General features: G+C 46.4%; 1 protein-coding gene across 2 annotated transcripts; it reads left to right on the top strand.

Moving 5' to 3' along the window:
• Nucleotides 1-24,765: 24,765 nt before the first annotated feature.
• On the top strand, nucleotides 24,766-90,427 carry LOC140205442 (neurotrophin-4-like). 2 transcript variants are annotated; one of them, XM_072273046.1, is made up of 3 exons: nucleotides 24,766-25,140; nucleotides 25,900-26,097; nucleotides 89,505-90,427. In XM_072273046.1, exon 3 carries the CDS (start codon nucleotides 89,525-89,527, stop codon nucleotides 90,251-90,253), a length of 729 nt encoding a protein of 242 aa, XP_072129147.1. In that variant the 5' UTR covers nucleotides 24,766-25,140; nucleotides 25,900-26,097; nucleotides 89,505-89,524; the 3' UTR covers nucleotides 90,254-90,427. The 2 variants fall into 2 exon arrangements, with proteins under 2 accessions (XP_072129147.1, XP_072129148.1); XM_072273047.1 differs by lacking the exon at nucleotides 25,900-26,097.
• Nucleotides 90,428-102,256: the final 11,829 nt, after the last annotated feature.

The raw sequence follows: 102,256 nt of genomic DNA on the forward strand, positions 1-102,256 counted from the left end.
ACTTGGTCTATCTCAGACACTTCTCTCCCCTTTCTCGATCTCTCCGTCTCCATCTCTGGAGACAGACTGTCCACTGACATCTTCTACAAGCCCACTGACTCTCATAACTACCTCAACTATACCTCTTCCCACCCCGCCACATGCAAAAATGCCATTCCCTATTCCCAGTTCCTCCGTCTCCGCCGCATCTGCTCCGAGGATGAGGTTTTCCATTCCAGGACATCTCAAATGTCCTCTTTCTTTAACGATTGTGGTTTCCCTTCTGCTGTCATCAATGAATGGTATGCTGGCATTTATAGCGAGAGGATTTGAGTAAAGGAGCGGGGAGGTACTACTGCAGTTGTACAAGGCCTTGCTGAGACCGCACCTGGAGTATTGTGTGCAGTTTTGGTCCCCTAATCTGAGGAAAGACATCCTTGCCATAGAGGGAGTACAGAGAAGGTTCACCAGATTGATTCCTGGGATGGCAGGACTTTCATATGAAGAAAGACTGGATGAACTGGGCTTGTACTCGTTGGAATTTAGAAGATTGAGGGGGGATCTGATTGAAACGTATAAGATCCTAAAGGGAATGCACAGGCTAGATGCAGGAAGATTGTTCCTGATGTTGGGGAAGTCCAGAACGAGGGGTCACAGTTTGAGGATAGAGGGGAAGCCTTTTAGGACGGAGATTAGGAAAAACTTCTTCACACAGAGAGTGGTGAATCTGTGGAATTCTCTGCCACAGGAAACAGTTGAGGCCAGTTCATTGGCTATATTTAAGAGGGAGTTAGATATGGCCCTTGTGGCTATGGGGGTCAGGGGGTATGGAGGGAAGGCTGGGGCGGTGTTCTGAGTTGGATGATCAGCCATGATCATAATAAATGGCGGTGCAGGCTCGAAGGGCTGAATGGCCTACTCCTGCACCTATTTTCTATGTTTCTATGATGCCCTCACCTGCATCTCCTCCATTTCCCACACTTCGGCTCTCATCCCATCCTCCCGCCACCACAACAGTGACAGAGTTTCCCCTTGTCATCACCTACCACCCCACCAGCCTCCGGATCTAACACATTATCCTCGCAACTTCCGCCACCTTCAACAGGACCCCACCACTAAGCCCATCTTTCCCTCTCCACCTTCCGCAGGGATCGGTCCCTCGCCATGGATCTCCCACCTGGCACTTATCCCTGTAAGCGCAAGTGCTGCTCCTGTCCCTACACCTCCTCTCTTCCACCATTCAGGGCCCCAAACAGTACTTCCAAGTGAGGCAACACTTCACTTGTGAGTCTGTTGGGGTCATCTATTGCATCCGGTGCGACCTCCTCTACATTGGTGAAACCCGACGCAGATTGGGGGACCACTTCATCGAGCACCTCCGCTCCGTCTGCCAGAACAGACAGGATCTCCCAGCAGCCACCCACTTCAACTCTGCTTCCCACTCCCATTCAGATATGTCCATACATGGCCTCCTCTACTGCCATGATGAGGCTAAACTCAGGTTGGAGGAGCAACACCTCATATACCATCTAGGTAGTCTCCAGCCCCTTGGTATGAACATAGAATTCTCCAACTTCCCGTAGTTCCCTCCCCCTCCCCTATCCCTATGTCACTCTGCCCCCTCCCCAGCTGCCTACCACCTCCCTCTTTGTTCCACCTCCTTCTACTACCCATTGTGTTTTCCCCTATTCTTTCTTCACCTTTCCTGGCTATCACCTCCCTGCCTCCCCTCCCTCACCCCTTTATCTTTCCCCTTACTGGTTTTTTACCTGGAACCTACCAGCCTTCTCCTTCCCACCCTCCCCCCACCTTCTTTATAGGGCCTCTGCCCCTTCCCCCTACAGTCCTGACGAAGGGTTCTGGCCCGAAACGTCGACCGATCTTTTCCACAAATGCTGCCCGACCTGCTGAGTTCCTCCCGTGTGTTGTGAATGTTGCTTTGACCCCAGCATCTGCAGAGTATTTTGTGTTTCCTCCAGCATTTTGTGTGTGTTACTGTCAGGACACTGGAGCAGGGATCCAATCGCAGACCCAGTACTGTGCATACAGTGATATTAATTGAGTAACACATCCCAAGCTGCAGACAAAGTCAGCATCAAAGCTCAGGCAGAGAGCAAAACATCCAGAGAAATCCAAAAACCAGAATCAGGAAAAAGGCAGAGTCAATATTCAGACAGACAGAGTACAGATACAAATGCTGGAAAGGCTCAGGAAAATTCACTGGTACAATCTGGCAACAAAGAGGTGAAAACACAGGACTGAAATACACTGAGCAATAAACAGAGAGGCAGGCAATAGGTGGAGCACAATGAGACACAGGTGGCAGCAATACAGGTAATAATGAGAAATAGATGAGAGATGGTGTATTCAGTAATACAGGGGCCAGAGTAGAGCAGGAGCAGGGACAGGAGCACATGGCAATACAAAACCACAGACTGACAGCTAGGGGGAAAACACACAAAAAGACAGAGTTCAACTGAAGATACTGACAGTATCTGCAGAAACCCTTGAGTTAATGAGGCAAGAAACATGAGGGGAAGAAAGAACAGATTCAGAAAGGAATAGAGGAAAGTTTATGATTTTGCTGACAAACTGAAGGGATGGGGCCCTGTACATTTAATTGTTCATTTTGGAGGTAAAACCTGATTGATCAATGATCGACAGTGATCGTTCCATTAAATGAATATATACTCTGTCCATTGCAGGACAACGTTTAGTGACGGGCTTCGGGCACAGGCGTTGTGCAAGTTAACATCGGACTAAAATAAATTTGGCAACAGTTTGTGGTTATAGAGTCAGAGGAACAGGCCCTTCGGCCCATCTCATTCATGCCGTAATGCCTATGTACTCTAATTCTGTTTGCCTGCATCTCCTCCTCCATATCTATGTGTCTGTTAAATGTTCCAATTGTACCTGCCCCTACCACTTCCTCAGGCAGCTCGTTCCACACACTCACCACCCGCTGGGTGAAATACTTACCCTTTAGACCACACATCCAGCACTTACCCCTCACTGTTTTTACATTTCTTCCTCTTCCCTTACCCCTGCGCCCTCTCATGCCCGTCTCCACTGCAGTGGGGAAAGGATGGTACTGTCTGCCCAATGGACACACCTCAAATTTTATAAACTTCTTTCAGGCCTCTCCTCAGTTTCCTACATTCCAGTGAGAATAAACACAGCATCTCCCATCTCTCCTTTGTCATTTGCCCGACTTCCTTTGTGAAGATTCAGCATAACATCTAAAAGTTTGGCAAAATTCTATAGATGTGTGGTGAAGAATGTAATGACTGGCTGCATCACAGCCTGGTATGGAAACACCAATGCCCTTGAATGGAAGATCCTACAGAAAGTAGTGGGTATGGCCCAGTCCATCACGGGCAAAGCCCTCCCCTCCAGTGAGCACATCAATATGGAGCTCCATCACAGGAAAGCAGCATCCATCATCAGGGACCCCGACCACCCAGGCCATGCTCTCTTCTCACTGCTGCAATCAGGATGATGGTACAGGAGCCTCAGGACTCACACCACCAGCTTCAAGAACAGTTACTACCCCTCAACCATCAGGCTCTTGAACTGGAGGGGTAAATTCACTCAACTTCACTTGCCCCATCACTGCAATGTTCCCACAACCTATGGACTCACTCACGAGCACTCCTCATCTCATTTTCTTGATATTTATTGCTTATTTATTATTATTATTTCTTTTCTCCTTTTTGTACTTGCACAGTCCATTGTCTTTTGTCTGTCCTGTTGGTACAGACTTTCATTGATTCTATTATGGTTTTTGGATTTATTGAGTATGCCCGCACGTAAATGAATCTCAGGGTTGTATATTGTGACATATATGGACTTTTAGGTGGTGGGGTGGAGATATGTCTCTACCAAAGGAAGTGTAGGGTGCCCCTTCCCTCCGCTGGCCTGCAGGTCACCCTTGAGCAAGGTGTATCACCTGCTTAGCTCCCGACCGGGATCATGTGAAGCAGGTGGCCGTATGAGCAGCTGGGGTATATCACAAGTCCCGGTTATGCGACCACAGCCGCTGGCCAGACAATGTCTGAAGAGTATTGACAACGGCTGGGGTCACCCGTCTTATAAAGGTACTGTCCAGAAGAAAGCAATGGGAAAAATTTGCCAAGAGCAATCATGGTGATGGAAAGACAATGATCAACCTTGCCATATGACATGGCACATAATGATGATGATATGTACTTTGACAATAAATTTACTTTGAACTTTTGAACCAGCCTTGCCTTGAGTTGTTGGTTAATCCTCACCTTACTTCTGACTCACATTATTTAACAAGCAATGTGTACTGTAAGTGTAAAGATGGATAAATCAAATACTGGAGGTTTAAGTGTCACAGAGTCCTAGAGCAGGGAAACAATGTTGTCCTTTGTTCGATGTGTAATAAACAGTTGGACACATTCATTATGTCATAGAGCCATGGAGTGCTACAACCCTGAGGCAGGTCCTTTGGCCCATCTAATCTGTGCTGAAATGTTATTCTGCCTAGTCCCATTGATCACACCCAGACCATAGCTCTCCACACCCCTATTGTCAACACCCTGGGGGTTACCATTGACAGGAAACTGAACTGGTCTAGCCATATAAACACCGTGTCTACCAGAGCAGGTCAAAGGCTAGGAATCCTGTAGCATGTAACTCCCCTCCTGACTCCCCAAACCTGTCTACCATCTACAAGGCTCAGGTCAGAAGTGTAATGGAATACTTGCCACTCGCCTGGATGAGTGCAGCTCGATCAACACTCAAGACACTTGACGCCATCCAGTACAAGGCAGCCCACTTGATTGGTATCACTTCCACAAACATCCAATCCCTCCACCATCGACGAACAGTTGCAGCAGTGTGTACTGTCTACGAGATGCACTGCACCAACACACCAAAGTTTCTGAGGCAGCACCTTCCAGACCACTACCATCTAGAAGGACGAGAACAGCAGATACCTGGGAACACCACCACTTGAAAATCCCCCTCCAAGTCACTCACCACCCTGACTTGGAAACATATCACCGTTCCTTCATTGTCACTGGGTGAAAATCATGGAATTCCCTCCCTAACAGCACTGTGGGTGTACCTACTCCTCAGGGACTGCAGCGGTTCAAGAAGGCAGCTCATCACCACCTTCTCAAGAGCAACTAGGGATGGGCAATAAATGCTGGCTTAGCTGGTGATGCCCACATCCCATAAATGAATAAATAAATTAAAAAAAATTCAAGGTCTGAACATCTTCAAAACCCAAAATTCAGCAGATGCTGTAAATCAACTAAAACAAATCTGCCGGAATCTCTCATCAGGCCGAGCAGAGCCTGTGGAGGGAGGAACCAGAGTGGATTTTCCAGCTCCGAGGCCCTTCTACAGAACATCATGTCTGAGCGGGGGAACGGGGCAAGAGCACCAACTCTGAGCTACATATGGAGAGAACACAGCAAGCGACTGAACCGTCGGATAAAAGATTCCATCTGAAGGAGCATTTTTAAAGTGGGGAGTTTGAAGGTCTGGAGCGGAAGATCTCAGGCGCTAGCAGTGGTGAGGACATTCACAATAGCGACAGAATTTGAGGAGGGCAGCGATCACAGCAGGCTGCGGAGAGGGGAGAGAAAAGCCTGAGGGGGAGGTTTGAAAGGCAAAGGCAAACACCTTAAAAGTTGAGACTACGTTTGTTTAGATCAGCAAATGGCAAGTCCACACTTCCCACACCATATGACACTGGTGCTCAGTGTGGGAGCAGTCTGGGATGGGAATGACAGAGGGCAAAGTTACTTCAAAGTGACGCAAAGGTAAAAATGCAATAGTAACTGGATCCCGACGGGTTGAAGTCTCCACCGTTGTCTCGGGCTCTTAGACTGATTAAAGGTCCTTCCAATTGAAAAAGGTGCACCATTCATTCCTGCTCCCTTGAATAAGAAACCTGACCTCAGCTTATTGTAGTCACTAAACAAGAAAAGTTATCTTAATCCCCTTGATGCTGGAATTTCGTAATGTCCAGGGGGGGTTGGAAGGGAAGAGGTTTGATGTCACTGACCTGTGTATCCCCCTGGTGTCAACAAGTGCTGTGACCGGTCTCTCTGAAGTTGCCTGTTGTTCAGCAATAAAACTGTTTGAAGACTGAAATTAATCACCGAAATGACCAAGCTCTCCCTGTGCACAGGTCAGAACTGCATTTACCCTGACTCCTGCACAGAGTGTGCATTCACCAGTGGAAGTGGCAGATGTGAGTCCGATTGCAACGTTTAAGAGAAGTTTGAATAAGTACATGGATGGGAGCGGGGTGGAGGGCCATGGGTCTGGGTGCAGGTCAATGGGACTGGGCAGGGTAATGGCCTGGCATGAACTAGATGGGCCAAAGGGCCTGTTTCTGCGTTGCAGTGCTCTCTGATTCTTATCCACCTGGGTTTCCTTCCACATCTCCAAGGTGTTCAAGTTTCTATGTGTAGTGTTGCAGTTACATTACAGAAAAAGTGCAGCGCAGGTAGACAGTATGGTACAAGGCCATAACAAGGTAGACTGGGAGACGAAGAGTTCATCTTTAAAGTCCAAGATGTCCATTCAAGAGTCTTACAACAGTGGGATAGGAGCTATCCTTGAACTTGGTGGTGAGCATTGTCAAACTTTTGGACCTTCTGCCCAATGGAAGGAGGGACAGGAACGAATGCCCAAGGTGGAAGGGGGTCCTTGATTATGTTGGCTACCTTTCTAAGACAGCAAGAAGTGTAGGCAGAGTTCACAGAGTGGTGACTGATTTCGGTGATGTCCTAATAACTCTCATGTCTTGATGCTGACCCAAGCTGAGGCATTCAGACTGTTTTATTCGAACGTAACCAACTGACGGTTCCAGCACCCTCTAATTTTATCTCCAGTTCCCAGCATCTATAATACTCCAATGTTTGGTGTGCAGTGCAGCGTCAGAGTTCAGCCCTGACCTCTGCTGCTGGTGTGTGTGTGTGTGTGTGTGTGTGTGTGTGTGTGTGTGTGTGTGTGTGGAATTTGCACGTAACACCAGGGTTCCCCTCAGATATTCCCATTTCCTTCCAGATCCCAAAGGCCTGTGGGATGGTGGGTTAATTGGCCACTGTGAATTACCCCCAGTGTGTAAGAGAGAAGTAGGATTGGGAGGGGGGTGTGAGTTGATGGGTATGAGGAATGAAAAACAAGAGTGGATGTGTCTATTTAAAAAAAAATTAAGATAATTTCTATTCTATTTTCTATTTTAAAAAGAGGCATTTGTCCAATTAAACTGGGCACACATTCTATGAAAAATAGAGGAAGTCTACTTTCATTTTGCAGATTTAGAGTCATTAGTCAAAACAGCAAGTTGCACAACAACAGGACAAAATAAAAATCTGCGTGTTCACCTTTAAGTGCAGCATTGCCAACAAGCGGCCAGACCACAAACAGCAATGGGAAGTCAGTCTGTTTAGAGCAATGTTGGTTCAAACGTTCAAAGGTTCATTTATTGTCAAAGTATGCAACTCTGAAATTCTTCTTCTCCAGACAGCCACGAAAACAAGAAAGAAAAGGATGGCAGCATGATCGTCAGCCCCCAAATCCCTCCTCTCTGCACAAAAAAATGAACAGAAGTGGAACAAGCACATCGACCCCCAAATTTCCATCCCCGCGCACAAAAAAGTGAGAAAGATCGAGTGAGAAATATAGAATACAAATAAACCACAAGACTGAAAAAAAGTCCACAGTCCTAGTCCACTTCCAAAACACAGAAAACCTGGGCAACATTCTCCTTCTCGGTAGCAGAGCAATCTCACCAGCAATAAAAAGGCAGTCTACTCTCTCTGTAGCAAAGCGATCTCACCAGCGATAAAAAGCTAGTCTCCCTTCTCCATAGTAGAGTCATCTCACCTGGCGATAAAAAGGCAGTCTCCCCTCTCTGGCAGCAGAGAGATCCCCCAGCAACAAAATGGCAGGCTGCCCGTATTTTGATCTCCCTTGTTGTTTTAATCAGTGAACTATGGAAGCTTTAATCCAAGAAATGGAGAACATCAGCTCACAGCCTTCTCACCACAAGAATTGCACGTAGATCAAGACACCAAGATTTGTTGTACATGCTTGGAATTGTGTGGTACAGGTTAGAGGGGAGAACAGCCAGAGGATTGTTTTATAAACAATAGACAATAGGTGCAGGAGTAGGCCATTCAGCCCTTTGAGCCAGCACCAACATTCTCTGTGATCATGGCTGATCATCCACAATCAGTACCTTTTTCCTGCCTTCTCCCCATATCCCTTCACTCCTCTATCTTTAAGAGCTCTATCTAACTCTTTCTTGAAAGTATCCAGAGAATTGGCCTCCACTGCCTTCTGAGGCAGAGCATTCCACAGATCCACAACCCTCTGTGTGAAAAAGTTTTTCCTCAACTCCATTCTAAATGGTCTACCCCTTATTCTTAAACTGTGGCCTCTTGGTTCTGGACTCCCCCAACATTGGGAACATGTTTCCCGCCTCCAGCGTGTCCAACCTCTTAATAATCTTATATGTTTCATTGTTTTCTCTGGAGGATCTGAGGCTGAGAGGAGAGCTGATACAGTTTTATTAAATTATGAGAGGTATAACTCCAGTAGAAACCCAGGTTCACTTTTTCCCAGGTTCAGTGTGTCTAGTACTACAGGGTATGAATTTAAGTTGAGAGGGGGTAAATTCAGAGGATATGTGCAAGGTAAGTTTTTTACACACGGAGAATGGTGAGTGCCTGGAATCTGCTGCCCGGGGCAGTGGTGAAGGCTGTCAGATTGACACATGAATGTGCAGAAAATGGAAGCATATGGACATCGTGTCACAGGAGCGATTAGTTCAGTTAAGCATTTAGTTACCAGTATAATTAGTTCAACAAGACATCAAGGTTCATGGGACCTGTTTCTGTGCAGCACTGTTCTGTATTCTGTGTCCTATGTTCTATGTTTGACTTTGATATGTTTTCTAACTCCAAAAACTAATCAAAAGAGAAACACAGGAGCTGGTGGATGCATGTCTATATAGTTTCTTTCCTTTAGCAAGGTGCTCGCATATGACATGGTGATGGATTGACGTATGCCATTTACATACCTCTTACATTAGATTAGATTAGATTATGAGGACACTCAGTCCTCGTTTATTGTCATTTAGAGATGCATGCATTAAAAAATGATACAATGTTCCTCCAGAAAGATGTCACAGAAACACAGGACAAACCAAGACTAAAACTGACAAAACCACATAATTATAACATATAGTTACAACAGTGCAAAGCAACACTGTCATTTGATAAAGAGCAGACCATGGGCATGGTGAAAAAAAGTCTCAAGTCCCGATAGCCCCATCATCGCACGCAGACGGTAGAAGGGAGAAACTCTCCTTGCCACGAATTCCAAGCGCCACAAACTTGCCGACGCATTGGAAGCACCCGACCGCAGCTGACTCTGAGTCTGTCCGAAAACTTTTAGCTTCTGAGCAGCCCTCTGACACTGAGTACCATCTCTGCCGAGTGCTTCGACCCCTCCCTGGCCGCTGAGCAACAAGCAAAGCCGAGGGCTCGGGGCCTTCCCTTCCGGAGATTCCGGACCACACAGTAGCAGCAGCAGCGAAGCAGGCATTTCAGAAGTTTCACAGATGTTCCTCCGTGCTCTCACGTCTGTCTCCATCAAATCAGGATTGTGCACGGCACCCTACTTGACAGATAACAAACATCACCACCGGAGTGGCTGCTGCGAGTTGCGTTGTGCCGCCATCTTATCCTCCCATTTAACCCATAATGTATTACGTAAACCAACAAAGAATGCTTACTCAAACAATATATTTACAATATTACTCAAAGATTACTGAAATATTAAATACACAATACTCCTCTTTGCTTAGATCTAAACAACTCAATATAGAATGCATCTCAACTGAAATATGTAATGTATTGCTCTCTAGTCATCTATATACATACAGTATACTATATAATACAGATACTCTATAGACATCCACAGCATAGTAAATTTTAAATTGCCTCATTCAAGCCTATAGATGTAATCGCTGTGGAGGATTTCTTACTCTTGTGGGATGACAAGGGGGTCACTCTGCTTGACAGGTGAGACTTGTGGCTGTGAAATGATCTCAGTTTCTGGGGTCTCCTCTGTGGTGATTGTAAGAATTGACTCTGGGACTGCAGGAAGTGGTTCTGATAGCTTTGGACACCTTCCTTTTCTCAGAATTGACTCTGCTCTCCTCAGCTTATCAATGTGTCATCTCCAGATTATATTGGACACAATCTGCACTGTGCAGGAGAATGGTCCAGTTCTGTCCTTAATCTTTCCAAGTACCTCTGTAGCCCCTCGCCAGCACTTCTTGCCCAGGAGTGGAACATTGAACCACCTTGTTTGAGGAGCCCTCAATTAGTCTCAGTTTTTGTCTGAGACTGGGTTTGAGGAGATTCAAGCCTGCGTGCAAGGACAACCCAGCAACAGCATGGCTGGTGAGCTGTTGGTTGTGGATTGTGCTGCGCTTGGCATCAACCTGCTGACCTATCCCGGGCCACCAGACAGAACTTTGAGCCAACGCTTTCATTTTGACCACGGTTGCATGACCAGAATATATTGTAGCTCCTCCAACACTCTAGCTCTCAGCTTGGATGATACAACAGCTCTCAATCTCTCCACCCCTCAATAAGGCAACCCCCATCAAGGGCGTTCATCCTGACACTGGTAAAATTGGAAGAATTGGAATTTCTGCCGCATATTCTGGCCATTTTGGGTTTCCATGTAGACCTAAGAGAGTCTGGGGTCTTTTCTGGTTTTCCTTTAGATAATCTCTGCTGTAATAAGGAGACCTTTGGATTACATGAGAGAGAATATGTCAAGAGAAGTGGTCTTTGTTTGCAACTTTTTCAGGTACTTCCTCTTCCAAGGGTAACCATGACAGGCCATCAGAATTTCCACGATTAGTTGTCCACTTGAATTTAATCTTGTTACTGTGTCCTCTGAGAAACAGAGCCCACCCCTGCATTTGTGGCACTGCTGTTAGTGGAACACCCTTCTGCGGATTGAAAATGGACACCAGTGACTGATGATTAGTAATGAGAGTAAATTCTCTCCTGTACAAGTACTGGTTGAAATGTTTTACACCCCAAACAGACTCAAGGCTTTTCTGTCAATCTGTGCATAATTTTTCTCTGCAGCAGTTGGGAACGTGATGCAAAGGCTAGAGGGCGTTCACTTCCATCGCTCATAGCATGTGACGTGACCGCACCTATACCATAACATGAGGTGTCACTGACTATGTTCCCTCTAAGCTGTGCGTGTGTGCGCACACACACACATTTTTCAACCAGCGCACAAAGGAAATTAATGTGCGCACAGAAGGTTAGTTACCTAAAATAATGTAGTAATTAATAACTATACTCTTTGAAAATAATCTTTTAGCTAAATGTTTCTGTTAACTAGTCAGTCGGTCTTTCAAATACCATAATGCACGTCACTAATTTACGTCACCTCAACTTTCCTGTTCCGGTTTGTACAGCTGCATCACGGCAGCAGCCATCTTTGGCAGACAGTGTTCATATTGTAAAGTTTACAAAGATCTGTTTCAAATCCCGTAGATAGCTTACCAAGTTTTTATTGAAAAAAATATTTATTCACTATGTCGAATTCAAAAGAAGCGAAGGGCGTGAAGTGCAAAAGGAATTTACAGGTTTTAGGTGATGTCTTTGATGAGCTGGCTGCACTGTACAAGATTCTACAAAACAGTGGCCTGACACTGATTGATTCACTTCATTTTGCACGAGGCAAAATTAACAAGATAAGAAAGCAGTATCTGGGAGAAACTGTTTCGTGGAGTGACAAAGTTAAAGTTTTGCTAAGCCAACAGTGTGAAGAAAACACAGTAGATACAAGTTCGCTGTTGTCTTTGTGTTCATTTAGAAGAAAGGTTTCCAGGAGATGAGGTACAAGAATGGTCAGCTTTTGATTTCCCCACAATTGCAGATTGTGACTTCACATTTGGCGCTGAACAAGTTAATGCCTTATGTCTAAAATATCATGATTTTCTAGCTGAAAATACTGTAATAGTTTAATGATTTCAAATTTTCTGTGCAAGAAAAAATTAAATCCAAACTGATTTCAAATTCTGCTCAAATGGTGGCATTTGTACTTCAAAATGAACAGTTTTGCCACCTTGCACAGTTGATGGACATTGGGGGAACCTCTCTTGCATCTAGTGCGGACTGTGAGTGAGGTTTTAGCCTAATGAATCAACTCAAAAACAAGCTGAGAAACCATTTAGGTGTGCAAACATGAGGAAATCTGCAGATGCTGGAAATTCAAGCAACACACACAGGCCAGGCAGCATCTATAGGAAGAAGTGCAGTCGGCCTAGGGAGAAAGAAAGAGGGAGGGGAGCATCAGAGGAAGATATAGTGAGAGGGACAGCTCCCCTCCCCCTTTCTTTCTCCCTAGGCCTCCCATCCCATGATCCTCTCCCTTCTCCAGCCTTGTATCTTCTTGCCAATCAACTTTCCAGCTCTTAGTTCCATCCCTCCCCCTCCTGTCCTATCCTGTCATTTCGGATCTCCCCTTTCCCCTCCTACTTTCAAATCTCTTACTACCTCTTCTTTCAGTTAGTCCTGATGAAGGGTCTTGGCCCGAAACGTTGACTGTACCTCTTCCTATAGATGCTGCCTGGCCTGCTGCGTTCCACCAGCATTTTGTGTGTGTTGCAACCATTTAGGTGAATGTCATTTGGATATGTTAATGAGAATCAAAAGCTATCAATTGGATGGAAGTTCTATTAGTCTAGATAGAGCTTACAAAGAATGGGTAAATGCCAAAGACAGGAGAGAGAAAAAATAACTAAGTGACTTAAATATGTATTTTACTTTGTTGTTATTCTGTGCAGTTTTTTGTCAAGTGTTTTGTAAACCTACATAAACTGTGCCATGTGGGCATTCAGTGTGCACATACTTTTATCACAGGAAAAAAATTTGCACAACATAAGATTTCTGTGTACACTGACTACTAAAAATTAGAGGGAACTGATGATGTGGATTATTGCATGTGAGTACAGTGTCTGACATGGTCATTTCCTTTGCTTTTTGGAAAGCCATCCCACAGTGCTTTGTCCATTGCCATTTCTTCCTGATCTGTAGTAATGAGTTCAAGGGATGGAGCACAGTAGCCAGGTTTGGCAGGAACCTGTAATACTAACTGACAAATCCTAAAAAGGGCCACAACTATGACGTGTCCTTTGGCCTTAGGGCATCCATCATTGTGTGAACTTTCTCAGCTCACTCGTGTAATGCTTGTGTGTCAATGGTGTGACCACGGTAAGTGATGCTTTGTTTAACGAATTTACATTTGTTGAGTCATGCTCTGAGCACATAATCTTCTAATATTTTTAACACTGTCTTGAGATTTTGGAGATGTTCGTTGTTACCCAGATAACACTGAATGCCTGGCCCATACCTTTCTGCCAGAGTGCAGGTGCAGATGCTACTCCAAAAATAAGCCTATTATAGTGATAAAGCCTTTCATGAGTTTTTATGGGGAGAAACACTTTGGAATCTACCATCTCCATCTGTAGGAAGGTCTCAGCTAATCCCACTTCACTGAAGTGTTTCCCTCCAGAAAGATTTGCAAAGATACCATCTATCCTGGGCAGAGGGTATTGATCTACTTTCAGTACTGGGTTGATTGTGACATTAAAATCACCACAGATCCTGGCAGACCAATCTTTCTTGCCTACTGCGATCACTGACATTGCCCATGCGCTACACTCAACCTTGGAAAGAATTCCTTCAGCCGTCATATGATCTAACTCACTGGCTACTTTATCCCAGATGTGATAGGAACCAGAGGGGCTTTGCAAAACTTGGGTGTGGGATGTTCATTTAACACTATTTTACCCTTGATGTGTTTGAGTTTTCCAATGCCATCCTTGAACACTACTGTGGCATCATCCAGTACCTTTCTTAATTTGCTTTCAGTTGACTCTATTTCAGGAAGTGTGGATAGATCTCCAATCAAGCTGTCGTTGTCTCAGTTAATCGTAGCCTCACAATGCTGACCCTCCTGTTTTTACCACATGCAAGCCCAATGTGGCTTGTTGGTTGCTGTATTTCACTGTTACAAATGTCATTCCCACAGAAGTTATCTTTACTACGTTGCAAGTTCTTTGTTGTATATCTGCAGGCTTCTGTTCATTGTCTTTGAAATGCTGTTCAGACTCATTTTCTAGAATGATTGAAACAGCTGAGCCAGTGGCAAATTCCATTTTAGATTAGATTAGATTATGAGGCGACGCAGTCCTCTTTTATTGTCATTTCGTAATGCATACATTAAGAAATGATACAATGTTCCTCCAGTGTGATATCACAGAAACACAAGACAGACCAAGACTGAAAAACTGACAAAAACCACATAATTATAACATATAGTTACAACAGTGCAAGTGATACCGTAATTTCACAGAAGAACTGACCATGGGCACGATAAAAAAAGTCTCAAAGTCTCTCAAAAGTCCCAACATCCTACGCAGACAGCAGAAGGAAGAAAACTCTTCCTGCCATGAGCTTCCAGCGCCGCAAACTTGCCGATGCAGCATCCTGGAAGCACCCGACCACTGTCCGGCTCTGAGTCCGTCTGAAAACTTCGAGCCTCTGACCAGCCCTCTGACACCGAGCACGGAGCACCATCTCTGCCGAGTGCTTCGACCCCAGCCCTGGCCGCCAGCAACAGGCAAAGCCGAGGATTTGGGGCCTTCCCTCTGGAGATTCTCAATCGCACAGTAGCAGCGGCAGCGAAGCGGGCATTTCAGAAGTTTCTCCAGATGTTCCTCCATGCTTCTCACGTCCGTCTCCATCAAATCAGGATTGTGCACGGCCCCTATTTAACAAATACGTATCATTTCACCAGAAAGGCCGTCTTCTCCTCCTCCCTCCCTACAGTAATTTTAATTAATTTCTAGTGTAAGCCATATTGCTTGTCTCCTGTTAGTTTTCACTTTGTAATCTCAAGGCTACTCAGCCCTTTGTTACTTTAATCATGATCAGATTTTTCATCAACAGTATGCAGATTAGTGCTGTTTCTGAAACTATATCTTGACTTTTTACATTTATCCTTCCCTGTGCACTCCATTTACTTTTGTCTGCCTGACATACTCTTTGTCTGTGTCCTACTTTGTTGTATTTTCTGCAAATATCACCTTTAAACCTGCATTGGTCTGGTGTATGTGTGCCCTTGCCATATTGGTAACATAATTTGCTCAGCCAAGCAGGTTTCTGTTTAGACGTTGCAATTTTGTTCATGCTTTCTTTCATTCCTTACTGCAACCCAATTTCATCTTTGCTGTTTCCATTGATACAGTAATTTCAACTGCTCTGGTAAATATGAGTTGTGCTTCCATTAGGAATTGTTTTTGAATGCTTTCTTGCAAGATTCCACAAAGTAAGCAATCTTTCAGTACACCGTTAAACCCATTACCAAACTGACAATGCTTGGACAATTTCTTCAGTTCAGCTTATGAGCTGAAATGGACTCCCCTTCCTTTTGATTTTGGTTATGAAACCTAATGTGTTCGGTAATCAACAATGGTTTCAGTTCTAAATGTTCCGGTATTACTTTTTGTCTAGCTTGGTTGGAGCAGTTAAACTTCTAAGCAAACTGTTTGCTTTTCCACCTATTGCATTCAGTAGCCCTGGCACTCACTTTTGATAGGCTATTTAATTTGCTTCAAAATACTCCTCAATTTGTTCAGTGTACATTATCCAGTTATCTGTTGTGCAATCAAATGCATCAATCTTTCTATATTTCTGCTTTTTTTGAATTTATGATTATTAGAACACTATTTATGAACTCATGAATTTTGTTCATTTTCTGCCCTTTTTTATTAATTTGATCCCTCTAAAAATGTGCTGTGCTCCAACAGGTAAGTAATCATTTGTTTTAAAGCTTACTCATTGCCACTGTTACATACTGTAATTCCAAAAACTTATCAAAAGAAAATCACAGGTGCCTGAAGATGGCTGTCCACTTAGTTTCTTTTCTTCAGTGAGGTGCTTACTGTACATGTGACATGGTGGCATAATGACGCACGCCATTCTTGTATCTCTTAAATATAATCCATAATGAATTTTGTAAACAAAGAATGCTTAATGAAACAATACATTTACAATATTTCTCAAATGTTACTGAAATATTAAATACACAATAGACTCCTCCCTTTGAAGGCAGGCAAGTTGAATAAATGCAGCTTTTTCTGCTCTGTCTGCCCATGTTGCTAATCTCAGGGAGTTACGGACTTGAATCCCGAGTCCCTCTGTACATCACTGTTTCTAACATCCTTAATGTTTACTGCATATGGGTAATTCTTCAATTAGGGGCACTTTTAACTACTTGAAGTTCTGAAAAATGAAATTTTTTGAAACTCTGTTGTTTATGTTAAAACCTTTATTTTAGTTTCTGGAATGAAGTCCAGATCTTGGCTTTGATCAACCTTGAAGAGAACATTTATATTTGAACACGGTTTTGCAGTGTTTTCACGGATGAGTGTCATTACCATCGCACCATCAAAATACTGAATTTAATTTAAAATGGAAAGACCAAAATAGTGAAATTCTGGCATTTTCAAGTTTTTAACTCACTTAAAAATTGGGAAGATATTATTTATGAATCATACTGCAAAAAGTTTAGAGTTACTTTTACCTAACATTTAAAACTACACTACTTGTTTTTGTAAAAGCTTTTTTTTCTTGAAAATCTACCCCAGGGACAGAAAAGTTATCCCAATTAAAGAATCACCCTTATGCCAACGTTTCTTATCCTTAGATTCCCTGATCTAAGGAAGCTGTTAAGAATCAACCACTTCAGTGTGCAGGGAAGTCAAGACTGGAAAAGGATGTAAAGTTTCCTTCCTTGAAGAATAGCAGTGAGCAAGAAAGGCATTAGGAATAGGTTTATTATTGTCATGTGTACTGAGGTACAATGAAATTTATCATACATAAGGTTATAAGGACTCCCACTATCCAGGCCATATGCTCTTCTTGCTGCTGCCATCAGGAAGGAGGTACAGGAGCCTTAGGACCTGCACCACCAGGTTCAAGAACAGTTATTACCCCTCAGTTCAACTTCATTCATCCCAACACTGAACTGTTCTCACAACCTATGGACTCATTTTCATGACATCTTCGTCTCAAGTTCTCAAAATTTATTGCTTAGTTATTATTATTATTTTTCTTTGTATTTAGATAGATAGGTAGGTACTTCATTGATCCCAAAGAAAACGACAGTGTCACAGTATGATTACAAGTGCACAGATATACAAGCATTAGAAGAGAATGCCTGCAAGAAATCGATCTCAGGACTGTATATAGTGACATATGTGTACTTTGATAATAAATTTACTTTAAACTTTTGAACTTTGTTCATACAGATCAAATCATTACACAGTGCATTGAGGTAGAAGAAGGTAAAACCGTAACAATACAGAATAAAGTGTAACAGCTACAGAGAAAGTGCAGTGCAGGTAAACAATAAGGTGCAAGATCATAACGAGATAGACTGTGAGGTCAAGAGTCCATCTTAGCACACTAGGGAACTACTTAATACTATCCTTCACTACTTTAATATGATGCTTCACTACCAGATGGACTCAAAGTCTTCTATGCACGCTTTGAAAGGGAGAACACAACCACAGCTGTGAAGATCTCTGCTGCACCTGAGGACCCTGTGATCTCCATCTCAGAGGCCGATGTTAGACTGTCGTTAAAGAGAGTGAACCCTCGCAAGGCGGAAGGTCCTGATGGAGTCCTTGGTAAGGCTCTGAAATCCTGTGCCAACCAAGTAGCGAGAGTATTCAAGGACATTTTCAACCTCTCACTGCTACAGGCAGAAGTTCCCACTTGATTCAAAAAGGCAACGATTATACCAGTGCCTAAGAAGAATAATGTGGGCTGCCTTAATGACTATCGCCCGGTAGCACTCACATTAACAGTGATGAAATGCTTTGACTAGACTGAACTCCTGCCTCAGCAAGGACCTGGATCCATTGCAATTTGCCTATCGCCACAATAGGTCAACGGCAGATGCAATCTCAATGGCTCTCCACACGGCTTTAGACCACCTAGACAACACAAACACTTATGTCAGGATGCTGTTCATTGACTACAGCTCAGCATTTGATGCCATCATTCCCACAATCCTGATTGAGAAGTTGCAGAACCTGGGCCTCTGTACCTCCCTCTGCAATTGGATCCTTGACTTCCTAACTGGAAGACTACAATCTGTGTGAATTGGTGATAACATATCCTCCTCGCTAACGATCAACACTGGTGCACCTCAGGGGTGTGTGCTTAGTTCACTGCTCTACTCTCTATATACATATGACTGTGTGGCTAGACGTAGCTCAAATACCATCTATAAATTTTCTGATGATACAACCATTGTTGGTAGAATCTCAGGTGGTGACAAGAGGGCGTACAGGAGTGAGATATGCCAACTAGTGGAGTGGTGTCGCAGCAACGATCTGGCACTCAACGTCAGTAAGACGAAAGAGCTGATTGTGGACTTCAGGAAGGGTAAGACAAAGGAACACGTGCCAATCCTCATAGAGAGATCAGAAGTGGAGAGAGTGAGCAGTTTCAAGTTCCTGGGTGTCAAGGTCTCTGAGGATCTAACCTGGTCCCAACACATCAATGTAGTTATAAAGAAGGCAAGACAGTGGCTATACTTCATTAGGAGTTTGAAGTGGTTTGGCATGTCAACAAATACACTCAAAAACTTCTATAGTTGTACCATGGAGAGCATTATGACAGGCTGCATCACTGTCTGGTATGGAGGGGCCACTGCACAGGACCGAAAGAAGCTGCAGAAGGTTGTAAATCTAGTCAGCTCCATCTTGGGCACTAGCCTACAAAGCACCCAGGATATCTTTAAGGAGCGGTGTCTCAGAAAGGCAGCGTCCATTATTAAGGACCTCCAGCACCCAGGACATGCTCTTTTCTCACTGTTACCATCAGGTAGGAGGTACAGAAGCCTGAAGGCACACACTCAGCGATTCAGGAACAGCTTCTTCCCCTCTGCCATCCGATTGTAAATGGACATTGAATCTTTGGACACTACCTCACTTTTTTTAATATACAGTATTCCTGTTTTTGCATGTCTTTTTAAAAAATCTATTGAATATACATATACTGTAATTGATTTACTTATTTATTATTATTATTTTTATTTTATTTATTTATTATTATTTTTTCTCTGCTAGATTTTGTATTTCATTGAACTGCTGCTGGTAAGTTAACAAATTTCACGTCACATGCCAGTGATAGTAAATCTGATTCTAATTCTGATTCTAACAGAGGGCTAGAAGCTGTCCTTGAGTCTGGTGTGATGAGCTTTCAGGCTTTTGTATCTCCTGCTCGATGGGAGAGAGGAGAAGAGAGAATGTCCAGAGTAGGTGGGGTTTTTAATTATGCTGCATTAAATATAATTTTTACAATAATCTGCAGTTCCACAATTATTGTTTCTGATACCATATTTGTTTGAATTTCTTGAATTTAAACTCAGCAGTTGCCATAGCGATATTTGAACACATCTGTTGATCGATAATCTGCAGATCTTAACCACTGCACTAGTAAGTGTCTAAACATAATCACCTCATAGATCGCATAATTCAGGTGATTAGATAAACTGATGTCAATTCATTTGCCACATTAAAGGCAACATTTCCCTTGAACAAAGATATTGCATAGAAGTGGTTATCAAACAAAATGCAGTTTGATAAATGTAATTATCAAACAAAGATGGTCAGCCGAGAGCTTGGTTTAGATTTATGCACGTTAATGGAGTAGAGGCACAGAGACAGGATTCATGAGATCAGGATCTCAAGGATAAGTTTATATTTCAATCAGATTTTAAGGAGACTTAGTATGTCACCAAAGACTCCAGTGAATTTCTACAGAGAGCATTCTAACTGACTGCAACATGGTCTGGTACAGAGGTGCCAGAGCTCAGGATAAGAAAAGGCTGCAGGGAATTGTTAACTCAGCCAGTTCCATCATGGACACCTGCCTTCCCAGCATCAAGGACATCTTCAAAACGCGATGCCTCAAAAAGAGGGCATACATTATTAAGGACCCCCACCACCCAGGGCACACTCTCTTCTCATTACTGTCAAAAGCCTAAAGATACACTCAACATTTTAGGACTCTACCATCAGATTTCTGAACACACATTGAATCCACGAACACTTCCTCACTATATTTGCTTGATTTTTGCATTACTTATTTATCTTAATATATATTTTATTGCATTTTATAGTATATATTATGTATTGCACTGTCCTGCTGCCACAAATAATAAACTTCATGACCTACAATACTGTGCAAAAGGCTTAGGCACATATATATAAAACTGGGGTGCCTAAGGCTTTTGCACAGTACTGCAGTAATTTTATGTATTTCACAGTACTGTGCCACAAAAAAAAAAACAAATTTCATGACATATGTGAGTGATGATAAACCCCATTCTGATATGGGTCTCTATTGTGGAGTGTGAGTGGGAAGTGAGCCGGGAGAAGGGAAATCATGGTTGGAAAAAGGGGAAGGGAGCAGGAAGCACCAGAGAGACATTCTGTAATGATCAAAAAACCAACTGTTTCAAATCAAATGACCTTGTCTAGGGCACCCATGCCACCCCCTACCCCTGGCACTCCACCCTCACCATTCCCAACATCCTTTGCTCCCACTGGATTTACAAACTTGCTCTCCGCTCCACATTGACAAATACAGGGCTGTGCAGGAGTCTTCAGCACCCTAGCTATATATAAGTCTAAGACGTTTGCACAGGTGCATAGTTCCCTGAAGGTGGAATCTCATGTGGATAGGGTGGTGAAGAAAGCTTTTGGTATGCTGGCCTTTATAAATCAGAGCATTGAGTATAGGAGTTGGGATGTAATGTTGAAATTGTACAAGGCATTGGTGAGGCCAAATTTGGAGTATTGTGTACAGTTTTGGTCACCAAATTATAGGAAAGATGTCAACAAAATAGAGAGAGTACAGAGAAGATTTACTAGAATGTTACCTTGGTCTCATCACAGAGTTACAGAGAAAGGCTGAACAAGTTGGGTCTTTATTCTTTGGAGCGTAGGAGGTTGAGGGAGGACTTGATAGAAGTATTTAAAATTATGAGGAGGGGATAGATAGAGTTGACATGGATAGGCTTTTTCCATTGAGAGTGGGGGAGATACAAACAAGAGGACATGAGTTGAGAGTTAAAGGAAAAAAGTTTAGGGGTAACATGAGGGGGAACTTCTTTACTCAGAGAGTGGTAGCTGTGTGGAACGAGCTCCCAGCAGAAGTGGTTGAGGCAGGTTTGATGTTGTTGCTTAAAGTTAAACTGGACAGCTATATGGACAGGAAAGGAATGGAGGGTTATGGGCTGAGTGCAGGTCAGTGGGACTAGGTGAGAGTAAGAGTTCGGCACGGACTAGAAGGGCCGAGATGGCCTGTTTCCATGCTGTAATTGTTATATGGTTATATACGGTTATATACTCTGTGTCAGTGATAGTAAACTTGATTCTGATTCTGATTCATACTTGGAAGTTAAAGGGGGAGAGGCTCAGAGCCAGGATTCATGGAATCGGGATCTTGAGGGAGGAGGAGTGATTAAATATCAGGATATCAAAAGGTTGTAGAAGGAGAACACTGAAGGTTTGGAAGATGAGTGCTGAATAGGAAGATGAAGAGACCGGAAAGTGTGTGATTATGGTGTAGCTGAAAATAATGGAGAATTTTAAATATCCACTTGCTTAGCTAGAAGTCAGCAAACATAGAAGTGATCGATAAGTTGAGCGAACTGCACATTGGCAAGGGGTGGTAGATGTCCCGAGTTTATGGAGGGGATTAGGAGGAAGGTTGTCCACGAGTGTTTTGTGAAGTCTGAACCGTGGGCGAGTTTGTTTGCAGCAAATGAGATGACACAGGTAAGGCAAGGCAAGGCAAGTTTATTTGTATAGCTCTTTTCAAACACAGGGCAGTTCAAAGTATTTTACATAAAACAAGATATAAAAATTAAACATCAAATTTCTGACAATACAAAGAGAATGAAATCACACATAAGTTGCAGTGTGCGAGATTCTAATTAAAAACTACAGCGGAAAAGAACGTTTAAGGATCAATTTAAATGAGCTTAAAGTTGGGGCAGACTTCAGATCCTCTGGAAGGTTATTCCAGATATGTGGAGCAGAGTAACTAAGAACTGCTTCACCATGTTTAGTTTTGACCCTGGGGACGGTAAGCAGACCTGCCCCAGGTGACCTGAGAGCTCGGGAAGGTTCATAATGCAGCAAGAGATATTTTGGCCCAACACCATTCAGTGATTCATCAGTCAGTAGTAATATTTTATAATCATTTTAAAGTCAATCCTCTGATGGACAGGAAGCCAGTGTAATGATCTGAGAACGGGAGTGATGTGTTCTACTTTCTTGAAGTTACTTTTCATCTCAGCTTCATCCGTGAAGTGATGTTTGCTCAGGAGCAACAAAAAATAATTTGTAAAGGTGGGTTTATCCGATAGGTGGCTGATAGATAAATGGGAGCCACGGATACCTTTACCAGGCACTGCATATTAGAGGATAAGAGAGAAGTCTCAGATGTTTTTTTTTAAACTTATTCACACTTGCGTTTATGGGCTGTCCCTAACGGGACCTGAACTGAGGCAATTAACAATCACTTTGGTGGGTCCTGGGTGACAGAGAGACCAGAGGATACTGAACAAGGCTGGTAGAGTTCATCCCATGAAGAAGATCAATGAACCTGATGGGTTTAATAACAAGCTGCTTACTGTTATTAAACTATGCAAAAAAACTTGATTTTATACTCCATGGCTACTGTGGTGGGTGTGGTGGGAAGTCAGTCTGGTTACTATTTAGTAACTTAACCATTACATTGTTGGGGTGCTCCGACTATTAAGCTCTCAGTACAGACAGGGTTATGATACAGGTACTGAGGAAACAGATTTGACATGATGGAGAAAGAGGGTCCGTTACAGGAAGGAGATCCATCTTGGTGGACGTTACAGTGCAGACACTCAGTGTAACTGTGTGGGGCTTTATTGGTAGTTGCTGCAGTCGTAGAGGGGGCCAGTGGAGGCAGGAAGTCACACATATGTGGTGTGACTCAACAGGTAATCCTGGCTCAAAACATAGAAAATAGAAAACATTACAAGTGAACAGAGATCAGTAGAACCAGGTTGCCGAGGTTGGTGAGGTGGGTACTGACAGTCTGAGCCGAAGAGTGTCACAGGTATGGGTACAGGTGATCTGTGTGGGGGCTGTTACACATATGGAGAGGTGAGTGTAGGTGATCTGTATGGTCACCTATATGGGGGATGTTACAGGTATGGAGAGGTGAGTATAGGTGATCTGTATGTGGGATGTTACAGGTATGGAGAGGCGGGTACAGGTAATTTTATGGGGGTGTTGTAGGTATGATGTGTTGGGTACAGGTATCCTATATGAGGGATATTACTGGTATGGAGTGGTGGGTACAGGTGCTCTGCACAGGGGAGGAGGACATTACAGGGAATGTGTGTTTGGTACAGGTGATCTATATGGGGATATTACAGGTATGGTGAGTTGGGTACAGGCGCTCTGTATAGAGGTGTTACAAGTAAGGTGAGTTGGGTACGGGTGCTCTGTATGGGTGTATTAGAGGTATGGTGAGTTGGGTACAGGTGATCTGTATGGGGATATTACAGGTATGGTGAGTTGGGTACAGAGGTTCTGTATAGGGCGTGTTATAGGTATGGTGAGTTGGGTACAGATGTTCTATATGGGGGTATTACAGGTATGGTGAGTTGGGTACAGAGGTTCTGTATAGGGCGTGTTATAGGTATGGTGAGTTGGGTACAGGTGCTCTGTATGGGGGAGTTATAGGTATGGTGAGTTGGGTACAGATGTTCTATATGGGGTTGTTACAGGTATGGTGAGTTGGGTACAGGTGCTCTGTATGGGGGAGTTATAGGTATGGTGAGTTGGGTACAGATGTTCTATATGGGGTTGTTACAGGTATGGTGAGTTGGGTACAGGTGCTCTGTATGGGGGAGTTATAGGTATGGTGAGTTGGGTACAGATGTTCTGTATAGGGGGTGTTACAGGTATGGTGAGTTGGGTACAGGTGCTCTGTATGGGGTTGTTACAGGTATGGTGAGTTGGGTACCGGTGCTCTGTATGGGGGTGTTACAGGTATGGTAAGTTGAGTACAGGTGCTCTGTGCAGGGATGGCGTATTGGGTACATGGAGTGGTGTTACCTGCCAGGTGTGACAGGGGCAGGGGCATTCTTTCATCGCTCCTTCCCCGCTTCGCTGTCTCCCCGATCGGTTTTCGTGCGATTGCCACAAACGCGTTCATTCGCCTCATTTCCACTGAGCGGACAGGACTCAGTTCAGTCGTCTGAAAGAAGGCCGGAGGGAGAAGTAATCGCAAGGGGGATCTCTGAGCCGTCCAATCTGAAGTATCCGTATTGTCCAACCTGTTGGAGCCTTCCCGGCCCATCACACCGGCGTGGTCACTTTAATCTCCCGGGACAGGACTCCCTTCGGGTTTTCCCCTGATCCTGGGAATAACCAAACCAATGGAATGTAGTCATCCTTTCCCCGGTATCAGAAGGGGCGGATTTGTGACACGTCATCGGCAGCTAACAACTTGCTCTTCGGTTCCCACAAGTTCTCTTCTGGAAGGAAACGCTCCGCTTGTGTGTGTGTATGTGTGTGTGTGTGTGTGTGTGTGTGTGTGTCTGTGTGTCTGTGTGTGTGTGTGTGTGTGCGCGTGTGTGTGTGGTTGTTTTTTTTTCGTTCCCAATTTATTGTTTTTTTAGGTTTGTAATTCTTAATTCTGGAACGAGGTCTGTGTGGAACTCGATGGTTTATTGGAGTGCTAAACATGCATTGGAGTTCAGGCTTGGAGGCTTTGGTTCAGGACAAGACGACTCCGAGCACCGCAAGGGATGGCAGTGAGGCGACCGCTCACCTGGAGTATTTCATCCCACGGGGCTGACGGGGAAACCGGGGCGATTCTCACCGGAGATTCGGGGCTCCGGGACTTCCGACACTCCGCTGTGTGTGTGAAGCTTCCCCCAGGGCCTGCCTGAAAAGAAAGCAGCACCCCCTCCGCCCTGCCCCTGACGGTAAGAATCAATTAATAGTTTTATTTAACATTAATAAATGGGGCTGAGTTGGCTTATGCTACCCTGTGTGATGTTAGACTGCAATCTGATAGGCCACGTTAATAAGTGATGAGTGCATTAATTTAATTGCATTCCTTTATATTAAAAAAACAGACCCAGGATGGTTACAAAAGACATCAATACCTTCACCAACTGAGACTTGTTAAATATATGAGGGATATTATCGCCATTAATAATATATTTCCCTGTCGAATGTCACAAAGAAAAAGAAACACTTCTCAGATGGGCATTTTGTAAACTCGCTCCGCTCTGCCTCCCCACCAACATTTCGTTCAAATAAAATGAATTATCTCATTTTTGTCAACATTCTGTCTAGAGGAGACAAGAAGTTTTTAAAAAGAACTTTAGTGAGTTTCTAGCCCCCACGATTTAATTGTGGTTGGATCCAAACCCTTTGCAGACTCGATTCTAACAAAAACTTTTGATGAAATCGGTGGATTTTTCAATAAGTACTTTAAGAACTGTTTAGTGGGAGATTTCTCTTCTGCGTTGAGTTTTTAAACATTTCTTCATGTCCCTGTGTGCTTTAAGAGCTCCTGCGTGACTCTGATCCCTCTAAGAGCCCACTAAGTGTAAAGATTATATAGGAAATTTGAGCCGTCCTGTCATTTTTTTTCCCCCTTTTTGGGTCCCTGCCCCAGTTCAAACTTCCACCTATGTGGGAACACCTCACAACATGATCCCGTCCCTTTTCGCCAGAATCTGGTCGCAGTAACCATGTCGTGAAGTCGGCGGGCTCACCATCCCGAGGAGAATCGCTTCCTATCCACAGCTACCGGGGATGTGGAGGGGAACGTAACTTCTGAGAGGAGGCGGACTAACCTCGGCTCGGTCAACGCGACATCAAACACCCGGGGTCTTGCAGGGCACGTTGATGCAGTTTGTCAAAGCTAAGAGGTTAGAAGGCTTTACCCACTTTGAGCTGATTAATTTAAACTGTAAATTCGCGTGTCTGGGAGTCGCCAGCTTGAAGAATTCCCCGCAGGGTCCGTTTGTAATGATCTGTGTTTAATAGATTGATCTTTGATCCAAATCCTCGAAGTTAAAGTGTTTTTTTGTTGTCCACAGATTACTGTTTACAAGTTGTTCCGGGGAATGTGTTTTAGGAAATCAATTTACTCGGCAATTATTTTAGGGCAATTATTTCACGCGTGGGCAAACTTTTTGTCCTTTATTGTGAGTTGTGTCTCTGGCATTCAGCACCCCTTCACTGAGTGTCCGTGGTAAAACGTGTCCCCCTGAAGCTTAAACTGGAATATGCGGATCAGAAAACACTTTCCTGCGAAGGTTCGGGTTGTGAGGGAACTTAGAGCGGCCTGCGCGGATTCGGCCGCGCTCACATCGGGCTCTCCGCTGAGACCACGGCAGGTAGATGGGCGCGCACCCCCTCCATCTGACCTGCGGGGAGAATCGCTCTGGGGAAGGGGAGGCATTTACACCGAGGTTACCCTCATTCTTCAGTTCATCGCCAATCTAAACTCTAGACTGCACTCTTTTGTAAACGTACAAAGGAATAGTTTGTGTTTATATAGTGGCCTTCGGCGTCTTGCGTTCAATTGAGTACTACTTTTCAACCCTAGTCTTACATAAAAATGTGGCAGAAACAGCGGCGGCGTAACGACCAAAGGCAGGTGTGAGATTGAGGGGTACGGAACTCCGCCACTCCTCGCTATTTGTGGGGATCTTTGGGACCCTCTCAGATTGTGAGATCAGCAGCACTTCTGACGGACCACGATCCGTCGTACGGCCATTCAAATATTGGCCGGGAAAATCGGGATCTCCAACGCTGTGGTCCGTGGTTGAGACCTTCTGCGCTGTTTCTTGCTGGCGATGTTTGGTTTAAGCCCGTGTTTACGGTTCAGTATTGGTGACCCGACAGTGCCAACTGTTTCTCTGATCTGTCACGCTTCAGGGGGCTGGAATTTCGGTCTGAGTTCCAACCCGCTTCCTGTCGCTCCCATAAGGGAGATGGGCCCACTGTAATCCAAATTATGAATCTCCACCAATACCTTCTGTCCACTTTCCCGAGCAGCTGTCCCAGCTACAACCTCTTCCCCGGACCCCCCACTATCGTCCCACGTCCCTTCCAGAGAAGCCACCATTTGCTGGAGCTGTTTTCCGGGGAGCATTTGTGGAGCACCCCTTGTAGAGTCTTAACTATCCCCCACCCGGCCCTACCTGTGTGTACTCTATCTCCGACTCTATCCCAAGGCAGCCACGGTAAACTCCAGACACATCCCCTCTACTAAGGACGGGACGGTTGCGCTTTCGAAGGCATTCCTTCCACTGGGACCTTCAGACCGTTTAACTCTCCTCTCGACTTAAATTATCCCCTTTGTCCCTTCATCATCACCCCCCCCCGCATCACACACCTCCTCATAGAGACGGTCCTCTTCCGGAGCCCGCTGCCCCCCCCCCATTCAAGTTGCCTCTGTATCCAACCTAATCCCATTTAGCAACATGTCTGCGTGTTGTGAGAGCCCTTGCCTCTACCATCCCTTCTGGCAGTGTCCTCAGGTTCCAGACACCCTCTGGGAGAAAATATCTCCTCAGAAACTTTGCTTCTAACTTTAGATCTCTGCTATGGGGAGAGGTTTCCTGCCACCTTGTTCCATCTTTTTTTCTCACCTTCTTCTGCACCTTAAAGCCCATCCCACTTGTGATTGTTCCTAGTCCTGAAGAAGGATCTTTAACCTGAAGCATCAATTGTGCTTCTCTCCCCCCAGATGCTGTCTAACCATCTGAGTACTTCCATGCTTTTGGTCCAGTTGGCCGTTTGCATGTTGTGTGTTGGAGATGGTAGGAAAGGTGTAGCTGATTTACTTCTTCACAGGATGTGAGAGGAAAGAGTCTGAGCTTCTGTGCCTGTTGGAAGGTCATAGAGTCTATAAGCAGAATGATTTTTTGGCGATGTGCTCACTTGTTCTGTGGAACAATGCACCGGCCATTCTGACACAGCGGAATCCCACAGACACAGATGACGGCTCAGTTCACCTTGTCTGTGTGAAGACTATGAACCACAAACTCCTCTTGTGCTTTTATTATTAAGCGTGTGGGTTAAGAAACTGGACTGGAGGGATGGGTGGTCAGTGAAGGAGAAAAGGGAGGCTATTCGGCCCTTGTCCTGCCCCACCATACAGTAAGATCCAGGCTGAGTTTTGACCTCAGCGCCGCTCCCCTGGACCAGCCCCCTTATGTTCCTCAATTCCCTAAATATCTAAAAGCATGTTGCTCACTCTCTGGAATATTCTCAGTGACATATTTTTTTTCCATTTATGTTCCATGTGCCACCTTCTCGCCCATTTATTAAGCCCGGCATCTTTAAGCCAATCTGAATCCTTTATGCATCTCAGGTGTCATTAATCGATCCCAGACACAATCCATCCAGACCATTGCTGTCGATTGTGAACAGTGAACGCCCCCCCCCCCCTTCCCAGCCCTTTATACTCACAGACATTCCACCTCTCCTGGAAGTTCCGGGAGTCTCCGGCATATGAATAGTGGCTCCCTAATGCCCGCAAATTATATACAATATCACAGAAATCAATTTTTGAGAGCGAGCAAGCGAGAGAGCACGAGAGAGAGCAAGCGAGAGCGCACCATGGCAGAGTGTTCCAAAAAAAATATAAAACGTACGTCACCCCAGACTACATTAAAGAGTACCCCTGCCTAATAGGGGTCAAAAATAATGACAGTGTTGCTCGCTGCACTGTTTGCAACAGTGACTTTTCTATTGCCCATGGTGGGTTAAAATGTAAAAGACGTTGAGGTGAGTTTAACAGGTGTCATTCGCTCATTAGCATAGCTAATGTTATTTAAACTAGCTGGCTGGCTGCTAAGGAGACATCCCACCTCTCCCGGAAGTCTCCCACAAATTGATGATACTACCTCCCTGAAATCAGTTTTTGCAGGGAGGGATGTCTGTACTCACATTAACTCATCCTCTATTTCTGGCAGTGCCTTGCCCAAATCCCACATTCAATAACATCTTCTGTGGCATTTCCATGTTTAGTAACTTTCTCCTTTGTCGGTACACTTTAAGGTAGGCTTCTGCATATCCAGATAGCCCCCAATTACTGCTCACTAACAGATCATTAACCTTACCGATTCGTCAAGCACACTTTCCCTTCTGTATTGCCCCTGCCCAGTCCTATGGTTTATTTCCTGAATGCCACATCACCATTTCCTCTTTATTTTTGCATTTTGCTTACTGCTGATATCAGGTAGTATTACTGTGTTCCGAAATTCACTCTCACCCATTTTCCAAGATGCTGCATTCATACTTGCCACCTTCCCAGCGGTGACAATCGTTATGGAGATTTGAAAGGTGACCTCTGTCTCCATCATTGTTTCCATCACTACTTCAAACTCCTGGAACACAGGTCATCAGGCTGCGCCAGTCTGTAGGCCATCAGAACAGTGCTAACTTCTTTCAGCTCCTCATTTATTCCAAATTGTCTGTCTTCTTACATAAAGACAGACACAAAATATTTGTTTGATTTCTTTGCCATTTTCTTATTCTAGAATGCAATACATTGATTAGAAAGGATTGCTGTTATAGGAGTCAAACTGGACACCCGGAGGGTGTGGTAGAACAAAGAACCCTATGCAAAATCCTGGCAATTCTGGATAATGTTTCTCACCCTCTGCATGCCACCTTGGCTGACAAGAGGAGCACTTTCAGTAATAGTCTAAGACAACTGCACTGCTCCAAAGAGCGCTATATGAAGTCATTCTTACCCTCGACCATTAGGCTCTATAATGAGTCAACCTATAGCCGGAGAAGTGATGACCCCCTCCTGTTAGACTGCTTGAGGTAACAGTTTTTATTCTTTCTTACTTCCCTTCTAATATTTATATCTGTGACATTGTAATTTCCTTTGGGATCAATGAAGTATCTATTTATCTAATTTCTTCCATTTTAGTCTGTAATCTTTTCTTATTTTATAAATCCATAAGAGGGAGCTTTCATGGTCTGATCTTTGTTCCTCAGTACATTGCCCTCGTGTTCTGTCCACACCTTCCTGATCGGGATTTGGTGTTCAATGTCCTGTTTCTTTTTGAAGCTGGCTTATTATTGTCATGTGTACCGAGAAGCAATGAGAATCTTTCTGTTTATGCACCATCCAGGAAAATAATTCCATACATGAGTACAAAGAAAACAGATTGCAGAATGTTATGTAGTAACTACAGAATAAGTTCAGAGCAGGGAGACAAATCAAGTTGCGTGATTTAAATGGGAAACACAAACTCAAGAGATTCTGCAGACGCTGGAAATCCAGAGTAACACACACAGAGCACAAAATGCCGGAGGAACTCAGCAGCCCAGGCAGAGCTGAGCTGAACTCTACCTGGCCTGCTGACTTCCACCGGCATTTTGTGTGTGTTGCTTAGATTTCCAGCGTCTGCAGATTTTCTCTTGTTTGTAACACACACACACACACACACAAAGTGCTGGAGGAACTCAGCAGGTATAGAGAAGAATAAACAGTCGACGCTCTGAGGAAGGGTCTCGTCCCAAAATGTCAACTGATTCTTCCTCTCCATAGCTGCTGCCAGACCTGCAGCGTTCCTCCAGCATTTTGTGCAGGTTAGTGTAAACGAGCATTAACGGTCAGTTTGGATTGTGCCTCAGGGGTTTGTTTTCTGACTGTGTATCTGATTCACTTCTCTGCTACTCTCCCAAAGTGTGGGATCTCATTGGGATAAAAATATCTCCTCATATATATACCCTGCCAAAGGCAATACTCCTGCCACTTCTATTAACAGCACACCAAGCTGCTGTTCTGCCAGAGGGGATGTTGCAGTCAACCCCAATTCAAGCCCATCTCCTTTGTATGTACACTGTACAACAGGTGTCATTGGATAGGGATTAACAATATCATCTGACTGATTAACAGAGGTAAAGTGAGTTTAGTCGGGAGCAGAATTTAACAATTTCACTGCCTCATTACTATATGGCCCTGGAGTGCGAGCCCCAGATTTGTGGCTAGATTTGAAGAGTGAATCTGTTCATCAATGTAACACCACTAAGTTGGAAGGTGGCGTGAGGCTTGTGGTGAAAACCTGACATTGGCAGTGCCATCTATCTTTTGACCAAGCTCTCGTCTGCCCTTCAGGTGGACACCGCGGGGCCGTGTCCCAATTTTAAAGCCAGTTAAGGACGCCCTGCCGGCCTCCACTCTCCCTGCCCATAAATACTTGTTTGTAAAGAGCCACACAGCACAGGAACAGGCTCTCCGGCCCAGTGTCCACACCACCCACTGACCACCCAGAGTGACATGCCCCAGAAACAGGCCTTCTGGCCCAGTGTCCACCTGCCACTAACTTCCCATCTACACAGACACGGGCGGAGGTCAAGATCGAACCTGGGCCGACGGTGCTTCGAGACAGCAGTTGCGCCAGCTTTGCCGCCGACTGCCTGTCGTTAAAATCGCCTGTGCTTTAGTGGGATCTTGCCATGCATTCGACTGGCCGAGGGGAGGTGCTGGACGTCCGGCGGCTGGGAAGCACCGAGTCCTCCTTTTGCTCAGAACCACTTCTCCCAAGTGCTAGTCGGCACCGTGGCCGAGGGAGAAGGGATTTATTGAGCAGGAGCTTTGGAATGTTACAGCAGTGCGCCTGAGCTCTCCGGGAACACCTGCCAGAGTCTGGTGGGAACCCAGCAGACAGCCACATCAAACACTGAGTCTCTCTTGCACAGTGTTTGTAGAACATTGCACTTTTTTTTCAAACTTTGTGGTTTCATTAATGAGGTAACCACAATAATGAGTTCCATTAGTTTGCTCTACACAAGAGGGCAATTAATCACAAAGGAACAGTACTGCAGACTTGTGCTTCTCTTCTGCAGAGCTTTGGTTATGTTATAGTACATTAGAAAGGATTTATACAGATTTATTGCAGTGGCAGAGTTTAGCTATGAAAACACTTGTATTATCTGGACACACATAATCCCTTGAAGTATTGAAGATGGGATTGTGATCTTGAGCTGGTCTTTTTAAGGATTTACAGGCTGGATATGGAGAAATCTTTTCCTCCCAAATCCCCTCAGCAAGCTCTTCAGGTTAGACAAAGTTGTGGAATCAGGAAGTGTTTCGCACTGTGACGGAAATCAAGAACTTGCTCCACAGAAAGTCTGCAGAGGTTTACTCCAGCGTCAGATTAAAAGGTAACATCACCAGGGCCAAATTTAAGACCATTAAGATGTATTGTTTGATTTGCAGCCTAATGCAAAGGCAGTGTGTGTGGCCGGGATTTTGTGTGGAACCAAGGTGTAGAGAGAGAACAGACATTCTTTACCTGAACGTCTGGCCAGGCTGCATTAGCCTGGATGTTCTTTGTCTGAATGTCTGCATTCAAGTTTTGGTTAACAAGTGCCTGGACAGTAACCGGGGATCGCATTGGTGCATTGGGGAGGGTCACTGTTTTATAAATCCATCAACCCAGGCTTGATCTTTGGGTGCTGTCTGCGTGGAGTTTGCACACTCTCCAAGTGACTGCATGGGTTTCCCTCGGGTGCTCCGGTTTTCTTCCGAGGTCCTAAAGACGTGTGGCATTGGTGGGTTAATTGGCTGCTGTGAATTGAACTGTGTGTGTGTGTGTGTGTGTGTGTGTGTGTTAGAATTCAGTGGGGGAGTATTAATGGGAACGTGAAGAAAATAAAAGGGGATCAGTGTAAGCAGATGGTCAACAGCATGGATTCTGTGGGCTGAAGGGCCTGTTTCATGCTAACTCTGTGGCAGTAAATTAGTCCCTTCCTTTCCTGGCTTACTGCCCGGCTGCCGTATCTCCCTGTGACCCTGACTCTGCTACTGAGAGATGATTCCACCCCACCACACTCTTGTCCCTTCGGGGTTGGTCTCGGGAAAAGATGAACTCAAGCTCTGTACCGCTGTCTGGTCCACAACAACAGCAGCTTGCATTAACTGTATGTGGTACTGTTATGGCTCAGAGTGCCCTTTGGCCCAATTAATCAAAAGCTCTTTGCCAAATGTGAAATCGCATCTTTCTTATCCTCATCCCGATAAAGGGTCTTGGCCCAAAATGTCACCTATTTATCCCCCTCCATAGATGCTACCTGACTGGCTCAGTTCCTCCAGCATTTTGAGTGTGTTGCTCTGGATTTTCAGCATCTGCAGAATCTCTTGTGTTTAGCATTTTTCCTAAATAGCCACAGGAGCATTAAGGGTTTTGACAGTCGTACAGATGTCAGCTCAGATGGTATAGGAGCTTTGTTCCAAGAAGTATGGTAAAGGTTGAAAGGGAAAGGCTAAGGCAGGGAATCCCAGGCCTGGGGTGTTTAGTATCTGAAGGTATCAACGAGAAATGGGAGATTGCAAGGACCAACACTGGAAGATCTCACACAGATCTTAGCTGATTCTGGAACAGGCTACAACATGAGCCAGTTGCAGTGGTAAGGAGAGGGCATGCAAAATTATAAAATTATAAATGATTTAAAACTGAGAGTGAGAAGTTGGAATCAGTCGGGAACAGTGAGGATCCCCATGGTGTCCCGACTGATGTTCAAGGAATGGCCTATTGTTTCCCAGTTACAAGACGCAGTTGAGAATTATTCTTCCTTATATTTGCCATTGACTGCCCTGGTCATTTCAGTAGGCAATTAGAATTCCAAACCAGTGAGTCTGGAGTCACATATCTACTCACTTCTATGAAGAACATAGTGGGCCAGCTGCATTTTATGACAATCGGTCTTTAATGGTTACCATCAGTGATTTTTATTCCAGATGTTGGTCATTATTTGAATCGGAATTCCCTAGCTGCCGTGGTGGGATTTGAACTCTTGGCCCCTGGATCAGCACAGCTCTGGCATCTGGTTAGGCCCAGCAATTGAACTAGTTTACTATTGTACCCAGGATGAAGTACTGAGGAAATGCCTGCGCCACTCATTGGGGATGGGGATCGTCATGGGGAGTATCGAAACATTAATGAAATCAGAAGTGAATTTAAAGTAAGTTTTCATCATCATCCTCTCTATTAAGAACATAGAGCAGTGCAGCACAATATTGTGCTAACCTTGTAACCTACTCTAAGATTAATCTAACCCTTCCCTCCTACCTAACTCTCTCTTTCCTATCATCCATGTGCCTATCTAAGAGTTCCTTATCCCTAAAGTATCTGTCTCTGCACCACCTCTGACAGCACGTTCCATGCTCCTACCACTCTCTGATCAGAGGTAAAAAAAATCTTACCTCTGATATTCCCCCGGAAATTGCTGCCATATCTCCCTGTGACCCTGACTCTGCTACTGAGCGATGATTCCAACCCACCACACTCTTGTTCCCTCGGATCTCGGGAAAGGATGGAACAATTCAAGCTCTGCATTACTGTCTGGTCCACAACAGCAGCATTTGACATTAGGCATTTCTGCCCTGGAGAAAAAAGTCTCTGACTGTCCATTCTATTGATGACCCATCACTTTGAATACCTTATATGTCTTGTATTAGTATGTAGTGAGTACAACTATGGTGACCAAAGTGCCACAGAAATCTTTCCCTTCTATGGACTCTGTCAATATTTCTCAGTAAAGCTGCCGTAGACAAAGATTCCACCCTCCACAGACATTCTCCCTTCTTCCCTCTTCCATTGGGCAGAAGTTACAAAAACCTGAAATGTGAAAATCCTTCAGGCTTCTACCCTGCTGTTATATGACTATTGAAAGGCTCCCTTGCACAATAAGATGGACGTTTGATCTCACGATTGTTCTGCTCTTGCACTTTATTGTTTACCTGCACTGTACTTTCTCAGTATGTTTGCACTTTATTCTGCGTTTTTATTCTTTTACCTTAATCTAGCTCAATACAGTGTGTAATGATTTGATCTACATAAACAGTATGCAAGACAAGCTTTTCACTGTGCTTGGTACAGATAACAATGATAAGCCAATTCCAATAACCAATTGCTGGGACAGGTACCGGGTTTGCTTGGCAGGGGACCCAGAACAAGTGGACCCCAATGACCCCAGTGAGGCACAGTGGGCAGAAATGCTGCCCTACTGCGCCTGAGACCTGGCTTCATCTGTCTCTGTGAAGTTTGCTTGTGTTTCCTCCAGAATCAACCCCATTCCCAAAGACATGCAGGGTAAGTACATAGGACCTGCATGAGTGTCATGAATGATGGAATCTGGGGTGGGGGGCTGTTGGAGCTGATGGTAGTGAAGAGAGAATTACTGGGGAATAAGAGTGCTCTGTCTGTAAGTTCCCACTGATGTTAATCCAGCTCCCTCACACCATCCCTCAGTGATCCCTCTCCCGAAGCACCAGGTCACTGACTGTACTCCCACTGACATTAATCTAGTTCCCTCACACCATCCCTCAGTGACATTCCTCCCCCAGCACCAGGTTATTGTCTGTATCCCCTTTAGCATTAAACCAGTTCCCTCACACCAACCCTTAGAGACTCCTCTCCCCCAGTGCCCTGTGTCACTGACTGCATCTCTACAGACGTTAATCCAACTCCCTCACATCATTCCTCAGAACACCATTGCCCCCATTGCCCTGCGTCACTGACTGTATCTCCACTGTCGTTAATCCAACTCCCCCACACTATCCCTCTATCTCATCTCCCCCAGCATCCTGTATCACGGACTGTATCCCCACTGGCATTAATCCAACTCCCTCACACCATGCCTCAGTACTCCTTGTCTCACTGACCGTATCTCCAATGGCTTGGTGAATGCATCCAATGACGGCAACACTAGTGCTGTTTATTGAGAGTTCTGCTGGCTTCAAGTAGCATGTAGACTCAATGTGACCATAAGACTATAAGATATAGGAGCAGAAGTAGGCCATTCAGCCCATTGAGTTTGCCATACAATCACGGGCTGATTCAATTCTTTCAGTCATCCCCACTCCTCTACCTTCTCCCCATACCCTTTGATGCCCTGGCTAATCAAGAACCTATTCTCTGCCTTAAATGCACCCAATGACTTGGCCTTCACAGCTGCTCATGGCAACAATTTCCACAGATTTACCACCTTCTGACTAAAGTAATTTCTCTGCATCTCAGTTCTAAATGGACGTCCTTCAATCCTGAAGTCATGCCCTCTTGTCCTAGAATCCCCTGCCAGGGGAAATAACTTTGCCATATCTAATCTGTTCAGGCCTTTTAACATTCAAAATGTTTCTATGAGATCCCCCCTCATTCTCCTGAACTCCAGGGAATACAGCCCAAGAGCTGCCAGACGTTCCTCATACAGTAACCCTTTCATTCCTGGTATTATTCTTGTGAATTTTCTCTGAACCCTCTCCAATGTCAGTATATCCTTTCTAAAATAAGGAGACCAAAACTGCACACAATACTCCAAGTGTGGTCTCACGAGTGCCTTATAGAGCCTCAACATCACATCCCTGCTCTTATATTCTATACCTCTAGAAATGAATACCAACATTGCATTCGCCTTCTTCACAACAGACTCAAACTGGAGGTTAACCTTTAGGGTATCTTGCACAAGAACTCCCAAGTCCCTTTGTATCTCCGCATTTTAAATGCTCTTCCCATCTAAATAATAGTCTGTCCATTTATTTCTTCCACCAAAGTGCATGACAATACACTTTCCAACATTGTATTTCATTTGCCACTTCTTTGCCCATTCCCCTAAACTATCGAAGTCTCTCTGCAGGCTCTCTGTTTCCTCAATACTACCTGATCCTCCACCCATCTTTGTATCATCGGCAAATTTAGCCATAAATCCATTAATACCGTAGTCCAAATCATTGACATACATTGTAAAAGCAGCAGTCCCCACACCAACCCCTGTGGTACTCTATTGGTAAACCAGCAGCCAGCCAGAATAGGATCCCTTTATTCCCACTCTCTTGTTTTCTGCCGACCAGCCAATGCTCCACCTATCTTCGTAATTTCCCTGTAATTCATAGAAACATAGAAACATAGAAAATAGGTGCAGGAGTAGGCCATTCGGCCCTTCGAGCCTGCACTGCCATTTATTATGATCATGGCTGATCATCCAACTCAGAACCCCGCCCCAGCCTTCCCTCCATACCCTCTGACCCCCGTAGCCACAAGGGCCATATCTAACTCCCTCTTAAATATAGCCAATGAACTGGCCTCAACTGTTTCCTGTGGCAGAGAATTCCACAGATTCACCACTCTCTATGTGAAGAAGTTTTTCCTAATCTCGGTCCTAAAAGGCTTCCCCTCTATCCTCAAACTGTGGCCCCTCGTTCTGGACTTCCCCAACATCGGGAACAATCTTCCTGCATCTAGCCTGTCCAATCCCTTTAGGATCTTATACGTTTCAATCAGATCCCCCCTCAATCTTCTAAATTCCAATGAGTACAAGCCCAGTTCATCCAGTCTTTCTTCATATGAAAGTCCTGCCATCCCAGGAATCAATCTGGTGAACCTTCTTTGTACTCCCTCTATGGCAAGGATGTCTTTCCTCAGATTAGGGGACCAAAACTGCACACAATACTCCAGGTGTGGTCTCACCAAGGCCTTGTACAACTGCAGTAGTACCTCCCTGCTCCTGTACTCGAATCCTCTCGCTATAAATGCCAGCATACCATTCGCCTTTTTCACCGCCTGCTGTACCTGCTTGCCCACTTTCAATGACTGGTGTATAATGACACCCAGGTCTCGTTGCACCTCCCCTTTTCCTAATCGACCACCATTCAGATAATAATCTGTTTTCCTATTTTTGCCACCAAAGTGGACAACTTCACATTTATCCACATTAAATTGCATCTGCCATGAATTTGCCCACTCACCCAACCTATCCAAGTCACCTTGCATCCTCTTAGCATCCTCCTCACAGCTAACACTGCCACCCAGCTTCATGTCATCCGCAAACTTGGAGATGCTGCATTTAATTCCCTCATCCAAGTCATTAATATATATTGTAAACAACTGGGGTCCCAGCACTGAGCCTTGCGGTACCCCACTAGTCACCGCCTGCCATTCTGAAAAGGTCCCGTTTATTCCCACTCTTTGCTTCCTGTCTGCTAACCAATTCTCCACCCACACGAATACCTTACCCCCAATACCATGTGCTTTAAGTTTGCACACTAATCTCCCGTGTGGGACCTTGTCAAAAGCCTTTTGAAAATCCACATATACCACATCCACTGGTTCTCCCCTATCCACTCTACTAGTTACATCCTCAAAAAATTCTATGAGATTCGTCAGACATGATTTTCCTTTCACAAATCCATGCTGACTTTGTCCAATCATTTCACCGCTTTCCAAATGTGCTGTTATCACATCCTTGATAACTGACTCCAGCAGTTTCCCCACCACCGACGTTAGGCTAACCGGTCTATAATTCCCCGGTTTCTCTCTCCCTCCTTTTTTAAAAAGTGGAGTTACATTAGCCACCCTCCAATCCTCAGGAACTAGTCCAGAATCTAACGAGTTTTGAAAAATTATCACTAATGCATCCACTATTTCTTGGGCTACTTCCTTAAGCACTCTAGGATGCAGACCATCTGGCCCTGGGGATTTATCTGCCTTCAATCCCTTCAATTTACCTAACACCACTTTCCTACTAACATGTATTCCGCTCAGTTCCTCCACCTCACTGGACCCTCTGTCCCCTACTATTTCTGGAAGATTATTTATGTCCTCCTTAGTGAAGACAGAACCAAAGTAATTATTCAATTGGTCTGCCATGTCCTTGCTCCCCATAATCAATTCACCTGTTTCTGTCTGCAGGGGACCTACATTTGTCTTTACCAGTCTTTTCCTTTTTACATATCTATAAAAGCTTTTATGGTCCGTTTTTATGTTCCCTGCCAGTTTTCTCTCATAATCTTTTTTCCCCTTCCTAATTAAGCCCTTTGTCCTCCTCTGCTGAACTCTGAATTTCTCCCAGTCCTCAGGTGAGCCACTTTCTCTGGCTAATTTGTATGCTTCTTCTTTGGAATTGATACTATCCCTAATTTCCCTTGTCAGCCACGGGTGCACTACCTTCCTTGATTTATTCTTTTGCCAAACTGGGATGAACAATTGTTGTAGTTCATCCATGCAACCTTTAAATGCTTGCCATTGCATATCCACTGTCAATCCTTTAAGTGTCATTTGCCAGTCTACCTTAGCTAATTCACATCTCATACCTTCAAAGTTACCCCTCTTTAAGTTCAGAACCTTTGTTTCTGAATTAACTATGTCACTCTCCATCTTAATGAAGAATTCCACCATATTATGGTCACTCTTACCCAAGGGGCCTCTCACGACAAGATTGCTAATTAACCCTTCCTCATTGCTCAAAACCCAGTCCAGAACAGCCTGCTCTCTAGTTGGTTCCTCGACATGTTGGTTCAAAAAACCATCCCGCATACATTCCAAGAAATCCTCTTCCTCAGCACCTTTACCAATTTGGTTCACCCAATCTACATGTAGATTGAAGTCACCCATTATAACTGCTGTTCCTTTATTGCACACATTTCTAATTTCCTGTTTAATACCATCTCCGACCTCACTACTACTGTTAGGTGGCCTGTACACAACTCCCACCAGCGTCTTCTGCCCCTTAGTGTTATGCAGCTCTACCCATATCGATTCCACATCTTCCCGGCTTATGTTCTTCCTTTCTATTGTGTTAATCTCTTCTTTAACCAGCAATGCCACCCCACCTCCCCTTCCTTCATGTCTATCTCTCCTGAATATTGAATATCCCTGAACGTTGAGCTCCCATCCCTGGTCACCCTGGAGCCATGTCTCTGTGATCCCAACTATATCATAATCATTAATAACAATCTGCACTTTCAATTCATCCACCTTATTACGAATGCTCCTTGCATTGACACACAAAGCCTTCAGGCGCTCTTTTACAACTCTCTTAGCCCTTATACAATTATGCTGAAAAGTGGCCCTTTTTAATGCTTGCCCTGGATTTGTCGGCCTGCCACTTTTACTTTTCTCCTTAGTACTTTTTGCTTCTACCCTCACTTTACACCCCTCTGTCTCTCTGCACTGGTTCCCATACCCCTGTTGTGAACTAACCTCCTCACGCCTAGCCTCTTTAATTTGATTCCCACCCCCCAACCATTCTAGTTTAAAGTCACCTCAGTAGCCCCCGCTAATCTCCCTGCCAGGATATTGGTCTCCCTAGGATTCAAGTGTAACCCGTCCTTTTTGTACAGGTCACGCCTGCGCCAAAAGAGGTCCCAATGATCCAAAAACTTGAATCCCTGCCCCCTGCTCCAATCCCTCAGCCACGCATTTATCCTCCACCTCATCGCATTCCTACTCTCACTGTCGCGTGGCACAGGCAGTAATCCCGAGATTACTACCTTTGCGGTCCTTTTTCTCAACTCCCTTCCTAGCTCCCTATATTCTCCTTTCAGGACCTCATCCCTTTTCCTACCTATGTCATTGGTACCTATATGTACCATGACCTCTGGCTCCTCACCCTCCCACTTCAGGATATCCTGGACACGATCAGAAATATCCCGGACCCTGGCACCAGGGAGGCAAACTACCATCCGGGTCTCTGGACTGCGTCCACAGAATCGCCTATCTGACCCCCTTACTATCGAGTCCCCTATCACAACTGCCCTCCTCTTCCTTGCCCTACCCTTCTGAGCTACAGGGCCAGACTCTGTGCCGGAGGCACGGCCACTGTCGCTTCTCCCGGGTAAGCCGTCCCCCCCAACAGTACTCAAACAGGAGTACCTGTTGTTAAGGGGCACAGCCACTGGGGTACTCCCTATTACCTGACTTTTCCCCTTCCCCTTCCCCCTCCTAACCGTGACCCACTTGTCTGCCTCCCGTGGCCCCGACGTGACCACCTGCCTGCAACTCCTCTCTATCACCTCCTCACTCTCCCTGACCAGGCGAAGGTCATCGAGCTGCAGCTCCAGTTCCGTAACGCGGTCCCTTAGGAGCTGCATCTCGATGCACTTAGCGCAGATGTAGACATCCGGGAAGCTTGGAGACTCCAGGGCCTCCCACATCCGACACCGAGAACAGCAAACTGCCCTCACACTCATACTGCCCCTCTCCTCAAATAACAACAGAAAATGAATGCCAAACCTTCCTCCCCTGTTTCCGCCTAAGCCCGTTGAGCCGAAGCCCTTAAGTCTTCACTCTGCTCCCGGCTCACTCCGCCGCCCGCAAACGACGCTGCCCGCTCTATGAGGCTCTGTTCCTTTTAAATCTGCCGCACTGCACAGCTCGACGTCACATGTCTGCGCATGGGCTCTTATCTTGCTAAGCAGCCTCATGTGCGGCACCTTGTCAAAGGCCTTCTGAAAATCCAAGTACACCACATCTACTGCATCTCCTCAAAGAATTGCAGTAGGTTTGTCAGGCAAGATTTTCCTTTCAGGAAACCATACTGGCTTTGGCCTATCTTGTCATGTACCTGACAAGATACATGTACCTCCAGGTACTCCGTGATCTCATCCCTAACAATCAATTCCAACAACTTCCCAACCAGTAATGTCAGGCTAACAGGTCTATAGTTTCCTTTCTGCTGCCTCCCACCCTTCTTAAATAGCAGAGTAACATTTGCTGTTTTCCAGTCATCCGATACAATGCCAGAATCTATCGATTTCTAAATTCCAGTGAGTAAAGTCCCAGAATAGAGGGATGTCCATTTAGAACAGAGATGAGAAAGAATTTCTTTAGTCAGAGAGTGGTGAATCTGTGGAATTCATTGCAACAGGTGGCTGCGGAGACCAGGTCATTGGGTGAATTTCAGGCGAAAGTTGCCAGGTTCTTGATTAGTCAGGACGTGAAAGGTTACGGGAAGAAGCAGGAGAATGGGGTTGAAAACCGGGGTGGGGGGGGGATCTTATTCAAACATATTGTATGTTGAAAGGTCTACATAGAGGGATTGCGGAGAGGGTGTTTCCTATAGTGGGGGAGTCGAGGGATGTCCCAGAGCCATTAATTGCTCCTGACACAGTAAGCCTTTCATTTCCAGAATCACTCTCGTGAACCTCCTCTGAGCTCTCTCACATGTCAGCACATCCTTTCTTGAATAAGGAGCCCAAAACTGCTCACATTACTCCAAGTAAAGTTGGTATAAATAGATTGAACAAAGTAATTGACCTTGAGATTAAATGGCACCTATTTATACCAAATTTATTCATTTCACCAGTTCCTTATAAAGCCTCAGTATTACATCCTTGATTTTATATTCTAGTTCTTCTGAAATGAATGCTAACATTGCCTTTGCCTTCCTCACCACTGTCGCAACCTGAACGTTAACCTTTAAGGAATTTTCTCCACATTTAGAAAATAGTCTATTCTTCTTTCATTTCCTTCTGCCAAAGTGCATGACCAGACACTTCCTGACAAAGTATTCCATCTGCCACTTCTTCACCCATTCTCCTAATCTATCTAATTCGCCTGCAGCCTCCCTGCTTCCTCAACACTTCCTACCCTTCCGCCAATCTTTGTATTATACGCAAACTTGGACACAAAGCCATCGATTTTGTCATCCAAATCATTGACATATAACGTAAAAAGAAGCAGTCCAACACAGACTCCTGCGGAACACCAGTCACCAGCAGCCAATCCTAAAAGGCTCCCTTTACTCCCACTCTTTGCCTCCTGCCAATCAGCCAATGCTTAGTCACGCTTAGTCACGCTCATATATTTCCTGAAATACCCTGGGCTCTTAATAAGGAGTCTCATGTGAGGCACCTTATCAAAAACCTTCTGAAAATCCAAATAAACAACATCCACCGATTCTCCTTTGTCTATCCTGCTTGTTATCTCCTCAAAGAATTCCAACAGGTTTGTCAGGCAAGATTTTCCTTAAGGAAACCATGCGGGCTACAGCATATTTTATCATGTGCCTTCAAGTACCCCAAAACCACATCCTTAACAATCGACTCCAGCACCTTCCCAACCACTGAAGTCAGTCTAACTGGCCTTTAATTTCCTTTCCTCTGCCTCTCTCCCCTCTCGAAGAATGGAGTGGCATTTGCGATTTTCCAGTCCTCTGGAACCATGCCAGGATCTATTGATTCCTGAAAATTCATTATTTATGCTTCCACAATCTCTTCAGTCACCTCTTTCAGAACCTTGAGGTGCAAACCATTTGGTCCAGGTCTACCTTTAGACCTTTCAGTTTCCCAAGCACCTTCTCCTTAGTAATAGCAACTACACTCACCTCAGCCCCCTAACAGTCTTGAAATTTCTGGCATTCTGCTAGTGTCTTCCACAGTGAAGACTGACACAAACTACTTAATAAGTTTGTCCACCATTTTTTTTTAACCCCATGACTACCTCTCCAGTGTCATTTCCAGCGGTTCAATATCTACTCACGACCCTCTTTTACTCTGTATATCTGATAAAATCTTTTATTATCCACTTTGGTATTATTGACTAGCTTATCTTTTATCTTACCCCTCACATCTCCTTTCAAATTACCCCCTCTCACTTTAGAGGAATGCCCTCTGGTGTTAGACATTCCAACCCTGGGGATAAGATACTGTCTGTCTATTCTATCTATGCCTCCTGTTACTTTATAAGCCTCTATCAGATCTTTCCTCAGCCTCCACCTCTCTGGAAAAAACAACGGAAGTTTGTCCAGCCTCTCATTATAGCACATGCCCTCTAAACCAGGCAACGTCCTAGTAAACCTCTTCTGCACCCTCTCCAAAGGATCGACATCCCTCCTATAATGGGGTGACCAGAAAATTTATCTCAATACTCCAAATGTGGCCTAACTGCAGTTTTATAAAGCTGTAACATACCTTCCTGACTTTTGAAGACCTTTAAATAAAAGCGAGCATGCTAGGTGAGTTCTTAACCACCTTAGCAACCTGTGTAGCCATGTTCAGGGAGCTGTGAACTTGAACCCCAAGATCTCTTTGCTCATCAACACTGTTAAGGGTCTTACCCTTAATAGTGTACTGTCTCCTTGCAATTACCCTACCAAGGTGAATCACTTTACATTCGGCCAGGTTAAACTCCATCCGCCATTTCTCTGTCCATAAGTGCAACTGATCTATATCCCACTGTATTCTTTGCCAGTCTTCTATAGTGTCCACAACACGACCGATCTTCATATTACCCGCAAACCTACTAACCCACCCACCCACATTTTAATCCAGGTCATTTATATACATCACAAACAGTTGAGTCCCAGCACAAATCCCTATGAAACACCACGAGTCACAGATCTCCAGCTAGAATAAGTCTCTTTGACCACTACCCTCTGTCTTCTATGTGCAAGTCAGGTCTGAATCCAAACAGGCAATTCACCATGGATTTCCAAATGCTCATAAATCCTACCCCTAAGAATTCTCTCCAGTAACATCCCTACCACTGATATGAGACTCACTGGACAAAAGTTTCCAGGATTATCCCTCATTCCCTTCTTGAATAATGGAACATTAGCTACTTGCTGGTCCTCCAGGACTAAAGAGGACATGAAGATATTGGTCAATCCCTTCTCTTGCCTCTCTCAATAATTGAGGTTATATCCCATCAATCCCTGGGGACTTATCCACATTAATTCTCTTTAAGAGTCCCAACATTACTTCTTCCTTTATCTCAAACTGCCTCAGCATATCAATACATTCAGCATTGATCTTCCAACCCTCCACATCCTCCTCCTTGGTAAATACAGATGTAAAGCACTCAGTAAGGGTCTCACCCACATCCTCCACATCTACGCAAATGCTTCCCCTTTAACTTTGGGTGGTCCTGCCCTCTCCCTTGTTATCCTCTTGCTCTTGATGTATGTACAGAATGCCTTGGGATTCTCTATAATCTGATTTGCCAAGGATATTTTATGGCCTATCCGGGCTTTCCTAATTCTATTGCTGAGCTCTTCTCTGTTTTTTTTACAATCCACAAAGGCTGTGCTTGATTCTAGCTTCCGAAGCTTTGCATCATCTCCCTTTTCCTTCTTGTCTAAATTCATCACCTCTCTCCACACCCAAGGTTCTCTTACTTTGCCACCCTAGACTTTCCTTCCCTCCTTCTATCAGTTGATGTCCAAGGGTAAAAATAGAATCTGGAATAACGCACACAGACTGCTGGAGGAACTCAATAGGTCAGGCATTAAAGATTTGACATTTCGGGCCAAACCTCTTCATTTCTGGCCAGTCCTGATGAAAAGCCTCGGCCCAAAATGCCACCTCTTGGGTCCATTCGATAGAAGCTGCCTGACCCGCTGGGTTCCTCCAGCATTTTGTGTGCTGCTCTGGTTTCCCAGCATCTGCAGAATCTCTTGTGCTTAAGGGTGTAATCTGACAGGAAAAAGGTACAACGGGGAAAAGAGGAAAGTATGGTTCTGACCTTTGGAAGCTTCCTCGTGGTGAAGGTAGTGGAAAGTGTTGGTGAAGTCGGTGCAGGCATTACTGAGAGAATGTGCCCTTGAGGGGTATTAGCAGGGCCTCAGAGTGGGAATGCGGGATGGTCCAGATTGTTCGATCGAGGGCCCACCTTGGACTGCTGTCCAAAATGGCCTCTTTCTGTGTAATAACAATTTGATGGCACTGCCTGCCAACGTCAAATTGTGATTGACCAGTCCTGATGTAAGCTCCCTCAATATTCCTTAACCCAGAGAGACCCATTCCCGTTAGCAGATTTAGTGGTGTTTCAGCACAATGCTCCAAGCTGCAAAGTTTTAACTGAGCAGGTAAGTAGAAGTTGCCTCCTGTACCGGTGAATCACGAATGGTCCGCAGGAGCGTCAGGGGTGGGGGTTAAGGAGGAGAATTTTATTCTGCACGGTGAGCCATTGAGATCTGGTGAAAGGCTGTTGGAAAAAAAAATTCAATAAGAACTTTCAAAGAGGGATTTGACCAATACCTGGAAGCGGGTTAGCATGCGTGACGTTCTGAGAGGATAAAATGATCTCTGTATTCATCATCGCTACTGTCTGTAAGGAGTTCGTACAATCCCCCCCACGATCGCCTGGGTTTCCTCGCCAGGTGCTCTGGTTTCCTCCCACAGTCCAAAGATGTAGCAGTTGGTAGGTTAATTGGTCATTGTAAAATGGCCCTTGATTAGGCCAGGGTTAAATGGGGTGTTGCTGGGCAGCATGGCCAGAAGGGCCAGAAGGGCCTATTACAGGTTGAAGTGTAAAACCTTTTAGTTTTTGCTGGTGTAAACAAATTCACACACAGGTACCTTGCATGCTTGATCCTTGATCACAAGGAACTGCCCTACAAGTTATATCCTGTCAACACCTCCCAGTGTGGATCGGCTGACTGACAAAAAACAGAGAGTTAAGATTAAGGAGGCCTTTTGATGATGGCTACCAGTGACTAGTGGAGTTCCTCAGGGGTCCCTGTTGGGACCATAACCTTATATGCTAATGATCTGGGTGACAGAATCGATGGCTTTGTGGCCAAATTTGTGGATAATATGGAGATAGGTGGGGGGGAACAGGTAGTGTTGAGGAAGCAGGGAGCCTGCAGAAGGTCTTGGACAAAGAAGTGGCAGATGAAGTAGAATATAGGGAAATATATGTGGGTGTCGCCAGCATTTATTGCCTATCCCTAGTTGCCATTGAGAAGGTGATGATGATCTGCCTTCTTGAACTGCTGCAGTCCCTGAGGTGTAGGTACACCCACAGTGCTGTTAGGGAGGGAATTCCATGATTTTGACCCAGCGACAATGAAGGAACTGCACTATGTTTCCAAGTCAGGACGGTGAGTGACTTGGATGGGATTTCCAAGTGGTGGTGTTTCCAGGCATCTGCTGTTCTCGTCCTTCTAGATGGTAGTGGTTGTGGGTCTGGAAGGTGCTGCCTTAGGAACTTTGGTGTGTTGTTGCAGTGCATCTTGTAGATAGGACGCACTGATGCAACTGTTCATTGATGGTGGAAGGATTGGATGCTTATGGAAGGAGTACCAATCAAGTTGGCTGCCTTGCACTTTGGTAGAGGGAATAAAGGTGAGACTATTTTGAAATGGGGAGACACTTCACAAATGAGAAGTGTAGGGAGATTTCAGAGTCCTGGTTCAAGATTCCTTCAGCATTCATTACTAGAATATAAAAGCAAGGATGAAAATCTGAGTCTTTGTGGAGCATTCCTCAGACTCTTTTTGGAGTATTGAGAGCAGTTTTCAAAGTTCAAAGTAAATTTATTATTATTTGCATCTCTAGAGTTACCCGATGAGGTAAACGTAGCCTCTGACTGGGAGCAGATGTCGTCAGGTGGTGCCCAACCTTCATAGAGTGCTTCGACCCTTAACCACTGTACTCTGCATTTGGTGGGTCAGCAGGGTGGCCAAGTCAGGAGGGAGGTTGAAAATCTGGTTGAGTGGTGCCACAACAACAACCTCTCACTCGATGTCAGCAACATCAGGGAGTTGATTATTGACTTCAGGAGAAGGAAATCAGATGTCCATGAGCCAGTCCTCAATAGGGAATCAGAGGTGGAGAGGATTAGCTATTTTAAATTCTTCAGTGTTATAATTTCAGAGGACCTGTCCTGGGTCTAGCACACAGGTGCCATTGCAAAGAAAGCATTAAGTATCAAGAACATGTGATGAAGAGTCCCTGAGAGTGAGTTCAGTTCAGTGATGAGGCGAGTGAAGTTATCCCCTCTGGTTCAGGAGCCTGATGGTGGAGGGGTATTAACTGTTCCTGTACCTGGTGGTGTGGGTCATGAGGTTCCTGTACCTTCTTCCTAATGGCAGCAGTGAGAAGAGAGCATGGGCTGGAAGATGGGGTTCCTTATTGATGGATGCTTCTTTCCTGCGACAGCTCAACAGTGGGGAGGGCTTTGCCCATGATGGACTGGGCCGTATCCATTGCTTATTGTAGACTTTTCCATGCAAGGGCACTGGTGTTTCCATACCTGGCTGTGATACAACCAGTCAATATACTCTCCACCGCACACCAACTGTATAGAAGTTAATCAAAACTTTTGATGACATGCTGAATCTTCACAAACTTCTAAGAAAGTAAAGGCATTGAGATGCTTTCTTTGCAATAACACCTGGGCGCTGGGTCCAGGACAGAGCCTCTGAAATGATAACACTGAACAATTTAAAGTCGCTGATCCTCTCCACCTCTGATTCCCTGATGAGGACTGGCTCATGGACATCTGATTTCCTTCTCCTGATGGCAAATAATCAGCTCCTTGGTCTTGCTGACACTGAGTGAGAGGTGGTTGTTGTGGCACCACTCGGTCAGATTTTCAACCTCCCTCCTGTATGCTGATTCATCACCACCCTTGCTTCGCCCTACAACAGTGGCGTCATCAGCAAACTTAAATATGGCATTGGAGCTGTGCTGAGCCACACAGTCGTAAGTGTAAAGTGAGTAGAGCAGGGGGCTAAGCACACAGCCTTGCGGTGCACCTGTGCTAATGGAGACTGTGGAGGAGATGTTGTTGCCAATCCAAACTGACTGGGGTCTGCAGGTGAGGAAATCGAGGATCCAATTGCACAAGGAGGTATTGTGGCCTCGGATTTGAAACATTGATTAGTTTTGAGGGGATGATGGTATTGAATGCTGAGCTGTAGTCGATAAAGAGCATCCTGATGTATGCATCTTCACTGTCTAGATCTTCCAGGATTGAGCAAAGAGCTAACGAAATGACATCTGCTGTTTACCTGTTGTGGCAGTGGGAAAATTGGAATGGATCCAAGTCACTTCTCAGGCAAGAGTTTTGGGCCCCATATCTAAGGAAAGATGTACTGACCCTGGAGAGCGAACAGATGAGATTTACAAGTACAATCCCAGGAATGAAGGGCCAGACTTTGTCCTTGGCATTTGTATTATGATGTCTCTGGGCCTGTAATTGATGGAGTTTAGAAGAATGAGGGGAGGTCTCATTAAAACATAGTGGATATTGATAGGGCTGGATAGAGCGAACGTGAAAATGATATTTTCATTAGCGGGAGAGTACGATCTGCGGTCCAGGGGCACAACCTCAGAACAAAAGGGGCTTCCCTTTAGAACAGAGAAGAGGAGGAATTTCTTCAGCCAGAGAATGGTGGATTTGTGGAGTTCATTGCCACAGAGGCCTGTGGAGGACAAGTCATTGGGTGTAATTAAGGCGTAGGTTTCTTGATTAGTAAAGGGGTTAAGGGTCATGGGGAGAAGGCAGGAGAATAATAATCGGCCATAATTGAATGGCTGACCAGACTTGATGGGCTGAATGGCCTAACCCTGCTTCTATGTCTTCTGGACTAAAGGGCAGAATCTCCTGTTTGAAAAAGGCGGTTGCCTGGGCAGACTTTGTCCTTGGCATTTGTATTATGATGAACGCCTCACAGCGTTGACCTTTGCTGTAACGTTGTAATGAGCTCCATGACACCACACAGAACAGGTGGAGAACTGACAGTGAGGGAGATTCTGGGGCCGTGTCCTGGAGGTCTGTCAGTGAGGACAAATGTTAAGCAGCGCCACGGAGGAGAAGTGGCAGGGAGACCCAAGGAGGGAATTCCAGAGGCCGACACTCGGGCAGACGAAGGCACAGTCTGTAATGATGGAGTGGGTTGGACCATCAGTGGGAGGCTGGAGGAGTTAGGGAGAGCAGACGAGGGTAACTGTGGAAACTCCTCTCGATGGCAACCTGGTTTCCAGGGACACGGTGGCGCAGCGGGTCGAGCCACTGTCTCACAGCTCCAGGTTCAACTGTGACTTCTGGCACTGTTTGTGCGGAGTCTGCACGCTCCCCCGGTGACCGTGTGTGGCCTTCACCCAGATGCTCCGGTCTCTCCCCACATCCCAAAGGTGTGCAGGTTGGCGGGTCAAGTGGCCGCTATAGATTGCCCCCGACGTGTGGCTGAGGGGGTACAATCTGAGGGCAGTCGATGGAAATGTGGGCAGAATAGAAGAACAGGATTAACACGGAGGTCAGAGTATTGAACAGCATGGACTTGATGGACTGAATGTCCTGACCCTCCCCCCCCCCCACCTCTCTCTCGCTTCATTTATCAGGATCCAGACACTCAGTCAGGAAGCTTGGAGCGACAGAATTTGATAAACCGGAGATTCCTGGGAGGAACTGTGGTCCTGAAATGAAAACTGACCCGCTGGGAGTCCCTGAAAATGAAGGTTAGAAGGAGGAGCTGCCTTTGACTGGCACCCAGGGTCCGGACAGATGCTTTCCCCTTTTTTTTTCTGGCCCTTTTTGTTGTTGCTCCTGCATATATATATTTTTTTCTGAAATTGTTCTGCACAAGGAGAGGGTTAGCTGATGGATCAAATCAGTACGCCGGGGTTGAGAGCAGCTGTAAGACTTCCAGCTCCCTGTCATCAGATCTCAGAGTTCTCGTTCGGTATGAAGCAGAGAGTGGTTACAGGCACCCGGCTGGTTTTGTGCGGGGCTCAGCCCACCTCGTGGCCTGCTGAGATTGTGAGGCCTTTGAGGGGTGGACAGAGACAGCCTGTGCCTCGAGTGCAGCAGACAACCATGGACAGAAAGGTCGCCGGTGGGAGGGGTGTGCAGTTTACCTGGGCAACTGCGCCCACCCCCCCCGTATGGCAAGGGTAGGATTAGTCTGGTCTGTGATGCCTCCAGTGGTGGGTCAGCCCACTGAAAGTCCTTAACACTAGCCCAAGAAAATAGGGGCAAGTGCTGGCCTCTCAGCCTCACCAACCTATACTGCTGTTCGTACGTGGGTGGGGGAACCCATAGGTGAGAACAGGAATTGAATTGACTTCATTTCTTACGTCCTTCACATGCAGAAGGAGTAAAAATCTTTGCGTTATGTATCCATCTGGATGTGCACTGTGCAGATTATAGTAATTTGTAATGAATACTATGCACAGTAAGATATACAACAGGACAGTCAATATAGCTTAGAAATACAACTGTGCCAGTCTGATGACCTGGTGGAAGAAGCTGTCCCAGAGCCTGTTGGTCCTGGCTTTAATACTGCGGTACTGTTTCCCAGAGACAGCAGCTGGAACAGTTTGTGGTTGGGGTGACTCGGGTCCCCAGTCATCCTTCGGGCCCTTTTTATGCACGTGTCACTGTAAATGTCCTGAGTAGTGAGAAGTTCACATCTACAGATGCACTGGGCTGTCCACACCACTCTCTGCAAGTCCTGCGATTGAGGGAAGTACAGTTCCCATACCGGGCAGTGATGCAGCCAGTCAGGATGCTCTCAATTGTGCCCCTTTAGAAAGTCCTTAGGATTTGGCAACTCCTGCCGAACTTCTTCAACTGTCTGAGGTGAAAGAGGCACTGTTGTGCTTTTTCCCACCACAGAGCCGGTATGTACAGACCGGGTGAGATCCTCGGTGATGTTTATACCGAGGAGCTTAAAGCTGTTCACCCTTTCAATGGCAATAGGGGTTAGCCTGTCTCTGTTCCTCCTGTAGTCCACAACCAGCTCCTTTGTTTTTACGACATTGAGGGAAGAGTTTGTTTTCTTGATACCACTGTGTCAGGGTGATGATTTCTTCTCTGTCGGCTTCCTCGTTATTATTTGAGATAAGGCCAATCAATGTCATATCATTTGCAAAGGAGATGGAAATCAAAGCCTCACTCACTGATCTGCTCCAAGCCTCACCTCCTCCACGTGGACCTCAGATCCCAGATCTCCCTCCACGGGGTATCTGCTAACTTCTGCAGGAGAATGCTGCCACCTCACGTTTAAGTAACTAACCAGGCATCTCAGCAGAGTGTTTCCTTCCTCCCTCTTCTTAGCAAGGGGCAGCTCTAAACGTCCAAGATGGAAGGTGAAAGTCAGTTAAACAGGGTTTCATGTTAGAAATTGATTAATGTAAAATTCCAATAATCTGATGTTCAGTTGTTTGGGAATCCTGATGGGTCAGTGTGAGTGTCACTCTGAAAGGCGAGCTGGGAGTGGGGTGTGCAGTCAGAGCAAGGGTTGGGGTCTGGAACACAAGGAGTTAGGAATTTGGAAAGGTTTGTAATCGGGACTGGGTTTGGAAATATTATACATTTTCTCCCTTTAATCTCACCAGGATCATTTGAAAATTCATTATATCATGGCACAGCCTGTAAAAACAGAGAAACAAACGCGTGTTTGAGTATTAATAGGAATAACCTCTTCACGTCTGGAAAGTCAACTTGTCTGGCACCAGTACAGTCTCGTGGATGGTGGATTACAGGAGGTTTTTTAAAGACATAGGGGCAGAATGAGGCTATTTGGCCCATCTAATTTGTTCTGCCCTTCCATCATGGCTGATTTATTCTCCCTCTCAGCCCCATTCTCCAGCCTTCTCCCCATAACCTTTGACATCCTTACTAGTCCAGAACCTATCGACCTCCGTTTTAAACATACCCAATGACCGCTTTAAGTAACTCGTTGGCTAAATTCCTCCTCATCTCGGTTCTAAGGGGAGATGATTCTGTTCTGAGGTTGTGAGTTGTCCTATACTTCGCCAATGGCCAGCTATTTCTAGTAACAATTGGCTGGACCAGCACAAGAGACACAGCATTTTATGAAACACCTTTTCTAAAGTTCCTGTGCACTTTGCCACCAGGTAAAAACTTCCCGGATCACAGTCAGTGTTGTCATGGAGGAAACATATCCAATATGTGCATAGCAAGCTCCCACAGATCAGGTTCACGTGACGTGGGTAACAGAGAAGAACTGGCACTAGCACTTCCCTCTGACCCAACACCCTAGTCCTGGGCCGTCAGCTCCTCATGTTGTTACCCAGCCCATCACGCTCCACGGTAAAGGGCTTCGGAGAGCGGACACTATCCTTTGCCAACTCCGCAGCTACCGGAACAGTGCATAAGACAATAATACCGTAAGAAATAGGCCTAGAATTAGGCCATTTGGCCTGCTCCATTATCCCAGCATGGCTGATTCCAAGCCCATTCTCCTGCCCACTCCCCATAACCTTTGACCCCCTGACTAATCAAGAATCTCTCAACCTCCACCTTAAATATGCCCGATGACTTGGCTTCCACAATGAATTCCACGGATTCACCGCTCTCTGGATAAAGAAATTCCTCCTCAGCTCTCTTCTAAAGGGATGTCCTTGTATTCTGAGTCTGTGTCCTCTGGTCTTAGACTCCCCCGCTATAGGAAATATCCTGTCCATGTCCACTCCATCGAGGCCTTTCAATATTTCATGAGGTTTCAATGAGATCCCCCCACAATCTTCTAAACTGCAGTGAGTACAGGTCCAGAGCTGTCAAACGTTCTTCATACATTAACCCTTTCATTCCTGGGATCATTTTTGTGAACCTCTCCAATGCCAGAACATCCTTTCTTGGATAAGGGGTCAAAAACTGCTCTCAGTTTCTGTCAATGTAACAGTGGAAAACAGATCCAGGCAGTGATCTGACACAGAACCATGATAATGAGCGGAAGATTCATTATTTTGAAATGTGGATTGTGGGATAAACACAGCACCAGCATGGACTAGATGGGCCGAAGGGCCCATTTTTGTGCTGTAGTGTTCTATGACCATCTGAAGCCACTTAGCAGGCCTGAGCCTTGGTCGGAGTACAAGTGTTTGCTGGGAATGAAGGAAACCAAGGCCAGAGAATTTACACTTGCTCCAGTCCCACTAGACTGGACAGTGGTCTGGCATTTCCATTGTTGTCCAAGCTGGAATTTATCACCACTTCTAACTGCCCTCATTGAGCCGTTTCAAGTGGTTGTTCAGAATCAGCCTCCATCAGGCATGTGAATGGAGCCTCCCATGGGTAAGGATGAGGGGGAAAGGGACCAGTGCAGATGATTGAGACTGGTCTGCATGGAACACACTTGGAACAGTGTAACACACACAAAAAATGCGTGGGAATGCAGCACACCAGGCAGCATCAATAGGCAGAGGTACAGTCGACGTTTCGGGCTGAGACCCTTTGTCAGGACTAACCCTGACGAAGGGTCTCGGCCCAAAATGTCGACTGTACCTCTTCCTATAGATGCTGCCTGGCCTGCTGCATTCCACCAGCATTTTTTGTGTGTGTTGCTTGAATTTCTAGCACCTGCAGATTTCCTCATGTTTGCGCTTGGAATCGCGTGTTCACTTCTCATTGACTCATTAGAGGAAGGATGTGGAAGCTTTAGAGAGAATGCACAGGAGATTTACCAGGATGCTGCCTGGATCAGAGAGCATGGCCTATGAGAATAGGCTGGGAAAAGTCTCTGGCTATCCACTCAGTCAATGCCTCTTATCATCTCGCACACCTCCATCAAGTCACCTCTTCATTCCAAAGAGAAAAGCCCTGTGGACGGTCAGAGATCTTTTCCCAGGGTGGAAATGGCTAATACAAGGGGGTATAATCATGAAGAGATGGGTAGAAAGTAGTGGGGGGGATGTCAGAGGCAAGTTTTTTCACTCAGAGAGTGGAACGAGCTGCCAAAGCAAGTGGTAGAGGCAGATACATTAGGGGACATTAAAGAAATGTTTAGATAGGAGCGTGGATGATAAAAAAATGGAGGACTACGTAGAAGAGAAGATTGATCGTGGGGATGTCGGCACGGCGTTGTAGGCCAAAGGGTCTGGAGAGTGCTGTAACGTTCTGTATTCTATATTGAGGACTGGAAGGTCAGTTTCTGTGTGGTATTACTCTGTGCTGTGTGACAGCAGATTTCCTTCCTCTGAGGACCTGGAAGGAATTTTGTGGGTTGTTATAATAATTCACCGCTGACATCAGTTTTATTCTGAATTTATTTGACTGAGCAAGTTGAAATTCCCACACCTTCACCCTGGGGATGCTGGCCCAGAAACATGGCTGTTGTGGGACACACAGAATCGAGGCAGGCCCGCGGTGTGAACCTGTTTGAGATCAAGCGCCCCCCCACGGTCCCGGCGGAGGCAGTAGACGTGCTCTGCAAAGCCGTTGCTGGCTTGGCCTTTCATCCGGAAGAGGCGTGTCCTAGTTCAGCTGGCCGAGCCGGATCTCCTGGCAGAGAAATAAAGAGTCTGGGAAAGCTGCAGTGGCCACGCGTGGGGCAAGGCTCCACATCCCTGCAGATGCATGATCATGAGCCAGGAAACCGTAACGATTTGCCAGCGCATTTTTCAATCTCATTGCATCCCAAGACAATTCCCGACAACAAAGTGCATGTGAGGCTTTAACGAGCGGTCCACTGCAGTCATTGTGACTGGAGCAAATGCCTTGTCCTATTTACCTCATTTCTGAAGCAATAAGATCTCTCCTAAAAGAGCAGGTGGGAAAATTTCACGGGATACCACACATTCCTGGTGGCCCCCTCGTGATTAAACCGTACAGTTATGCTCCTGCATTTTCAATTCCTTGGTAGCGACATGAATCAGCCTTGTGATCGGGTTCTGTTCCTGACACCGTCACTGGGTCAGACGCATTGTGCTCCGTGTGTACAGAGACCAGGGACAGCTGGCCTGGCTCAGATCACAAAGCTTTTGATGGGAGAGCCTTTCTTTGGGTGTTTGGTTCTGGGCCTGTGGGTGTCCAATATTGAGTCACTTTATCCTGTCACAAGCAGCACATGCATGTTCTTTCATGTCACAAGCAGCACACACGTGCTCAAGACGTACCTTTCCCTCTGTTGTCTGGTTCAAATCCCCCTTATGTGAACTGAGCACAAAGATCTCGCCTCTGGCCCTCCCAGCGTGGAAGGATGGCAACGACAGTGTTAGGCTGACAAGACCCAGCCCCACATACAATCCCACTAGCCGATCCATAGAGCTGCTGGTCACTTTTAATACCCCTGCCTTAACCACCGTCACTGAATGTGCAGATCGTTATCACAACAGGTTCTACAGATGCTGGAAAGTCTTGAGCAATGCATAAGTTGCCGGAGGAACTTAGCAGATCAGGCAGCATCTATAGAGAGGAGTAAACAGAATCGGAATTGGGTTTTTTATCGCTCACATATGTCAAGGAATATGCTTTGTGGCAGCAGCTCAGTGCCATTTATAAGTATACTATAATATATATATATATATATATCTACACACACATATCGTGATCGTGTTCATCCCTTGTTGTCAATGAAGACCTCGACACTAATTGATGATGTCGAGACTAGTGCATGATTTGGAATTGGATTTAAGTGAGGGAGAGTTGCGCAGCGTCGGCCTCACTCTCTCTTCCCAATTCCCATCTGGATCCAGTGGCAAGACAGGAGTCGAGACGGCTGGAGATGGGACTAGGCGCAGCGGATGACCAGGACATCTTCGGTGTCTTGTCCTGCTCTACACGTTCCACGACGCTTGCAGAGACCGCCTTCTTGACAGTTGGGCCGTCCATTGGTCTCGTCCGCCCAATCCGCCGGAGTCTGTCTTCACATGCTGGGATAGACAACTCCCTATCTCACTGAGGGTTTGAGACCCGTCGGCTACCCTCACCTGGTTTAGCCGGCTTGTCGAAGCTGTTGCCCGGGGTGTGGCCACTGTCGCATGCAAACAGCTATGGGGAGCCACAGGTGAGAGCTGAGTGCCAGGTGGGGACCAAAGGTGGAAAAACTGCCTTGAAAAGGACGCGACATGTTCCCCCACCAGAGGTGCTACCCCTCCCTGACACCCCCATACACATATACATATATATGTACAGGTTAAGGATTTATATACATATATATAAGTAGTGCAAAAAGAAAGCAAAAACAAATAGTAAAGCAGAGCTCATGGGCTTATGGACTATTTCGAATCTGATGGCAGAGGGGAAGAAGCTATTTGCAAAACATTGGTTATGTGTCTTTAATCTGTACCTCTCGCTGATGGTAGCAAAGAGTAGAGGCCCATCCTGGGTGGTGGACGGCCTTAACGATGGACGCTGTCTTTTTGAGGCATGGCCTTTTGAAGGGGTCCTCAGCGCTGGGGGAGCTAGGGACCATGGTGGAGCCAGCTGAGTTTCCAATCCCCTGACCCTTCGCCAGGCCTGGAAAGGAGTGAGGGTGCCCACCCGGAATGTCAACTGTTCATTCCTCACCCGATATGCTGCCTGGCCTGCTGCATTCCTCCAGCATTTTGTGTGCGTCGTGCAGATCTTTTCCTCATTCTGGGATCTTGCTGCTGGCTTTTCTGTACTGTGACACTCCAGTGCATTTTGCACTCCCAGTACACCCCGACGCACCTATTGGCAAAGGAGTAAACGTGCGGCTGCATTTTCTGCTTGAATCATTAACAATTTTGTCCCTGACTGTAAAAGTCTCCTCGCAAAAGATGCATCCATACTGATGGGGTTTTGGGATCGCAGGACTGGAGAGATTAAGGATTGAGATAAAGGAATTAGTTATGGTTTGAATGAGTGGTAATGCGGAGTTACGTGACCTGCCCCGATCTGAAACCTTCCTTCTGGTTATCAACACACTAATCAACATCAAATGTCCCAGCGAGGAGGACTCACTGGTCTGGCAGTGAGGTACTTAACGTGGTGTGATGTAATGTATGCACATGTGAGAGTGTTTAATCTGCTGAGCTACAGCCGTGGAACGCCAGGAGAAACGTCAGTGCCTTCGGGAGTGCAGTGTGTAATAATCCAGAAAACGTGTGTTCACCTCACTGATGGAGAACTTAACCAGTTTAAAGTTGAAAATCTGGTGTTGCTGAAGGGGGCCAGAAACTGATGAACTCATTAATGCTCTTAAGGGCGAGAACCCTCTGCTATAGCCACAGGAAAATACACAATTAAATTTAATTTCTGGAGCTTTTTGTGATGACAGGAGCCCCACATTCTGACTGGCTTGTCCTGGGGGGTTCTGAAGAAGGCGGGTGACCCGATTCTCCCGCCACAGACACTGGTCAGACATGGGCAGTGCTTGCTGGGTGTCTTGATTTCCTTTCAGATTTCCAACGGCTGCAGAATTTTACTTTGGAACGCGGGTGAGTGTGGGAGGGGTGGAGGGCGGAAGAGAAGGGGAGCGGGAGAGTGGAGCAGGAGGGAAGGAAAGGAGAACTGGAGGGAGCAGGAGGGGAGGAGAGTGAGGCAGGTGGGAGGTGCAGGAGAAATGGGGGGAGGAAAAGAATGGGACAGAGGTTTAAGGGAGGGAGGGAACAGGAGAGGAAAGAGAATATGGGAGGAGCCAGATTTCACCTAAATCTCCCAGGGCAATGTGAACACACATTTTCTGGGCTGGTAGCCCACCCCCAGCACACTGGCACGATGTGACACAGCAGACGAGCAGCGGGGAGGGACTGGGACCGGGGGAACTCAGCTGCTGTCCGTGATTCAGCCCTGGTAGAAAGCGGGGTGAAACCTCTGCCAATCACGAACACCTCAGCGATGGCAGGTCACCCCCTGAGGAACCAGGGCGTGCAACGTGCTTTCTCCAGAGCCATGCACAGAAGTTGGACTGTAGCACTGAAGAAATTCGACAGTAAGGAAAATACTGTCTTTGTACCGCTGCTACAACAACGTGCTGGGCAGCGAGGCAGCAGTTAGTACAATGTTATTAAGACACCAGTGACCCCGGTTCATTTCCTGCCACTGTCTGTAAGGAGTTTGCTTGTTCACCCTGTGACCGTGTGGGTTTCCTCCGGGTGCTTTGGTTTCCTTCCACAGTCCAAACATGTGCGGGTTAGTAGGTTAATTGGTCACATGGGCCAGAAGGGCCTGTTCCGATGCCTTATCTCTAAATAAATTTAATAAGCAACGAATTTCATGCTGTATAGACAGTGACAATAAATCTGATTCTGCATTTCTGCACTCCAACAGAGATGCTGAGAAGGGAAAGCACTATCCGGGCATCTCCCATGTTCCGGCCTCTGGGTAACGGGGAATTCACCCTCACAGAATTCGCAAAGCAAAGAATTTGAGATGCAGAATAAAACTCCAGGATTTGTGCGTAAAGAAAGTATATAAGTAAACACAAAAAAAGTTTTCAGCACGTTTTTCTTGACACATGAGCAGAGGATGTGGTTTTGTGTTACGGGAAATCACGATATGGTCCGTTTTGTAGGAGTGCAAGCCCCCCGTCACACGGGAGGGGGGTGGGAATTGCTTGTGGGCACTCCAGTCCAGGTACCGAAATGTCCCGGTGCACTCCAGGGTCATCATTTCAAACGCAGTCAACGCACGCACAAAATGCTGGAGGAACTTAGCCACACGCACTCTGGATTTCCAGCAGCTGCAGAATTCTCTTGGTACTCAAGCCCAGGCGGCTGTAATGTGAGAAATGTGGCAGCTCACTCACGCACAGAAAGCTCCCGCAAGCGGTGGCGTCAGTGCGATGACCTGCTCTGCTCTTTGAAGTGGGTGACGGGGATCTCCAGCGTGCACCTAGAAAGACAGTGCACCACCCACACCAGGGTCTCAGGCTCAGGCCTGCGTTCCTTGTGTGCAGTTTTGGTCACCTTGTCATGGGAAGATGATGTATGGGAATGTTGCCAGAACTCAACGGTCTGGGTTATAGAGAGAGGTTCAGGTGACTGGGGCTTTATTCCTTGGAATGGAGGAGACTGAGTTTGTATAGAAGTGTATAAAATCAACCCTCTTAGGTCCAGAGGAGCTTCATGAGAATGATCCAAAAGAAAAGACAGGGTTAGCTTATGAGGAGAGTTTAATGCTCTGGGCCTGGACTCACTGAAGTTCAGAAGAATGAGGAGGGATCTCATTGAAAGCTACCACAAATATTGAAAGACCTAGATAGAGCACGTGGCCAAGTGGTTAAGGCGTTCGTCTAGTTACCTCAAGGTCGCTAGTTTGAGCCTCTGCTGTGGCAGCATGTTTGTGCCCTTGAGCGAGGCACTTAAGCACACATGGCTCTCGTCTGTGCGAGGAGTGGCGCCCCACACAGACTTCCAATCTGCGCCTTGCAAGGCATGAAAATGCCCAACGCAGGCCTCTCATGGTCTGAGTCGACGTTTCCCTCCCCCTAGATAGAGTGGACATTGGGAAGATGTTTCCCACAGGGGGGCAGCTTAGGACCAGAGGGCACAGCCTCAGAATTGAAGGATGTGCCTTTAGAACAGAGATGAAGAGGAATTTCTTTAGTCAGAGGGTGGTAAGTCTGTGGAATTCATTGTTATTTGCAGCTTTGGTCATTGAGTATATTTGATTAGTAAGGGCATAAAAGTTTACCGGGAGAAGGCAGGAGAATGAGGTTGAGAGGGATAACGGATTAGCCATGATGGAACGGTACAGCAGACTCAATGGGCCGAATTGCCTAAATCTGCTCCTTGGGTCTTATGGTACCAAACAATTTTCTATTATCAGAAAGAGCAAGGAGCTGTGTGTGTAAAGAACAATAGGAGAACTGAGAGGCCTCGCCCTTCCAGACACTGGGCTGACCTGTTTGAAAGTGAAGACTAAGAGAGGAGAGATTCTGACACATCTGGTTCCATCTTTCCCAGGGACCAGTGGGAATATGGACACTGGGAGTGGGTGAGCTGAAGAACAGAGAGGGGAAGCTGGATATCCAGTCACTGCCCAAAAAAATCCCAAACAGCTGTTTGCTCAACGTGGATCTGGGATTCTCATGGAATATATCCCGATGGATTTTTTTTGCCAAAACACAGGAGTGGTTATCAGTAGTTTAATGACGTCTCTCAGCCGAGATGTGACTTGCCCCTGTTGCAAAGATTTCCCCCAGGAACTGTCTCCTGCCCCTCCCCCACCCCACTTGGTGCAAAATCTCTGCCTCGAGCCCCCTTCAGTTGCCTCCGCCCAGACACTGTGCTTCCCCTCGCAAGGAATGTCCGCTTTATTGCCACCATGGGAACTTCACAGTAAAATGCTTCGGATGACTTGCAAACAAATGTTCGGTCTGAGAGGCGGGAGTACCGGCAGGCGCACAGTCCTGCTGCTGGTTCACACGTGGAGATTGAAATCTGTTGCTGTAATCGCTGGGGTTTCCTGCATGGTCAAAGCTAAGGACTTCCTTATGTTGCGCGTCTCGGCGCCTCACACCGCCCGCAGCTGCCAAGCCGAGCTGAAGGCAGAGGGCCTGCGTTTGTGTAGCGTCTTTTTCAGGGCGCTCGCCAGAGCCCCCGCACCACTGACCGCCGTGTACAATAGAGAACAGAGCGGCCGGTTCATGCTCAGCAGGATCCCTAGGTACTATACCCGGGGGTCGACTGAACCTAAAACAAAGCGTGTGAAATGCTGGAAACACTCGGCAGAGCCACTGATTTTATTCCGTATCTCAAATTCTTGGCCGGTGATTTCCGAATGCTGTGAGGGCGAATTCCCGTAACACAGGGGGTGCCCAGATGAGGGTTTTACCCTGCGAACTGTAAAGGCGAGCGCTTCTGTCGGACTGCAGAGCTGCGGAATGGGGAATGGGCTGCACGTTTCTGCCGGTGCTCACTGGGAAAGAGGGAATGGCGGAGGGGTGGGGATGGAGTGGAGAGTGGGCACCGTACTAAATAAGATTAGCTTTACTTGTCAGGAGTACATCGAATCATCAGAATCAGATTTAATATTAGATTATGAGGACACACAGTCCTCGATTATTGTCATTTAGAAATATCACTGGCAGATGGAAAATTTGTTTTGTGGACACAGTACATTGCAATACGTGATCATCAAAAAAGCTATGTTACAATAAGAAACATATATTTAAAAAAAGTTAAATAAGTCGTGTAAAAAGGAAATAAAATAGTGAGGTAGTGTACGGGGGGGGGGGTTCATTGTCCCTTTAGAAATCTGAAGGTGGAGGGGAAGAAGCTGTTCCTAAAATGAAGCTTGTGTGGCTTCAGGCTCCTGTACCTCCTCCCTGATGGTGACAATGAGAAGAGGGCATGTCCTGGGTGATGGGTGGTGGGGGGGGGTGTTTCTTAATGATGGGTGCCACCTTTTTGAGCATCGGCTTTGGAAGGTGTCCTTGATGCAGGGAGGCGAGTGCCCCTGACAGAGCTGGCTGAGTTTGCAACCTTCTGCGGCCTCTTCCGATCCTGTGAAGTGTCCCCCCATACCAGACCATGATGCAACCAGTTAGGATGCTCCCATCGGTACACCCTTATAAATTTGCGAGAATCTTTGGTGTCATACCAAGTCACCTTAAGCTCCTAATGAAATATGCTATCATTGCCTTTTTTTGTAATTGCATCAATATGTTGGGTCCAGGATAGACCTTCAGAGATGTTGACACCCAGGAACTTGAAACTGTTCATCTTTTCCACTGCTAATCCCTCGATGAGGACGGGTGTGTGTTCCCTTGACGTTCCTTTCCTGAGTCCACAATCAATTCCTTGGCCCTATCGACGTTGAGTGCAAGGTGGTTGTACGACACCACTCAACCAGCTGATCTATCCCACTCCTGTATGCCCCCTCATCACCATATGAAATTCTGCCAGCAATACTTGCGTCACTGGCAAATTTATAGATGGTAGTTGAGCTATATCCCGCTTGGTGGCGCAATAATATCAGTGCCAGACTCCGGAGCAAAGGTTCCTGAGTTTGAATCCAAGTGGGGCTGATCGTTGAGCTAGCAACTCGGCCTCATAAAACAAGAATAGCTTGCTACGGAAACACCGTCAAAAGATGGCGCCCCGATAACTCCACTGCCGAGTTAAGGGCTATTCTTCTTCTTCTTTCTTATTTGAGCTGTGCCTAGCCACACAGTCATGGGTGTAGAGAGAGTAGAACAGTGGGCTAAGCACACGTCCTTAAGGTGCAAAACGCATGGTGAAATGTGTCCTTTGCGTCAATGACCAAAAGAACCTGAGGATACGCTTCAGGCAGCCCACAAGAGTTTCCAGTGTCGACATAGCATGCCTACCCAGGACGGCAGATGAAATGTGTCAGCCCGAAGCGTCAAATGTTTATTCCTATCCATAGATGCTGCCTGACTTGCTGAGTTCCTCCAGCATTTTGTGTGTTGTCCTACTAAATTCCAGTTCTACTAAATTCCACTTTAGCTGACGGTGACCACAGGTGTAAAGTCCAGCCTGGTTCACTAATGCTGTGGTCTCTGTGAGATTCTGGTGAGCAGGGAAATTTCCTCTTATTTGCCGTCTGAGACTTACCACTTTTCAACTTTGATAATTGCATTCTCAAGTCAAACCAGAGTAGTACCTATACAGTGAGAGACAGAACACTGACGACTGTTGTGGAACAGAGGGACCTGGGGGTACAAGTGTACAGTTCACACAAGTAGACAGGGTGGTAAAGAAGGTGTTTAGCGTGCTGGCTTTCAACAGTCAGGGCAATGAGTTTAGTAGGAGGGACATTATGTTGCCGATCGTTGGTTAGACCATACTTGGAGGACTGTGTACATTTTTGGTCAGTTATAGGAAAGACATTGCCTCCTCGTAAGCCTCAGGCTCGCTCAGCTCGCTTTCGTCTAGGGGGAGCAGCCTTCGGCCCCGCCACACTGGGTAATCAAGTTTGTGGGGATGCCGTGTGATTGTACCCCACCACGCCATATAACAGACAGTACACAATGTATGATTTACAGATTACACTTTATAGATCTTACTGGAACTATGTAATTAATAGAGATACAATATAAAAGGAAAGTAAAAAGTGCCAAACTTGTCAAAGTTCAACCACTTCATGTACAACAGTTGGAGCTCAATTAACGGAGTCCTCTTTCCACCATTCGATCCCCTCTGACCTCCTCGACCCGCCGCCTGGGACCAACCACGGTGGTCGACCAGAGCGCGTCCAGCACGTCCTTCATCTTCGGTTCTCCTCCAGAAAAGCCCTGGGCTTCGGACTCCCTCTTGGTTCCGATCCTCGCCCAGCTTACAGCATCTCTCTCATCGCGTCTCCTCTCTTTGTCCCCATCACGCCTTCTGCCCAAAGCCCGCAAAAACAATAGCTTACAGACACACAAGAAAGAATAACATCTATCCCAATTGGTTAGCAAATGAATACAATTCTCATTATCAGTAATTATAACCCAAACAAGCTGCTACCGCGAGCCACTGTCTCAGCAGTTAACAGTAGAGAAGCCATTTTATTATAACATAACAAAGAAGCTATTTTATTATCCTTAGCAAATCACATGAAAGAAGAAACCCCTTACACTGGAGAAGATGTAGAAGAGATTTATGAGCGTGCTGCCTGTACTAGAGGGCCAGAGTTATAGACAGAGTTTAGCCATACTGGATCTTTATTCTCTAGATGCAGGAGAATGAGGATGTCATCATCATCATTATGTGCCGTATTGTACGATGACATCATCATTATGTGCTATATTGTATGACGTAGGTGATCATGATCTTTCCATCACCATGATTGTTCTTGCCAAACGTTTCTGCAGACATACCTTGTCATTGCCTTCCTCTGGGCAGTGTCATTACAAGATGGGTGATCCCAGCCATTACCTGCCTGGTGTCAATGGTTGCATAACCAGGACTTGTGATATGTACCGGCAGCTCATACGACCATCCACTACCTGCTACCATGGCTTCATGTGACCCTGATCGGGGGGAGAGCTAAGCAGGGGCTACATCCTGCCCAAGGGTGACCTGCGGAGGGAAGGAGCCTCCTTTGGTAGAGACGTATCTCCACCCCGCCACTCTGGTGATCTCAAAGAAGTTTGTAAAATCATGAGGGATATGAATAAGGTGGATAGTCATAGCTTTTTCTTCCCAGGGTGGGGAGCCCAAAACCAGAAGCCACAGATACAAGGTAAGAAGGGAGAGATTTAAAAAAGACTTGATAGTTAACTGCTTTACACAGAGGGCAGTGAGTACCTGGAATGGAAGTGGTCAAGGAGAGTACAGTTTAAGAGACATTTGGATAGGAACATGGAGAATGGAGGCTTGGAGAATCATGGGCCAAATGCAGGCAACTGGGACTAGCAGAGACAATGCTGTGTTTGGCATGGACCAGTTGGGCCGAATGACCGCTTTCTGTGCTGTACTCTGTGACTCTTAGTTGTATAAGGTGTTGGAGAGACCTAGTTTGGAGTATTGTGTACAGTTCTGATCACCTACCTACAGGGAAGATAGCAACAAGATTGAAAGAGTGCAGAGAAAGATGCTGCCAAGACTCGAGGACCTGAGTTATAGGGAAAGGTTGAATAGATTAGGACTTTATTCTCTAGAGGTAGGAGAATGAGGGGAGATATGATGCAGGGACACCAAATCATGAGGGGTATAGATAAGGTGAATACAAGCACCCTCTTTTCCACTGAAGTTGGGTGAGACTAGACTAGAGGTCATGGGTTAAAGGTGAAAGGTGAAATGTTTAAAGGAAACACGAGGGGGAATTTCTTCACTCAGAGGGTGGTGAGAGTGTGGAACGAACTGCCAGTGGAAACAGTGTCAATTGCAACATTTAAAAGAAGTTTGGGTAGGTACATAGATGGGAGGGGTATGGAGGGATGTGGTTTGGTTGCAGGTTTGATGGGACTGGGCTGGATAACAGCTCATCCTGCACCAGTTGAGCCAGAGAGCCGTTTCCATGCCAGATTACTCAAGAGCTCGATGAGTCCATGACTCCCCCCACCACCACCACCATCTCTCTCCCAGAGATGGCGCAAAAACACCAGCATTGTCGATTAAAATAATCCTCAGCAGGTCAGTCAGTATCTGTGAGCAGAGGAGTTCCAGGTGACTGGCTTTTCACCCAATGGCCCACGACCCAGTTTATCACAGGTTCTCCTTGCCTGCCGACCCTTGGAGCTACCGAGTACTTCCAGAATTTTCTAGCTTTGTTCTCAGTTTTGTGCTCAGTTCTTTGTCAAAACATTCCAAGTGCACAGAGTGTTGACTGGGGAATCAGATTCCAAGGAAACCCTTGATCGGATCTAGGGTGAGTAAACTGGTTCACCTTGCTGATCGTTCCATCTGCACAAGTGGTCTAGTGAAGAGGCTGCTGGGATTACTCTTGCTGTAGTGTCCTTTGTGAGGAGTTAGCGTGGGAAAGTGAGGCTGAGGGAGAAGAGGAACTCTGGTCTAGAATAGTATGGCAGATATGAGAGGAACAAGGCCTCCGCTGCTTTTCTTCCCTGTGTGTTTCTGAACCTCTACCAAGGGTGACAGAGGTTTTCCTGCAACGGGAGATCTGCCTTTCGTCAGGGGTTTACAGCTCAGCGACAGGCCCATCGAGTTTGTGCCGACCACCGGCAACTCATTACATTCAGCACAAGTGATTCTGTAAATGCTGGAGATCCCAAACAACACTCACAAAATGCCGGAGGGACTCAGCAGGTCAGGAGAGGAATAAGCAGTCGGCGTTTTAGGCTAAGGCCCTTCATCAGGACGGAAGGTGTTTCTACATTTTGTGTGTGAAGGCCTCATTTGAGAAAGCAATGGCTGTTTCCCCCATCTCTATGGCAACAGGTCTTATTCTACATAAAAGAATTCACTCTCCCCAAAGTGAAGCCCTCCCCCGGGAAACTCTGACAACAAAAGCTTTCCAGTCACCTCAGAAGGAGATAACTGATGTTAAATGACAGAGATTCAAGTGCATTGTGTCCCTGAACTGCCAAGGCATCTGTCCTGTGTTTTGTACACATTTCAGGGTGTCAGTCACTGCCTTTCAGAGTTTCCAAGAACTGGCACATTAAGATATTTGCAACAGGGTGTGGGTTCTGTAAATAATTCTGTAATTCTCTGCCTGTATGTGGTTTACATTCCAGCCGGGTATTCTGTCATCACTTCTCTCTGCTGGAAAACCTTCAGATTTGTCTCCCCACCGTCATTTTAGAAAGGCCAGCACTTCCCTAACTGGCCTTCCGAGGGTGAAGGTCCATAAGAGGTCCACTAGAATGATACCAGGGATGCAAGGGTTAACCTGTGAGGAGTGTCCGATGCCTCTGGGCCTGTGCTCACTGGAGGTTAGGAAAATGAGGAGGGGATTTCATTAAAGCCTATCAAATATTGAAAGAGTGGAGGTGGAGGGGATGGTTCCTATCGTGGGGGAGTCTAGGTCCAGGGGGCACATCTTTAGAACAGAGCTGAGGAGGAATTTCTTCAGCCAGAGGGTAGTGAATCTGTGGAATTTATTGCCAGAAACAGCTCTGGAGGCCGTGTCACTGAGTAAATTTAAACTGGAGGTAAGGTCATCAAAAGTACAGGAGAAGGCAGGACGATGGCTGTGAGGTAAATCAGCCCTCATGGAATGGCAGGACAGACTCAATGGGCAAATGTCCTAATTCTGCTCCCATATCTTCTGGGGCAGAGTGAGCCACAGTCCATGTGGCTTTGGTGCTGCTGTGGAGAGACTCCCTGCCCAACGATGGGGGGGCGGGGGGGGTGCCAGTATGGTTCACGGGCGAGGGCTGGAGGGAGATCTGCTGGAGGTGGCGTAATGTGCAGGTGGCCTGAGGTGTGCCTCGGGCCAGGGTGTTAGAGGAACGGGAGATTGGGGCACGTTGTCCAAATGGACCGGGCAAGTTGGAGGAACTCAGTGCGTCTGTAGGGGAGAAGGGTGAAAATCGTCGCCGTTTCGAGGTGAAGACGGAGAGGGAGATGGCCGATATGGAGAAGAGTGTAGACAGCACCTTCTGATTTCCAGACCTTCCGTTGCCCCATTTTATCCCTACTCCACTCTCCTTTGGAAATTAAGTCGGTGCGGTGCTCCTAAAGCCTGATTTATACTTCTGCGTCAACTTGACTCCGTAACCTACGCAAGTGAGCGACGTGCTTTGTGAGCATTCATACTTGTGCGTTGATGTGTCTGCGTCTCTCTGCAATTCCGGCACGTCGCGCATGCGCACACATCTGCCCGCGCAAGGCTTCGTGGTCATGGTAGTCTTTCTCAGGGTAAATAAGTTTAAAGCAAGCGTCTTTTTTCATAGAAGTGAAATGTGTCCTCCATAATCTCGGAGGTCTGTAAAGCTTTATGGAAAGCATTGCAGCCAGAGTTCCTTCCCTGCTCTTCAGTCGCCCAGTGGGAACCTATTGCAGCGTAGGAGGAGATGCGATGCTACCAAGCAGACCAATCACAGTTGTTGCGGTCTGTGTTGCTGCGACGCGCAGTTACGTTTTGGGAGAGGTGTACGTCAGGCTACGGCATAGGGATCCGCTTTGGCTCTGCGTAGGGTTTGCGGTGATGCAGTACTCACAGCATCGAGTTGACACGGAAGTATAAATCAGGCTTAACTCCTGGCCTGCTTCTCTTCTCCTGCCCTGCCTCTCAGTCCTGCAGAGCTACACTCTTCCTCCATTTTCTCATTTGCCGCTGTGTCCACGGATCTCTCGCGCACCTGTCCCCCTGCCGCTGATCTCACCCCCCACCCCTCCTTCCAATTCTGGCTGTGGTGGGTGTCAGAACCGATGTGAACAGCCTGTGTTTATTGCCCTCGCACAAGTGTTGTGGCTATTAAGGGATTGTTTTACGCAGGTAACCAGGAACAGTGGAGGTCTGTGACTGATCCTCACTCCGCTGACTACACTGAATTCCTCAGCCACACAGCGCGCCATCTGTGCAGGAATCAGACTACGGCAGAAACATCTGTGGGAGAAACCGAGACTGTTTCAGGTTTCAGATCAGAAACTCGTCTGACAAAGGTTCAGCAGCCTGGGAAGTTAACTTCTGCGTCTGCTGCCTGACCTTTGAGAGTTTCCAGAACTTTCTGTTCCTACCCCTCTTGGAGGGTGTGGGTGGTTGATAGGCAACTGTTTGAGGCAAGTGAAGGTCTCCCTTCACCGTGTCCTCACCAGTTCTTTAATTCCCATCGATGCCCCGATCGCACATGTGAAGACCTATTAAATTAGGTGCATTGCACCAGCCATTGTCGATGTCGAGTTGGTCTCAGGGGGTTGTAGCAATCACGTGCTCCGTTTTCTTCCCACTTTCCAAAGATGTACGGGTTAGGGTTAGTGAGTTGTGTTGGCGCCAGAAGCTTAGCGACACTTGCCGGCGGCCCAGGACAACCCTCACTGATTTGACTTGACGCAAACGACGCACTTCACTGTAGGTTTCGGTGTGCATGTGTGGCAAATAAAGCTAATCCCTAATCCTTAGAATTTTATTGCTAGATAACGTTTAACGCAACCCTTATTTTCTGAGATGAGATAGTTGCCATGGGAGAAGAAGAATTTGAGTTTGGTGGAAAAGAACGAACTGACGCTGGATTGGCTGGGTGGATCCGTGGCGCAGCGGGCAGAGCCGCTGTCTCACAGCTCCAGTGTTCCTGACTCAATCCGGAGCGCAGGCGTTGTCGCTGTGGAGTAAGCACATTCTCATTGTGACCATGTGGGCCCAGAAATCCTGGATCGGTGCGTTAGTTTGTAGATTACTCCTCGTGTGTAGGTGAGTGCCAGATCTTGGTGGGGGGTGGGAGGAGGAGTTGCTGGAAATGAGGTGAGGTCAGTGTAACTAGGTGGTCAGCACGGACTCGGTGGGTGGAATGGCCTGCTTCCTTGTTCTATGACAATGACTCTGAAATAATGTGGAGGGCTCAGGGAAAGAGGTGGGACACGGGAATAGATGCACTGTTCTGTGAAGGAGTAGGTGTGAGAGGAGGCCGTTTGGCCCCTCGCTTCTACTCCACCATCAATGAGTAGAGCTACTAGGACTTGATGTTTCTATCCCTATGGTAAGTTGGCACTCTTGATGTTGGCAGTGGGCTTGGAGTGGTGACAAGGAGGGAGGGTAGGTACGTCATCGGGGTCATCAGGTGGGCACCCTCCTTCTTTGACATTTCGTTGATACGCACACAACGTCTCCAGAGGGCTCAACGGTGCTACCTGGCGTCGCAGATACACCCCCCTCAGTTCCATACCCTCCTGTCTTTATCTTGCAGCCCAGTTGTTGTCTTTTCTTTTAACCCAAATCCAATTACTGCTTTCTTCTGCTGTATTTGACAAGGGCTTGATTGCTTGTTGGAGGGAGTGACCCCTCACCCCCACCTTCTTCAATAGACTAGTCATAGATGTAGCAACGAATCCCCTGCATCCCACTTCTACAGGGAAAATCTTGGTCTTCCAGCTTCAGTTGAGATCATGCTAATGTTTAACCTCAGCACCATTTTTGTACGGTAACCTCACATTTCTTCATTCCCTTAATATCAAAGTTCCTCTTCGCCCCTTCCCATACTCAGTGACTCAGCCTTTCAGATCGAGAGTTCCATAAGTTCACCACCCCCTGGAGAAAGGAATTCCACCCCCTCCACCCTGACTGACCAACCCCTGATCTTGGTCTCTAGTTTCAGACACTTCAGCCAGGGAAAATGTCAGCTCTACGTCCACCCAGTGAGAGTTGGTGGATCAATAGGCAAGCCTCTATCTTATAATGACTCTGTGTCTAGTTCTGGAAGAGAACAAAGTTCAGCCCAGCATTCAGTCTTACTGAATTCAATATTCCTTCTCTGGCCCTGGGGGAGTGTGTGATAGGACAGTGTTGAGGGAGATGTACTGCGTATTTAGTCCGTGCTGTAAGCAAGTTCTGGGAGGAGTCAGTGGGAAAGCCTGCCTCCTCTCACAGCACCCATCTCCACACACCCCAGTTGTTTCTGGGTGCAGTCAGGCACCAGGATAAACTCGTCAAGGCCCGACAGGTAGCCATGCAATTTTGTTTTGTGCAGGCATCTGAGAGTTTGGGGCTCTTGAAAATATCCCACAAGCCCATGAGGTTCCTTTGGGGTTGTCGGAGGGAGCCTGTATGGTGCACAGCAAGATCCCACCAGTGCCGATTGAGGGTCACTGGAGAGGAATCTCCTCCTCCTGCAGCCTCAGTCTGCCAGTGCTGGGTGTGGAGTTCAAGCAATGGCAGCTTTGCTTTGGGTACTTGAGCAGGGAGCACCACCCAGAGACGGAGCTAACAACCTCTGACCCAGCCCCTCAGGACCACCTCAGAAAGTAACCTCCCGGACTCCCCTCCCATGCTGTGTCTTTCAAATGAAGCCCCTTCCCCGCTCACGTCCGCACTGTGAGCAGCAGAACAAGATGCTGCCCCTTTAAGGGGTAAAATGAGTGTGGAATGGTTGGGATTAAGGTTAAGGGATTCATGCCTGCAGTTAAATGCTGAAATCTCAGACTTTATTTCTGGGTTAAGAATGCTCAGAGTTCCCTCCAGGCCATGCTCTCTTCTCTCTACTGTCATCGGGTGGGAGCTATGGAAGCCTTAACTGTATTTACCCTGCAATTATCAGGCGTGGAAAACTTCACTCACCTCAGCTCTGAACTGATTCCACTACTGACAGACTTGCCCTCAAGGCCTCTACCACTCACGTTCTCAGTTTTGCTTATTTTATATTTGCACAATTTGCCTTCTTTATCATGCTGGTAATTTGTCGGTCTTTATTTATGTAGAGTTTTCCGTAAATTCTATTGTATTTCTTTATTTTCCTGTCTGCAAGAAGATGAACCTCGGGGCTGCAGATGGTGACATATGCAGACTTTGGTAATAAACTTACTTTGAACTTTGTCTCAGAGTTCAAAGGCATCTCATGTAGAAGTTAGAGTAACGCTTTACAGCATCATCAATCAGGGTTCGATACCCTCTGCCGTCTGTAAGGTGTTGGCACATCCCTGCCCCTGGCTGTGTGCGTTTCCTCTGGGTGCTGTGGATTCCTCCCACATTCCAAGGTGCACAGGTTGGGAAGAGTAAGCTGTGGGCGTGCTATACTCCGGAAGCCAACAACGCTTGTGGGCTGGACACAAACGACACATTTCACTGTAAGTTTCGATGCACATGTGAGAAATGGAGCTAATCTTTTCTTTCCTCAATCCAGCACATTTCTGCAGCCCCTGAGGACAGCGAGGAATAGGCCTTTCTGGCCCTTCTAAGCCTAGCCTAATCATCTTTGGGCTGTGGGAGGAAACCGGAGCACCCGGAGGAAACCCACACGGTCACGGGGAGAATGTACAGACTCCTTACAGGCGGCGGCGGGAATTGAACCCGGGTCGCCTGCACCATAAAGTGTTGTGCGAACCACTACGCTACCGCGCCGCCCTGGGGTCGAGATGCAGAGACCCCCAGCACCACAGGGGGATGGAGCGTGAGCTGCTTCCGGTTCGGATCTGCGGGCAGGCAGGGAGGGAGTTCTTCAGGAGGTCTCACACCGGACGCGATTCAACTCTTCAATGCCTCGCCAACGATCTTCCTCTGCTGTGAGCAAAAGTCAGCAAGGATGTTATGTGCCCTCGGGTCTTTTCATCGCTCCACCTGGAATCTCTTCTACTGACAGAAGGACACTTCGTGTTTTGTTTTTCTTGTGAATATTTCTCTCACATACTCTGCACCTCAGATGCCGCTGCAAGCAAGTTTTTCATTGCACCTGTGCATACATGTACTTGTGTGTGTGAGATAATAAACTCAAGTTTGACTTTAACCCTAAAGCTGTTTATGAGAATGGATGGAGAAGTTTCTTAACAACTCTGCAAAAGTCCCAGGCACATCTATATACAGTGTGCCCAAGACTTTTGCACTGTACTGTATTTATCAACGTGGATGGGAGAGTGACTCTGGTGGGAGCGCAGGATGCTGGGAGTGGTGAGGGTGGAGCGCCGCGGGAGGGGTGAGGGACAGGGGTGGGTGCAGACACACCCAGCCCTGAGACACCAGGCAAGGTCATTTGCTTCCAAATAGTTGGTTGATTGATCATTACCGACAGCCTCTCTGGTGCTTCCCGCTCCCTCCCCTCTCCCACCCATGATTCCCCTCTCCCTGCCCCCTTCCCACTCTCAATCCACAACAGAGACCCATATCAGAATCAGGTTTATCATCACTCACATATGCCATGAAATTTGTTTTTTTTAAGTGAAGGCAGTACAGTGCAATACATAAAATTACTACGGCACTGTGCAAAAGACGTAGGCACCCTGGCTATATATGTGTGCTTAAGGCTTTTGCACAGTAATGTAGATCAGCCCTTCTCATTGCATTCTACTCACGTCCAGTCCTCACCTTCTCCAGCCTTTCCTTCTCCTAGCCGTGAAGCCTGGTGCTCTCACCCTCCCTCGTCAGTCCCAGACCACCACACACTGGGCATAGATAGCGAGATCCTTCCACTGCCCCAGCTCTATCACATCCCCCGCTGACTGGGACGTTCTCCCACGTCAGCAACGCCTCACACATGACTCATCAGAGGGGAGCACGGGCTGAAGGCTGCTCTCCTCCTCCCGATTTAAAGGACAGTGACAGAAGGAAGTCCTTTCCGCAGATTCCCCGTGGTCGTAACGCCAGGAAGGTGGAGCTGATTGTACAGCGAGATCCAGGGATTGTATGATTAGGGTGTTCCATTCCAGTGACACTGGCAGGGTAGATGAGGCAGATTACAGGGTTAATAGCGAGATCCTCAGCAGTGTGCAGGAACAGAGAGGTCTCGGGGCCCACATCCATAGATCCTCAAAGTTGCAGCACAAGTTGATAGGGTGGATGGGAAGGCACATGGTGCGTTGGCCGTCGTAAATGGGGAACTGAGTTCAAGAGCAGTGAAGTAATGTTGCAGCTCTATAAAACCCTGGTTAGACCCTCAGTTGGAATGCAGTGTTCAGTTCTGGTGGCCTCGTCATGGGAAGGATGCGGAAGCACTGGAGAGGGTGCAGGGGAGGTTTACCAGGATGTTGCCTGGATTAGAGAGCACCATGGGGAAAGGTTGAGTGAGTTCGGGCTTTTCTCTCCGGAGCAAAGGAGAATGAGAGGTGACTTGATAGAGGTGTACAAGGTGATAGCAGGCACAGTGTGGACGGCCAGAGCCTTTTTCACAGGGCAGAAGTGATTAGTCTGACAGGGCATGATTTTGAAGTGTTTAAGCGAAGTATGGGGGGATGTTAGGGGTAGTTTTTTTACACACAGAGTGGTGGGTGCATGGAACACCCTGTCAGGGATGGTAGAGGCAGATAAATTAGGGGCATTTACGAGACTGTTAGATAGGTCCATAGGTGATAGAAAACTGGAGGGCTATTGCAGTAGGTTAAATGGTCAGCACAGCATCACGGGCTGAAGGGCCTGAACTGTGTTCTATGCTCTATAAGTGCCCTCTATGAGTAGTGTTTACACCCCGCGGAGATGTTAATGGGACTCTTCCAGCGCTTTGCGGGAAAGGCAGTGCACGTCCCTCACCCTCGGACCAGTGTCTGTCAGAGAGCTGTACGGACTCGGGTTCTTTGGCCCATCTAGCTCATGCCGTAACCGGAGAGGGGAGGCACTGGGAGAACTCGGGGTCCAGAACATTTTGACCATGTTGTCTATTTCTCAGTCAGAAGGGAAGGGTGAGACAGTGATTCAACAGGTGGTGCTGCTGCCCCACAGCCCCAGAGGCGTGGGCTTGATCCCGGCCTCCAACGCTGTTTGTGTGGAGTTTGCACGTTCTCTCTGTCATGACCATGTGGGTTTCCTCCCCGGATGCCCTGGTTTCGTCCCACATCCCAAGGACTGCGGGTCAGCGTGTTCGTTGGTCAGCTGAGCGGGATTGAGGATCCCTGACATTGGTGATCAGCCTGTGTAGGACTACCCGCCGTGACTGAGCAAGGGGCTGCCCGCACCCACACTTCCTCCTCGGCTTTAGGTAATCTCAAAGGCAGGCTTGTGCACTGTTACACCCCTCCCCGCCCACTATACACTCACCCCCTGAACAAACCTCACCCACTGGGGTTAAATCCTTCGCTCTGACTGTTGCCCCCACCTCCAGTCCCACTCCCAAGGGGAGCCCGTCGCCCACCCCCACGGCACACAGGGGCAGGGAGAGAAAGGGAGGGCGTGTGTGTGTGTGTGTGTCCGTCCCCTGAACGGCAGCCCTCAGGCAGCCTGCACCGCTGGAGGCGGGGTGGGGGGGGGGAGGTGTCGGGGAGGCGGCTGAAGGTTTGGATCAGGGTGTGGGTGGAGCGGGGCTGGGGGTAGTTGTGAGAGGGAGGGCGGAGAAGGGGGAGGTGGGCGTGAGAGGTGAGCGGGACCCACAGTTTTGCGGAGAGCACTGCCACCTAGTGGGAAGTGCCGTCTGCTGCAGGCTAGGAGCGAGTAGAAATTAGTTTTATTATCACCGACATTTGCAGCATGAGGTGAAGTTTCTTGCTTTGTAGCAGCAGCACGGTAAAAGACATAAAATTACTGTATGTTGCAAAAAAAAACAACAAATTAATACATTGTGCAAAAAACCAATAACAAGGTAGTAGTCATGAATTCATGGACCAATTGCGGAGGGGAAGAAGCTGTTCCTAAAACGTTGAGTGTCTGGCATCAGGCTCCTGTGCCTCCTGTCTGATGGTAGTAATGAGAAAAGGGCATGTCCCAGAAGATGAAGCACTTAATGATGGGTGGCTCCTTCTTGAGGCGTCACCTTTTGAAGATGTTGTTGATGGTGGGAAGGGTTGTGGCCCGTGATGGTGCGGGCAGAGTTTTCTCTTCCCGAAGCTCACAATCAATCCCTTGGTCTTGCTGACGCTGAGTGTAAGGACTTTGTTGTGACCCCACTCAAGGTGCCTCGTGCATTGCATTGGAGTCTCCAGACCAGGCAGAGTTGCAACCAGTCAGAATGTTCCCTGCGCTGCATCTATAGAAATCTGCCAGTCTTTGGCAACATACCAGATCTCCTCAAACTCCCAATGAAAAGTAGCCGCTGAGGTGCCTTCTTTCCAATTGCATTGATGCGTTGGGCCGAGGATACATCCTCTGAGATGTGGACACCCAGGAACTTGAAGCTGCTCACCGTCTCTACTGCTGGCCCCTCGATGGGGACTGGGGTGTCTTCCCCCCGCCCCCCCCGACTCCCCCTTCCTGAAGCAAGTTCACATCAGTCCCTTGGTCTTGCTGACATTGAGTGCAAGGCTGTTGTGACACCACTCAACCAGCCAATTTATCTCGCTCTGAATCTGAGCTCCTGCCAATAACACTGGTGAATTTATAGTTGGTGTTTGAGCTGTGCCCAGCCACACAGTCACACAGAGAGTAGAGCAGTAGGCTGAGCACGCATCCAGTGAGCCCCACACGGCATCAGGGACCTCAGACCAGAAAGGAAACTATGATCTGTGACAGGCATGGAGACCAATGGAGAATGTTCACTGGAAGATCAGACAGCTTCTGAAATACTCTTTCCTTGCACTCTCCCCGACCGAGAAGGACATAGAACAAATCTGAGTTCAGGTGCAGGCACAGAGGTCACTATGCAGTGCGGAGGGAGCGGCACACAGTCGGAGGGACTGTTGTCTGACGATGTGCCCTCTCCACTGTAGGGTGGGTGAAACTGCTGCCGGGACACTGCCCTGGATAAAGGATGAGAGGGCGATTCTGGGGTGTGCTCTGGTTGGTTGCGGAATCTTGCCGTGCATGTCTAACTTGTAACCGTGATTTTAGCTGGAAAAGTCGACTCGTCGAGATCTGTGTGACTAAAGGGGCAATAGTTTAATCAATACAGGGTCCTCGTCTCACCCCTGGACTTCAAGAGGTCCTGCAATTAATGTCAATTTAGTTTAACATCCGAGCATTTGAGGCAGAAGCGGGCACAGTGCGCAGAGTGACTCACCTGAGGCATTATTTTCCCGTGGTTCTCTGTCTCTGCTGCCTCATTATTGACGGATCTCCCCACAACAGCACCACTGAGAGAGGGAATACATGGAGGTTGGACATGGGGGGAAGATACAGAAGAGAGGGGAACACAGAGAGATGCAGCACAGAACCAGGCCCTTCAGCCCACTGAGTCCATACTATCCATCAACCTCCATTCACATTAATCCCACCCTAACATATTTCATTCTTCCCACATCCCCATCAATACCCCCCAGATACACCCACTCACCTACACACCGGGAGCAGCACACCGATCCGCTGCCCCTCCTAACAGTCTTTGGGATGCGCAAGGACCCTGGAACAGCAGGGGGAAACCCAAATGGTCAAAGGTAGAACATACAAACTCCACACAGACAGCACCCAGGGTCAGGATTGAATTGGGGTCTCTAGAGCTGAGCCACCGAGGGCAGCTATGGTTTTGAAACTTTGTGTCCCTGATATGAAGTGTTAACGCAGGCAAGCCCAATGACTTCTTTCTTTGGGGCACACTTCTGTTTTCCTGGATGTCCGTGAAGAAAAAGAATTTCAGGATGTGTATTGTATACTTTACTCTGATATTAAATGAAACTATTGTCAATCAACCTCTTTCACAAGTATGAGGGGTGGACACAGCAGGAGACTGGTGCAATCGAGAGTGGCTTGACCCTTGGGCAGGAATCAGGTGCGTTGGCCTGACTAAGTAGCTGCAAACTGTTGTGACTATGACTGAAGTCACCGAGGAGACACTAAAGCTGGTTATATAGAAACCTTTGTTCATCACAATAAACAAGCAGATGCTCACAAACCCAAAAGTATGTCACATTTTTATACCCTTAAGATCAAAAGGGGGGTGATTCAACACAATTATAATACAGTGATATTATGATAACAGTAATACGCAGGAGCTTTTGGAAAGCACCATGTTGGATAAGACACCGGGGCTGGACAGGATGTACCCCAGGCTACTGTGGGAAGCGAGGGAAGAGATTGCTGAGCCTCTGGCGATGATCTTTGAATCATCAATGAGGACGGGAGAGGTTCCGGAGGATTGGAAGGTTGCGGATGTTGTTCCCTCATTCAAGAAAGTGAGTAGGGATAGCCCAGGAAATTATAGGCCAGTGAGTGGTTGGTAAGTTGATGGAGAAGATCCTGAGAGGCAGGATTTATGAACATTTGGAGAGGCATAATATGATTAGGAATAGTCAGCGTGGCTTTGTCAAAGGCTGTTCGTGCCTTATGAGCCTGATTGAATTTTTGAGGATGTGACTAAACACATTGATGAAGGTAGAGCCATAGATGTAGTGTATATGGATTTTAGCAAGGCATTTGATAAGGTACCCCATGCAAGGCTTATTGAGAAAGTAAGGAGGCATGGGATCCAAGGGAACATTGCTTTGTGGATCCAGAACTGGCTTGCCCACAGAAGGCAAAGAGTGGTTGTAGTTGGGTCATATTCTGTCTGGAGGCCGGTGACCAGTGATGTGCCTCAGGCATCTGTTCTGGGACCCCTACTCTTTGTGATTTTTATAAATGACCTGGATGAGGAAGTGGAGGAATGGGTTAGTAAACTTGCTGATGACACAAAGGTTGGGGGTGTTGTGGATAGTGTGGAGGGCTGTCAGAGGTTACAACGGGACATTGATAGGATGCAAAACTGGGCTGAGAAGTGGCAGATGGAGTTCAACCCAGATAAGTGTGAGGTGGTTCATTTTGGTAGGTCAAATATGATGGCAGAATACAGCATTAATGGTAAGACTCTTGGCAGTGTGGAGGATCAGAGGGATCTTGGGGTCCGAGTCCATAGGACACTAAAAGCTGCTATGCAGGTTGACTCTGTGGTTAAGAAGGCATACGGTGCATTGGCCTTCATCAATCGTGGGATTGAGTTTGAGAGCCGAGAGGTAATGTTGCAGCTATATGGGACCCTGGTCAGACCCCACTTGGAGTACTGTGCTCAATTCTGGTCGCCTCACTACAGGAAGGACATGGAAACCATGGGAAGGGTGCAGAGGAGATTTACAAGGATGTTGCCTGGATTGGGGAGCATGCCTTATGAGAATAGGTTGAGTGAACTCGGCTTTTTCTCCTTGGAGTGACGGAGGATGAGAGATGACCTGATAGAGGTGTACAAGATAGTGAGAGGCATTGATCGTGTGGATAGTCAGAGGCTTTTCCCCAGGGCTGAAATGGCTAGCATGAGAGGGCATAGTTTTAAGGTGCTTGGAAGTAGGGACAGAGGAGATGTCAGGGGTAAGTTTTTTACACAGAGAGTGATGATTGCATGGAATGGGTTGCTGGCAGCGGCGGTGGAGGAGGAAATGATAGGGTCTTTTAAAAGGCTCCTGGATGGATATATGGAGCTTGGAAAAATAGAGGGCTATGGGTAAAGCCTAGGTAGTTCTAAGGTAGGGACATGTTCGGCACAGCTTTGTGGGCCGAAGGGCCTATATTGTGTTGTAGGTTTTCTATGTTTCTATCACTTTAGGTTGACAAATGGTTCCTTTAAGATTCATAGTGGAAGCACATTGTAATTGATAAGACACCTCTGAAAGTCCAAACACCTTTGGGGGAGACCAATGAACACAAATATTCTAGAAGCTTCTGACGACAGAGAGCCAGATACCCTAAATTAATGTCTGTTGATTGTGTACACCTGTGACTGTGTTTGATATGCTAAGTAACATCATTGGTCTGGTCTGCCAACTTGCACTCAAGTTACAATGCTGCAAACATCTTAGCCCATGCTGCCTGGTTTGATGCAGGCCAATTAATGCAACCCCATTGTCTTAATCTTTGGCTCATCTATAAGCAATCCCTTAGTCTGTGGGGCAGTTTAATTTCAATTTACTGTTTGCAATTTTCACTAAGAACTGATGGCTAATTGCAAGCTTCCTGAACTTACTTACATTTACAATGAGAGCTGAAGACTGCTTCGTGCTCCAATTAATAATGGCTAAATTCACACAACTGCAGAGTACTCCCCAGCACAAACATTTGATGAATTTGGAGCATTTTCCTTCTGCTGTTTCTCTATATGTTCTCATACGGGTTGTGAGATGTCCCCCTTGCTGGTATGTGGGATACTTGTAAAGAAAGGAAGATGCTTGCTTTTGTGGAGGAGACCAGAGTAAAAGGCCGTCAGTACAAGGGGGCAAGGGCTCTCAGATACCCAGTTCAGAAACATCTTTACCCAAAGAGTTGGAAACATGACGATGTCACCTCTAAAGGATTAAGTGATGCAAGGAAATTAAATGAGCGAGAAAGGATACAGAGATAGAGTCACAGAAAAGTATAGCACAGAAACAGGCCCTTTGGCCCGTCTAGTCCATGCCAAACCATTTAAACTGCCTAGACCCATCAACCTGCACCAGGACCATAGCCCTCCATACCCCTCCCATCCATGTACATATCCAAACTTTTCTTAAACATTGAAATCAAGCTCACATGCACCACTTGTACTGACAGCTCATCTCACACTGTCACAATCATGAGTGAAGAAGTTTCCCCTCATTTCCGCTTAAGCATTTCACATTTCACCCTTAACCCATGACCTCTAGTTGTAGTCCCAGCCAACCATAGTGAACAATGCCTGCTTGCATTTATCCCATGTATACCCCTCATAATTTAGTATCCCTCTATCAAATCTCCCCTCAATCTTGGAACATAGAACATAGAAAACCTACAGCATAATACAGGCCCTTCGGCCGACATTGCTGTGCTGAACATGTACTTACTTTAGAAATTACCTCAGGTTACCCATAGCCCTCTATTTTTCTAAGCTCCATGTACTTATCCAGGAGTCTCTTAAAAGACCCTGTTGTATCCACCTCCACCACAGTTGCCGGCAGCCCATTCCACGCACTCACCACTCTCTGCATAAAAAAACTTACCCTGACATCTCCTCTGTAGCTACTTCCAAGCACCTTAAACCTGTGCCCTCATCTTCCACATTCTAAGGAATAAAGTCCAACCTTATTCTATTTTTCCTTGTAACTTGGGTCCTCCAGTCCTGGCAACATCCTTGTAAAGTTTCTCTGCACTCTTTCAACCTTATTTATATCTTTCCTAGAGGCAGGTGACCAAAACTGCAGAGAATACTCCAAATTAGGCCTCACCAATGTATAAAATCCCATCTGCTGTACTCAATACTTTGATTTATGAAGGCCAATGTGCCAAAAGCTTTCTTTGTGACCCTATCTATCTGTGCTGCACTTTCGATGAATTGTGTACCTGTATTCCAAGATCCCGTTGTTCTACCACACTCCTCAGTGCCGTACTGTTTATTGTAGGACCAGCTAAGAGCTACTTCAGTTGGTCCTACTGAAGTGCAACACTGCGCCTGCATTAAATTCCATCTGCCTATTTCTCCAGCTGTTCTGGATCCCATTGCAAGCTCTGATAGTCCTTGCTGTCCACTGCACTCCCAATTTTGGTGTCATTTGCAAAAATGCTGATCCAGTTTACCATGTTATCATCCAGACAGTTGATATAGATGACAGACAACGATGGACCCAGCACTGATCCCTGCGGCACTCCACTAGTCACAAGCCTCCATTCGGAGAGGCAACCATCGACGACCCTCTCTAGCTTCCCTCATAAAGCCAATGTCTAATCCAATTTACTACCTCCTCTTGAATGCCAAGTGACTGAGCTTTCCTGACCAACCTCCATGTTTGACCTTGTCAAAAGATCTGATACACTGGGAGGAAGCAGGTGGATTAGTAGGCCCTCAACACCAGAAAGTCTGCAGATGCTGGAAATCTGAAGCAACACGCACAAAATGCTGGAGGAACTCAGCTGGTCAGGCTGCAGCCACGGAAGTGAATAAACGGTCGACATTTCCGGCCAAGACCCTTCTCGGGACTGGAAAGGAAGGGGGAGCACGCCAAATTAAAACAGTGGAGGTAGGGGAAGGAAATGATAGTTGAAGCCAGGTGGGTGGGAAAGGTAAAAGGCTGGAGAGGAAAGAACCTGTTAGGAGAGGAGAGTGGACCAAAAGAGAAAGTGATGGAGAAAAGGGATAAGAGAAAGGGGAGAAGGTGATAGGCAGGTGATAAGAGGTAAGAGGCTAGCATGGGGAATAGAAGAAGAGGGGAGGGAAAGAAAAATTTTTTACTGGAAGGAGAAATCGAAATTCATGCCATTAGGTTGGAGGCTACCCGAACAGAATATAAGGTGTTGCTCCTCCAACCTGACAGAGGCCTCTTCACAGCACATGTCGGAATGGGAACGTGAATGGGAATTAAAATGCTTGGACACTGGGAAGTTCTGCTTTTGACAGATGTGTTCAACGAAGTGGCCCACCAATTTACGATGGTTCTCACCAATGCAGAGGAGGCCGCTTCGCGTTAGTAGGTTAACTTGGTCACTTTTACTTTATATTTTCTTGTCGCCAAACAACTGATACTAGAACGTACAATCATCACAGCGATATTTGATTCTGCGCTTCACACTCCCTGGATTACAAATATTAAATATTAAAGATATTAAAAATAGTTAAAATTAGTAAATATTAAAAATTTGAATTATAAATCATAAATAGAAAATAGACAAATGGGAGGTAACGTAGTGCAAAAAAACCAAGAGGCAGGTCCGGATGTTTGGAGGGTACGACCCAGAGCTGGGTCAGGATCCGTTCAGCAGTCTTATCACGGTTGGAAAGAAGCTGTTCCCAAATCTGGCCGTACGAGTCTTCAAGCTCCTGAAACTTCTCCTGGAGGGAAGAGGGACAAAAAGTCTGTTGGCTGGGTGGGTCGTGTTTTCGATTATCCTAGCAGCACTGCCCTGACAGCGTGCTGTGTAAAGTGAGTCCACGGATGGAAGATTGGTTTGTGTGATGTGCTGCGCTGTGTTCACGATCTTCTGCAGCTTCTTTCGGTCTTGGACCGGATAACTTCCATACCAGGTTGTGATGCACCCTAGAAGAATACTTTCTATGGTGCATCTATAAAAATTAGTGAGGGTTTTAGGGGACAGGCCAAATTTCCTTATTTTCTCAGGAAGTAAAGGCAGTTCATAGCAACTGATGTCAGAGCCACGGGTTGGTAGTCATTCAGGCATGCCACCTTGCTCTTCTTCGGCACTGGGATTATCGTTGCCTTCTTAAATACACATGGGTGTATTTGGGAGGTGAAAGCTCGTTGGGCTGGAAGGACCTACCTCTAAGTAGGCCTGAGCAACTTCCTGTTCTCATGTCTGACAGCAAACCAACTTGAGTTCCCTATCTGGTGTGTGAGGGCTTAAAACTTGGCAGTAACCCTCACTGGGTAGGATGCGAACACAGGGTTATTAGGAGCAGCAATGGGAAATTCGGCTACTAATGTCTTGTATTCCGATCTACCTTCAGTAACCTTTCACCCCTCCTTACCAGGAATCCCTCTGCCTTTATAACTTACAAAGATCTTCCTTCCAAATGACTCACCGCCTTCGTGAACAGTTGTTTCACCTTGTCTGTACCTTAATTGAGTGACCCTTTATTTCTAAACGGTGACTTCCCCAGTGTGAAATTCTCAAAGGGGGGGATCACTCTCTCCACACCGGCCAACACCCATAAGGATCTTGTATGTTTCAATCAAGTCAAAAACCTGCAGAACCCTTCCATTCTAGACTGGGTTTTGAGCAATGAGGAAGGGTTCATTAGCAATCTTGTCGTGAGAGGCCCCTTGGGTAAGAGTGACCATAATATGGTGGAACTCTTCATTAAGATGGAGAGTGACATAGTTAATTCAGAAACAAAGGTTCTGAACGTAATAAAGGGTAACCTTGAAGGTATGAGACGTGAATTAGCTAAGATAGACTGGCAAATGACACTTAAAGGGTTGACGGTGGATATGCAATGGCAAGCATTTAAAGATCGCATGGATGAACTACAACAATTGTTCATCCCAGTTTGGCAAAAGAATAAATCAAGGAAGTTAGTGCACCCGTGGCTGACAAGGGAAATTAGGGATAGTATCAATTCCAAAGAAGAAACATACAAATTAGCCAGAAAATGTGGCTCACCTGAGGACTGGGAGAAATTCAGAGTTCAGCAGAGGAGGACAAAGGGCTTAATTAGGAAGGGGAAAAAAGATTATGAGAGAAAACTGGCAGGGAACAGACAGAAACAGATGAATTGATTATGGGGAGCAAGGACATGGCAGACCAATTGAATAATTACTTTGGTTCTGTCTTCACTAAGGAGGATATAAATAATCTTCCGGAAATAGTAGGGGACAGAGGGTCCAGTGAGATGGAGGAACTGAGGGAAAAACATGTTAGTAGGGAAGTGGTGTTAGGTAAATTGAAGAGATTAAAGGCAGATAAATCCCCAGGGCCAGATGGTCTGCATTCCAGAGTGCTTAAGGAAGTAGCCCAAGAAATAGTGGATGCATTAGTGATAATTTTTCAAAACTCTTTAGATTCTGGACTAGTTCCTGAGGATTGGAGGGTGGCTAATGTAACCCCACTTTTTAAAAAAGGAGGGAGAGAGAAACCAGGGAATTATAGACCGGTTAGCCTAACATCGGTGGTGGGGAAACTGCTAGAGTCAGTTATCAAAGATGTGATAACAGCACATTTGGAAAGCAGTGAAATCATCGGACAAAGTCAGCATGGATTTGTGAAAGGAAAATCATGTCTGACGAATCTCATAGAATTTTTTGAGGATGTAACTAGTAGAGTGGATAGGGGAGAACCAGTGGATGTGGTATATTTGGATTTTCAAAAGGCTTTTGACAAGGTCCCACATAGGAGATTAGTGTGCAAACTTAAAGCACACAGTATTGGGGGTAAGGTATTGATGTGGATAGAGAATTGGTTGGCAGACAGGAAGCAAAGAGTGGGAATAAACGGGACCTTTTCAGAATGGCAGGCAGTGACTAGTGGGGTACCGCAAGGCTCAGTGCTGGGACCCCAGCTGTTTACAATATATATTAATGACTTGGATGAGGGAATTAAATGCAGCATCTCCAAGTTTGCGGATGACACGAAGCTGGGCGGCAGTGTTAGCTGGGAGGAGGATGCTAAGAGGATGCAGGGTGACTTGGATAGGTTAGGTGAGTGGGCAAATTCATGACAGATGCAATTTAATGTGGATAAATGTGAAGTTATCCACTTTGGTGGCAAAAACAGGAAAACAGATTATTATCTGAATGGTGGCCGATTAGGAAAAGGGGAGGTGCAACGAAACCTGGGTGTCATTATACACCAGTCATTGAAAGTGGGCATGTAGGTACAGCAGGCAGTGAAAAAGGCGAATGGTATGCTGGCATTTATAGCAAGAGGATTCGAGTACAGGAGCAGGGAAGTACTACTGCAGTTGTACAAGGCCTTGGGGAGTCCACACCTGGAGTATTGTGTGCAGTTTTGGTCTCCTAATCTGAGGAAAGACATCCTTGCCATAGAGGGAGTACAAAGAAGGTTCACCAGATTGATTCCTGGGATGGCAGGACTTTCATATGATGAAAGACTGGATGAACTAGCCTTATACTCGTTGGAATTTAGGAGATTGAGGGAGGATCTGATTGAAACGTATAAAATCCTAAAGGGATTGGACAGGTTAGATGCAGGAAGATTGTTCCCGATGTTGGGGAAGTCGAGAACGAGGGGTCACAGTTTGAGGATAAAGGGGAAGCCTTTTAGGACCGAGATTAGGAAAAGCTTCTTCACACAGAGAGTGGTGAATCTGTGGAATTCTCTGCCACAGGAAACAGTTGAGGCCAGTTCATTGGCTATATTTAAGAGGGAGTTAGATACGGCCCTTGTGGCTAAAGGGATCGGGGGTATGAAGGGAAGGCTGGTGCAGGGTTCTGAGTTGGATGATCAGCCATGATCATACTGAATGGCGGTGCAGGCTCGAAGGGCCGAATGGCCTACTCCTGCACCTATTTTCTATGTTTCTATGTTTCTATGTTTACCCGCCTCTCCACACAAGACTGTCCACCAATTCCAGTTGTTCAACAAGAGAAACGTCTCTGAGCTGTTTCCAATGCACTGACTTCCTGACGCTCCACACAAACCTGCTTCCTCTCAGGCCATCAGAACCCTCTATCCTCTCTCCCCCATGGGCCTAAAAATGAGACCCTTACTGTAACCAGTTTTCTAGGCGCGCTGTCACTTATGCACCAAGAGGATGAAACTTACAATGTAAGAGAAAAAAAGAGTGTTGAACGTTGGGAAAATATTCCTTTCAATTTTCAATTGGGAAAATCTGTACCAACCGGCCCACAGTCATAAAAGATCTTTTTGATTTCTCTCTCAATAATTCATGGCTAAATTAGTACTACTATTGCAGAGTTCCGCCCGATTTAAGATGATCAAGTAACTGGAAAAACGGTAAATTTTCACCTTTTTAAATCCGGGCCAAATTCAGTCCCTGTTCATTACTGAGGCTTTGTTATGAGATGATTAAAATTTTTCACTTGGCCAAAGTCATAAATACAATCCCAAGCCGATGCAGAGGGTCTTTCCCTCAGCAGCCAAGGGTCCCACCCTCCGTTTTGGGCCCCATATCTAAGAAAACGTGCTGGTGTAGGAGAGGGTCCAGAGGAAGTTTACAATCCTGGGAATGATTGAGTCATGGAAAAGTACAGCATAGAAACAGGCCCTTCAGCCCATCTAGTCCATGCTGAACCATTTAAACTGTCTAGTCCTATTGACCTGCACCAGGACCATAGCCCTCCATATCCCTACCATCCATGTATCTATCCAAACTTCTCTTAAATGTTGAAATCGAGTTTGCAAGCAGCGCTTGTGCTGGCAGCTCATTCCACACTCTCACAACTCCTCTGAGTGAAGAAGTTTCCCCTCATGTTCCCCTTAAACTTTTAAGGGTTAATATACAAGGAGCGTTTGATGGTCTACACCTGTACTCGCTGGAGTTTAGAAGAATGAGGGGGAGATCTCATTGAAACCTACCAATATTGAAGGGCCGGAATAGAGTGGACATGGAGAGGATGCTTCCAATAGTGGGAGAATCTAGGACCAGAAAGTGCAGCCTCAGAATACAAGGACCTCCACTTTGAATAGAAATGAGGTGGAATTTCTTTAGCCTGAGGGTGGTGAATCCCTGGAATTCATTCCTGTGGAGGCTGTCATTAGGTACATTTAAAGTGGAAGCTAATAGGTTTTTGATTACTAAGGGAGTCAAAGGTTACGGGGAGAAAGGTTATGGGATTGAGAGGGAAAAGAAATCAACCATGATCAAATGGTAGAGCAGACTTGATGGGCTGAATGGCCTAATTCTGCTCCTATGTCTTACGGTTTTAGGGACAAGAGGTCTCTCCCTCCAAGGGCAGGAAGCCGGGAAGTATCGCCAACATGTTTGTTGGAATTGTGATTCACAGCTTGTTATCCCAGTCACAGTCTGACTGGGACTCGACTCCCGAGGCTAAGCAAAGAAACCTCAGCATTACAGAGTTGTGCAACAGCCAAGTAGAAGACTCAGCCCATCGTGTCCATGGCGACCATTGAGTACTTTCCCACACTGGTGCTTTTCAGCCTTGGTGTTTCTCTAGATGTCCTTGTGACCGGTAGGTCCTCAGGGCTGGACTGGATATACCCCAGATTACTACGGGAAGTGAGGGAAGGGATTGCTGTGCATTTGGTGATGACATTAACATCCTCACTGGAGTGCTGTCAGATGATTGGAAGGCGGCAAATGTTATTCCTTTGTTCAAGAAAGGCAGTAGGGATAATTCTGCCAATTTTAGACCACTGAGTGGTGGGCAAATTATTGGATTCTTACAAACAGGATTTATGAGCATTTGGAGAGGCATAGTCTGATTAGAGAAGTCAGCATGTCTTTGAGAAGGGAAAGTCATTGCTTATGAACCTACCTATTTCTTCCTGTGACAAAACAAATGGATGAAAGTAGAGCAGTAGATGAGGTTTATATGGATTTTACTAAGGTGTTTGACAAGGTTCCCTGTGCTGGGCTCATTCAGAATGTCAGGAGGCAGGGGATCCAGGGAAATCTGGCTGTGTTGATTCAGAATTATCTTGCCCGCAGATGGCAGAGGGTGGTTGCAGATGGAGTATATTCTGCCTGGAGGTCAGTGACCAGTGGTGTTCCTCTGGAACCCCTGCTGTTTGTGATTTTTGTAAATGAACGGATGAGGAAGTGGAAGAATGGATTTAATAAATTTGAAGATGACATGAAGGTTGGAGGCACGTGGATAGTGTGCGAGGCTGTTGTAGATTACAACGGGACATTGATAGGATGCAGAAATGGGCCGAGAAGTGGCAGCTTGAGTTCAAACTAGAAAAGTGCAAGTTGATACACTTTGGAAGGTCAAACTTGAAGGCAGAGTGCAAGGTTAATGTCAGGATTCTCAGCAGTGTGGAGAAGAGAGATCTTGCGGTCCAGTTCCACAGATCCGTCAAAGTTGTCATGCAAGTTGATAGAGTTGTTGAGAAGGCACATGGTGTGTTGGCCTCCATTAGTCATGAGATAATGTTACAGCTCCTTTCTACTGTTAATTTAACTGAAGAACTTCTTGAGATTATCCTTACAAATCCATCTCATATCCTTTCTTTACTCTCCTGATTTCCCTCTTAAGCCTGGTCTTAAACGTTTTACATTTGTCGAGAGATGTATTCGTACACAGCTGCCTAAACATAATATACGCTTCCTTCTTTTTCCTGACCAGTGCCTCGATATCTCTCATCAGTCAGCATTCCCTGAATTTGATACGTCAACACTTCACCCTCACAGGAACATGCCGCCCTTAGACTCTTGAGATGACACTTTTAAAGCCTCCCGTTTGCCAAATGTTCCATTGTCTTTAAAAAGAGTCACCCAGTTGACTCCAGCTCGATCCTGCCTAATGTCCTCAAAGTTGGTCCTGCTCCAGTTCAGGACTTTAACCTGTGGACCTGCTCTATCTTTTTGCATAATTATTGTAAAACTAACTGAGTTGTGGTTATTGGACACAAAGTACTCACCGACTGGCACTTCAGTTACTTGTCCCGTCTTGTTCCCTAAGATGAGATCTGGTATTGTCTCCTCCTGAGCAGGCTCCTCTATAAATTGCTTGAGGAAATTGTCTTGGATGCACATCACCAATTCCACCCATCCAGGCCTGTGAACTCTGGGAGACCAAGTCAATACTGGGAAAATTGAAACCTCGAACTATCACTAACCCACTACTCTCACAACTCCGTGCAATTTCTCGACACATCTACTCCTCAAGTTCCCACTGACTGTTGGAGGATCTATAATACAATCCCTACCAAGGTGATCATCCCCTTCTTATTTCAAAGTTTTATCCAAACTTTAGATGATCCCTCAAGAATATCCCCTCCAGGCACTGCTGTCATTCCTCTTATCAAAAAGGTAACAGCCCCTTTCCCACTCCCTGTTCCCCTGTCACGCCTAAGGTTTTGGTTTCCCAGAACACTGAGCCGCCAATCCTGCCCTTCTCTCATAAACACATAGATGCTGGAAATCTGGAGCACTCACACAAAATGCTGGAGGAACTCAGCAGGCTAGGCAGCATCTATGGAGTCCTAATGAAGAGTCTGACCCGAAATGTCAACTTTGATGCTGCCAGACCTGTTGAGTTCCTCCAACACCTTGTGTATCCTGCCCTCCTCTCAGTCACAGTATCCCAGTCGGTAGAGGTGATCCACGCCCTCAGTCCGGTGCCGTGTGATCACAGAAACAAACTCCACTCTGACAGCCGCAGAGGTCAGGATCGAACCTGTGTCACTGCAGCTGTATGGGTCATTCCCACTTCCCCTCCACCCCTCTGGTCTGACCTAAACTTGCCAGTCTGCTCGTACGTCGAGATGTCCGTGGAGGAATGTTGCCGACTGGCATGCTGTAGGCGGCAGGAGTATGTGCTGAGAGGCATCAGTGCAGCCATTGCAAGGGCTCAGTGGGGAAGGACCACAGTGTAGGGTTCTCCCGCTAGCAGACAGGGAGGAGGCAGCTTGGGTAAGGAAGCCTCTCAATTTCTGTGATAGTGTATCACCCTTGGGGGCCAAATGATTGGCACCAGTCCTCTTGGCTTTAAGAAATGTAATAGAACACGACTTTACACGTTGACTATGGATGTACGAATCAAAAGTTATTGCATGGTCTATTCTTGTAAATATGTTTTTTATCATGAATAAAGTTTTTTTTTGATTTTAAAAAGTTCTCGCTTCCTGTCGTGGTGTACTGCTTTGATCCTGCGCTTTGTCTGGGTCCGCGTTTAACCACAGGTCTTCTCTCTCCGCAGGTCAGTGAGGGAGCAGAGTGATGGTCATCCTCCTTTACACCATGGTCATTTTGTATCTTGGCAACATCCAGGCTGCTCCCCTACAATCAAACAGCGGCTCCCAAGACCGTGGCTCTGACTGGGCCAGACAGGGGCTGCCGGCCCTGCTGACGGATGGCGAGCTGGACGGAGAGGTGACCGGGGAGAGCCCACCAGATGAGGCGATGCTGGACGTGCAAGGTCTTGACTCCGAGGTCTCGGGCAGGGAGTGGGATCTCTACTCCCCGAGGGTTATCCTGGCCAGCAGACCCCCCGGCGACCCGCCCTTGCTTTTTATCATGGAGGAATCGCTGAGCCAGACGGAGTTGGCCAACAGGACTTCACGGGTGAAGAGGCAGTCCCCGAGCGTGGGTGTGGACCCTTCCCGCCGGGGCGACCTCTCCGTCTGCGACAGCAGCAGCGAGTGGGTGACCAGCCGGAAGGTAGCAGTGGATGTCCTGGGCAAGACGGTGACCATCCTGACCGAGGTGCCCACCTCCACCGGCCCCCTGAAGCAGTACTTCTACGAGACCAAGTGTAACACTCGCTCCTCCACCGCACAGGGCGGGTGCAGGGGCGTCGACAAGAGGCACTGGATATCCGAGTGCAAGACCAAACAGTCGTACGTGCGAGCCCTGACCATGGACGCCCAGAAGCGGATGGGGTGGCGGTGGATACGGATAGACACTTCCTGTGTTTGCACACTGATCAACCGGACAGGGAGACTGTGACCCTTCTCCTTCCCTGGGCCCAATTCCAAAACCACCCCCTCCTTTCTATTTGATGTTATCTATATTGTTGTAAATATATAAAATATATAAATTATTTCACTAAGTTTTATGGATTGCATGTAAAAAGTTATGTTTATACTTTGAACTGTTGTATTTATTCCTGAATTTACATATTGGTACTGTTTGTATTAACTTATTGTATTTTGAAATATACTATTCTTCACTTGACACTGTGTCTTGCTACAGATGATGGGAGTCTCTCTATTGGTATAGGTCAGTGTCATTCTCGGCCAGAAATTAACGGGAGTAAAGAACTGATTTTACTTTGCAGGGCTTGGTCACTTTGGGTTGGGGAAGGGTGGAGATTGTTGCCTTAACTTTACTCAGGAACTTTGGGTGCACCACCACAGGCTGGGAAGTATAACTGCAGCGTGACTGTTTACATTGAAAATGTGACTGTAACATGACTGGTTTCATTGCAAGTGTAACTACCATGTGACTGTTTACATAGCACTGTAGAACAGGGAATAAGAAGAGAGGCTTTGGCACAGGTCAGATCTTTGTGTATGACAGAGGGCCAGATGGATTTATTTTACAGGCAGGGGAAGGGGTTCTCTGCTCTAGTCAGTAATCCAGCACCCTTGGGGCCTGCTAGATCCACAGGTTTTCTGGACTGTTGGATGTCAGACCCACTTATAGCCAAACACATTGCGACATCACACTTTACTTGTTACTCGCTGGTATGAAAGTTTTCCAAGCGAAACAGGTGAGTTTACCAGGAGCAGGAAATATGCAAGACAGCAGTCACAATCTTTCTGAGTTCCTGGAGTACTGCGTACAGTTCTGGTCTCCATACTTGAGGAAGGACATACTGGCTTTGGAGGCAGTGCAGAGAAGGTTCACCAGGTTGATTCCAGGGATGAAGGGGTTAACCTATGAGGAGAGATTGAGTCACCTGGGACTATACTCTCTGGAGGTCAGAAGAATGAGAGGGGATCTTATAGAAACATAATTTTGAAAGGGATCGTTAAGATAGAAGTAGGAAAGTTGTTTCCATTGGTAGGTGAGACTGGAACTAGGGGACATTGCCTCAAGATTCAGGACAGAAGATTTCGGATGGAGATGAGGAGAAACTGTTTATCCCAGAGAGTGGTGAATCTGTGGAATTCTCTGTCCAGGGAAGCAGTTGAGGTTTCTTCACTAAATATATTCAAGGCACGGTTAGATAAGTCTTTACATAGTAAGGGAATTAAGGGTTATAGAGAAAAGGCAGGTAGATGGAGCTGAGTTTACGGACAGATCAGCCATGATCTTATTGAATGGCGGGGCAGGCTCGATGGGCCAGATGGCCTACTCCTGCTCCTATTTCTTATGTTCCTGACCCCAACTCTAGCACCCGGTCCACAGCCTTGGCCCCGTTTCTGGTCGTGCATTCCGCTTGCACTCCAGACCCCATCTTGCACCCCAGCTCACGGAGCGACCCGTGGATTGTGCAGGTTTTACTGAGAGCAGCGTGACCACAGCACAGCCATTGGTGGGAGAGTGACCCTGCAGCAAAATGTCCTCACAGACAGTTTTCGCTGCAAGTGCAGAGAGTTTGCCCGATACTCAGTCAGCACCTCTTGGCGTTGCTTTGCAGACTGTAGTGGACCCTTTGAATCAGGCCATGTGTTTTTCCAATATATACATCTGTGAGGGGTGGGGGTGTCCTTTCTTTAATGTTGTAAACCTCCAGGGAAAATATCTGTGTGGTGTACAGAAGGGATCATTTATTTGAACTGTTATGATGTTATGTTTGGAGGGTAGTGACTAGTGCTGTGGAGAAATAGACTCACTGGCCAAGGATGCTGGACACACCTTTGGGGTACATTGAACACTATGGGGGTCACTCTGTTATCTGAGGAATTCTGCCCGGAGAAGGATTATCAGGGAAAAGGGGGAGGAAGCGTGCTCTACAGTCCAGGCATTGAACTTACCACAAGGTGTAACTCAGAAGCACGTTGCATTGCGTTGCGTTGTGAGTTAATGATCTCACTCTCTGCAGCTTCTCAAGCTGGAAACCAGCCATGACCCGCAACCAGCTGATCCCGTAGTGAGATCCTGTCACTTCACCTTCAACCCCACCAGGCTCCGTAGTGAGTTACCGTCGCCAACCCCGCCAGGCACTGTAGTGAGATCCTGTCACTTCACCTTCAACCCCACCAGGCTCCGTAGTGAGTTACCGTCGCCAACCCCGCCAGGCACTGTAGTGAGATCCTGTCACTTCACCTTCAACCCCACCAGGCTCCGTAGTGAGTTACCGTCGCCAACCCCGCCAGGCACTGTAGTGAGATCCTGTCACTTCACCTTCAACCCCACCAGGCTCCGTAGTAACTTACCGTCAGTTTGACACTTCACCTGCAACCCCACCAGTCTCCGTAGTCACTTACCATCAGTTTGACATTTCACCTTCAACCCCGCCAGAGTGACATGCAGGTTTCTCTCTGTGGTCGATGGACTGAACATCTGATCATGTAGAAGTATGCCCTCCATTCCCTGTCGTCTCTAAGCCACCCAGTCGGAATTATTCTGGTGAGCTTGTCTGGAAAATTGTGGTCAGCGTCGACCCAATTTGTTACTCAGGACTCGGCCAGATTCAAATCCAGCTTCTGAGGGTGGGAAGTTCACCTTATAATGGAGGACCTCTTGTGGCTCAGCAGAGAGCCTGAGCTGAATCTTCTGCATTCAAGGCCCTCTCCAGACTTGAGGACAATTCTCCTGAACCAACAGTCTGAAAGATATGCTCTCTTTTGGAGATGAAGTAAATTCCCTCAGGCCAATGTGAAAATAACTCATTTTTTGAATGTGTGCGGGGTGAATCGTCTGAAATATCCTGGACAACTCTAACCCTCAGCCAAGATTGTTAATATGGTTTTGATCCGGATTCTGTTTGCAGCACCTTGGTGTGTGTGAGTTCCCTGCTGCATTTTCTCCTTTGCATCTCACTACCAGTTGTGTAGTGACCACGGAGTAAAAGTAACACTTCATGCTTTTAATTTGTTTGATCAAATTAATTACTCACTCAAAGTTTCATGGCTGTGGCTACAGCACCAATTCAGGAGTTAAACCTTAATGCCCTGGACACTTAGGAAAATGAATGAATCAGAGACATTAAAGCTAATCATTTTCTTTAACTACTTCTGTTTATGGGTGGTAAAAAGTGGCCAGGAAGGAGATAGAAACAGTTGTCTGACCAGGTGGAAAGTGATACATGAAGCCTCCAGAACTTCTCCCACCTTCAAAAACACCCTCAGATATTCACGATGATGTTGCAGGACCATTGGATCTCTTCAATCTATGGCACAGTTTAACCTTTAACCTTTTACTCTTTAACCTTGGCCCACTCTCTTTATCCTTTTCTTCCTCGGACTGACTCACGGGGGGCATCTGAAGAGGAAGTAGATTCTTTTTTGAAGGATGTTAAAGGATTTTGGAGGGAGTTCTGCCCATGAGGCTGCTAAACAAGATTTTTAAAAAAAACATCATTTACAGGAAAAGCACTGGAATGATAGAGGATTGGCTGATTGGGAGGAGGCAAAGAGTGGGAATAAAGGAGGCCTTTTCTGGTTGGCTGCCAGTGACTAGTGGTGTTCTGCAGGGGTCAGTGTTGGGATCGTTTCATTTCATGTTATATGTCAATGACTTGGATGACAGAATTGATGGCTTTGGGGCTAAGTTTGCAGACGATACAAAGGTAAGTGGAAAGGCAGGTAGTGTTGAGGAAGCAGGGAGTCTGCAGAAGCACTTGGACAGGTTAAGGGAATCAGCAAAGAAATGGCAGATGGAAGACCATAAAGCTATGCATTTAATAAAGTAATGAAATAATAAAGGTGTAGTCTATTTTCTAAATGGGGAACAAATTTTCAGAGATCAGAGATTGCATAGGGACTTGGGAGACCTTGTGTAGGATTCCCTAAAGGTGGTAAAGAAGGCAAATGCCATGTTAGCATTCATTTTAAGAGGACTAGAAAATATAAGCAAGGATGTAATGCTAAGGCTGTATTAGTCAGACTGCACTTGGAGTATTGTGATCAGACTTGGACTCCTTATCTATGGAAGCATGTGCTGGCATTGAAGAGGGTCCGGAGGAAGTTCATGAGAATGATCTTGAGAATGAAAATGTTAACATCTGAAGAGTATTTGGTGACTCTGGGCTTGTACTTCCTGTAGTTTAGAAGAATGAGGGGGATCTCATTAAAACCTATTGAATATTGAAAAGCCTAGTGCGTGTGGAGAGGATGTTTCCTACAGAGGGGGAGTTTAGGACCAGAGGGCACAGTCTCAGAATAGACAATCGTTCCTTTAGAACAGAAACTAGGAGAAATTACATGCCAGAGGGTGTTGAATCTGTGGAATTCATTAGTACAGATGGCTGTAGAGGACGTCATTTAAAGCTGAAGTTGACAGGTTCTTGATTATTATCTACTTTATTTTACTTCGGTTTATTTATTTGGAGATACATGAAGGAACAGCCCACTGAGCAGTGTCACCCAGCTACCCACCAGTTTAACCCTCGCCTTACCAGAGGAGAGGGGGAGCTCACTACACGGGCAACAGCTTGCCTTCCATATCGTACTGCCCAGGCTGGCGTATCTAGACAGCTAGGACGCAATATCCACAGTCAACTCCAATTGACAGAAGCCCTCGACTCGACTCGAACAGAGGACAATTTACAAAGACCAGTTAGCCTACTAACCGGTCAGGTGATCTCGAACCCCAAACTCTGACCCCCCTCCCCAGGCTGTAATATTAGTAGGAGTGTCAAAGTGTTACAAGAATCACCCCTTGTAATAATGATCAGTGCGGCACAAAGGATCTGTATTTACCAACAAGTAACTTTTATTGTTTCAAGTAAAAAGTATGTGGGCTCACAAACTACCTACCTGTGTGCACCCTATTGGTGTCCCTGACCCTCCCTGTACCAGACAATGAAGAGAAAAGGTACTACCCGGGAAAGGAGTCCACGCTGGCCAGGCATTCCTTGTGGTCTCCATCTCCACGTGTCCATGGAATCCTCCTTATCCGTGATAGTTGATCTCCGCTATCACCCTTGGATTGCTGGAGAGTTATCACCCCTGAGTATTTGGAGCTCCTGAGTCTTTTTCTGTTCCTCCTCATTTGAACCATTGGATCTCCACCCCATTGGCTCAAGGTCACCTGACCTACCTGGGTCACCTTCTTACTGGTCATTGTACAGGGCTACAGCCAACATTGTTTCTTGGTTCTGCCTGCCCCAGCCTTGTGTATTTGTGTCTTTACACTCTGACTGGTCCAATCCAGTTAAGTGAGGCAACCCAGACAGAGACTGACAAGATTACAGATTGCTTCTTTGGAAGGTCTGGCATCTTACATAACAGGTAGCTACTCCTCCGAGAATGGTCTCAAATTTAGCTGGTGATTACCTGAAGTTCCTTGTGTCTACATTCAATTGCTCTGATTAGATTGTACCAGAGCAAGAGTCAGTTCAGAGTCCACACCCTTTACATGACAAATAGCTGCTTGTTTGAGAATGGGTCTCGAGTTTAGCCGGTCATTACCTGAAGCTTCTTGTGTCCACATTCAATTGCTCTGATTAGATTATCCCAGAGCAGGAGTCAGTTCAGAGTCCACAAAATAGAAGGAAACAAAGACAGTTGGTCTGTCTGCCTCCCCTGTCCTTGGGTAGACTATAGTTTCTTCTGGCGAACAAAGTTTATGGGGAGAAGACGAGAAGGCGGTTGAGAGGAATGATGAAATGGTGGAGCAGACTCAATGGCCAAATAGCTTAATTCTGCTGCTCTGTCTTATGATGTTATGGTTGTATGGATTGAGGGAGATGGTCTACTGGGGGGGATGAGGTCTACGGCTGATCAGCCATGATTATAGTAAATGGTGGGACAGGCTTTGTGAGCCAAGTAAGCTCTCCTGTTTTCTTATCTTCATGGATTTAGAACATAGAACAAGACAGTACAGAACAGGCCCTTCGGCCCACAATGTTGTGCCAACACTTTAAACTACTCCAAGATCAATTTAACCCTTCCGTCGCACATAGCCCTCCATTTTCTGTCATTCATGAGCCTGTAGAAGTGTCTCTTAAAAGTCCAGAATGTATCTGTCTCTCCCACCGCCCCTGACAGCATTCCATTTGATGGGTAAAAAAAAAACTTAACTTTGACTTCCCCCCCAAACCGATTGGGCCAAAAGGTCTGTACTGTGTTGTACTATTCTGTGTTTAGTGACATATGTATGTACGGTACACGGACAATGTAGTCTTTTTGAATATCAGCATTTCCTGTTAAATATTTAGTATTTCTGTTAATTCTGGATGAAAAATGTTTTATTTTACACACTGTATTCCATCTGCCAAGCAGTAGCAACTTGCTCAGACCCTGGTATCCTCTTTGTATCCATGCAACTTTAATACTTCTATCCCTGGATATTGAGGGAGACCAGGCAGGAGATCGCCATCCCCTTCTCTGAATTCCTCCATCTCCACCACAGCTGCTCTCAGGAAGAGGCTTTTCATTCTACAACGAAGGAGATATCCCCCTTCTTCAAAGAAAGGGGCTCCCCTTCCTCCACCGCCAACGCTGCCCTCAACCATTTCGCGCATGTCTGCCCTCACCCCATCCTCCCGCCACCGCACCAGGGATAGGGTTCCTCTTGTCCTCACCTACCACACCATCAGCTTCTGTGTCCAGCTCATATTTCTGCAGAATTTCCACCACCTCCGACAGGATCCCACCAATATATAACACCCCCACCCAACTTTCTGCTTTCCGCATTGCTCCTTACTCAACTCCCTTGTGTCCTTTCATCCCTCAGCACTGATCTCCTTCCTGGCACTTATCCTTGCAACCAGAACAAGTGTTACATCTGCCCCTACACCTCCTCCGTCACTGCTACTCAGGGCCCAAAACAGTCCTGTGAGGCAACACTTCACCTGTGAGTCTGTTGCGGTCATCTATTGTATCCAATGCTCCTGGTGTGGCCTTCTGTACATCGGTGAGACCTGACATGGATTGGGAGACCACTCCATCTGCCAGAAAAAGTGGGATCTCCCGGTGGTCAGGCCACCCATTAATTCCACTTCCTATTCCTATTTCAACATGTCCATCCATGGCCTCCACTACTGTCACCATGAGGCCACACTCAGGTTGGAGGAATAAAACTTTTTATTCTGTCTGGGTAGCCTCCCACCTGACAGCATGAACACTCATTTCTCGAATTTCCGGTAATGCCAACCCCCCTGTTCTATTCCCCATTCCTATTTCTCTCTCTCTCTCTCTCCTTATCTCTTTGCCTGCCCATCGCCTTCCTCTGGTGTTCCTCTCCCTTTTTCTTTCTTCCATGGCCTTCTGTCCTCTCCTATCAGATCTCCCCTTCTCTAGCCCTGTATCTCTTTCACCAATCAACTTCCCAGCTCTTTACTTCACCCCTTCCTCCCTCCCGGTTTAACCCATCACCTTGTGTTTCTCTCCCCCCTCCCCCACCCCCACCCTTTCACTCTGACTCCTCATCTTTTTTGCTTTAGTCCTGCTGAAGGCTCTCGGCCCAAAATGTCGACTGTACTCTTTTCCATAGATGTTGCCTGGCCTGCTGAGTTCCTCCAGCATTTTGTGTGTGTTACTTGGATTTCCAGCATCTGCAGATTTTCTCTTGTTTGTGAGGAGATTGGTGGAGCTGTTGTGGAGACCTTTGTGTCCTCTTTAGCCACAGAAATAGCCAACGTTGTTGTTATGAGAAGGACAATCGGAATAATCTGGTCAATTACATCAGTAGTAGGGGAATTATTAGAGAAGATTCTTAGGGTCAGGTTTGACTCACCTTTAGAAGGGATGGATTTAATGCAAAAAGTCAGCATGTCTTTGTCTGGGCAGATCATGTCTCACAAATTTGATTGAGTTCTTTTAAGAAGGTGAAAATAATTAAGGGAAGAGCGATGGATGGGGTCCACATGCATTTGACTAGATCCTTCATAGCAGGGCAATCCAAAAGTCCCCTGGGCTTAGATTCAAAGTTGGCTTGGTCATGGAAGACAGATAGCAACATTTAAGAGCCATTTAGACAAACACATGCAAGGCTGAGGGAGATTCAAGAGTCTGAAGATGCAGAAGGAGATCTGAAGAGATGCTGGAGGAAATCAATGGGTCAGACAGCATCCATGGAGAGAAATGAATTGTCAGTGTTTTGGGTCAGGACCCTTCATCTGGACTGTAAAGGATCATTGCGAGGAGATAGAGGAATAAGGATCATGTGCAGGCAGACGGAATTAGTTCAGGTTGGCGTGATGGTCGGTGCAGACAATGTGGGTTGAAGGTCCTGTCCCTGTCATGTGTCTTATGTTCTACCCACCCTTTAAGACTGTGTAATATTCTCAACCCCGGCACCAGGGGAGCTACGTAGCATCGTAGAGTTACGTCCATATCCTATCCAATGAGCCGTACATGATGCTTCTTTCCTAAGGATCCTACCCCCTTACTAATATCCAAGGGGAAAATCTGTTAATGGGCCAAGGGCAGTCAGTGGGAGGTAACAATTCCTTCAATGGGAGAATAGTGGGAGGTAACAACCTACAGCCAATAGAAACAGGCAATGCGTGTCATTTGGAGGCAGTTGATTGGAGCACATGGGAAAACAGGCAAATGGATCCAGTCAAGAGGAGCCAAGTTTCATAAACCAAGGGGGCGCTGCCAAAGTATCAATGGGAGACAGGTATTGAAGTCAATGAGGTTGAACAATTTCTTTTCTTCGGTATTCACTAAGGAGAAGGATATTGAACTGTGTAAGGTAAGGGAAACAAGAAGGGTAGTTATGGAAAGTATGATGATTAAAGAAGAGGAAGTACTGGTGTTTTTAAGGAATATAAAAGTGGATAAGTCTCCGGGTCCAGACGGGATATTCCCTAGGACCTTGAGGGAAGTTACTGTGGAAATAGCAGGGGCTCTGACAGAAATAGTCCAAATGTCATTAGAAACCGGGATGGTGCCGGAGGATTGGCATATGGCTCATGTTGTTCCATTGTTTAAAAAGGGTTCTAAGAGTAAACCTAGCAATTACCGGCCTGTGAGTTTGATGTCAGTTCTGGGTAAGTTGATGGAAAGTATTCTTAGAGATGGTATATATAATTATCTGGATAGACAGGGTCTGATTAGGAACAGTCAACATGGATCTGTGCATGGAAGGTCATGTCTGACAAATCTTATCGAATTTTTTGATGAGGTTACTAGGAAAGATGACGAGGGTAAAGCGGCGGATGTTGTCTATATGGACTTCAGTAAGGCCTTTGACAAGGTTCCACGTGGAAGGTTAGTTAGGAAGGTTTAATTGTTAGGCATTAATATCGAAGTAGTAAAATGGATTCAGCAGTGGCTGGATGGGAGACGCCAGAGAGTAGTGGTGGTTAACTGTTTATCAGATTGGAGGACGGTGTCTAGTGGTGTGCCTCAGGGATCTGTACTGGGTCCAATGTTGTTTGTCATATATATTAATTATCTGGATGATGGGGTTGTAAATTGGATTAGTAAGTATGCAGATGATACTAAGATAGGTGGAGTTGTGGATAATGAAGTAGGTTTTCAAAGCTTACAGAGAGATTTAGGCCAGTTAGAAGAGTGGGCTGAAAGATCGCAGATGGAGTTTAATGCTGATAAAGGTGAGGTGCTACATTTTGGTCGGACTAATCAAAATAGGACATACATGGTAAATGGTAGGGCATTGAAGAATGCAGTAGAACAGAGGGATCTAGGAATAATGGTGCATAGTTCCCTGAAGGTGGAATCTCATGTGGATAGGGTGGTGAAGAAAGCTTTTAGTATGCTGGCCTTTATAAATCAGAGCATTGAGTATAGGAGTTGGGATGTAATATTAAAATCGTATAAGGCATTGGTAAGGCCAAATTTGGAGTATTGTGTACAGTTCTGGTCACCGAATTATAGGAAAGATGTCCATAAAATTGAGAGAGTACGGAGGAGGTTTACTAAAATGTTACCTGGGTTTCATCTCCTAAGTTACAGAGAAAGGTTGAACAAGTTGGGTCTTTATTCTTTGAAGTGTAGAAGGTTGTGGGGGGACTTGATAGAGGTATTTAAAATTATGAGGGGGGATAGATAGAGTTGACATGGATAGGCTTTTTCCATTAAGAGGACATGAGTTGAGAGTTAAAGGGCAAAAGTTTAGGGGTAACATGGGGGGGTAACTTCTTTACTCAGAGAGTGGTAGCTGTGTGGAACGAGCTTCCAGCAGAAGTGGTTGAGGCAGGTTTGATATTGTCATTAAAAGTAAAATTGGATAGCTATATGGACAGGAAAGGAATGGAGGGTTAAGGGCTGAGTGCAGGTCAGTGGGACTAGGTGAGAGTAAGAGTTCGGCACGGACTAGAAGGGCCAAGATGGCCTGTTTCGTGTTGTAATTGTTATATGGTTATATGTTATATGTTAACAGGAAGGAACAGGAGGAGGGAAAGGGTGAATGGGAGGCCATCTCCAGGAACCAGTAAGTTTGGTAGAAGGGGTATTAACTGCTCCCTAACCTGGTGCTATGGGTCCTGAAGTTCCTGTACCTTCTTCCTGATGGCAGCAGCAAGAAGAGAGCATGGCCTGGATAGGAGTAATCCTTCGAAGTTCAAAGTACATTTATTATCAAAGTACATCTGTATCACCATATACAACCCAGAGATTCATTTTCTTGTGGGCAAACTCTGACAGCACTTCATGCAGATGTGCTCGATGGTGGGGAGGACTTTAACTGTGATGGACTGGGCCATATCCACTACTTTTTGTAGGCTTTTCCATACAAGGGCATTGGTGTTTCCATACCAGGCTGTGATGCAAACAGTCAATATACTCTCCACCACACATCTATAGAAGTTTGTCAAAGTTTCAGATGACATGCTGAATCTTCGCAAACTTCTAAGAAAGTAGAGGCGCTGCTGAGTTTTCTTCATAATGGCACTGATGTGCTGGACCCAGGATAGATCCTCTAAAATGATAACATAGAATAATTTAAAGTTGCTGATCCCCTCCACCTCTAATCCCCCAATGAGAACTGATTCTTGGACTCCCAGTTTCCTCTTCCTGAAGTCAATAATCAGCTCCTTGGTCTTGCTGACATTCTGTGAGAGGTTGTTCTTGTGATACCATTCAGCCAGATTTTCAGTCTTCCTCCTTTGTGCTGATTCATTACCACATTGATTCAGCCATGGACAATGGTGTCATCAGCGAATTTAATTATGGCATTGGAGTTGTGCTTAGCCTTACAATCATAAGTGTAAAGTGAGTAGAGCAGGGGCTAAACACACAGCTTTGTGGTGTATCTGTGCTGATAGAGATTGTGGAGATGTTTTTGCCAATCTGAACTGACTGGGATCTGCAAATAAGAAAATTGAGGATCCAGTTGCAAAAGGAGTTATTGAGACCAAGGTCTTGAAGATCTTAGTTTTGAGTGGATGACAGTATTGAATGTTGACCTGCAGTTATTGAAGAACCAGAAGTATGCATCTTCACTATCCAGATGTTCCATGGTTGAGTGAAGAGCCAATTAAAAGACATCTGTTGTTGTACCTGTTGTAATGGTAGGCAAATTGGAGCAGTTCCAAGTCATTTCTAAGGCAGGAGTTGATATGTTTCATCACCAGCCTCTGAAGACACTTTATCTCAGAGCTACTGGATGATAGTTGAAGCAGGTCGCGACGTTCATCTGAGGCACTGATGGGATTGAAGCCTGCCTGAAGCTGATGGGTACCTCAGACTGCTGAAGCAGCAGGTTAAGGAGATCAATAAACACTCCAGTCAGTTGATAAACACAGATCTTTAGTGCTTGGCCAGGTACCCCGTCAGAGCCCGATGCTTTCTGTGGGTTCACCCCCATGAAGGATGTCCTCACGTCAGCCTTGAAGATTGAACTCATAGTGACTTCGGGGGCTGTGGGAGATCGTAAAAGTGCCTCTATGCATTTGTCAATCAGCTGGGTGCAAAACCTCGTTGT

Source organism: Mobula birostris, chromosome 11, assembly GCF_030028105.1.
Source record: "Mobula birostris isolate sMobBir1 chromosome 11, sMobBir1.hap1, whole genome shotgun sequence".
NCBI lineage: Eukaryota > Metazoa > Chordata > Chondrichthyes > Myliobatiformes > Myliobatidae > Mobula > Mobula birostris.

Coding starts and splice junctions, on each gene's coding strand:
- LOC140205442 (XM_072273046.1), top strand. CDS start 89,525: ATGGTCATCCTCCTTTACACCATGGTCATTTTGTATCTTGGCAACATC.